This window comes from Rhinichthys klamathensis, unplaced genomic scaffold (genome assembly GCF_029890125.1).
Source record: "Rhinichthys klamathensis goyatoka isolate OS25496 unplaced genomic scaffold, OSU_Roscu_1.1 h1tg000579l_1, whole genome shotgun sequence".
Lineage (NCBI taxonomy): Eukaryota > Metazoa > Chordata > Actinopteri > Cypriniformes > Leuciscidae > Rhinichthys > Rhinichthys klamathensis.
Window position 1 is genome coordinate 1,682,783 of NW_026607043.1, and position 144,179 is coordinate 1,826,961.

Consider the following 144,179-nt stretch of genomic DNA (forward strand, 5'->3'; position numbering starts at 1 on the left):
GATATGTAGCCTAAGTTGTTTCCCATCAAATACATTGTAACTTCCTGTGTATTCTTACTGAATTATTTTTTTTGGGGGGGGGAAACAACATATATATATATATATATATATATATAATATGTAATATTTCATTGGGCCTAATATTTATGTAATATTTCAACGGAACTGCGGAAAGTCAATCAGCGCTAACATGAGCGCCAAATCAAAATAAATAGGATGATGATAAAAACAACACTGTGTAATTTTTCAGCTTTCCTTACGTAGCGGAGGGGCAAGCCTATCAGACTCCGATGTTGAATGACTAACCTTATTGTTATTACCGGTTATTATTACACTAACACTACTACACGGTAGGTTGAGTGCATATGCAGTAAGTGCATAGTGCGTCATTTGGGACACAACTTTCTTTCGCCACTAGGGGTCACTAACCTCTAAGGCGTAGGTTGATGACGCAAAATTTCCTCCGGAATTATGGAACTTGTCGTCAAACCGACGGATCTAATAATGTTTATGGAAGAGTGAATACATTGATGTTTTTATCATGACTGTGGTATGAAGCTGATTGCTAATAAGAGACAGATATCAGCGCCACACGCGAATCCCGCGGATATAAAGGAATAAGAACATTTCATTCTACCCGCAAGTGCTGAATTACTCAGGTCAGTTTATTAGACGAATTAAGCTTCTGAGGTAAGTTAACACAGCGCAGCTTCATTAGGTCGACGACACTATCACACTAAACTGCATTTGAGTGTGTTGAAAGTTATAATGTTATTCTATAAGTTAGTTTGTTGGCTAACGTTATATGAGACTAGCAGTAAGCTAGATCAATATTAGAATAACATAACTTACAGATCATATTCTATCATTTCATCATGTTATAACATTAAGTAGTTTTATGTAACTTTGCTCACCTGTCTAATAAAGTAGGCCCTATGTAAGAGCTCTCTGTCAAGTCGAAGTTTGTCATGGAGCTCTCGGCATCTCGAAAACGCTGATATTGATCCTAAACGTCTCGATCCAAAATGTCTTGATCGTCCCCCGGTGGCCGGTCCTAGTATACGAATGGTGCGTTCTACTATTTATCCGTCTCGGAGATCTGAATCGGAAGACAGACGTTGCCAAGCAACACGCCCCCTTTCCTCGGATTTCTCCTCTCGGACGTCGGACAACCGAGCAAGAATTCCGTTTCGGAATTCAAGATGGCTGCGTTCTGTGTGACTTGAAAGTATGAATTGTTTTCATTGTTTTTGAACCGCTTTGGTATTTTAAATGACGATTATAATCACTCGTATTACTGCGTCCCCTGTAGGTATGGGAATCGGTTGTTGTGAGTGCAATTACTACGTTGCTAGCGTTGCTAACAGAAGATTAACATGAAAAACATGAAATAAAGTGAACATTTTCAAGTTCAAGTTCTTCCTCGGTGTTCTGTAAGGTGAAGCACATACTTATTTTGGAGCGCCTGGTACTCAGCCAGTGCTACCATTACAACGGGTGGCGTCCATTATTTTCTCCGACTCGGACGCCCAAAACATAATAGAACGCTTGAAGTGTGGACGTGACGTCATATCCGAGGTCCGAGTCGGTTCGTTGGCTATAATAGAACGCACCAATAGTTCCCACATGACGTCACAACATACGGGCATTTGCCGACCCGGCGCCATTTCTGTGGGCATGTTTCGGGCAGAATATTAGAAGAAGAAGGTGAAACGAGTTAATTTTGTGATAAAAAGTGAAAATGGTCATCTCCTGCTGGGTCAATATATGTTCAAATCGTGCCGGAGGTTCAGTTAAAGGGTTAGTTCACCCAAAAATGAAAATTAAGTCATGAATTACTCACCCCCATGCTGTACCAACCCCGTAAGACCTTCGTTCGTCTTCGGAACACAAATGAAGATATTTATGATTAAATCTGAGAGGTTTATCACTGCTACATGGGCTCCCTAAGGGAACGAAACTTGACGGCCCAGAGAGTCATTAAAGAAAATGTTTAAATATTTAGAGACTTCAAGAGATTTCCACGACGCATGCGCGAGAATTGCCATCTCCTTCAACTACTTCAGTTAAGTTCTCGCGCGTGCGCGTCGTGGAAATCTTTTGAAGTCTCGTTTCAGGCCTACAAGGAAGAAAAGGAATAGTCGAATAAAGTCGTTATTTTTGTTTGTTTTTTCGCACAAAAAGTATTCTCGTCGCTTGATAAACTTATAGTTGAGCCACTGTTGCGACATGGAATATTTAAACATTTTCTTTATTGACTCTCTGGGCCGTCAAGTTTCGTTCCCTTAGGGAGCCCATGTAGCAGTGATAAACCTCTCAGATTTAATCATAAATATCTTCATTTGTGTTCCGAAGATGAACGAAGGTCTTACGGGGTTGGTACAGCATGGGGGTGAGTAATTCATGACTTAATTTTCATTTTTGGGTGAACTAACCCTTTAAATTTGGATTTTACAATATACCTGTCTTTAGACTTCATGAATGTGAGTAGACTAAGCTTTTGTCAGAACAACGACGGAGGTTATGGCTGCGAGGATAATAAACAAGTTAACACTTTGCAGTTTGAATGATGTCCTGTATTAACATAATGACGAGGTATTAAAAACAACAGTTTCCACTGTTCGATCGCGCGCGACTCACTCACACACACACACACACACACACACACACTCTCCAGCATTGCAATCTCAGATTATGTCCCTAAAGAACCCGTGTATAAAGTAGTTCCGCATTACATTAATTAATTTGCACGCGAGTTTTATTTATTTTTGTACCGTGTATATTCATGCACTGAACCGTGACGCCCGTACAGTTTCGGTTCAATACGAATACATGTACCGTTCCAACCCTATTCTTCAGTGTACAAATAAGTACATGCTTATTACAGAAAGCACCAATGACTGTTATAAGGGCTGTTATGAAGGCTATGGCTTTTTAATAGTCAGATAGTCTAGCATCACGCTACATTCGCTATGATGATAAATTTTCCATTGATTGCACTTGAGCAAACGTCACCAACCCAAACCCTCGACAAACTGATTGTACGCCTCCAGTGATTTCCAGGCTCGGAATTGCTCACATGTGTATAAAATACCAGATAATGGTAATGTTACACATTATAATACTGTATGAGGCAAAGCTGCATAATCAGTACTCTGTGCTTCCTTCACACCATTTATGACTGAAATGTTCGCATTGTACCTCTCTCTGTTTTGTGTTAATAGAGTCTCTTTATAATCTCTGCCACTTTGTCTCTTCATGATTTTCGTAACATTATAAACCGAAAGAAATGTTCGAAATTTGCTTGTAAAACGAATCGGTTACCTAACGTAACCTCGGTTCTCTCTAGATGAGGGAACGAGTATTGCGTAAGCTAGCTTACGCTACAGGAAAGATTCATCTTTTCTGAGAATTTGAAGCCAAAAAATTATCCTATAATTTTGTATCCATTGTCTACGCAGTTCAGCTGCAGCAGACCATTAGCGGGCTAGCTAGCAGCTCATTGGTTCGCTCACAGAGAACTGCTTAAGCCTATGAGGAGACGCGAATGAACTTTCGGCCAATGAGAGTCTGACCTGCTCTCATTGCGTCAGAGCCCGCCGAAACGGGCGTGGTCAGAGAGTATAAATTAGCGTCCCCAGGCTGTAACTCTGGTTTTCATAGAATGAAGCGAGAACGCTTGGAGCACAAGCACGGCCAGGAACGCAATACTCGTTCCCTCATCTAGAGAGAACCGAGGTTACGTTAGGTAACCGATTCGTTCTCTTACGAGAGGTTCTCTCGTATTGCGTAAGCTAACTTACGCTACGGGAACACCTGGTCAACGCCGTGCGTGCTAAGCATCCACTATGAGTCCCAGGGGAGACCCCGGGGAACCCTTACGAGTGGGAATAATTATATGTACCTGTGACAAAAGCCAGCAGAGCGGGCCGGAGATTGTGTAGTACATAAGCACATGATAGAGAGGGACAGAGCGAAACCGGTCTGTGTGAATGACTCCCTATAGTGCAGCTCAACCAGAAGAGCTGTAACATACTAGACCCGCTAGTAGTTTAGCCTGCCAGGCGGGAACTTCCAGATTGTAAAATCTGACAAAGGTGGAGGGGGAAGCCCATCCCGCTGCCACACAAATGCCATGAATGGAAATTCCGCTGGACCATGCCCACGATGAGGCCATGCCTCTAGTGGAATGAGCCCTGATGCCCAGAGGGCATGGCAGGTCTTTTGATGCGTATGCGGCTGCAATGGCATCAACTATCCATCTGGATAGAGTCTGTTTCGAGGCGGCCAACCCCTTGGTGCGCCCACCGAACGAAACAAAAAGCTGCTCGGATCGTCTGACCGGAGCAGTGCGAGTAATGTATAATCTCAGGGCCCTGACCGGACACAGGAGATTAGAGTCAGATTCGCTATCGGATGCAGGCAGAGCCGATAGGGAAATAACTTGTGCCCTGAATGGGGTACCAATCGCTTTTGGGACATAACCATGTCTAGGTTTGAGAATGACTAAGGAGTCATTGGGCCCAAACTCGAGACAGGAAGCGCTAATGGACACCGCGTGAAGGTCTCCCACACGTTTTACTGACGCGAACGCGAGCAGAAAAACTGTTTTGAGCTAAAGGTATTTGAGGTCCACGGTGTTTAGCGGTTCGAATGGAGGGGCTTTCATAGCTTCGAGAACTATGGAAAGGTCCCAAATCGGCACCGAAGGGGGGCGTGGGGGGTTCATCCTTCTAGCTCCTCTGAGGAAGCGGATGACTAAGCCATCTTTGCCCAGTGACTGGCCGCGGCAGGGTTCAACGAACGCTGCGACGACTGCCACATACACCTTGAGAGTGGACGGGGACCTGCCCATGTCCAACATCTCTTGGAGAAAAACTAGCAAGGAAGGAGCCTCGCATAACCGTGGGTCCAAGTTTCTGTCGGTGCACCATTTAGAGAACACAGACCATTTAGACGCATATAGCCTTCTAGTAGAAGCCGCTCTAGCATGTATGATCGTGTTTAACACTCCCTCTGGCAAAGCAACGGGTAGTTGTTGATCACCCACGCATGTAGCGCCCAGCGCTCTGGGTGGGGATGCCAGATAGTGCCGCGAGCTTGAGAGAGGAGATCTGCTCTGATTGGAATGGGCCACGGGGCTGTGTGTGATAGCTGAGTGAGCTCCGGAAACCAAGTCTGACCCTCCCAACGCGGGGCTATGAGGAGCACCGAGTGGCGTGTTTCCCTGATTCTCTGAAGCACCTGTGGTAGCTGAGAAACCGGAGGGAATGCATAAAGCGGGCGGCTGGGCCAGGTCTGGGCTAGCGCGTCCTCGCTCTTTGAGAAAAATATTGGGCAGTGGGTGTTCTCTTCTGAGGCGGAGAGGTCCCCCTCTGCTCTGCCGAATATTCGCCACAGCTTTTGGACTGTAAGAGTGTGCAGGGACCATTCCCCGGGGGGAATGGGGTTCCTGGACAGACTGTCTGGACCGTCGTTCAGATGACCCGGCACGTGCGTCGCTCTGAGCGAGAGTAGGTGACACTGAGACCAAACTAAGATGCGTTCTGTCAGCCGGAGGAGATTCCTGGATCTGACTCCGCCCTGACGGTTTAGATAGGAGACCACGGCTACATTGTCCGAACGGATCAGCACGTGGTGACCGTGAATGCGCGGAAGGAAGCGCGTGAGCGCGTTTTCGACCGCCAGCATCTCCAAACAGTTTATGTGGAGGAGGCTCTCCTGAGCTGACCAGGGGCCGAAGGCCGGTGAGCCCTCGCAGACCGCACCCCAACCCGTGTTGGATGCGTCTGTCGAGATTACTTTTCGGCGAGAAAAGGTCCCCATGGAAACGCCCCGCTAAAACCATTCTGCCACAGTCCATGGCTGCAGAGCTGTGATACAGGTCTGCGTTACTTTTATCAGCTGGCGGCCTGTGGTCCACGCACGGTGAGACACGCGGCTCTTCAACCAGAGCTGAAGCGGGCGCATGCGCAGTAACCCCAGCTGGAGCACCGGGGAGGCTGAGGCCATGTAACCCAACGCCTTCTGAAAAGTTTTCAGAGGTGTGAGTCTGTTCATCTGAAAAGATGCGGCGAGACGCTGAACACGGTGCGCGCGCTGTGTTGACAGATGAGCCGTCATCGTGACCGAGTCTAGCTCTATACCCAAGAAGGAGATAGTCTGACTGGGTTGTAGTGCGCTCTTTGTCCAGTTGACAGAGAGGCCCAAAGCTTTCAGATGGTCGAGGAGAACTGTACGATGAGACAGTAGCTCTCTCTGTGATTGTGCCAAAATCAGCCAGTCGTCCAAAAAGTTCAGTATTCGCAGCCCCTGGCTCCGCAGGGGGGCGAGCGCCGCATCCAAGCACTTCGTGATCGTACGGGGTGCTAGGGATAGGCTGACCGGAAGGACGGTGTATTGATAAACCTGGCCTTCGAAGGTGAAACGTAAGAATGGCCTGTGAAGGGGATTTATCTGAATCTGAAAGTAAGCATCTTTCAGATCTAGTGAAATGAACCAGTCCCCCTGGCACACATGCGCGAGGAGTTTTCTGATAGTGAGCATTTTGAACGGTCTCTTCATGAGAACTTTGTTCAGAAATCTGAGGTCTAAGATTTGTCTGAGGCCGCCGTCTTTCTTGGGAACCAGAAAATAAACGGCCGTAAAACCCCGACTCGCTCATAGACAGAGGAACTCTCTCTATAGCCCTTTTGCACAATAGTTTTGCTATCCCTGAATGGAGCAGTGTCACTGCTTCTGGGTTCACAATAGTTTTTAGCCGCGCTCGAAAACGTGGAGGGCGGCGGTGAAACTGTAAGCGATAGCCTAGCCTTATTGTGTTTAGCACCCACTGGGAAATTCCCGGAATAGCTTCCCACGCTCTGAAGCGTAACGCTAAGGGGTGAATGGCTACATGGTCCCCGTTGCTGCACATAGCGGGCTGCGCGAGCGCGCTCAAAGTGTTTATGACAGCGGGACTTACATTCAGAGAGGAGTTTAAGGGCCGTGTAACAGAGTGAGCAGAGGTGGGACGCGCACACGGGCTCGTGGGCGCGCTTATGTACTCTGAAACTCGAGCGGGTTGGAACCGCTTTATGAGAGTGGGCTCTGTGAGAAACACGGGAACTGAAATGCGTTTGTGTATGAGTGAACACAGTGTTGTGGGCACATTTTCTACACAGGAGGCTTTTATGCTCTTTTTGAGATTTCTCTGGGTCGCCGTGAAAACGGCGTTTGTGCTCATGCAAGCGGGAAAGGGGACCGGCTTGGTAATGGCGGGTACACTGCTGTAGTAGCCGCGTGACCGGGGACTAACAGAGGGCGAAACTTTGACGGCGGTCCGGCCGCGGCGGGAGAGCGCCGTCTTTTCCTCAGCTGTGCTAGGCAGACTTCGAGTGATCAGGTTTCAGCGTGATCCTAGGCCGAGGCCCCCGTCGCTGAGAAGTCTGACTGTGCTGAGCTGGGCGCTGGAGTGGGGCTCGTGCAGGAGGCTGGTCACGTGAGCGGCCTGCAGAGGAGCTAGCGCGACGAGGCAGAAAAAGATTCATGGCCTGGGAGGCTTTCTGCACTTCGGAGAAACGGTCAACGATACCCGTGACAGCAGATCCGAAGAGGCCGGATGGAGAGAGCGGGGCGTTGAGAAAGGGGGCGCGCTCAGAATCTCCCATGTCGGCGAGTGTGAGCCACAAATGTCTTTCAGACACACAAATGGCGGCCATGCATTTCCCCAGGGCTTGAGCAGCAGATTTTGTAGCGCGAAGGGCAATGTCCGTGGCGCTCCTCTAATCCGCGACTGTGGGGGGATTTTTTCCGCTCTCGTCCCATTCACGAAGTAAATCACCCTGTAGTATCTGAAGGATGGACATGGAGTGAAGTGCAGAGGCTGCTTGGCCGGCGGCTAAGTAAGCGCGGGCGTGAAAGCTTGAAGTCGCTCTGCAGGCTTTAGAGGGAAGCACAGGAGATGAGCGCCATCTCGTGGAAGGCGGGTATAAATGTGCGGCGACCAGGTCCTCTACAGGGGGAATGGAGAGATAGCCCTTTTCTGCGGCTCCGTCCACAACTCGAAGCGGGGCGGAAGAGTCAGAGCGAGTTCTAGCAGAGAGCGGGGCATTCCAGGACTTCGTGAGTTCCGCGACTAATTCCTCCTCAATTCCAGCGCGGGTCCCAGAGGATTCTCGAGCCGAGGAGGCGTGAGAACCGGACCATTCCTCACTGTCTGAAGCGAGAAGCGAACAGGTTTCCTTAATGTCCGCGGCGTCATCGGAGGCGACAGAGCGGCCACTCGGCGGCAACTGTATGTCCGGAAGCGGCGGAGAAGGAGAGCGGGAGGCGACAGGCTCCGGCGGGATGAACGCTTCTAGCTGGGGTTCCGGCGGCCTCTGAGAGCGGCGTTTCTTCTTCCGCGGCGAAGTCAGAGGCGGCGCGGAAGCAACTTTCGTGGCCTGAAGTCGAGCCCGCAGGGTCGACAACGGCATGTCCTCGCAGAGATCGCAGCCGCCATCGGCGAGGGCGAGCTCGGCGTGCTCCAATCCGAGGCAGAGAGCGCAGATGACGTGGTGGTCTCCAGTCTCGAGGGGAGCGCGGCAAGAACCGCAGGAGGATTTACGAGACATCTTTAAAAAGACGCTCGGCTCTTTTAGATACAAATAAGTATAGGAAGCTTTTTGTAAAAAGGATACAAATCCGTCGGATGGCGCTAGATCGCAGGACGGCTGAAGGTGGCGAAGACGGCCAGATTCTTCAGTCTCCCAGATGCTCGCTAGAGTTGCCTTTTCAACGACGGCGGCTTCTCTCAGGATCAGCAGATGCTTGTAGCCTCGCTGAAGAGATGAAAATCAGAGTTACAGCCTGGGGACGCTAATTTATACTCTCTGACCACGCCCGTTTCGGCGGGCTCTGACGCAATGAGAGCAGGTCAGACTCTCATTGGCCGAGAGTTCGTTCGCGTCTCCTCATAGGCTTAAGCAGTTCTCTGTGAGCGAACCAATGAGCTGCTAGCTAGCCCGCTCATGGTCTGCTGCAGCTGAACTGCGTTGACAAAGGATACAAAATTATAGGATAATTTTTTGGCTTCAAATTCTCAGAAAAGATTAATCTTTCCCGTAGCTTAATTACCATTAAGCTAGCTTACGCAATACGAGAGAACCTCTCGTAAGAGAACTTTGTAAACAGAGCAGCTTATGCCCTCAAAGATGGCGTCTCCGGGGAGGTCACGTGACATTAATTGGCCTGTGGGAACTATGTATAGGTCATAAACCCCGCCTCCCCATGTTATTCAACGGCACGTGAGACCAATTAAACAATTAAATTACACATTAAATATCGTTTTTCCAAAGATGATTTCTGTCATTAACGGTAGTTTTTATCACGCTGATGTAATTTCAAGTGTTTGTTTTTAAAATAAGTTTGTTTTTAGTTAGTTATTTGATGCGGTGGTGTGTCATGTTTGACAGCTGTGATTGACAGGTTCTCTGAGGGAAGTAGTCACTGAAGCACCAACAGACTTTTTTTCGGGATCTTCGGAGGACTGAGGAGATTGGAGCTTTAAATTTAATATATACATTTCTATAATTAATTTTTTTTAAAGTGCCGGAGCGTGTGCTTGCGATTGATTCTGTGAGAGTGAGGGCGGGGCCTTGATTTCGCGGCTTTACTTCCTGCTCACTACTGCGCATGTCTGGTCCCGAAATCGCTACTGCGCAGACTCAAGTTCCAAGATGTCAGCGCCATATCGGGATACTGGCGGCTTCACTTCTGACCAATGGAAGAGAGCGAAGGGGCGTAGTCCATCTTTTTTTACAGTCTATGGCGGAAACCAAGGGGATAATCATCAAGGGGGTAATCCATCAGCCGGAAACTGAAGCTACCCTGGGGGCCGCCATTTGCTAGCAAGCCTTCACCTGCTGTTACCATTCCATTGACTCCCATTCATTTTGGTGTCACTTTGACAGCAAATAACTTTACATCTGAGGCGTTTAAAGACTCCATTTGTCCATTGTTTATTTCTAAAGAAACATGACAATGTAAAGGCTCCATTACCTTATATCTTACGTTATGGCCCAGTAGAAGCAGTTTTTGTAAAAATAGGCTAACGATTGCGTCATAACCATGCGACTCTCTGTCGCACAGAGAAATGACCGTATAGACAGGAGGAGAAGCTCGCTGGCAATCGGGGGGACGTGGAGGCATAACATCCGATAAAGTCAAGGGAGAAGCAGAGTCATAAAGTTGATCATGCTGCTAGCTCATGGACAGCTCCTACTCATGCTCTCAGTCTCTGCAAGATTCGGAAGGGAATGATTCAGATTCCTCTTGGCACAGCTACTAGAACACTTACAACTGTCAGACAGGTTGCTCACGTCACATCTACGTCGTCAAGCTCAGTGTGAGCCTGCGCAGTGCGCTCAGCCATCAGGAAGTGAGTGCTTCTAATTGACTTCACTTTTCTCCATTGAAGTCTATGAGGTCGCTGTGTCCATTTCTTCCTGATTGCCAAGCGAACTCCGCATGCTCAAACTGAGCTGAACGACGTAGATGTGACGAAAGCAACCTGTCTCACAGTTGTACGTCTCACAGTTGCTGTGCCAAGCGGAATCTGAATCATTCCCTTCCGAATCTTGCAGTGCCGGAGATCGTAAGTATTAGCTGTGTATGAGCTAGCAGCAGGATCAACTTTATGACTTTCTATGGGCTTCTCGCTTGACTTTATGCCTCCACGTCTCCCCGATTGCCAGCGAGCTTCTACTTCTGTCTATACGGTAATTTCTCTACTGTGCGACAGAGAGTCGCGTGTTATGACGCAATCGTTAGCCTATTTTTATAAAAACGGCTTCTACGGAGCCATAACGTAAGATACAAGGTAATGGAGCCTTTTATACATTGTCGTGTTTCTTTAGAAATAAACAATGGACAAATGGAGTCTTTAAACGCCTCAGATGTAAAGTTATTCGCTGTCAAAGTGACGCCAAAATGAATGGGAGTCAATGGAATGCTAACAGCAGGGGAAGGCTTGTTAGCCAATGGCGGCCCCCGGGGAGACTTCAGTTTCCGGCTGATGGATTACCCCTTGGGTTGTACACGGCACAGTTCGGATGAACACAATGTTTGAGGAGAGTGTGCGGCTGTCAGTCACCGCACCGGTGTGGATATGGCATTCAGAATCACAGATTATTATTTTTGAAAGTATGACTAACATAATAATTTTCACCGGAAAATGTCATCTGAACAAGTAAGAAACATTCACTTTTGTTCTGGTTCTGACATTGCAGTAAATCGCCCTGATTAAATCTAAAAATCGCTTATCATAGCACGCAAAACCGTGCAAATTATACTTTGTTCTCAAATTGTTAATGTTAACAACGTCAGTATTGCGTGACTACATGTAATGTCCTTCCGATATTATCATGGTTTTCGCATGGGTCCGGTTGCAGTCTCTTTTTTTCTGTAGCCACTCCGAAGTCCACAAAGTCTTTTGCATTTTTCAGCGGGTGAATCTCTAGTTGTCACTGGTGATTTCCATCAAATTGATAAATTTAATTATATCAAGTGCTGTGAGAAAAGGCTATAAATCTCCAACTCCAACATCCTCACACGCAATATAGCCGACTACCCGAGACTGCAGGTGTGTTCGACATCGGCTGCGGCTGGATGTAACCGATCGGCGAGAGTTGCCGTGTGCAGGCGGGGAGGAGCTGCAAACGGAGACGTGAAGTCGGACACTTTCTGCCGCTCTTGAGAAGCTGCGCTGGCTGAGTTCTCCGGCTACTCTCGAATCGCTCTCGCGGTACTTTTATGGCATACATCACAGTCATGTGGCGTCGGCGCTGCATCAAGTCAGACAAAATTTCTAACCGGCATGCACTGTTCCAAGTCAGCCGTCGATCGGTCTGCGCAGAGCTGCATGAAGTCGAACAAGCCTTCCTTCTTTATGTGTACAGATGTGACGTAATGACGCAAAGACATGCTCGAATCTCCCGCGGAAATCCACCAGTACCACTGGAATTAAAAACATGATTACAAGCTTACTGTTTTGAATCGAGCTAAGGCAAGCAGATAGTTTTGAACACTGGCTGGTTATGTATTTTCTCAAATATGTATTTTGGATCATTTTTAACCCAAAAAAAGCTACGGACTGCAGCTTTAAATATGATTGTTTTTAAACTTAGTTGAAATAATCAGAACAGATAACTTATAACAAAAGCTTATACCATCGATAAACAACCTCTGAACTGACTGTAGGTCATATAATGTTTATAAGCCTAATTGTTAAAAATAAATTCCCTTTACAGAGAAAATTCAAAGTTTTTACTTCAGGAACCCAAATGCACTCCATATGTTGATTTAGATATGTGATAAAAAGAAATCTAACCTAATATCCAATGTAGAAATTAAAATCTACTGGCTCCCTTAATCTCCCTTAAATCGTATAGCCTACAAGATCAGGGACAGATGCATGATGCCAAGGTTGTTGATTCAAGGCATCATATTCTCTGCACTCATGCATGACTTCATTGTAGGCTCTAAAGTAGCTAAGAAACCTATTCCTATTTATTGGGTTAAAGACTGTCATTTCCAATCAAGACGGGCAATACAAATGTTGTTTGTTATCAGGTCAATGGCCCGACTGTACCTAACCGCCTCAAGCTGTTGCTCCCTCTCTCACCATCCATTATTTGAGCTCATTCTTTCCATTAGTCATTCCCACTAATTAAAAGAAAGCTCTTGCCCATCCATGAAGGAATCATCTGTGGATGGAAAGCTGTTTCGGGTACAATGTTCAAAGTAGAGCTTTGTAAACCCGAGAGTAAACAGCTAAAAAGTTGTTTTTCATCATAGAAACATACAGTAGCTATTTGTATTTTTTTGAATGAATTTTGAACCAGACTTCCAAATGCTTACAAGCTGCTTATATCCCAGTTGAGTTCAAAACAAAGTCATACACAAGGTTGTGGTGCAAAATACAGTGTAACCATTGGCAGCTTTGAACAATAATGCGTGTTTATTAAAATATGGAAGCATAGGAACATAAACCGTTCCATGGCAGTAAACCAGTACCTGAGTTTAAACAGGCTCACCAAACCTGATCCCAAGCCAGACACCCAAAACAGATAGGCTACACAATAAATATGAAAAGAGATAAAAGAAAAGTCTAAAGAAGCTTGTCTTCTAGTCCAAAAAAAAAACATAAAAAAAAAAAAAAAAAAAAAAAAAACCTATGGTTGCATGGTTTTTAAGTTCTAAATTCGGACGATTGCATAGAAGAATGTGGACCAAAATAAATCAACCATAACTCTCAATGTTAATTGAACTACCTCATATTTGGATCTGCAATGATGAAAGTGCATCTTAATTTTCCTCTGGTCAGAAATTTTTATTAGATTTCAAGTTTAAAGTGTTGACCTCAAAATAAATGACAAACAGTTCCCAATAAACTTGCTGAAGTGCAAAGTCAGCTCACAAACCTTTTGTTCAGCTGTCAGCTTTACAAGGGAATGAAATGAATAGTCCGAAGGCTGTTCTGATGCAGCTAAAGAAAGGTCTGATGCTAGGTAACAGTGCATCTTAAAAATTTGCATTTAAACATAACATTTAGAGATCTATATTGTTTTTTACAAGCTAGCCATAACCGGGTGCTAAAACATTTTCTTATAAACCAGCAACATACTGTAAACAAATATAGCTGATTAAGCAAATATATGTCAAATAGGTAGGGATATTTTATACAACTTCACCTGAGTTTATTCAGTCAAGTGTGTCTGGGTTTGGGGGTTAATGTAGGTTGCTATGGGTCTTTTGTGCATAATTTTATGTGTGAAACAGTAAATATGCAAATGCAATGTACCAGTGGTGCCTATGGCAGCATTATAAAAGGAATTCACATGGAGAAATGGTTGTGCGATTGGACCGGCAGGTTGGCTGAATGGAAAGTGTGACTCACCTTTGTGGACAAAGTAATAATTTGGGAATGTTCATGAGAAAATGAGCTTGGTTTTATGAGAGGTTCAAGTACAGACAGTTAAAAAAAAAAAGCTCTACAGGACAGCTTCCTCAGAGACAACACACCATGCTACCTGCAGAAACGTGACTGATGTGACCTTAAACACTCTTCATTTGACTCAAAGAGTGAGTCACAGAATAACTATGCAATAAAACTGAAGGTTCACATTTTTTATAAAGAATAAAATTGTCTTTTGGAAATACTATTTACTGTCACACGTTTTATTAATCAAGACTCATAAACTTCTTCATCTAAGAAGTCTTCCAAATTCATGATCTTGGAAGAGTGAAGAGACCCTAAAGTATCTCCAACCCAGCAACCGTATAAACAACAATCCACTTCAGAATACATAATCATAAACAATGTAGTATTAATGATTAATGACAGAGATGATGTAAATTCTTTGTCCATGACATTGAGGATGGCGACTCAGTAGCCTACACTGTGGGCCAATCCGTCCTTTTATTTTAGATTTAAAACGAATCAATAACAATGAGGTCACGTAGTTTTTGTTATGTTATTAGATTGGTCCCATCAGTATTGAGACCGTGTGAGAATTGGCGCTTTTATGCTTCTGATTGGCTGATGACAATGGTGGCCTGCTAAAGAAAACTTGGCCAAAGAGACACAGCGTAAATCACTTGGCAGTCTAATATAGTCTGTTTTGTTGTCTTTCCCTATAGCTCATTACATCTTATTGATACCATTGTAACTCTCACATACTTTTAGATTTTGTGTTTTGTCTTAAACTATTGAATGAGCGGACAGCATTTTGCATTGAAAAATGTTGTCATCGTTTGCTTGCTCTACCACAAAACTTGCCAGGTCTTGTGTAGTGTGGATTGCAACACAACTGCAGTTCATATTCGGTAAATGACAGCTCTTGCCCTTGGTATGTTAAGATGAAAGGGTTACATTATCCCAATATGCTAAGATTTAAGTGCTTAATGGACATCTTTAGCCTACATTTAATTTTGTTTAAGCCCTTTAAAAGAATTCGCAAGACTTTCAATGATTAACTTAATCTTCAGGTCAAGCCAAAAGCTTGATTTCCAGCTAAATGACAGTCAGAAAGTGGACTACCTTCAATTTGACAAACAAAAGCCATCTTATATATATATATATATATATATATATATATATATATATATATATACACTCACCGGCCACTTTATTAGGTACCCCATGCTAGTAACGGGTTGGACCCCCTTTTGCCTTCAGAACTGCCTCAATTCTTCGTGGCATAGATTCAACAAGGTGCTGGAAGCATTCCTCAGGGAGTTTGGTCCATATTGACATGATGGCATCACACAGTTGCCGCAGATTTGTCGGCTGCACATCCATGATGCGAATCTCCCGTTCCACCACATCCCAAAGATGCTCTATTGGGTTGAGATCTGGTGACTGTGGAGGCCATTTTAGTACAGTGAACTCATTGTCATGTTAAAGAAATCAATTTGAAATGATTAGAGCTTTGTGACATGGTGGAAGTAGCCATCAGAGGATGGGTACATGGTGGCCATAAAGGGATGGACATGGTCAGAAACAATGCTCAGGTAGGCCGTGGCATTTAAACGATGCCCAATTGGCACTAAGGGGCCTAAAGTGTGCCAGGAAAACATCCCCCACACCATTACACCACCACCACCAGCCTGCACAGTGGTAACAAGGCATGATGGTTCCATGTTCTCATTCTGTTTACGCCAAATTCTGACTCTAACATCTGAATGTCTCAACAGAAATCGAGACTCATCAGACCAGGCAACATTTTTCCAGTCTTCAACTGTTCAATTTTGGTGAGCTCTTGCAAATTGTAGCCTCTTTTTCCTATTTGTAGTGGAGATGAGTGGTACCCGGTGGAGTCTTCTGCTGTTGTAGCCCATCCGCCTCAAGGTTGTGCGTGTTGTGGCTTCACAAATGCTTTGCTGCATACCTCGGTTGTAACGAGTGGTTATTTCAGTCACTGTTGCCCTTCTATCAGCTCGAACCAGTCTGGCCATTCTCCTCTGACCTCTGGCATCAACAAGGCATTTCCGCCCACAGAACTGCCGCTCACTGGATGTTTTTTCTTTTTCGGACCATTCTCTGTAAACCCTAGAGATGGTTGTGCGTGAAAATCCCAGTAGATTAGCAGTTTCTGAAATACTCAGACCAGCCCTTCTGGCACCAACAATCATGCCACGTTCAAAGTCACTCAAATCAACTTTCTTCCCCATACTGATGCTCGGTTTGAATTGCAGGAGATTGTCTTGACCATGTCTACATGCCTAAATGCACTGAGTTGCCGCCATGTGATTGGCTGCTTAGAAATTAAGTGTTAACGAGCAGTTGGACAGGTGTACCTAATAAAGTGGCCGGTGAGTGTATATATATATATAGTGTTGTTATATAATTGTTAATTCATATTGTTAAAATGTATTACATTTAACTTACATGTTTCAGCTTCAGAAACATGTTTTCTTAATCTTGATAAAGATTTTTGACTGAAGACAACTATTTTATTCAGCTCTGAAATGAGAAAAGGTATTACCATGTCCATTCAGAATTAGTTTGATTAGAAACTGCTGTGTTATTCATTGGTGTGAGCTGTTTATATTTGATCTGTTATGGATTGTGTGGGTGCCTTAAGCATGTAGATTACACACATTGATCTAGGGCATACTAATTAATTTCACAACATAATGTCAGCCTAACCAAATACTTTTTCTTTTCCTAAGCCCAAATTTCCTTAAGTTACACTGCCATCTAACGCAAGTAAATGGAAGTACTGTGTGACAGCTGACAGCAGTGGATATGTTACAGACGAATTACATTACAGGCTAAGATTTTTTTTTATTTTTTTTTATCAGTGTAGAGCCAAGAGCCAAATTCTCAGCTAGGCCTGATAAAATCAGATGTGTGTATCCAAATTCAATCAATTGAAATCAATTGAGCGAAAACTACAATCAATCAACCTTGCTCTTCTGAAAATGCACTAAATCTTAATGTGTTACATTAAAGATGACAGAATTATCTATTTTATATATGCAAAATAATAATAATTATTATTATTATTATTAGCCCATGATTTAGTCACCCTCAAGTCGTCCTATATATGACATTCTTATTTCAGAGATTCAGACAAATACAATCGGAGTTATATTAAAAAAAATGCCCTGGCTCTTCCAAGCTTTATAATGGCAGTGATCGGCTGTATATTTGTTAAAGTCGATCAAAGTGCATCCATCCATGATTAAAGTGCTCCACGCGGCTCCGGGGGGTCAATAAAGGCCTTCTGAAGTGAAGCGATGCGTTCGTGTAAGAAAAATATCCATATTTAAAACTGTATCGACTAAAATAACTAGCTTCCGGCAGACGGCCTACGCAAGTCGACTTACGCCAAAAGAGTATCACTTGACGATGTGTGACGTAGGATGTAGGAGTAGCGTAAGCTTTGACGCCTCTCGCGGGGCAAAAAACACAAGCTCCGACATTTCTCTTTAAAAATTCTCATTTTAGACTTCAAATTTGTGACTGGGGTTTTGTTTTGCTCCATCCTCTGTGCTTCTGCCTTCGTCATTACGTTGTGCGTCAAGTTCAAGGGTTACTCCTTCGCCGTAAATCGATGCGTACAGCCGTCTGCCGGAAGCTAGTTATTTTACTTTATAACGTTTTAAATATAGATATTTTTTCTTACACAAACGCATCGCTTCACTTCAGAAGGCATTTTTTTTACCCTTTTTTTTTACCCATTTTTATCCTTAATGACTTTAGTTGTCCAGAAATAGTACTGATGTCCAACTAAAGATATTACTTTTTTTATGCTTCTGTTGGCACTCTAATCGCTTTACATAGAAGGGGGAAATCTCCTCAACCACCACCAATGTGTTATTGGTTTTAACGTCTCGTCCCAAGAACACTTCACATATCTTGCATTTAAAAACTGATATTACACAGAGATCATACTATACTAATAGTGATGTTAAAACACATGTTTGGCTTAATATTAAGAAATGTGCAATGTGCAAAAAAGAAGTACTCCAAATAAAGTTTTATTATAATTTTTATATCAGTAATGTCAGTAAATATGTTAATGGATGTGTAGTACTTAGTATGAAATAAAGATATTTTAAATACATTTTGGTATAGGTTTTTTTTTCACTAGGGCTTTGTATGATATAAAAAACGTTGCATCAAATGTCATAAAGCAAAAGCATTATGTTGTTTCTGGTGAATGATGTTGTTGAATGCCTGATGTATTTCTCAAGCAGCTGTATGTGGTCTAGCATCTCAAGCCCTCTTTGATTTATGACTCAAAGAGAGGCTGCCTCTGTAAATGTAATCTACAGAGCGGTCCTGGGTCACCCATTCACACTGGATAATAGTGTTTACTTAACAGCCGTCACTGGCTGACGAATCTTTTTAAGAGGACAGTCATTTTTCAAAACACCATAATCGCAAGAAGAACATTGCCTATGTTTTTGGCTAAGGATCTCAGCGGGCTTCATTCTTCCCAGCAACCATTTCCAATTTAGTGCATTTTTACTTCATGGAAATTTGTATGCAGTGGATATACTGTACTCTGGCTCTACTTTGAGGAGAAAGGCTTTCATTGGTAGTGATCCAGTGTCCATACACTGAGGTGAATTATGAGGATGAGACACATATGGATCGTATTCCCTTGTGTTTTTCCCAGACAGGATGAGAGCAAACCAATAAAACAGTGTGTTAAGTTCCTGTCTAGCCATATGCAGTTGCATAATAGAGATGAAATGTTTTATGCTTGACCCTGTAAATATTGCTGATGAGATATATCAATGGAATTCACCAGCATTCTTCAATATGTTGTTCAAAGGATAGGTTAGTTCAAGCCCAAATGCATTGTATCTTCATTTTATGTGCTGGTTTTGCTGAGAGTCCTTTTGCCAGCAGTGTCTCTGAATCCAGATACTTGAGATGTAATGATGATGCTTCCTGTCATTGCCTTCAAGGCAGAGCAGATCATGCAGCAAGATCCTGGTGGGCAGGCAGAATTCAGATGGGCTGCGTTTACTCCGAGAAGACACTTGTCTAGGAGTCTGTAGCCGTGAGCCTCTATCATGTGGCCAATTCTCTTGAAAGAGGCTCACATCCTCAGGCCAAAGGCCCCAGCTGGTCAATGTGCTATTAATAACTCTGCCAGGAGCACTCAAACGCAAAGAATCTGTGACGGAGTTTTGACTTTGATAAGATATGATTCTAACAGCACATCTGATATGATATAACTAGATATCAGCTTTCTAATATTCATAAGCACATAAATCATTTTTAAATAACTGCATAAACTGATTTTCTGTAATCAGCTATTAGTATTGACGTAAGACGTACAGACTTAATTTCAAATAAGTTGAATTTATTATTAGAAGTAGCATTATTAATATTACTATTATGTAAAATTAAGTCTACAAGTAATAACGGAAACATACAAAAATTATTAAACATACCCAATAACACATTCAAAAAGAGGCTTTCTAAAGTTTGAAGTTGCTTTATGCTTACTCAATAGAAGAAGAAAAGAATATGATCAGCCTATGAGGACCTGTACAGATTTAATATCAAGGTTGACATCAGAGACAATTATTTAAGATGTTTAATGAACGCAATTGGAATAACGCAACAAAAAGCCAGGAAACTGTTGTCTAATTGAGTCAAACATTGCATGGCACAAGGTGGGTTATCAGTTGCTAAGCAACTCTAATTAAATAAACCCTTGCCTCCAATTTGTAGGCATTTAGTTTAGCTAAATTTGAGAGAAATGTCCATCAGACAATTTAACTAATGCTTTGGAAATCATGAAAATGGCATTATTATTATTTTTTTAAATGTTTTAAAAGTGCCAAGTAAATGGATGACAATCACTGTATTTCAAAACAACACTTTCACTTGACCTTTTTTATACATTCAACCATTCTGGTGGAGCACAATTATGTTATTTTCACATACCCGTTGTGGTGTAGTTATATTAGAAATCCAAGCTAGCGGGTAACTGGATTTGGATAACACATTAAATCTTCAAAATACATCAAGACATTTTAATTAATGACATCAAAACTGGCATATGGGGGAAACACGCTGCCCTTTTTTTCCATCTCAGTCACATGCAAGTGCCTAATCTTTAGCTTTGCCTTTGCCACAAAAAGCGATTAACTCAGAGAAACAATGTTTCTTTTTTTATGAAATGCGTTTAATGAGACATGCTTTAAAAAAAATACGGGTCAATGAATGAGGAACTGGTCACTCAGTAAAACAGATTTAATGAACCACTGCCAAGAAATAGTCTTTACAGATTTTCTGAACATTTCAGTGTCAAAACAATGTTCCTTTATGCATTGTTTTGCTAGAATTTGAGTATTTAAATGATAGGTTTTTACCGACCCAATGTTTATTTTGAATATAGCTGGACATATACAATTGGAAGAGAAAGGATTTCTTCCAAATAACTGATTATGTAAGAAATACAAATACACATGTAATTAGCCTGAGAATGGCCTGGCTTTTGAAGAAAAGGTATAATTAAATGAAAGCCTGTGAGTCACAATGCTTATGCAGTATGATTAAACTATATTGTTCCAAACAACACTTTACTGTCAACAGACCTCTAAGCAGAGGATGTCTTCTCATTGTGTTTCACCCCATACTCTCCTGTTCTCTAAAAGGAAAGCCATATTCCTCCAGACGAACTGATTAAATAATTCATAGTTGCATATTAAAATGCTTTCTGTTTCCCATCTACATTTGCAAATCTTGATAATAGCTGACCACAGACGAGGGCTGTGATTTGTTCTTAAAGGTAATATGTAGAATCAGAGCATGGGATTAAACGTTTCTTCGCCATTTTTTTTGTCAATAATAAATCATCTTTCTCTAAGAAATGCCAACAGCATTATTGGGTGTTTGTGCATTAAACCCAAATTGGTTTTCCATTACCAGCATGTGGTCACGGCAGCATTTTAATAGCATTAATGGTAGTGCACATAAAAGTTCATTTATATGCTTCAATTGTGAGTAAACTCGTTTCTAGCTATTTGAAATAGATTATGCTGCTAAATAAAACAGTAGGGCCTCTCCAATAAAATGTGGGCAGTGGGGTGATGCTTCAACAAGTTGAGCAGGACACATTAGTCACATTCAACACAGCATGGACATATCTAAATAAAAATGATTGTTATTCATTTTATTCACCATTCCAACAAAACAAATATCAAACAATCCATGCCTACCATATGGTGTTTCTTGCATTTCCTGTGAAAGATCAATTTCCGGTTCTGTCAGTTCATGGAGATGAACGAATGTCTATTAAATCGCCCAAACAGACAGCAAGAGAGCATGAAAACTCTACCTACTTCATACTGTAAACGTAAACTCTCCATGAGTTCTCTCCTTCATTGTTCTGCACTCACATAGAAAATGATCCCAAAATAACTTTAGATATAAAACAGACAGTCTTTTTTCTTGGCTTTTAATGATTTGGTCCATGGCACTGTGTTTTAGGGGTCCACATTAGGGAAGGTACTAACTTTATTGTTTCTACTGATGCGTCTCTCGGGTCGAACTCTAGGCTGCTTGGTCTGGATCAGCTCCTCCGGTGTGTTACCCAACGGAGGAAGGAGTCTTTTCTTACTGTTCCTGGTTTCAGGCAGCCATTGAGGAGGCAGCTCAAACGGCCCGAAACCAAACTGCGTTGCATCCTCGGGATCCGTGGGTGTCGCGGGGGCAACCTGCGAAGAGGAGTAGGCACATGACTGAATAGGGGAATGTTTTGGTAACACTAAGACCTCTTCTTTAACCCCGTCCCCTGACTGTAGCTGACGCAGCTCTCCTGCAAGCATTCCATTTCCACCCTGTCCCTCAGCTTTGGGTTGGAAGTTGGCAGAAGCCACAGATGAAATTTCATTCTCATCTTCTTCTTCCTCATTCGGTCTGAAGATCTGCTGTTGGCCGATATTGAACATCTCTAGGAGTTGACTACCAGAGCGAACCACAGTCTCGCTCCCTAGTGGCCCTACCTCAGCCAGACCTCCAATGCTGACCATGTTCCTTCGGCTATAGCGTCGGTGCAACCGTGCTAGCATATCGAGAAGGCAACGTCGCACAGAGCGGTTTACTGTGAGGAGAAACAGTGGGTTGGTGAGGAGAGAGACCTTTGGCAGCCACACAGCAGTCAGTTGTAACCAAGACGAGGCTTTTGCAGCCCCCAGCACTGCACGGTATATCACCAGAGCGGCGTAGGGAGTGCTGCAGAGTGCAAAGACTAGGACGATGGACAACAGAGTGGCATGAAGTTCAGACTCACGCTGAGACACATACGGAATGGAAATGCTGTTCTGAGGGGTACGCAGCGCTGCAATGATCACTTTCTTCTTCTGGCTGCTGCTTAGTGCACGGCGGATTAGTGCCATGGCTAGAAACACCACTGCTAGTGGTAAAATAAGCGTGGTGATGCTGTATGTGACCATGTAAACCAGATGTCCAAACGATTGGCCGTCAGAACAAGATAAGGTGGCGTAGACATCCGTCACATTGCTTATGGCGAAAACAGGGACACTGGCCACCACGGCATGCACCCAGATGTAAATGACCAGGTCTCTGGATTTGGCATCTGATATCTTTCTCTCCAGCGGATACAACACTGAGTAGTACCTGGAAGCGAAAGAGAGGATTACAATTTGCAGACAAAAAAGGTCCATTGTCTATCTTTCTGTTAGTCAACACAACGCAATCTGCGTGGAGAACCCCCGTTCACACAGTTGGTGTTTTTTTATTTTTATTATGAAACTGGTTCTAAATTAGAATCGCTTGTTGGTTCCCTGCCCTAGTTGTTTCATATACATATCCATCCTCTTGAAATGATCGGATTTTGTTGAGCATGTAAACCACATCTGATTAAATTAGCTACACATATTAACCAATCTGTAGCAATATTAGGTCTCACAAGCATTATAATACAATAGTAAACTATACGTTTGATTTGCTAAAAATAATCGGTTCATTCTGTAAAAGAATGGTTCGTTCGGAAATCGGTTGGTCGTGCTGAAGAGTTTTTATTTGATTTGATCACTAAAAAGTACTGACTCATAAGATATGGAAGCTTATGTGTAGCAATATTCAATTTGAAATGTAATATGCAAAATGATAATGCAATATGTAGAATGACAATGCAATATGTAAAATGGAAATGCATTTCTGTATTTAAATTAACATTTTCCATTACATTTGTGCAACGTTTGGTGAAAAATTAAAATGATAATTCAATTATATAATTTACATTTGCCATTTCATACATATGTTTTAATATGTAAATTGAATACATATTTTAACGCTTTATAAGTTGCAAAATTAAAATGAAAATGTATTAAAGAAATTATTAGATCTGTTTAAAATGTTCAAGCAAAAACTGTAGCAAAATGATCATTTAAATGTTATTTTTCTTAATTGCATTTACATTCACAGTTAAGACACTTGCGATTGCATTTTCATTAAATGTCCCGCAATGAATGTAGCAAAATTCAATGTGCAAATTGAAAATGCATTCCGAGCCGATCACGCCCCTGCCCCGCACCCTCCCTCCCGCTCACTCTTGTCAATCACTGTGTGAAGTTGGCCCCGCCCCCACCCAATGCAAAACGTCGGCAAAATTGGCTCAATCGTTTTTACTTCATTTGTGCTGTTACTTTGCTTTATTGTTTGTTCTGCTTCGATTTTTAAGATATTTAAAGAATATTTATAGGTCATTCTGAGGTCACCCAGCCCCCCACATCCTCCAAATAAAATAGTCTCGTTCGTTTGTGCCGGTTGTGCGGCTTCGGTTTTTAAAATATTAGACCAATTATAGACGATGGCATCAAAACCCGTCAGATTCCGTGATGACCCTATATACAGTATTTATAAATATCTGATCAATATGCTTTATAAAATAGAAAAGGGAGATGGTTAAACATCACATGAGACACTTTATTGAACATTACAGTCAGTTATGAAGAAATAAAGAGCGGTTAAATTTTTTGGAAGAGCTGAATTTGACCCATCATATTCTGTGATCTCAGAGTAGGTGCATTTGTAAAGAAAACCTGTAGGATCTCCAACATTATTGGGTAATTATAGTTAATAGTAATAAGAATAAAGTTAAGCATATGTGTATCAGACAATGAGAATATTTAATACAAAACGAAACAATCATTAACAGAGTCCTGCATCAGACAACAACAGCGCAGCATAATGTTGACATCAAACGGGTGATAGGGTAGAGTGGGGGAAAATGCCCCCCTGGGGTAAAATGCCCCCCACCCGTTTTTCCCAAAATAACCACTAGAATGAATCAAGATACATTTTTACTATTGCTATGCACTACGTTGACAACGGGGATATACAAATCTCCATGGAGAAGCTGACACCAGCGACGTATTTGAAGAGAAGAGGATTACATGGAAAATGCTATAATGTTCAGATATTAGTAAACAAGTGTTTTATAGAATATTGTTCACAGTGATATCACAGTAATGTATGATAGATGAATAGTGAAGTCTGTAGTTTGAGAGCATATGTTATTTATAAGGAATATAATTATATTTTTAAAAATAAACAATTAAAAAACAAAACATAGCTTGTGGGGTAAAATGCCCCCTATGCTGAGGGGTAAAACGCCCCCCAAGGGGCATAGTTTCTCTTTATCATAATTACTATAGTAACATATTTCTGTTTATCAAAGTCTTTATTTTACACTTTAATGCAGTATAACTAGGCGATAAAATCAAAATATTTTAACAAAACATGATAAAATTACCTCAAGTGAGCATTAGCTAGCTAGCTTGGTGGATGCAATGATGGAAGGTGGATGTGACCCAATGATAAAATATAGTGACTTTTAGAGCATTTATTGAATATATTTCACTTTAAATATACTAATTTATGTTTAATATTTATTTAGGGTTTTCTGTTTTTCTTGATGATAGTGGTGAACAAATACTACATCAATTATCAACCCCATATAGGCCTAGTGTAGAAATCAAAATATTAAAATGTTAGAAATTTGGCTATTTTGTACATTCCTGAAATAAATATTAATAGGTATATATACATGTTGTTGCATTACTTGCCTTTTACTTTTAGAGATTAAAAACTATGTTTATTTTGCTGTTGATCTATGAAGCAAACTGGTTGGTAAGAAAGGGGGCGTTTTACCCCACCTTGGGGGGCGTTTTACCCCACCGCTGGGGCAAAACGCCCCCTTTGTACAAAAATATTTTCAGTCAAAAAATATATATAATTATGCAGGTTGAGCAATTTTAATATTTAGTAATATTCTCCTGCCATAGTCACTCAAAACTGGGATGGCAATTCTAGTCACATAAATGTTTTGTTTCACAGTAATGTCACATTTTCCTTAAGGGGGGCGTTTTCCCCCACTCTACCCTACTGATAAGGCAGAACATTCTCCCACACGGTCCAACAATGCACTGGTATCACCTGCAAACGCGTAATAATCCTCGGAAACACTACAATTTCTCTGTTCACGCTTCCCTTCATCTGCCAGTAAATTTACGCTCGTATCAGCTCTGCCGCCGCCATGTTTCCTTCCAACACCTCAAAATGTTGCCGAGCCCCGCCTTGACGCAGTAATTGACAAGAGCGAGCGGGAGGGAGGGGGCGGGGCAGGGGCGTGATCGGCTTGGAATGCATTTTCAATTTGCACATTGAATTTTGCTACATTCATTGCGGGACATTTAATGAAAATGCAATCGCAAGTGTCTTAACTGAGAGTGTAAATGCAATTAAGAAAAATAACATTTAAATGATCATTTTGCTACAGTTTTTGCTTGAACATTTTAAACAGATCTAAAAATTTCTTTAATAAATTTTCATTTTAATTTCGCAACTTATAAAGCGTTAAAATGTGTATTCAATTTACATATTAAAACATATGTATGAAATGGCAAATGTAAATTATATAATTGAATTATCATTTTCATTTTGCACCAAACGTTGCACAAATGTAATGGAAAATGTAAATTTAAATACAGAAATGCATTGCCATTTTACATATTGCATTGTCATTTTACATATTTAATTATCATTTTGCATATTACATTTCAAATTGAATATTGCTACACATAAGCTTCCATAATAAGAGTCAACCGTTTGGGAATTGGACTAAATTTATTTTTTGGTTCTGATTTTGAATTAAAATCGCTTGTCAGCTCCCAGCCCTAGTTGCCCCAATTACATAACCTTTATACTGTTTAAATGACTAAATTGTTTATTATAATATCACAGTTAAAATGCCTTATGTGTGTGCAAAAACATAGTGGATGTATTTTATTGATTCATAACTGGAATCTCAGAAAATACAAAAGAAATCAAAACAAATATGGATATCAGTATTTTTTATTATGCGATTCGTGTCGGCATGGTGTGTCTATGAATTTTTTTCTGAAGTGAAAAAATGCTGGTATCAAGAAAGGCTTCTGTGCTAAGCAAAATAAATTATTCAATGAATTGATAAAGGGTCTGGCAGAGTATGTTGCTATGGAAGCACTAGTCTGTGAAACAGCTGGTGCCCATGGGTTGAGTACAACTGTAAGGGTTTCCAGATTTTTTTCACAAGATATTTTACCCTATTATCATCTTAACCAATTGTTTTAATGATTGTTTGGTTGAGGCTGAATTATAGTGACCTCAAAGCTGAGACAATTACACTTCAGTTAAAAGCAAAAGATGTATAAATGTGTATCCACTCACCTGTCCAGGGCAATGACAGCGAAGCTTAGCACAGTGGCGGAGCAGAAAAGTCTGTGTAGGAACTTGATGGTTTTGCAAAGCAGGAGTGTGTGAACCCAGAGGCAGCAGAGGGGGCTGGCATTCAGGGCTATGTCAAAGGGCACACACACCAACCCAGCACAAATGCCAGAAAACGCCAGGTTCTTGATGAAGAGATTTGTGACAGACTTGAAGACATTGGTGTAACAAGTGCACCATAGCACTGCAATATTTCCTGGGGAGAAAGAGATGAAAAGGAGAAAAGGTTGAAGATTCACAAGCGTAGGTCAGTTTCTAAGGACACACAGTTGAATGTGCAGCCTTCATTTCATTGTCTACAGCAGTTCCCATGGCAATGAGGTACCTGAAGGTTGCAAGCTTATTTAAAGGGGTAAAACAGTGAAAAGCCTGATTCTGGCAATAAACAGTATGTTATTCTTATGCTGTGATGAAGGACAAACAAGCCTTGAAGAAGCCTGAATAAGTTAAATCGTAGCATGCATCTTAACAAGTGATTGCAATATTGTTCACTTGAGTTGAGACACCGGTTGGATATTTCATCTTTTTAAAGGAATATTCCAGGTTCAATGGACGTTAAGCTCAATTGCGTGTATTTGTTGATTACCATAGGGAAAATACATTTTCACTTGACCCTTCTTTTCTCTAAAAAATAAATAAATAAGGGACAAATATGGGTTACAGTGAGGCACTTACAATGGAAGTGAATGGGGCCAATATGTAAATGTTACAATAATTGCTTCAACAGTATAGCCAAAAAAGAACACTTTCACACAAAAATCACATTGTGTGTCAACATGATTTTTGTGTGAAAGTGTCCCTATTTTGTGTAAAATTACATAGTTTTATTTGCATTGAAACAGAACACCAAAAACCTGTAAAATTCTTATTAAAATTATGATTAAACAGCTTTACAGCTCAAAAAATGTTTTAAGTTTTAACAGAAGCTTTTATATAATTATAAGTTTCACATTTATGCTTTTAAATCCTCCAAAAAATGGGTCTATTCACTTCCACAGTGCCTTTTTTTGAAGAAATTGAGGTCAGGTTGAAAGTCAAATGCTCCAACTTGTAGGCTATAAAACGTACTCGGTTCTCTAACGAGAGGTTCTCTCGTATTGCGCAAGTTTAGCTTACGCTACGGGAAAGATTCATCTTCTCGAGATATTGAAGCCAAAAAATTATCCTTAATTTTGTATTCATTGTCAACGCAGTGCAGCAGCTAGCAGACCTAGAGCAGGCAGTCTTGCGTGCTCATTGGCTGCCCCCAGGGCATCTGCTGCAGCCTACCAGTGAGCCCCGCGTGACGTCACGCCCAATGAAGGGCGCCCGCGCCTTCATAGCGTCATAGCCCGCCAGAATGGGCGTGGCTTAGCGTATAAAAGAAGGGGCTGTAGGCTGAATTCCCTGGTTTTCGTCGACTGAAGCGAAGTCGCTCGTGGCGCGAGCACGGACGGTTACGCAATACTCGTTCCCTCTCTAGAGAGAACCGAGGTTACGTTAGTAACCGAGTACGTTCTCTTACGAGAGGTTCTCTCGTATTGCGTAAGTTTAGCTTACGCTACGGGAACTTTTTGTCAACGCCGTGCGCGCCAAGCAACCACCCATGAGTCGCCGAGGTTTCTCGGGGAACCCAATAAGTGGAAAAAATAAGGTGACCAGCCATGCGGGCCATCACTCGTACATAAGCACACATAGGAAATACAGAGCAGAGCACTGGTCTGTATAAGCATATAGCACATCCCTACTAGTGCAGCTCAACCAGGAGAGCTGAGTCACGTGAGAGTGGTCTGAGCATGATATCTGGGCAGAACGCACAACTCGCTTAGACTGACAGAAGTTTAGCCTGCAGGGCAGGAACTTCTAGGTTATAGAACCTGACAAAGGTAGACGGGGAGCTCCAGCCCGCCGCTACACATATGTCGTGGATAGAAATCCCACTGGACCACGCCCACGATGAGGCCATGCCTCCAGTGGAATGAGCCCAGAGGGCATTGCAGATCTTTTGATGTGTAAGCGGCCGCTATAGCGTCCACTATCCATCTGGACAGAGTCTGTTTCGAGGCAGCGAGACCTTTGGTGCGCCCACCAAACGAAACAAACAGCTGCCCCGTGCGCCTGAAAGAGGCGGAGCGCGTAGTGTAAAACCTCAGCGCCCTGACCGGGCAAAGGAGATTCACGTCTGTCTCACTGTCTGACGCTGGCAGAGCCGACAGTGAAATGACTTGAAAGGAGTACCCATCACTTTTGGAACATAGCCATGTCTAGGTTTGAGGATGACTTTAGAGTCATTCGGCCCGAACTCAAGACACGTCGCGCTTATTGACAGCGCGTGCAGGTCCCCCACACGTTTGACTGATGACAGCGCGGTCAGAAAAACGTTTTTTAGTGATAGGTATTTTAACTCCACAGTCTAGTGGCTCAAATGGGAAGGCTTTCAGGGCCTCGAGGACCAAGGAAAGATCCCACATAGGAACCGACAGGGGCCGCGGCGGATTCATCCTTCTTGCTCCCCTAAGGAAGCAGATGACCAGCTCATGTCTTCCCAGTGACTGGCTGTGCGTCGATTCTGCGAACGCCGCCACGGCCGCCACATAAACTTTGAGCGTGGATGGGGACCTCCCTTTATCCATCAGCTCTTGTAGGAAAGTGAGCAGATGCGCAACCTCACACGTCCGCGGGTCCAGATCTCTGTCGGTGCACCACTTGGAGAACACCGACCATTTAGACGCGTAGAGCCTTCTCGTGGAAGGAGCTCTAGACTGCGTGATCGTATTCATCACTCTTTCTGGCAGGGCAACGAGTACCCGTTGATCAACCATGCGTGCAGAGACCAGCGCTCTGGATGGGGATGCCAGATCGAGCCACGAGCCTGAGAGAGGAGATCTGCCCTCACCGGAATAGGCCACGGACCTGCATGTGATAGCCGTGCTAGTTCCGGGAACCAATTCTGATTCTCCCAGTGCGGAGCTATGAGGAGCACCGAGTGGCGCGTTTCCCTGATTCTCTTGATCACCTGTGGTAACAGGGAGACCGGAGGGAAAGCATACAGTGGGAGGCTGGGCCAGACCTGGGCCAGCGCGTCCTCGTTCTTCGAAAAGAACATCGGGCAAGGAGCGTTGTCTTTTGACGCAAATAGGTCAACTTCCGCTCTGCCGAATAGGCGCCACAGTTTCTGGACTGTTTGGGGGTGCAGGGACCATTCCCCTGGGGGAACGTCGTTCAAATGGCCAGGCACGTGCGCCGCCCTCAGCGAGCGCAGGTGCGTCTGGGACCAAATAAGGATGCGTTCCGTCAGATTGCAGAGGTTTCTGGATCTGACACCGCCCTGACGGTTTACATAGGAAACCACAGACATGTTGTCCGAGCGGACGAGAACATGTTGGTCCTGTATGAACGGGAGGAAGCGCTTCAGCGCATTCTCGACCGCTATCATCTCCAGACAGTTTATGTGAAAATACTTCCCTTGGTCTGACCACTGGCCAAAGGCCGGTCTGCCCTCGAACAGCGCGCCCCAACCCGAGCTGGACGCGTCTGTCGAAATGACTTTCCGATAAGAGATGGTTCCCATCATCACTCCCTGCTGGTACCAGTCGGCTATTAACCAGGGCTGCAGAGCCGCTATGCAGGTCTGAGTCACTCTGATTTTCTGGCCGCCAGAAACCCAGGCTCGGCGAGACGCGCGAGCATTCAACCAGCGTTGGAGCGGGCGCATGCGCAGTAGGCCCAGCTGGAGCACCGCTGCCGCTGAAGCCATACAGCCCAGCATCCTTTGAAACGTTTTCAAAGGGAGAAGGCTGCCCTTCTGGAAAGACGCGGCTAGGTGGCGAACACGGCGCGCGCGCTGTGTCGACAAACGAGCCGTCATGGCCACAGAATTCAGTTCTATTCCTAAAAAGGAAATTGACTGACTGGGCATTAATGAGCTCTTGGTCCAGTTGACCGTGAGACCCAAGCTTTCCAGGTGACTGAGAAGCACTGTTCTGTGAGATAACAGTTCCGTATCTGACTGTGCCAATATCAGCCAATCGTCCAGATAGTTCATTATTCGCAGCCCCTGAGTTCTCAGGGGGGCGAGTGCCACGTCCATGCACTTCGTAAATGTACGGGGTGCTAGAGGCAGGCCGAACGGCAGGACGGTGTATTGATATACCTGACCGTCGAAGGCGAATCTCAAAAATTGCCTGTGACGGGGTAATATCTGAATCTGAAAATAGGCATCCTTCAGATCTAGAGAAATAAACCAGTCCCTCGGGCGAACGCGCGCGAGGATTTTTCTGGTCGTAAGCATTTTGAACTGTATTTTTGCTAGCACCTTGTTCAAATGTCTCAGATCTAGGATAGGCGGCGGTGGCTTCTCTCAGATCCAGCGATGCGAAGGGCTTCGCTGAAGAGACGAAAATCAGGGAATTCAGCCTACAGCCCCTTCTTTTATACGCTAAGCCACGCCCATTCTGGCGGGCTATGACGCTATGAAGGCGCGGGCGCCCTTCATTGGCCGTGACGTCACGCGGGGCTCACTGGTAGGCTGCAGCAGATGCCCTGGGGGCAGCCAATGAGCACGCAAGACTGCCTGCTCTAGGTCTGCTAGCTGCTGCACTGCGTTGACAATGAATACAAAATTAAGGATAATTTTTTTGGCTTCAATATCTCGAGAAGATGAATCTTTCCCGTAGCGTAAGCTAAACTTACGCAATACGAGAGAACCTCTCATAAGAGAACCAGAATACTCATTTAAGCTCATGACAACACAGCAGAGATAAGCATTTCCATACTTTCTTCATACCATAGATATTAAAACAATTAGTGAGAGCATGTAAAATGTTGGGCCAGTGTCAGTTACTTAAAAGTTATGCATTACTCCCTAAAAAAGTAATTAATTGCGTTAAGTAGTTATTTTTTATGGAAGGTAATGAGTTACATTACATTTGCGTTACTCACCTGGGCTGGGCTTGCTTGGTTTTTTTTTTTAATAAGCCTCAGGCTGAAAGAAATGCAAATTCACGCCTGAACAGTAGACGGTGCATAAAAAAAAAAACTTGCTTACTTCAGCAAAAAAATAAATGTGATAATTATTTAAAGTTATTTTTGCTTATTATTATGGTTGAATTGGATCATCGAAGGTCAGCAACAAAGACATTGGTTAATAAAGTGAGATTAACATAAAGTATATTTGTGTAATTTAATATATTTAATTATTGCACGTTTGTGTAATATTCTGAGATTGCATTTCACGGTTTTATTCATTTTGAGTATTACTGAATCTGTTTTTTGTTTTGTTTTGTTTTTTGCAAGTGAGATGAGTAAATGTCATCTCACATTTATTCTAAAACTACAATAACCATCATGTTCACACAACACCTCGGGACTTAACTCACGATTTCTCTCAAGGAGAGCTGTCAGTCAATGAATGGAAAAACAAAGTAACCTGAACTACTTATTTTAAAAAAATGAAACAGAAATTTTGTTGTAAATTTAAAAGTAATGCGTTAAAGTAATGTGAAAAAAGTATCTGATTACGTAACTCAAGTTACTTGTATGTGTTACCCCACTGCTTGCGGCTAAATGAAAATGAAACATGTCATTTCAAGTGGAAAACCAAGGGGTTTTTTCTTTTAAGAAATGATGGACGGACATCAGGAATTCACACGCCTTGAATTGAAATGGAGCCTGAGGTGATTCTCTTCTTGGATGTTGATGCGAACGGAGCACTTAGGTGGCAGGTGCTCTAGCCAGCTCCATTATTACGCTTGACACACTTTCGGAAGGTGCATCTTTTTCACAAAGATCGTGACTTTCATCTTTTCCCATGCAGGTGTAACTGGCACAGCACAGAGGAATCCATCGGCAGCTGCCTCTGTGTTATTACCCTGATGACATTTAGAGTGCACACTGACAGTGCCGGACAATTGTCCATTTGTTCCCAGAGGTCTCCAGAAAGTTTGTGGTTAACAGTGGTATTTAGACTTCACAGGAGCTTCTTTAGTGGTTTCTCAACTCTTTCTAATACGTTTGAGAATTCTGAAGAGTGAAAATGGATGTTGGCTGCTCCTTTCTGACATCTTCAAACAACTAACTTAGCTGTAATTACTATGTTTAATAAATCTTAATCACTGAAAAATCACTCAAAAGTAATACATTTGTCAGAACATATGGTATAAAATATTCCCATGCGTTTAAAATGATAGTTCACCCAAAAAGGAACATCATGTTATCATTTACTTTATTTATGCATTTTACTCATGTATGTAATATTGAACTTGAATGTATAAACAGCAAAAAGATAAAGATGTTATTAGAATATCACGCTATCAAACAACTATTCTTTTTTATTTGGAGGGTACATGAGCCAAGATGTTTGCTAAATGAATGCCAAGGATAAACCTTGAGGTGCAATAATGACTAACCCATTGCCACAATGACTTTCTATAACTAGTAATCAATGAATGTCAGAAACACAAAATTCCCCGCTTTTCTGAAACTTGATCCCTAATCCTGTGCAGAGACTGATCTTCAGATTACAAACATTTATACTAAGCATTCTGCAGGCTAATTAGTCATGCGATGTCTTATTTGGTTGAGCCTCATGAAATTGCCTTCCTTCAGAAAAAAAAAAAAAAGCAGAACAAAGGGACATTATACTATAATCAATGCTAAAATCTCATTTATTCTCTGAAAGAATTTTCTTTCTGCAAATCTTGCATCATTTCCATTGGCACAGGATGGTGTGAATACACTGCATTTAAGAAGATAAGATTATCAATCATGTCCCACAGCACCTATGTAATCGGTGTAAACAAAATTCAGCCTTTTTCTGTCCTTGGCATCATTGTCAGAGTGAGTGACTGCCGTGTAGTAAAAATCCTCCTTAGAAATCTACCATGTGACATCAAACTGATTGTGAAAACATTACACATCTCTGTTTGTATTGATTGAAGCATGAATGAGCAGAAAAAAACACTAGTTTCTTTGCTCCTGATTTGTCACATGGTCAATGGCTTCTAGATGTGATAATCATGTTGCTGCAATGTGTAAGAATTCATAGTCATCTTCTTAACAAATTTTCTTGGAAACATCTCGAGCATGGCGAATCATTTGATTAGCGCTATTATCTAATACATTTTCTAAGTTGAAAAAGTTTTGCTTTTAGTAAAAAAACAAGCTGTTTGCACATGGCATCAGCGCCAACATATAAATTGTCATCAAAACCATTTGAATCTCGGCAAAAGTTCTCCAGTTGAGTAGTGATGTACTATAAAAATCTATAGAATAGTGGAGGCATCTCTAACTAGTTGTTTAATTGTTTCAGTTAACTATTTGAAGCAGCAACTTGCGACGAACGACTCAGACTTGTGATTAAATTGTAGTTTTATTTAGGAAAGATACCAATATTACTGCATATTATAGAAATATGTGCAGATTAGAGAATGGAAATGATCAAGAGTTGAGGTCATTAATTTAATAAACTCGTTCTCAAAAGAAGTGAATGTAAAACTGCACTTTCATTGCAGAGAAGTCAACAGGTTACGAAAGAGAAAACTGTAATCACACAAAATATTATTTTGAACAACACCATAGGCTAATACTAGAGAGAAAAAAGCTCTAAATTCTTAATAACAAATATGTAATCCCTCCCATAAGTACCCCTGCTTTGACCAAGCATAAATTAGGCCTATTTGAACAAAGGCTTGTGGATGGATATTTCTCACAGTATAAATTGTGCACTGTAATATTTTAAGTTAACAAGTAAATAAATATTTATTCAAGGAACAGATTTCAAAATGTGACCTTCAGGGTTCACTGTGTACAGATTGTGAAGGGAAAAACTTGCTGCAGCATGACTAATTACAACACCCGTGTGTGTCAGTGAATGCTCAATAATGAACAGCTTTTGTTCATTACAAAAAATCTCACCTGATCTGATCACACAGATCAGAACATAGCCTGTAACATCTGCTCAAATGCGAATTATCACGGAAAATATGTCAGCCTATACTAATGTTTGTTAAATTTTCACATTCCAAATATAATTTGTGCACCACCCAGATAGCAATGAGTCGGCGGACCACCGTCGGTTCTCCGGCGGCAGTAGAAGCGTCAGAATGGCGACATCGCAAACACGTTGGACGGCGCACCGCCGGCGGCAGCCGCTTTTTAAAAGCGGCAGCCGCCTTCCTACCGCCTTCGTTAAGCGGCCGGCCCGCGGGCCAACCGCCGTTCCGCCGCGCTTTATATTGAAGGCCGTCCTTCCGCGGCCCGCCGGAGGCAAACGCTATTTTCGAGCGCTCTGCCGCCGCTTATTCTGGCTAGATATATATATATATTTTATTTATAGAATGCAGTTTATCAAGAATAATGATTGCTCAAACCAGACAAATTTACAATTGGCATTTTTATTCCACGTTTCAAAGTACAGTAACTGTCATTTAAACAAGATGTTTCAGATCACTGAAACATAACAGAAAAATAAATAAATCAATATACTAACATGCAGGTTTCCAATTCAATTTTGGATTCAAAAGGCTGCAATTACAACACTTACAATAAGTTTTCATATAAAAAGGACAGCTCTAGGGTAACAAATTACCAGTAAACATTATGACAAGTAAAGAGGATATTTGATACCAAATAATGTGCAAGATACCAAATAAATAAAAGTATAACTACATTTACAAGCCATTTCTAACAATATGATAAGTGGTAGTAATTTATAGTAAAGCTCTGGAGTAGAATAGGCCATTATAACGGCAATGCTGACCTGTGGCACAAGGATTTACAAGCTTTATTTGAAAAAGAAAAAAAGAAAGTAATTTCCACAGTGAGTGAGTGTAGTCTGACACTTCTGACTTCTTTAGGGGTCTTGATTCTACTGACTGCAAGATAAAGAAAGGATTCCAGTTGTCAGTGATTCTGGGGTGTCAGTAGTCAGTCTAGTTTTAAGTGGTCGGCTGTGGGTCCCTCTCAGCTGTGCGGCGCCTTTTTCTGCCTTCACGGTCAGATGCTCCTTTCAGGTAACGTGTAACGTTAACCTGGACCGCCTCATCAGTGCATCCTGGGTTGCCGGGTCCTTCCGGATGGCTAATATAGAAAATACAGATCTGTCATTTAATTTGAATTGCATGAGGACAATAGGACATACACATCTACTTAAATAAAAAATAAAAAAATATCCAACTTACTTTGAACAATGGTCTTCAGGAACATGTCTCTAAAACATGCTTTATCCCCTACACCAAGCTGAAAATCCAAAAAAGTGTTACAAATTACATTTCTCTGAAGCTTCTCATAAATAAATAAAAATGTGAAAGGCAAAGGATTCAGACTGTAATATATGCAGTATACAATCTTAAATTTTACTTTATATCTAGGTCTACTACATGTACAGGTAGCCCCAGTGGGAATTAAACCGACAGCCACAGGTGCTGTTTGCAAGTTGTACCTAATTGCTCAGTGCAAGCAAACGTCTTCAACATTGTTTGTTGAACTTGCTTCACCTGCTCTTGAAGTAAGATTTTACAATTCGTATTTTTATATGTAATATTGTAGTGTTTATTATAAATGATTTATCTGTGCACTTCATTATTCTTTTAAAATTCATGTAGCCTTATAATCTTTAATCAAATACGTTACCCTTCCCTCCCCCTCGAAACGACTTCTCTTCTCTTCCGGTCATGTGCTATGGCGCGAGGGCGTGGCAACTCCCCTCAAACCGTGCTATGAGCAGAGATGGAGAAGAGGAGCGCTAGAGTAAAACCCTGCCCTCCGTTCAATATACCGTTTCATTTTTAAATACGTCACAACACTGGAGAAAAGTCGTTTGTAACTTCCGGTTCATGCCGACTTCAAATAGAAGCAATAGTTTCCAAGACAAAAAAACTTCACAAATAACATCACTTACTTGTACTCAAACTCTTGGCTCTGTGAAGTGGAGTCTGGATTACTGGGGAGAAACCTGGTTGCGAGAAAGAGGAAACAGAAATTTGAAAATCTAACAAATGGTATAGTTTAGTGGCAGGATCACAAATCCAGCATAACAGCAATAGATTTTACATACCAGTTCAGCATTTTCCTGGTTTTCTGGAATCGATGCATCTTTCTAGAGTTTTTTTTCTTGAGACTTCCAAGATTCTAGAGTAGGGAATAATGAATGAAAGAGTCAGTTATCCACAATAAACAGAAAATAAATTACACAGATGAAATACAGGAAAATCAAATACACAAGTCAGACCCATTTACCTGCTCCCTTCATGAACTTAAAATGATGTTTCTCCCAGGTGCTGTGTGGAGGTGTGCAGAGGATGGCTAAATTGTTGCCTTCGTCTTTTTGCTGAGGTTAAATGGGGGCCAATGGCACATGCTCTCGCTGAGCCACTCTTGCGGAACCACTGCAAATGGCAGATCCTCCTCGTTGATAAACTGAACAATGTGAACCATCTAAAATAGAAGAACATTTTGCATAAAGTATACTTTTTGATTAATTTCCAGGCAAAATCAATAACATTAAAATGCTCACCCCTTCAAAAAACGAGTCATTTTCACAAGTGGATCAACAGAAAACCATGTTCAGACAAACACAATCATATACATATACACACATATATACATATACACACATATATATATATATATATATATACACACACACATACATCGTTATTTTTGTAAGAAAACACCAAAAGTTAAACTTTCTAGATGTAAAGCTTTCTTTCTAGATGTAAAGCTTTGGCGATCTACTGTAGCTAGATACATTTCAACATGTCGAACATGCTTGAATTCACGAGGCTGAATCCAGCTTCTTATTCGCAGCTTCTTATTGACGCTATCCGTTCCACCTTAAATGACGCGAACTTCCGCGTTTGCTGGCTTCTTATTGACGCTCAACTTAGGGACCGTGCGGTTTTCTCTTTTTCGCGTTTTTAAAGGGATTGTGTTACTTTTGGGTCTATATTCCGAATAAAATGATAATAAAAAATGTTTAAAAGCAAATAACACTGATATATCAGCGAAAATGGACTGTACAAATATTAAAGCACATAAATATAATTAAGCTACATTATTCTTTAATTATTGTATGTCATCAGCTCAATTTAGGGACCGTGTGGTTTTTCACTTATTCACACTTATTAGAGACCCTGTTTGTATTGTTTATATTCTTCAGAAAAGAATAATAAAGTATTTTGAAAGGTAAATAAATAATAATAACACATAAATGTCTGTAAAAATATAATTAGGCCTACATTATTCTTTAATTATTGCAAATAACATCATTTGAATGTATTCAATACATGTTTTTTTTTTAATTATTATTATTATTACAAATTAGAATTTCACAAGGTACTGAGATTATGCTCCAGCTTGGATCCAGCCTCTTATGAAGACTTCAGATGACCCAGCACATTTGAATAGATGAAACATACCCTTGCAAGGACTCCAGAACATCCAACATGAATGATTATACAAAATGATCTATTTATAATTGCTTTAACATACACATTAATTTTGCTTAGATGCATATATGATATTTGTAAATACTATAATTTGTGGTATCTTATAACTGTACTTTCTGATATCATCTCATTAAATCCTATTGTGGTTTTGTAGCATAGAAACCTGCATTTTCTGTAAAGCTGCCTCGAAATTATATGTATTGTGAAAAGGGTTATACAAATGACTGTATGAATTAAATTCAATTGCATTGACTTGAAAGTGCCATTGCATGGTTACTGTACATTAGAAAGATATGGACCCAATCTGACAAAATACAGAAGAGTTATCACATTGTTGGCCTATTTGGTTTTACTGATGTTTTACCCTATATCTGCTTGAATATAATCATGCACAATTTCACTTTTTACTGTATAAAAAGCCATTGCATTGTTGGCTCAATTGGGGGCTCTATATCTTAGCTGTATTTGATGGAATTTTTTAATTTTGCACTTTTTACAGTGCACAATAAGCCGCCTAATGCATTTTCTGCCCAATTCGTGGCGCTGTTTCTCGGCCGCCTCAGAGGGTGCGTTAAATTTGACATTGTCCCATTAGACTAGAGCTCCTACTCTGACGAAATCCACATTTTGAGCAGTTTTTACTGTAGAATTTTTTTTAATGAATTTTTTAATTTTGCACTTTAGACAGTGCACAATAAGCTGCCTAATGCATTTTCTGCCCATTTCGTGGCGCTGTTTCTCGGCCGCCTCAGAGGGTGCGTTAAATTTGACAAAGTCCCATTAGACTAGAGCTCCTACTCTAACGAAATCCACAATTTGAGCAGTTTTTACTGTAGAAATTTTTTTTTAATGAATTTTTGAATTTTGCTTTTTACAGTGCACAATAAGCCGCCTAATGCATTTCTGCCCATTCTGCGGCGCTATTTCTCGGCCGCCTCAGAGGGTGCGTTAAATTTGACATTGTCCCATTAGACTAGAGCTCCTACTCTGACGTAATCCACAATTTGAGCAGTTTTTACTGTAGAATTAGTTTTTAATGAATTTTTTAATTTTGCACTTTAGACAGTGCACAATAAGCCGCCTAATGCATTTTCTGCCCAATCTGCGGCGCTGTTTCTCGGCTGCCTCAGAGGGTGCGTTAAATTTGACATTGTCCCATTAGACTAGAGCTCCTACTCTGACGAAATCCACATTTTGAGCAGTTTTTACTGTAGAATTTTTTTTTAATGAATTTTGGAATTTTGCACTTAAGACAGTGCACAATAAGCCGCCTAATGCATTTCTGCCCATTCTGCGGCGCTATTTCTCGGCCGCCTCAGAGGGTGCGTTAAATTTGACATTGCCCCATTAGACTAGAGCTACTACTCTGACGTAATCCACAATTTGAGCAGTTTTTACTGTAGAATTAGTTTTTAATGAATTTTTTAATTTTGCACTTTAGACAGTGCACAATAAGCTGCCTAATGCATTTTCTGCCCATTTCGTGGCGCTGTTTCTCGGCCGCCTCAGAGGGTGCGTTAAATTTGACAAAGTCCCAATAGAGTAGAGCTACTACTCTAACGAAATCCAAATTTTGAGCAGTTTTTACTGTAGAATTTTATTTTAATGAATTTTTGAATTTTGCTTTTTACAGTGCACAATAAGCCGCCTAATGCATTTTCTGCCCAATCTGCGGCGCTGTTTCTCGGCTGCCTCAGAGGGTGCGTTAAATTTGACATTGTCCCATTAGACTAGAGCTCCTACTCTAACGAAATCCACAATTTGAGCAGTTTTTACTGTAGAATTTTTTTTTAATGAATTTTTTAATTTTGCTTTTTACAGTGCACAATAAGCCGCCTAATGCATTTCTGCCTATTCTGCGGCGCTATTTCTCGGCCGCCTCAGAGGGTGCGTTAAATTTGACATTGTCCCATTAGACTAGAGCTCCTACTCTGACGTAATCCACAATTTGAGCAGTTTTTACTGTAGAATTTTTTTTAATGAATTTTTTAATTTTGCTTTTTACAGTGCACAATAAGCCGCCTAATGCATTTTCTGCCCAATCTGCGGCGCTGTTTCTCGGCTGCCTCAGAGGGTGCGTTAAATTTGACATTGTCCCATTAGACTAGAGCTCCTACTCTGACGAAATCCACATTTTGAGCAGTTTTTACTGTAGAATTTTTTTTAATGAATTTTTGAATTTTGCTTTTTACAGTGCACAATAAGCCGCCTAATGCATTTTCTGCCCAATCTGCGGCGCTGTTTCTCGGCTGCCTCAGAGGGTGCGTTAAATTTGACATTGTCCCATTAGACTAGAGCTCCTACTCTGACGAAATCCACATTTTGAGCAGTTTTTACTGTAGAATTTTTTTTTAATGAATTTTTGAATTTTGCACTTAAGACAGTGCACAATAAGCTGCCTAATGCATTTTCTGCCCATTTTGTGGCGCTGTTTCTCGGCTGCCTCAGAGGGTGCGTTAAATTTGACATTGTCCCATTAGACTAGAGCTCCTACTCTAACGAAATCCACAATTTGAGCAGTTTTTACTGTAGAATTTTTTTTTAATGAATTTTTTAATTTTGCTTTTTACAGTGCACAATAAGCCGCCTAATGCATTTCTGCCTATTCTGCGGCGCTATTTCTCGGCCGCCTCAGAGGGTGCGTTAAATTTGACATTGTCCCATTAGACTAGAGCTCCTACTCTGACGTAATCCACAATTTGAGCAGTTTTTACTGTAGAATTTTTTTTAATGAATTTTTTAATTTTGCTTTTTACAGTGCACAATAAGCCGCCTAATGCATTTTCTGCCCAATCTGCGGCGCTGTTTCTCGGCTGCCTCAGAGGGTGCGTTAAATTTGACATTGTCCCATTAGACTAGAGCTCCTACTCTGACGAAATCCACATTTTGAGCAGTTTTTACTGTAGAATTTTTTTTTAATGAATTTTTGAATTTTGCACTTAAGACAGTGCACAATAAGCTGCCTAATGCATTTTCTGCCCATTTTGTGGCGCTGTTTCTCGGCCGCCTCAGAGGGTGCGTTAAATTTGACATTGTCCCAATAGAGTAGAGCTACTACTCTAACGAAATCCAAATTTTGAGCAGTTTTTACTGTAGAATTTTTTTTAATGAATTTTTGAATTTTGCTTTTTACAGTGCACAATAAGCCGCCTAATGCATTTTCTGCCCAATCTGCGGCGCTGTTTCTCGGCTGCCTCAGAGGGTGCGTTAAATTTGACATTGTCCCATTAGACTAGAGCTCCTACTCTAACGAAATCCACAATTTGAGCAGTTTTTACTGTAGAGTTTTTTTTTAATGATTTTTTTAATTTTGCACTTTAGACAGTGCACAATAAGCTGCCTAATGCATTTTCTGCCCATTTCGTGGCGCTGTTTCTCGGCCGCCTCAGAGGGTGCGTTAAATTTGACAAAGTCCCAATAGAGTAGAGCTACTACTCTAACGAAATCCAAATTTTGAGCAGTTTTTACTGTAGAATTTTATTTTAATGAATTTTTGAATTTTGCTTTTTACAGTGCACAATAAGCCGCCTAATGCATTTTCTGCCCAATCTGCGGCGCTGTTTCTCGGCTGCCTCAGAGGGTGCGTTAAATTTGACATTGTCCCATTAGACTAGAGCTCCTACTCTAACGAAATCCACAATTTGAGCAGTTTTTACTGTAGAATTTTTTTTTAATGAATTTTTTAATTTTGCTTTTTACAGTGCACAATAAGCCGCCTAATGCATTTCTGCCTATTCTGCGGCGCTATTTCTCGGCCGCCTCAGAGGGTGCGTTAAATTTGACATTGTCCCATTAGACTAGAGCTCCTACTCTGACGTAATCCACAATTTGAGCAGTTTTTACTGTAGAATATTTTTTTTAATGAATTTTTGAATTTTGCACTTAAGACAGTGCACAATAAGCTGCCTAATGCATTTTCTGCCCATTTCGTGGCGCTGTTTCTCGGCTGCCTCAGAGGGTGCGTTAAATTTGACATTGTCCCATTAGACTAGAGCTCCTACTCTGACGAAATCCACATTTTGAGCAGTTTTTACTGTAGAATTTTTTTTTAATGAATTTTGGAATTTTGCACTTAAGACAGTGCACAATAAGCCGCCTAATGCATTTCTGCCCATTCTGCGGCGCTATTTCTCGGCCGCCTCAGAGGGTGCGTTAAATTTGACATTGTCCCATTAGACTAGAGCTACTACTCTGACGTAATCCACAATTTGAGCAGTTTTTACTGTAGAATTAGTTTTTAATGAATTTTTTAATTTTGCACTTTAGACAGTGCACAATAAGCTGCCTAATGCATTTTCTGCCCATTTCGTGGCGCTGTTTCTCGGCCGCCTCAGAGGGTGCGTTAAATTTGACAAAGTCCCAATAGAGTAGAGCTACTACTCTAACGAAATCCAAATTTTGAGCAGTTTTTACTGTAGAATTTTTTTTTAATGAATTTTTTTATTTTGCTTTTTACAGTGCACAATAAGCCGCCTAATGCATTTCTGCCTATTCTGCGGCGCTATTTCTCGGCCGCCTCAGAGGGTGCGTTAAATTTGACATTGTCCCATTAGACTAGAGCTCCTACTCTGACGTAATCCACAATTTGAGCAGTTTTTACTGTAGAATATTTTTTTTAACGAATTTTTGAATTTTGCACTTAAGACAGTGCACAATAAGCTGCCTAATGCATTTTCTGCCCATTTCGTGGCGCTGTTTCTCGGCCGCCTCAGAGGGTGCGTTAAATTTGACAAAGTCCCAATAGAGTAGAGCTACTACTCCAACGAAATCCAAATTTTGAGCAGTTTTTACTGTAGAATTTTATTTTAATTAATTTTTGAATTTTGCTTTTTACAGTGCACAATAAGCCGCCTAATGCATTTTCTGCCCAATCTGCGGCGCTGTTTCTCGGCCGCCTCAGAGGGTGCGTTAAATTTGACATTGTCCCATTAGACTAGAGCTCCTACTCTGACGAAATCCACATTTTGAGCAGTTTTTACTGTAGAATTTTTTTTTTATGAAGTTTTGAATTTTGCACTTAAGACAGTGCACAACAAGCTGCCTAATGCATTTTCTGCCCATTTCGTGGCGCTGTTTCTCGGCCGCCTCAGAGGGTGCGTTAAATTTGACAAAGTCCCATTAGACTAGAGCTCCTACTCTGACGTAATCCACAATTTGAGCAGTTTTTACTGTAGAATATTTTTTTTAATGAATTTTTGAATTTTGCACTTAAGACAGTGCACAATAAGCTGCCTAATGCATTTTCTGCCCATTTCGTGGCGCTGTTTCTCGGCCGCCTCAGAGGGTGCGTTAAATTTGACAAAGTCCCAATAGAGTAGAGCTACTACTCTAACGAAATCCAAATTTTGAGCAGTTTTTACTGTAGAATTTTATTTTAATTAATTTTTTAATTTTGCTTTTTACAGTGCACAATAAGCCGCCTAATGCATTTTCTGCCCAATCTGCGGCGCTGTTTCTCGGCCGCCTCAGAGGGTGCGTTAAATTTGACATTGTCCCATTAGACTAGAGCTCCTACTCTGACGAAATCCACATTTTGAGCAGTTTTTACTGTAGAATTTTTTTTTTATGAAGTTTTGAATTTTGCACTTAAGACAGTGCACAACAAGCTGCCTAATGCATTTTCTGCCCATTTCGTGGCGCTGTTTCTCGGCCGCCTCAGAGGGTGCGTTAAATTTGACAAAGTCCCATTAGACTAGAGCTCCTACTCTGACGTAATCCACAATTTGAGCAGTTTTTACTGTAGAATATTTTTTTTAATGAATTTTTGAATTTTGCACTTAAGACAGTGCACAATAAGCTGCCTAATGCATTTTCTGCCCATTTCGTGGCGCTGTTTCTCGGCCGCCTCAGAGGGTGCGTTAAATTTGACAAAGTCCCAATAGAGTAGAGCTACTACTCCAACGAAATCCAAATTTTGAGCAGTTTTTACTGTAGAATTTTATTTTAATTAATTTTTGAATTTTGCTTTTTACAGTGCACAATAAGCCGCCTAATGCATTTTCTGCCCAATCTGCGGCGCTGTTTCTCGGCCGCCTCAGAGGGTGCGTTAAATTTGACATTGTCCCATTAGACTAGAGCTCCTACTCTGACGAAATCCACATTTTGAGCAGTTTTTACTGTAGAATTTTTTTTTTATGAAGTTTTGAATTTTGCACTTAAGACAGTGCACAACAAGCTGCCTAATGCATTTTCTGCCCATTTCGTGGCGCTGTTTCTCGGCCGCCTCAGAGGGTGCGTTAAATTTGACAACGTCCCATTAGACTAGAGCTCCTACTCTGACGTAATCCACAATTTGAGCAGTTTTTACTGTAGAATATTTTTTTTAATGAATTTTTGAATTTTGCACTTAAGACAGTGCACAATAAGCTGCCTAATGCATTTTCTGCCCATTTCGTGGCGCTGTTTCTCGGCCGCCTCAGAGGGTGCGTTAAATTTGACAAAGTCCCAATAGAGTAGAGCTACTACTCTAACGAAATCCAAATTTTGAGCAGTTTTTACTGTAGAATTTTATTTTAATTAATTTTTTAATTTTGCTTTTTACAGTGCACAATAAGCCGCCTAATGCATTTTCTGCCCAATCTGCGGCGCTGTTTCTCGGCCGCCTCAGAGGGTGCGTTAAATTTGACATTGTCCCATTAGACTAGAGCTCCTACTCTGACGAAATCCACATTTTGAGCAGTTTTTACTGTAGAATTTTTTTTTTATGAAGTTTTGAATTTTGCACTTAAGACAGTGCACAACAAGCTGCCTAATGCATTTTCTGCCCATTTCGTGGCGCTGTTTCTCGGCCGCCTCAGAGGGTGCGTTAAATTTGACAAAGTCCCATTAGACTAGAGCTCCTACTCTGACGTAATCCACAATTTGAGCAGTTTTTACTGTAGAATATTTTTTTTAATGAATTTTTGAATTTTGCACTTAAGACAGTGCACAATAAGCTGCCTAATGCATTTTCTGCCCATTTCGTGGCGCTGTTTCTCGGCCGCCTCAGAGGGTGCGTTAAATTTGACAAAGTCCCAATAGAGTAGAGCTACTACTCCAACGAAATCCAAATTTTGAGCAGTTTTTACTGTAGAATTTTATTTTAATTAATTTTTGAATTTTGCTTTTTACAGTGCACAATAAGCCGCCTAATGCATTTTCTGCCCAATCTGCGGCGCTGTTTCTCGGCTGCCTCAGAGGGTGCGTTAAATTTGACATTGTCCCATTAGACTAGAGCTCCTACTCTAACGAAATCCACAATTTGAGCAGTTTTTACTGTAGAGTTTTTTTTTAATGATTTTTTTAATTTTGCACTTTAGACAGTGCACAATAAGCTGCCTAATGCATTTTCTGCCCATTTCGTGGCGCTGTTTCTCGGCCGCCTCAGAGGGTGCGTTAAATTTGACAAAGTCCCAATAGAGTAGAGCTACTACTCTAACGAAATCCAAATTTTGAGCAGTTTTTACTGTAGAATTTTATTTTAATGAATTTTTGAATTTTGCTTTTTACAGTGCACAATAAGCCGCCTAATGCATTTTCTGCCCAATCTGCGGCGCTGTTTCTCGGCTGCCTCAGAGGGTGCGTTAAATTTGACATTGTCCCATTAGACTAGAGCTCCTACTCTAACGAAATCCACAATTTGAGCAGTTTTTACTGTAGAATTTTTTTTTAATGAATTTTTTTATTTTGCTTTTTACAGTGCACAATAAGCCGCCTAATGCATTTCTGCCTATTCTGCGGCGCTATTTCTCGGCCGCCTCAGAGGGTGCGTTAAATTTGACATTGTCCCATTAGACTAGAGCTCCTACTCTGACGTAATCCACAATTTGAGCAGTTTTTACTGTAGAATATTTTTTTTAATGAATTTTTGAATTTTGCACTTAAGACAGTGCACAATAAGCTGCCTAATGCATTTTCTGCCCATTTCGTGGCGCTGTTTCTCGGCTGCCTCAGAGGGTGCGTTAAATTTGACATTGTCCCATTAGACTAGAGCTCCTACTCTGACGAAATCCACATTTTGAGCAGTTTTTACTGTAGAATTTTTTTTTAATGAATTTTGGAATTTTGCACTTAAGACAGTGCACAATAAGCCGCCTAATGCATTTCTGCCCATTCTGCGGCGCTATTTCTCGGCCGCCTCAGAGGGTGCGTTAAATTTGACATTGTCCCATTAGACTAGAGCTACTACTCTGACGTAATCCACAATTTGAGCAGTTTTTACTGTAGAATTAGTTTTTAATGAATTTTTTAATTTTGCACTTTAGACAGTGCACAATAAGCTGCCTAATGCATTTTCTGCCCATTTCGTGGCGCTGTTTCTCGGCCGCCTCAGAGGGTGCGTTAAATTTGACAAAGTCCCAATAGAGTAGAGCTACTACTCTAACGAAATCCAAATTTTGAGCAGTTTTTACTGTAGAATTTTTTTTTAATGAATTTTTTTATTTTGCTTTTTACAGTGCACAATAAGCCGCCTAATGCATTTCTGCCTATTCTGCGGCGCTATTTCTCGGCCGCCTCAGAGGGTGCGTTAAATTTGACATTGTCCCATTAGACTAGAGCTCCTACTCTGACGTAATCCACAATTTGAGCAGTTTTTACTGTAGAATATTTTTTTTAACGAATTTTTGAATTTTGCACTTAAGACAGTGCACAATAAGCTGCCTAATGCATTTTCTGCCCATTTCGTGGCGCTGTTTCTCGGCCGCCTCAGAGGGTGCGTTAAATTTGACAAAGTCCCAATAGAGTAGAGCTACTACTCCAACGAAATCCAAATTTTGAGCAGTTTTTACTGTAGAATTTTATTTTAATTAATTTTTGAATTTTGCTTTTTACAGTGCACAATAAGCCGCCTAATGCATTTTCTGCCCAATCTGCGGCGCTGTTTCTCGGCCGCCTCAGAGGGTGCGTTAAATTTGACATTGTCCCATTAGACTAGAGCTCCTACTCTGACGAAATCCACATTTTGAGCAGTTTTTACTGTAGAATTTTTTTTTTATGAAGTTTTGAATTTTGCACTTAAGACAGTGCACAACAAGCTGCCTAATGCATTTTCTGCCCATTTCGTGGCGCTGTTTCTCGGCCGCCTCAGAGGGTGCGTTAAATTTGACAAAGTCCCATTAGACTAGAGCTCCTACTCTGACGTAATCCACAATTTGAGCAGTTTTTACTGTAGAATATTTTTTTTAATGAATTTTTGAATTTTGCACTTAAGACAGTGCACAATAAGCTGCCTAATGCATTTTCTGCCCATTTCGTGGCGCTGTTTCTCGGCCGCCTCAGAGGGTGCGTTAAATTTGACAAAGTCCCAATAGAGTAGAGCTACTACTCTAACGAAATCCAAATTTTGAGCAGTTTTTACTGTAGAATTTTATTTTAATTAATTTTTTAATTTTGCTTTTTACAGTGCACAATAAGCCGCCTAATGCATTTTCTGCCCAATCTGCGGCGCTGTTTCTCGGCCGCCTCAGAGGGTGCGTTAAATTTGACATTGTCCCATTAGACTAGAGCTCCTACTCTGACGAAATCCACATTTTGAGCAGTTTTTACTGTAGAATTTTTTTTTTATGAAGTTTTGAATTTTGCACTTAAGACAGTGCACAACAAGCTGCCTAATGCATTTTCTGCCCATTTCGTGGCGCTGTTTCTCGGCCGCCTCAGAGGGTGCGTTAAATTTGACAAAGTCCCATTAGACTAGAGCTCCTACTCTGACGTAATCCACAATTTGAGCAGTTTTTACTGTAGAATATTTTTTTTAATGAATTTTTGAATTTTGCACTTAAGACAGTGCACAATAAGCTGCCTAATGCATTTTCTGCCCATTTCGTGGCGCTGTTTCTCGGCCGCCTCAGAGGGTGCGTTAAATTTGACAAAGTCCCAATAGAGTAGAGCTACTACTCCAACGAAATCCAAATTTTGAGCAGTTTTTACTGTAGAATTTTATTTTAATTAATTTTTGAATTTTGCTTTTTACAGTGCACAATAAGCCGCCTAATGCATTTTCTGCCCAATCTGCGGCGCTGTTTCTCGGCCGCCTCAGAGGGTGCGTTAAATTTGACATTGTCCCATTAGACTAGAGCTCCTACTCTGACGAAATCCACATTTTGAGCAGTTTTTACTGTAGAATTTTTTTTTTATGAAGTTTTGAATTTTGCACTTAAGACAGTGCACAACAAGCTGCCTAATGCATTTTCTGCCCATTTCGTGGCGCTGTTTCTCGGCCGCCTCAGAGGGTGCGTTAAATTTGACAAAGTCCCATTAGACTAGAGCTCCTACTCTGACGTAATCCACAATTTGAGCAGTTTTTACTGTAGAATATTTTTTTTAATGAATTTTTGAATTTTGCACTTAAGACAGTGCACAATAAGCTGCCTAATGCATTTTCTGCCCATTTCGTGGCGCTGTTTCTCGGCCGCCTCAGAGGGTGCGTTAAATTTGACAAAGTCCCAATAGAGTAGAGCTACTACTCTAACGAAATCCAAATTTTGAGCAGTTTTTACTGTAGAATTTTATTTTAATTAATTTTTGAATTTTGCTTTTTACAGTGCACAATAAGCCGCCTAATGCATTTTCTGCCCAATCTGCGGCGCTGTTTCTCGGCCGCCTCAGAGGGTGCGTTAAATTTGACATTGTCCCATTAGACTAGAGCTCCTACTCTGACGAAATCCACATTTTGAGCAGTTTTTACTGTAGAATTTTTTTTTAATGATTTTTTTAATTTTGCACTTTAGACAGTGCACAATAAGCTGCCTAATGCATTTTCTGCCCATTTCGTGGCGCTGTTTCTCGGCCGCCTCAGAGGGTGCGTTAAATTTGACAAAGTCCCAATAGAGTAGAGCTACTACTCTAACGAAATCCAAATTTTGAGCAGTTTTTACTGTAGAATTTTATTTTAATGAATTTTTGAATTTTGCTTTTTACAGTGCACAATAAGCCGCCTAATGCATTTTCTGCCCAATCTGCGGCGCTGTTTCTCGGCTGCCTCAGAGGGTGCGTTAAATTTGACATTGTCCCATTAGACTAGAGCTCCTACTCTAACGAAATCCACAATTTGAGCAGTTTTCACTGTAGAATTTTTTTTTTAATGAATTTTTTAATTTTGCTTTTTACAGTGCACAATAAGCCGCCTAATGCATTTCTGCCCATTTCGTGGCGCTGTTTCTCGGCCGCCTCAGAGGGTGCATTAAATTTGACATTGTCCCATTAGACTAGACCTCCTATTTTGACGAAATCCACAATTTGAGCAGTTTTTACTGTAGAATTAGTTTTTTATGAAGTTTTGAATTTTGCACTTTAGACAGTGCACAATAAGCTGCCTAATGCATTTTCTGCCCATTTCGTGGCGCTGTTTCTCGCCCGCCTCAGAGGGTGCGTTAAATTTGACATTGTCCCATTAGACTAGAGCTCCTACTCTAACGAAATCCAAATTTTGAGCAGTTTTTACTGTAGAATTTTATTTTAATGAATTTTTGAATTTTGCTTTTTACAGTGCACAATAAGCCGCCTAATGCATTTCTGCCCATTCTGCGGCGCTATTTCTCGGCCGCCTCAGAGGGTGCGTTAAATTTGACATTGTCCCATTAGACTAGAACTCCTACTCTGACGAAATCCACAATTTGAGCAGTTTTTACTGTAGAATTTTTTTTTTATGAAGTTTTGAATTTTCCACTTTAGACAGTGCACAATAAGCTGCCTAATGCATTTTCTGCCCATTTCGTAGCGCTGTTTCTCGGCCGCCTCAGAGGGTGCGTTAAATTTGACATTGTCCCATTAGACTAGAGCTCCTACTCTGACGAAATCCACAATTTGAGCAGTTTTTACTGTAGAATTAGTTTTTTATGAAGTTTTGAATTTTGTACTTTAGACAGTGCACAATAAGCCGCCTAATGCATTTCTGCCCATTTCGTGGCGCTGTTTCTCGGCCGCCTCAGAGGGTGCGTTAAATTTGACATTGTCCCATTATAATAGAGCTACTCCTCTAACGAAATCCAAATTTTGAGCAGTTTTTACTGTAGAATATTATTTTTATGAGTCTTTGAACTTGGCACTTTACACAATGCACAATGAGCCACCTAATACATTTTCTGCCCATCTCGCGGCGCTGTTTCTCGGCCGCCTCAGAGGGTGCGTTAAATTGGACATTGTCCCATAATAGGACAGCTGTTCCTGTAACGAAATCCAAATTTTGAGCAGTTTCTACTGTATACATTTTTTTAAATGATTTCTTTAATTTAGCATTTTTCAGTGCACAATAAGCCGCCTAACACATTTTCTGCCCATTTCGCGGCGCTGTTTCTCGGCCGCCTCAGAGGTTGCGTTAAATTGGACATTATCCTATTATAGGACAGCTGTTCCTCTGATGAAATCCACAGTTTGAGCAGTTTTTACAGTAGAATTTTTTTTCTATGAATCTTTTAATTTTGCATTTTACAGTGCACAAAGAGCCGCCAAATACATTTTCTGCCCAGTTCGGGGCGCTGTTTCACGGCCGCCTCAGAGGGTGTGTTAAATTGGACATTGTCCCATTATAACAGAGCTACTCCTTTAACGAAATCCAAATTTTGACCAGTTTTTACTGTAGAATATTATTTTTATGAGTCTTTGAACTTGGCACTTTACACAATGCACAATGAGCCGCCTAATACATTTTTCTGCCCATTTCACGGCGCTGTTTCTCGGCCGCATCAGAGGGTGCGTTAAATTTGACATTATCCTATTATAGTAGAGCTACTCCTCTAACGAAATCCACATTTTAAACAGGTTTTACTGTAGATTTTTCTTTACTGTGGAATTATTGTTTTATGAAGCTTTGGACTTGATTTTTCACAATGCACAGAGCAATTGCGGCTTAGGCCCAATTGGTGGCGCTGTTTCTCGGCCGCCTCAGAGGGTGCGTTAAAGTGGACATTGTCCCGTTATAGGACAGCTGTTCTTAATGAAATCCAAATCTTGAGCAGTTTTACTGTGGAATTATTGTTTTGTGAAGCTTTGAACTTTACATAACCCAATGCACAAAGAGGCGTATTGCGCCTTAGGCCCATTTGGCGGCGCTGTTTCTCGGCCGCCTCAGAGGGTGCGTTAAAGTGGACATTGTCCCGTTATAGGACAGCTGTTCTTAATGAAATCCAAATCTTGAGCAGTTTTACTGTGGAATTATTGTTTTGTGAAGCTTTGAACTTTACATAACCCAATGCACAAAGAGGCGTATTGCGCCTTAGGCCCATTTGGCGGCGCTGTTTCTCGGCCGCCTCAGAGGGTGCGTTAAAGTGGACATTGTCCCGTTATAGGACAGCTGTTCTTAATGAAATCCAAATCTTGAGCAGTTTTACTGTGGAATTATTGTTTTGTGAAGCTTTGAACTTTACATAACCCAATGCACAAAGAGGCGTATTGCGCCTTAGGCCCATTTGGCGGCGCTGTTTCTCGGCCGCCTCAGAGGGTGCGTTAAAGTGGACATTGTCCCGTTATAGGACAGCTGTTCCTATTGAAATCCAAATCTGGAGCAGTTTTTACTGTGGAATTATTGTTTTGTGAAGCTTTGAACTCATAACACACTGCAGAAAGGCGTATTTGTGCATTGTGTAATGTGTCATGTTAATTGATTGATTGGTTAATGAGTGTGCTCCCAATTATTGTGGATTCCTCTCAGTGTGTGTTTGTCATGTGTCCATGCCATGTGATGTTCTATTTAAGCTGCACCTGTAGCAATAATTGATTGTGTATTCTCACTGCAACCTGTGTAAAGCATGATTATTCTCTGTCTTTAACAGGTATCTAGTCAAGCTATGTTTAACATGTCAAGGTAAAAAATTCATACAAAAAAGAATTCTACAGTAAAAACTGCTTAAAATTTGTTTTTCGTTAGAGTAGTAGCTCTACTATAATGGGATAATGTCCAATTTAACGCACCCTCTGAGGCAGGCGAGAAACAGCGCCGCGAATTGGGCAGAAAATGTATTAGGCAGCTCATTGTGCATTGTGTAAAGTGCCAAGTTCAAAGATTCATAAAAATAATATTCTACAGTAAAAACTACTCAACATCTGGATTCCATTAGAGGAACAGCACTACTATAATGGCATAATGTCAAATTTAACGCACCCTCTGAGGCTGACGAGAAATAGCGCCGCAGAATGGGCAGAAATGCATTAGGCGGCTTATTGTGCACTGTAAAAAGCAAAATTAAAAAATTCATTAAAAAAAATTCTACAGTAAAAACTGCTCAAATTGTGGATTTCGTTAGAGTAGGAGCTCTAGTCTAATGGGACAATGTCAAATTTAACGCACCCTCTGAGGCAGCCGAGAAACAGCGCCACGAAATGGGCAGAAATGCATTAGGCGGCTTATTGTGCACTGTCTAAAGTACAAAATTCAAAAATTCATTAAAAAAAAATTCTACAGTAAAAACTGCTCAAAATGTGGATTTCGTCAGAGTAGGAGCTCTAGTCTAATGGGACTTTGTCAAATTTAACGCACCCTCTGAGACGGCCGAGAAACAGCGCCACGAAATGGGCAGAAAATGCATTAGGCAGCTTATTGTGCACTGTCTAAAGTGCAAAATTCAAAAATTCATTAAAAAAAATTTCTACAGTAAAAACTGCTCAAAATGTGGATTTCGTCAGAGTAGGAGCTCTAGTCTAATGGGACAATGTCAAATTTAACGCACCCTCTGAGGCGGCCGAGAAATAGCGCCGCAGAATGGGCAGAAATGCATTAGGCGGCTTATTGTGCACTGTAAAAAGCAAAATTAAAAAATTCATAAAAAAAAAAATTCTACAGTAAAAACTGCTCAAATTGTGGATTTCGTTAGAGTAGGAGCTCTAGTCTAATGGGACAATGTCAAATTTAACGCACCCTCTGAGGCAGCCGAGAAACAGCGCCGCAGATTGGGCAGAAAATGCATTAGGCGGCTTATTGTGCACTGTAAAAAGCAAAATTCAAAAATTCATTAAAATAAAATTCTACAGTAAAAACTGCTCAAAATTTGGATTTCGTTAGAGTAGTAGCTCTACTCTATTGGGACTTTGTCAAATTTAACGCACCCTCTGAGGCGGCCGAGAAACAGCGCCACGAAATGGGCAGAAAATGCATTAGGCAGCTTATTGTGCACTGTCTAAAGTGCAAAATTAAAAAAATCATTAAAAAAAAATTCTACAGTAAAAACTGCTCAAATTGTGGATTACGTCAGAGTAGGAGCTCTAGTCTAATGGGACTTTGTCAAATTTAACGCACCCTCTGAGACGGCCGAGAAACAGCGCCACGAAATGGGCAGAAAATGCATTAGGCAGCTTATTGTGCACTGTCTAAAGTGCAAAATTCAAAAATTCATTAAAAAAAAATTCTACAGTAAAAACTGCTCAAAATGTGGATTACGTCAGAGTAGGAGCTCTAGTCTAATGGGACAATGTCAAATTTAACGCACCCTCTGAGGCGGCCGAGAAACAGCGCCGCAGAATGGGCAGAAATGCATTAGGCGGCTTATTGTGCACTGTAAAAAGCAAAATTAAAAAATTCATTAAAAAAAATTTTCTACAGTAAAAACTGCTCAAATTGTGGATTTCGTTAGAGTAGGAGCTCTAGTCTAATGGGACAATGTCAAATTTAACGCACCCTCTGAGGCAGCCGAGAAACAGCGCCGCAGATTGGGCAGAAAATGCATTAGGCGGCTTATTGTGCACTGTAAAAAGCAAAATTCAAAAATTCATAAAAAAAAAATTTCTACAGTAAAAACTGCTCAAATTGTGGATTTCGTTAGAGTAGGAGCTCTAGTCTAATGGGACAATGTCAAATTTAACGCACCCTCTGAGGCGGCCGAGAAACAGCGCCACGAAATGGGCAGAAAATGCATTTAGCAGCTTATTGTGCACTGTCTTAAGTGCAAAATTCAAAAATTCATTAAAAAAAAATTCTACAGTAAAAACTGCTCAAAATGTGGATTTCGTCAGAGTAGGAGCTCTAGTCTAATGGGACAATGTCAAATTTAACGCACCCTCTGAGGCAGCCGAGAAACAGCGCCGCAGATTGGGCAGAAAATGCATTAGGCGGCTTATTGTGCACTGTAAAAAGCAAAATTCAAAAATTCATTAAAAAAAAAATCTACAGTAAAAACTGCTCAAAATTTGGATTTCGTTAGAGTAGGAGCTCTAGTCTAATGGGACTTTGTCAAATTTAACGCACCCTCTGAGGCGGCCGAGAAACAGCGCCACGAAATGGGCAGAAAATGCATTAGGCAGCTTATTGTGCACTGTCTTAAGTGCAAAATTCAAAAATTCATTAAAAAAAAAATCTACAGTAAAAACTGCTCAAATTGTGGATTTCGTTAGAGTAGGAGCTCTAGTCTAATGGGACAATGTCAAATTTAACGCACCCTCTGAGGCAGCCGAGAAACAGCGCCGCAGATTGGGCAGAAAATGCATTAGGCGGCTTATTGTGCACTGTAAAAAGCAAAATTCAAAAATTCATTAAAATAAAATTCTACAGTAAAAACTGCTCAAAATTTGGATTTCGCTAGAGTAGTAGCTCTACTCTATTGGGACTTTGTCAAATTTAACGCACCCTCTGAGGCGGCCGAGAAACAGCGCCACGAAATGGGCAGAAAATGCATTAGGCGGCTTATTGTGCACTGTCTAAAGTGCAAAATTAAAAAAATTCCATCAAATACAGCTAAGATATAGAGCCCCCAATCGAGCCAACAATGCAATGGCTTTTTATACAGTAAAACGTGAAATTGTGCATGATTATATTCAAGCAGATACAGGGTAAAACTTCAGTAAAACCAAATAGGCCAACAATGTGATAACTCTTCTGTATTTTGTCAGATTGGGTCCATATCTTTCTAATGTACAGTAACCATGCAATGGCACTTTCAAGTCAATGCAATTGAATTTAATTCATACAGTCATTTGTATAACCCTTTTCACAATACATATAATTTCAAGGCAGCTTTACAGAAAATGCAGGTTTCTATGCTACAAAACCACAATAGGATTTAATGAGATGATATCAGAAAGTACAGTTATAAGATACCACAAATTATAGTATTTACAAATATCATATATGCATCTAAGCAAAATTAATGTGTTAAAGCAATTATAAATAGATCATTTTGTATAATCATTCATGTTTGATGTTCTGGAGTCCTTGCAAGGGTATAGGTTTCATCTATTCAAATGTGCTGGGTCATCTGAAGTCTTCATAAGAGGCTGGATCCAAGCTGGAGCATAATCTCAGTACCTTGTGAAATTCTAATTTGTAATAATAATAATAACAATAAAAAAAAACATGTATTGAATACATTCAAATGATGTTATTTGCAATAATTAAAGAATAATGTAGGCCTAATTATATTTTTACAGACATTTATGTGTTATTATTATTTATTTACCTTTCAAAATACTTTATTATTCTTTTCTGGAAAAATATAAACAATACAAACAGGGTCTCTAATAAGTGTGAATAAGTGAAAAACCACACGGTCCCTAAATTGAGCTGATGACATACAATAATTAAAGAATAATGTAGCCTAATTATATTTATGTGCTTTAATAATATTTGTACAGTCCATTTTCGCTGATATATCAGTGTTATTTGCTTTTAAACTTTTTTATTATCATTTTATTCGGAATATAGACCCAAAAGTAACACAATCCCTTTAAAAACGCGAAAAAGAGAAAACCGCACGGTCCCTAAGTTGAGCGTCAATAAGAAGCCAGCAAACGCGGAAGTTCGCGTCATTTAAGGTGGAACGGATAGCGTCAATAAGAAGCTGCGAATAAGAAGCTGGATTCAGCCTCGTCTTGAATTCAGTGAGTAAAAAAGGCGAAGCAGCATGTGTTAGCTAACACTGTAAGTTAATCTAGACTAGCAGCATGGTTGTCGAATCAAACAAAACATCATTATGTTTAGTTAGAAAACAACACAAGTTATACTGATCAGTCTTTCTTGTTGTAAAGATTTTGCTAACGTTACCATTCCCACGTGGGCGGGAGAATTGTCCTTCAGGATTTGGTTACGTAAGTTAGTTAATTATTCGACTGACCAATACTATCTTAAACCACATACTGTAGTACTCACACTTGCATAAACATACGTAAATATAGTTAAAAGAAGAAAAGAAAAAACTAACGCCAGGAAGAAACTAAGTAACGTTAGCTATGTCAGAAACATGACGAAAACTTTGTAAACAAGGCTAACTTACTAGCTTGACTAGTAAGGCAAGAACATATTTGAAAAAGCTGAACTAAAAATGTAAAAAATGAACATAATATTGCGTTACACAAAAAGGAAAAATGTACTTACTTTAAAGATCGTAGTCAATGACTAGATAGGATATCCTCTCCAAATACTGAAATCGTGTGACGAGTGGCCACTGTTGTGTTGGTAAATCTGCTTCCGTTTTTTAGGTACTGCCCCTCTCGGCCGGTGGAGGTACTTCTCTGTTTGTGCTTTAATACTTTCTTAAACATTTGTACAGATTGCAAAACTCGCAATTGCAAATTAATCCCTTACCTGTAAAAGGTAAAATAAAAATAAAAAAATCGAGCTTGTAAAAAAATGAAAGACATAAACGAAATTTCCTGGGGTGACAGAGAGACTAAATATTTCTAAATATTTCACTTTATCTTTCAGGTCAAAACAGGGATTTTCATGTTTATTATAAATATTAGGCTACCATGGTTGCAAATTAATAAAAAAAATCTAAAGCATACCCAAGCTTTTGGCCAAGTTGCAGATGTCTTTCACTGTTTTCAGGCATTGGTGAAAAGTCTAACTTCATCCATTTATTCTGCTAAATTGTTCATATCATGAATGAAATATTTATTTTAAAACCTAATCAGAATCAGAAAGATATTTATTGCCAAGTAAGTTTTACAAAAGGAATTCTTTTTGGACTATTTGTGCATCTCAATTGTGCATAAATCAAAGAAATGTAAAGAATTGTAACCTTAAGTGAATAAAATAATTCTATATATTTTACATAGGCCTATCACTGAATCGCTTCAGAGTTTCAACGTAATTTAAATGTATTTTCCTAAACCTTATCATGGAATCAGACTGAGTCAAATCTGTTATAAACCCTAATGACTTTGGAGCAACAACAATAACAAAATTTGATATAATTCACATAATAATTATAATTGCTTTAAATGTGAAAGTTAAAATTCTGTCAGTTCCACTCATGCCAATGACATGGCTGGTCGATTTCAATGCGGCTTGCCGCCAGCCGGCCGCGGTTCATTTAGACGGCGGCAACCGCCAGAGAGAATGAAGTCGGCGGCCCGGCGGCTGTTCGCCGGCGGCATCTCGCAAGAAATGGGAGTGACGTATTCGGCGGCAAACGTTTCATCTCCGCCAGCGGGGCGCACCTATAGCCGACAGTTTGGGGCCGGCGGCAAAAAGAAGCCGTGCCGATATTTTTTGCTATCTGGGCAACTGTAACCTTGAGAGTGGATATTAATTCACATGTGCAATGCAAAAGGCAATTAATGTGCCGGATAGTGCAGTTTATCCCATCAATTAAGTTAGATGATTGTTTGTTTTATTAAAATACATTTAGAGATCAGTGCAATCCCCACACATTTGCTGACGAACAGCCAAACATGTTCATTCTCGTGTTTGTATAGGCTACTTACCCAAAAGGGAGCCGATGAGGATGAAAACTTGAATGGTGGTGGTGAAATCTTTGTAGGCTCTATCCTGCACATACAGGATCTCCTCCAGCCGGGTCACCTCTTTATCCTGAGCATCACCCCACAGACCCACCGGAGACGACGCGTTTGGGAAACCCAGGTTCGAGGCGTTTAAACTTGTGTTTCCGTTTTCTGACAGAGGAAACCATCTCTCCGCGTTTTCCGCCTCCATCATTCATATCCGAGGCGCCACTATAATTCTTCGGCTCTCCGCGCGCACGTTATTGGTGAATAGAGCTTGACCGTTATGATCGTATCCATCATGATTAACACGCGAGTTTTCTACAGTTTCTCCAAATTATCGAAAACGTGAAATATTTATAAAAAAAAAACGCTGAACGGAGATCTTTCCCGAGCATTATCCCGGATAGGATTGCATATTTGGTTAAATTTGCAATACGTAGCCTAGTTGTCTTGTTGCTAAACTACCTTTTGAGAATCGCGATATTGAAAGGAATATTTCACATATAAAAAGGCATGATTTCGTTTTCACAGCACAGATCACGATAAGAACACAGTGATGGAGCGATACGGTAGTGACGGCGACATTCACGCGCTTGTCTCACGCCACATCACTCAGCTTAATTCATTTCACTAGCCAATAGACGAACATTACGAGTTAAATGCAATATTTCTCGAGCGCTGGGTTATTGAAATATGTAAACGTCTGCAAATAATGATGTCTAAACAGTGTATGATAAGCCTTAGACAATACGATAGAGAAATAACATACCCGTATGAGATCGTTATGAATGATCAGCCAAATCCAAGAGTCAAAAAAAGAAAAGATTTTGATAAACGCATATCACGTTAAATTCGTGACAGTGTGTGATCTGACTACTGGGTTTTTAGCGAGCAGGCTTCAGAGTGACAATAGCGCTTTATTTCTTCAAATGAAAGGTGGGCGCTTACAATAAAACGTCACCGTATCCGTCCGTTACGGCGTCTTCTAGATGCGCGTGAGGATTTGAACGAGAGGTATTGAGCTTTTTTTAATTTATTTTTTATTTAGGTATTGAGCTTGTATTTGGCGAGATACTGATGCAGACATAACCTGCACACGAACAAAGTAATGTAGGCTGTTAGGATATTAACAGAATCCTCGGAACAGATACGGTATTTGAAGAGTTTTCCTTATTTGTGAATAATAAATAATTAATCCAGTGAGCAAAACAATCCACAACATATCCACAAATGATTCTTTGCGGTGTCAACTGAGTGTGCAAACTTTGAAAACAGCAGCCTATAGGCTACTCACACTGCATTGAATTTGTCTACGTGTTGCTTTGGTTTGTTTGTTTCTATAATAGGAAGGTCAGTGTTCCTGTTCCTTATGGTCAGGGGAAATTTTAGACAACCCATGAGGAATCTCTAAAGCCTGCATGAAATAAGACTGTGGCTAGTCGTCACACGAGGATGTTGTCACAAGAGTTAGGCTATATACCCAAGTAACTAAGTTTCCGAGTAAACATTCTAGTCATGTCTTTTTTTTTCGCAGTGTTTTTGGATGTAGGTTTCAAACACCTTATCTTAAATATGCCTTGTGAATTCTACATCCAATACAACCGTGCTGTAGGCAATAAACTATTTAAAATCATTCAAAATAAAATCAAAGTTTTCTATATAGGATATCATCTGTGATAGATTGTAAAAAATATTTTTGTAGGCTGGTTTAGTAAGCCTTTTCTTCACCCTATAGCTTAATATTTAAGACCCATTTTCTCCTCCTAAATCTATGTCAATCTGAATCAAATCTGATTTAAGACTTTATATTTTATTTCCCTTAAGTGATTGTGATTTATGGATATATATACTGCAATCTGCTATATTATTCTCAGCACTAGCAGCATCTGCTGCTTAGAAAAAGGGTCTTTACTATGCTAATATATCCTAACATTGTCCAGTGACTAAGACAAGTAAATCATTATATAAAAATAGTTCATAAATGGAGCAAAAGACCTCTGTAACTCTCACAAAATGCAGGCCAGAAAACACAGCTAGCAACCGATTATCATCTATTCATTACCATAATAAAGATGTTGTTGTAGAGCTTATACTGCCATCCAAATCAGTAATTATTGGTGTATGGAATAGGCTGGAAAACATTCTTTAAATGTTTTCAACATCCGTTTTAGAAACCAAATGATGTTTCTGAAAAACAACAAAGTTAATATAACACAATCAATTCATGAGAATGCCATGCACTGCACGTTATAGTAACAGCTCCTCTATAAATATAAAAGGGACCCTTTCCAGTTAATCAACATGTAAGAACTCTTCAGAGCTTCCACTTAAGTAGTGTGGGTTAAATAACAAGGCCTGCTAGAGTGTTTCCTTGTCATAGTGCTCTCTAAAAGATTTGCAATAAGTGCCACTGGAGATTTGCACAGAGATCTCATCCATTTACATGTTTAAAATAAATAAAAATAAATCTGAAAGTAACCAATCCTCAGCATTCATCCAGTGAGATTGGCTTTGATGTATTGACACATGTAGAATGAATCATGTCAGTTATACTGCAATAAACTTGAAAGGGATAGTTCTCCTAAAAAGAAATAAATTCTGTCATAATTAACTCACCATCATGTTGTTCTAACCCTGTCTGACTCCATTTCTTCTCTGACACACACACACAAAATACATATTGTAAACCCCTTTCACTTTAATTGTGAGGATGAAAAATGGTTGAAACTTTCTTCAAAATCATCTTGATGGTGAGGAGTAAATGAAAGTATTTTCATTTATGATTGAACTATCTATTTAAATATCGTGTTGCTAAACAATTTTTAGTATTGTTGTGGCACAGAAAGATTATTTTGAATTATTGGCTTCCTAATGTGGATGCAGCTCATTCCATCGACCAACACTTTAGGATCCAAATCAAAATAATGTAAATCAGACACAGATATGAGGTCACCTCCTAGAATCAGCATTAGAAATTAATCAAAAGTTATAAAATAATTACTAAGAATAATTAATAATAGAACATAAAAAAGACATCATCTCAAGATATTTAATTGTACTTCATTGGAAGCTCTAGTATGTGTAAGGTGCATACAGTCACTCGTAACCAATGCCCATGGTTGCATATCTCATCAGTGTCTGTACCCTGATGGAATATTTATCTAGACATAAACATTCACTAGGAAAGACAATACTGAAGAGGAAAACAACCTGCTTTTTATCCTCTACTAAGGCTGAAGATGTAATCAAGGGTTCTTTGAAATGAAGGCACCAGGGGCTGTACAATAAAATGGACCTAGTATGGAGATACTAACAGAGAGAATGCAAAAACAAGAATGCAGATCAACAGCACCAGTAAAGTGAGTATTAGTTACAATATGATTTTAAATGACTTGAAATAATTAAGTTCTAATTAAAAAATGTGGCATAGCAGTGAAAGTTCATTACCGTTCAGAAGATTGTTTTTTGAAAACAAGAAAATAATATTTTTGTTCAGTAAGGATGGTTTAAATAGTGACAGTAACAAATTTAATTGCTACAAAAACCAGCATAATTGTTTTCATTCAACATTGATAATATTAAGAAATGTTTCTCGGGCATCATACTTTGTATGAATGATATAAACATCAATAGATTTAGAAGCATATCATCAACCATTATGCAAGTCAACATTAATGCAAGTAAACATTATAACTGGATGTCATGACTACTATTATGTACTGTAAATGCCCTTTTTCTTACAGCATAGATCTGCAGTTGTGATCAGCAGCCGCCAAGTGTTTTTTGAAAAAACTCACAATCCTCAGCCATGCGTCACACTGTGCTTCTGAATGAGCCTTGGGTTCCCCGCCAAAGAAAACCACATGGTTAGCTGCAGCATGAAAATTAGCGAGACAAAAGGGCATGTAAGGCACCTCAATAAAGTGACCCGCTTTTTCATACCTCACCAGCTCGTAGTTATTTTTCCCATGTGCTTTGAGTCTGTCGCATGCAAGTTTTGCATAATAGGCACTTTGCCAATTCCTGTCAGCTTCTGACATTATAAACATGAATTTACCAGAGGCACGCTCAATGGGAATAACGCTAGGAAGGCCTTCTTTGGACATCGGGTCGTTCATGCAATCCCCAATATCCAAAAGGCCTGACGGTGTCATTTTTAATTTCTTTACGTCGAACATGAGGGGTGGAATATAGATGTCTTTGTAGTAGATCGGGACCAAAGTATTGGCATTGCATCCATTGATACAAATAGTGGCCGATATACCAGGCAGGAACGTTGCCAATGACAAAGCGAGATCTCCACTCTTTGATATGGACACTAGGCCAATTTTTTGATCTTTGACCTTTGAAAAAAAGAAGAAGAAAAAAAAGAGGTGTTGGAATTGAATTTGTGATTCTTTTAAACCCGTCTTTGTAATTAGCTTCATTTTATTTAGAGATTATAAGAACAATAAGGAATGTGCATGAATGGTTATACATACTAACCTCTGGCTGTTGTCGCAAGAAATCTATACCTTCTTCAAAATACTCGAGGTGAAATTTGTCAGCTTTTTTGGGTATATCTTGGTAACCTTGGAAAGCAAAGGCTAAAACAGCAAATCCTCTTTTTGCCAGCAGAGCTGCCCTCAATTCAAATGGACCTGCTCCAAACACATTGGTATCCAAAATACCAGGAAATGGTCCTTTACCTGAAAAGTTAGAAAATCAGCATTAAAAACTTCATTTGACAGGCTTGATTAAAATAATAATGGCCAGCATGAATTTGTGATTGACAATAGAAGACCTTTTCAATAGTCAAGCAATAGTGTTACACTGCACTTCTCCGTTTTCACCACAAGGCGCTGCTACAAAACAGAATATGGCCAAAAACTTTCGCATCTCAGTCGACTGAGTTCATCCGAATCATTTAAATATGTTTTAAATACAAGTAATACTGCGGCCTCCTGGTTGAAAACCAATGCTATATGGAGTGCTTTACAAACTAATCTTTAAGACAGTATACTACAGCTAAAATAACTGACCAGGTGGCATAAAAAGAGTTCCTCTGATCCTGCCTTCAGTTACAGGAATTCTCCGGAGACCATCGGCCATGCAGTGTCTCTCGTTTGTAACTTCAGCGATGACTTTATCGTCACTGACACATTCAAGGTCAACGAGTTGAGTGCGCGTCACGTCTGTTAGTGCAAATTTGTAGTGATGTGTCGTTCATGAACGATTCGTTCATTTTGAACGAATCTTTAATATGACTCGGGACTACCGAGTTGTCTCAGAGAGTGATTCGTTCATTTTGTGTTGATCGCGCATGCGCATTGCGCAACAGATGGTTTCTGAATCTGTACTGGAAATGATTAGTTCATCTCTCTCGAGTTCGGGTTCGGGCCGGGTCCGAGTCTTTCGTTCTTCCTGTCAGTCCCATAGAGGCTATGCTGTCAGTACCGGAAAGAGTAATGATTAGTTCATCTTTCGAGTCTCGAGTTCGGGTTCGGCCGGGTCCGAGTCTTTCGTTCTTCCTGTCAGTCCCATAGAGGCTATGCTGTCAGTACCGGAAAGAGTAATGATTAGTTCATCTTCTGAGTCTTCGGGTTTGAGTCCTTCGTTCTTTTGTCACGTGACTTGTAACCTTTTTACAAACAAGCACGTAGTTAATGTATAATATAATAGTAGTTAATTAATGTATAATATATAATAAAACACACCACAGATGCACAAGAAACATTTAAAGAAACGGACAGGGACAATAATAAGATGGAACTTTTATTTTTCAGATAATGTTTATTTCACATATTTTGTATTTTAATTCCTAAATATAAAACAATATACATTCAGACGCAGTCAATAATACGAATCTAATATTGTATTTGATGCGAGATACCAGCGGTCACGTGACAAAAGAACGAAGGACTCAAACCCGAAGACTCGAAGAAAATGAACTAATCATTACTCTTTCCGGTACTGACAGCATAGCCTCTATGGGACTGACAGGAAGAACGAAAGACTCGGACCCGGCCGAACCCGAACTCGAGACTCGAAAGATGAACTAATCATTACTCTTTCCGGCCCTGCTGTATCACACACGGCACGGCCCAGCAGACAGATCAGAGTCAGACACTGACGAGTCGACAACTAACGTTTTGAGACACAAAAGGAGGAGAACAAACCTGATAAATATGAAGTTGCAAAGGAAAGAACGTCTCGGATGAGGAGGTGAGGTGAACTAACAGAATCAGACTGCAATAGCCTGAACTTAAAACCCAACAACTAATCAATTCATAAAAATTTCGGTTTCTTATAATTTGGCTTTGGCTGCATTACCCTATAATTTATTTTTATTCTTTTTACAAATGTAATCAACATTTTCGTAAGTTCTAGATGTGTTGGGATATTTAACATGCCATTTTAATTATATTATGCTGAAATGAACGAAATGACTCGAAAAAAGATTCGTTCATTTTGCTGAACGAGACTCAAAGATCCGAGTCAGTAAAATGATCCGAACTTCCCACTACTACAAATTTGCAGCTTACGACGTCTGCTTTTAGTGCCCAGAATAAACCCATTGGTTCAACCCCGGTAAAGCTGCCACCAAGAGAAGAGTCGCGGTTCAGGTCAACTTCACCACTGTTGTCTGCTTGGTAGGTGGCAGAAGCCTTGAAAACAAGTCCCTTTGCATCGGTGATTTTAGAGCGCAGAACCACGCGTTGTTGTGGATTTAAGCCACTCACAGTCACGTGCACGGGGTCTTCAAAAGAGCACTTATTACTGGGCAAAAGCCTAATGCTGACCCCCGAACTGTAGTGCATTTTTGCCAGAGTATTTCTAGCGAAAGGGGTAACTGCAAACTTCAGCACTGAAGACATGTCGTGTCGTCAGTGATTCTTCTTCTGGTGTTTATCGGCGGTGGTCAAACCAACTTAAATGTTGCATTCCCGCCACCTACTGGAGAGGAGTGTGGAGCGCATAATGTAATGGTTGGGAAGTTGGTAAACAATCAGACGAATGAAAATGGGATGGGACTGGGGGGTTAATACAACGATATCTTAAATTCGATTGATCAGTCTTGTTTCTTTTAAGAAAATAATTAAATAAATAAAAATTAAGAAATAATTCATGAAATATTCTTGATTGTTTTGGGCCATTTCCTAACAGAACCAAGTGACAAATTATTTATTGCCAAAGATCTTAAAACTTGAATTAGTTGAAATCTTGCTCTTTCATATGCATCACACTCTATAAGTACGGGTTCTACTGATTCTGCTTGACCACATTTGTCTCAGTTTCCAGTTTCATGCTTCCCCATTCTATGTAGACACAGTGATTTAACGAGCAATGTCCAATATGCATTCTTGAGATTAAAACGTCTTCTTTCCTGTTGCCAAATTTTCTTCTTTAGACCTATTTTTTTCTTGGATGTGATGAAAGTGTCTACCTATTGTTCAACTAGGGGAGAGCGGGGCACAAAGTAACGCTTTTTGACTTTCTCAGTTTGTGTAAATCTACTTAGGGTTTAGAGTATTTATTTTTCCCACATTAATTTACCACATGTCTAGTACAATTATGTGGTTTTGTTTTATTAATACAGTGTATACTTTTTCTAAATTTACCCCGAAAGAACGGAAGTGAAAGGTGACAACATGCCCCATGGTACATTGTAACATGTGAGGGGCGCATTGTAACATCACCATATGACAGCTTAAAATGCTATCTGATCTAATCAAAAAAATATACAAGTCAAACCAAAATATTTTCTTAATAAAATACAATTATTAACTTTTTCATATAAAATAATGGCATTTTTTAATAATTAAAAATTAACTAATTTTTGAGTTTGACAACAAACACACTGGAAAACACTGCTATACAGCATAGTTCAAAACAAAATAATAATTAATCATTTCTGAACATTGACTCTCAGTCTTTATTTACATGTTTCTCATGTTTTCTCAATATAGTTCATAAAAGTATAGAATATAATAGCATATTTCTAATAGGGGCACATTGTAATGCATGCCCCAACTGCACAACTGGGGTTTAAACCCTGCTAGTGTCTTCTGCTAGTTAGCGAAGCAAGAACTATATCAACTGTTAAACAACAGATAAAATATTAAAATAAAATAAATATCAGATTTGTCTAATTTTAAATAAACACAAAAAATAGAGATGAAAAATTAACTTATGCAAGAAATGTACTTTTGCTAGGTTAAATAAATGTTCAGTGATATCTTACAAAGATTTCTGAATTTTGGTGCATTTTTTTCTCTATATAGTGTTGAAATGGCAACTAGTAAATACACCAAGTTTCGTCATGCTGGCATGTGTGGAAGTATTTAAAACAAGTCTGTTACAACTAGCCCCGCGTTACGTTGTGCCCTGCGTTGTGCCATTTCTTTCTTATTTAATTTGCTATTAACCCTTTTACTTCTGCTTTACTCTTTGACACTTTAATGTCAATTTGTAAATGTTTTAAAGCCTGTTTAGCCAGATGGTCTGCCTCTTCATTTACTTTCACACCCTATGTGATGGTACCCACAAGAGGTTTACTCTAAGTCCAGATTGTCTTATTCTAAATAGACTCTACATCACTTCAACTATTATATCTTGTCTTGCTGTTTATATTCTAACAAGCTATTGAAATCTGAAAGGGAGTGTGTACAAAATGACTGATCTTATTGGTTGTACTTCTGTGTGATTATTACTGCAGTAATGTGTTGTTGCTGCCATAGATATCCATAATAAAGGCTAGATGTCTCGTCCGCGCTGCTGGCCAATGGAGGTCGACGTTCGCACCTGGCGGCCATCTTTTCACAGGCAGCTCGATCACTCGTAGCATTGTGTTTTAATGGTGCATGTTCTTTTTAAATAACCATAACTTGCTCAATTTTCTACCGATTTTCAAACGGTTTGGTTTGTTATAAACGTCAGAGATGTAATTATGACACTGCATACTTATGAATAATAAGTGTAAAAATAAATAATCATCCAGAATTATAGCCACGTTAATAACGTTTGTAAGAAACCAAACCGTTTGTAAATCCGTCAAGATTTCAACGAGATAAGAATATTTGTGTTCGTGCTGATCACTCATCTTGCATCAGGTACCACAGAGCCCGCCAGAAAGCTTGCCTGTGACAAGATGGCCGACGGTGATGACGATAGAGACTCCGCCGTAAGACATCTAGCCTTTATTATGGATATCTATGGTTGCTGCCCTCTTCTTCTTCTTCTTCTTTGTTTATTGGCAGTTGGCAAACCAGCTTTTAGGTGCATTACCGCCACCAATTGAACTGCAATGTGGAACATCAATAGAGGGGTGCAGCCGTGCAGGTATGACATCGATTTGTAGGCCAACTGGCAGTTAACATCACACTGGTTCCCTCGAGAAAAACCAAACCAATAGAATTTTACCATATGCTTTTGGATAAGTGCTAAAAAAGCTCTGTGATCAACAAAAGTTTATGATACTTACACGTTTTGTCTATCAAGATAATTATCACAGATGAACACAACTTTTATGAATTTTGAAGCCTAAATGCAGTCGCCAGAAGTAAAAAGCTAAAGGTAGACTATAAACAAACTACATGACGGTCCCATGGCCACGAATTCAACGTCACCATCAGACAAGGTTCAGACAACTCTTTCAGTTTTTATCTACAAACATTTTCCCAGAACATTTGAGTTAGATTAGTTTGTAAGAGCACAATTATAACCATAATGCTGTAAAAGCCATTTTACTGTCCATGGTAAAAGCGGACTGAGCTGACCTGTTCGTTGTGATGACGTTTAAAGTGTGTATGTCAGGTTATTTTTTTTTTTTTTAGATATATTAAATAAGGTTAAGATGTCTGAGTGAAAATGTAATTATCATTAAAATTATTACTGTAATTGCCCTACAGTAAGCTTTATAGCCATTTCTGTCAAGATCATATTTTTAAAACACAGCTGAGCTGTGACGTCAGAAGAGGGAGACGTGCCAAAAAAGTTCTATTCAAGTATGGAGAGTTTTAAGGAGATCCAAAATCCCCCTCAAACCTACAATGGCCCACAGCAATTTTAAAGCCTCCCAGGCGTGAGATAGATGAGGAGCCAAACAGGAATTTAAATAATTCCTATCGAAGAAACATAAATATCTGGTGTGAAGAGAACCAGTGGAGAGTTGGTCAGGTGTCTTGGTAAGTAGGCTATAGGCATAACTTAGAGATGGAACGGTACATGTATTCGTATTGAACCAAAACGGTACGGGCGTCACAGTTCGGTGCATGAATATACAAGATTGCAATGCTGGAATATGTTGGTGTGTGTGTGTGTGTGTGTGTGTGTGTGTGTGTGTGTGTGTGTGTGTGTGTGTGTGTGTGTGTGTGTGTGTGTGTGTGTGTGTGTGTGTGTGTGTGTGTGTGTGTGTGTGTGAGTGTGAGTGTGAGTGTGAGTGTGAGTGTGAGTGTGAGTGTGAGTGTGAGTGTGAGAGAGAGAGAGAGAGAGAGAGAGAGAGAGAGAGAGAGGAAACATAAAAATTGAAAGAAATGGGCGCTGCAAATGACCGAAGTCTTGGATACCGAAGCAGCACTGAAGTCAGCGCGTTTGGTCTGAACAAAGTTGACCCAGGCACGGAACACAGACCTGCTTTTTGGGAAAAAGTGGACACTGTGACCGGTTTTAACTGTGTTTTTGCACCCAGCACAAACGCAGTAATTCACCATCGTGAAAATACGCCTGCGTACTAACTACCTAACTTAAATAAATAAATGACCGAATCACTAATTCTCTCGCTCTATCACTGGTCACAAAGTCACTTTCTCAGCGACCTGGGGAGACGTCTCCCTCTTATGACGTCAAGCGATTCGTTTGGGGGGAGGAGCAGTTTTAAGTGAGTATTGAAAATACATCAAAAACAATAGGCTACATCAACTTGTCAAACGTGTATTTCCCCTAACTATTTTGCGTTAATCATAATTACAAATTTAACCTGACATACACACTTTAATCTCCTCGACAGCCTCCCATTTAGCCATTTGTTTCATCTTCGGAACACAGTTTAAGATATTTTAGATTTAGTCCGAGAGCTTTCTGTCTGTTCAGACCAAACACCAGATAACACGTCAGCAGCGTCTTACGTCATCAGCGTCACTGAGCGCGGATTGACAACAGAACCGGAAGACAATACAATGCTGAATAAAGTCGTAGTTTTTGTTATTTTTGGACCAAAATGTATTTTCGATGCTTCAAAACATTCTAACTAACCCACTGATGGCACATGGACTACTTTGATGATGTCTGTATTTCCTTTCTGGACAAGGACAGTATACCGTACATACATTTTCAAAGGAGGGACAGAAAGCTTTTGGACTAAATCTAAAATATCTTAAACTGTGTTCCGAAGATGAACGGAGGTCTTACAGAGTTGGAACGACATGAGGGTGAGTCATTAATGGCATAATTTTCATTTTTGGGTGAACTAACCCTTTAAAAAAATTACGAGTGTGATAATATTGGTGTATTTTATGTCATAGAATAATAAAACGTGAAAGTGTTTTGAGCTTGTGTTCACCACAGACCTTCAGCCATTTAACCAAAACCCCATTCAAAAAACCCATTGACTTTGGGAGATGGAACCGGTGTTAAAAGGCTAACTCGTTTCTGCATTTTGGCCTACAAAGTGATGTCATACCTGCACCACTCTATGCGGAGAGGACTACTCTTTCTAAATTAGGGGAAAAAAAGATTCCTTAGTTAATTATATTCTCAAATATAATCTTGTTGCTTTTATATATTGCAACACTTCATCTTTCATACCTTGTTTTCTTGCCAACAGATTTTTTCAATGACATGTCTTGGATTCCTTTTTCCTGCAATTTTACGAGCAACACTCGTCTTTCATTTTCATACAACAATATAATATTACATGTTCAAATGTCTCTTCTACTTTGTTGCTGCGCTCTAGTAATAAATTGAGTTAATTAAATTAACTAAAATCTAAATTAACTAAAATCATCTTTATTATAAATTGTGAAGCCAGAATTACATTTTATTTATGAAAATTAGCAACTCGTAAGCTGTTAGAAGAGAGCAAATGCACTTCCGTGTCAATGACCAGGCAAAATTCGTTTATATTGCAATTATGCTAAACCAGACCCATCTGTGTTAGATCGCATCCCCCTCCTCTTCCAAGTTACAGCTTCTCGTGAACTAGCAGACCTAGTAAGCCCCGCCCCTCTCGCGTACAGTTCGCCATGGTCGTCATGGAGACGGTGTGAGAGCGAGGCCACTGGTGGAGCTCGAAGCCCTTTCCTACTGTTGGGAGGAGGTACTCCGATCTGGCCCCGCTGGCTGGCTGCTCTCAACCTTCTCCGTAGACGGATGTTCATATCGCAAAGGGCCGTCAGAATCTCAGAATATATTCCATACCAGCATATACAGCGTTTACAGTAGCCCTGGGATTTCCATCTATTAGACGCAGCTCCATGGTGACCCAATACTGGTTTTAAAGAGGAGGGCATTCACTGGTAAGATCTGTTTTTCTGGGTTTTTTTTTTTTTTTTTGCGCTGTGAAGGTTAGTTAGCAGAGCTAACACGGTTAGCCACTCGGAGTCTTTAGGGTCTGAATCACTATTTAGCGTAAAAGCTAACATATATCGATAGCCAAATGATTCAATCTATGTACTTAAATATAGAAATAGTAGGTCGGTAAGTTATTGATTGATAGGACTTTAATATTCACATGGGGAGCTATTCCAGCCATTTAATTTAGCTCGCTAGTGAATCCTAATCCAATCAAAAGCACTGTTCCGATCACAGCGAAAGATCGGTTTTGTTAAAGATCATGACGTGTATTTGTTGTTTAAGTTAATCACACTGTCCTTAGGTCATTATCTTGCGAGTTTCAATTGGAAACGTGGCTGTTAATTAGTGTGTCATAACGCGATTACTAAAGTCGCCAGTCCGGCGATGCGGACAAAGCCTGTTGTTAGCCATAGGCTGCCATTTTACTTTACTAGACTGTTAAATATCTGTTGTAAGTGAATTATTAAACGGCTGTTTTTGTTTTCGATACATTGACAAGTATATTTGTCAATGTGTTACAGTATTATTTCGGTCAGCAACGGACCTCGAATATCGTTGTAGTCTTTTGTGCTTGCGTCAACCGGTTTCTTGCGTCGTGTGAATATCTAGGGAGTTTGTCAATATGTAATTATAATATACATTCTGTTTTTGCTACCCGTTGCAAAAAGGACATGTCGAAACATTGGACTCCTACACGCACAAACACATACGCGCACATGCACCAAGTGCTGTACCGTAAACAGTGTTCGCATTACAGGAGGACTTTAAAAACTTGTGTTCGAAAAGTTAGAAACAACCCCAAAGTTTATTATTTTATGAAACTTAATCGCGAACATTAGTGATTCATCTTTTTTTGTTTGTTTGTTTGATTGTATAGGTTAATATTGTTCTGTTCACAGTATTTGGAGAGCAGGGCGCGATCTGTTCTCTTTGTTGTACTTGTTCTGCTCTCGGAACAGTTGCACGTGTCGACGCGTGTGACTTTAAGCCCGCACATACTGGGGCTTATTTAGAACAACTACGTTACCATGTCCCTACGCGCACTTTTTATCTCTCCAAATGCCTGGCCTTTTATTATATTTTTTAATAAAGGTGTGCTGAGTGCTAGTTTTTCCAGTGAGGCGATATAGTAGTGCAAACCAGATTAGTGTCATCTGCCCACGAATAATTGCGTTGTAATTGTCTGTTATCTCTAATTTTCAGCCAGCATGCATTGGTTGTTGCTTTGTTTTTGCACCACTTGTAACCCAACTACAACTTTACTGTGCTTTTTGCAGTAGCATGTCTTGACTTAAATGTGAAGCTTCGTGTTGAAACTTGATCAAGATGTTGTTTCAATATGATATCATGTGGACAAATGTAATTGTTGCTTTGAAAAACTTCCCTGCACAAACTCTTGTTGGATCCCTATGGATGACCACCTCTTCTTCATTGTCTTTCATATGCAAAGGTGTAAATAAAGGAACTGTGTGACTGTGAGCCATAATATACTAAACAAAAGGCCTTTTCTTTAATGTCATGCAACCTGGACCCTTTTTGCCAGATTGAATCTCAATATTCCCAGCTGTATTTATGTCTTTCTCCCTTTCTGTCTCCTATCTTGTACTAAACTCCCTGGAAGGGCTCTGTATTTGGATATTTCTTGCTCAAACCCTTTTATGTTTGAACCTGAAGAAGGCAGCTCTGGTATGATGAAGCAGGAACTGTGGTGCCACGTTATATTTGGCATCTGGCCGGATTTGTTGTTTGCTTCAAAGGAAATTGACTAGTAGTGTGATAGGATTATGGCTTTCTAATGTGGTTAAACTTTACCACAAAGTGGTAAAGAAATGCTTTCAAAAATAAATAATTAAAAATCATATAAAATGGATATTTTAAAGGGATAGCTCCTGTTCCTCATGTTGTTCCAAACCCATAAGATGTTTGTTCTTCTCCTCAAACACAAATTAAGATATTTTTATTAAAACCTGAGGGATTTCGGTTCCTTCATTGAAAGTAATTTCCACTAAAATGTTGATATTTGATGTGCTTTATCTGGTTATGTGCTTTTATTAATGTTTATATGTGAATAAAAGCCTAAATTAAGTCTGTTCGTGTCTAATTTAGACTAAATTAGATCAAAAAGATCCATATGAATCAAGTTTAATCAACTTTTTGATGCATCTTTGTGATGTAGTGGACTTTCAATGGAGGAACAGAAAGTTCTCTCAAGTTTCGTTAAAAAATTTGAATATGAATAAAAGTCTGGGTTTGGAATGAATTTATTTTTGGGTGGACTGACCTTTATATCCACTTAAGAGTTTTTCGCTGCAGTGTGTTACAGTATTATTTCAGTCAGCAACGGTCCTTCTCGAATACCATTGTAGTCTTTTGTGCTTGCGCCGTCAACCGGTTTCTTGCGTCGTGTCAATATCTAGAGAGTTACAATCCGTCAGTAAATCCATTTTTCTCTGCATTTTGTACAAGCTTGGTTCTTCAACAGCTTGTGATACGGTCATTTATCTGTATTTTACAATATTTTCAAGCAGTCGTTGTTGGATATTTGTGTTATTACGATATTACGCTTACTCGGGATGCCATCTGTACAACACCTTAGTCACTTTTACTGAATCCAGGCTGATTTGCTGCTTTCCCACTCTGGGATCCTGTTGGCACTGAGCATTTTGTTGCAGAATGTTCTATTGCACCAGTCTGTTTGGTACACGAGACAGCAGGCGAGCTCTTCTCTGCCAGTGGGATGTGCGTCACACTCCTTGTGCTCCTTGGACACCCTAGTGCTTCTCCCGAGCTATGAGGGGAAAGGTGTGGCGGCGGTGGCAGATTGGCTGTAGCTGCACCCTCAGCATCCTGTTTGTTTCTCAGATTCGAGCACCACATGTTTTTGAACTTAATCTTCCGTGCACACACATGTATCTTCTTTTGGAGGAATGCTGACAAATGGCTTGTGCTTACTTAGCAACACCTGCACCTGCTCTCATTTGTGTGATGGCTGTGCTCTTGTTTTTTCCCTAAGTGCATATTTGCTAATAGGCTAAATATGTAAACGACACCATACCACATGGATTTCCTGCAGCATCTTTTCTGTATTTTGTTGATTTAAAATATCATAAAAACCTTATTCAAAGCAAAAATAATTATATCGTGAATGATATCTTTGTCGTGACATAAAATTACTCATATCGTGTTATAAGATTTTGGTCATATTGCCCACCCCTACATGTGAGTGTGGTAAAGTACCCATAAAGGGTTTGTTGCTACCACTTCTGTTTTGCATTTAATACACCAACTACTGAGCTCCCTGTAGTAATAAGTGTGTGTTTGTGTCATCAGGTTCAGCCGGAGAGGACTCTTGCTGCACAAGCAGTGCTGAAAGATGTGCAATGGAATGGTAGCGTGTGAGACGAGAGCCTCGCTCGCTCACAGGGTGGCCGCCAAATCCCTGCTGCTACTTCTCCTCGGCATGTTCCCCACAGGCCAAGCTTCAGGTAAGATTATTCACAAAAACCTCCTCCAAACTCCTACACCTCGACCTTCCACCGCTGTCCGCTCTCACACTCTTTAAACATTAATATTTAAGATGCCGACAGCTGCCTCATTGATTTATTTCGTAGGAAGTAATCTGTCCTTAGATAATGAAATATGTAAAGTAACTTGCGGGAATGGAGGTTTTTCAATGTATTATATTGAATTTCGGTTTCTGCATAATTATGAGTCACAAATGGTTTACATTGCGGCGGTTTTGTCTGTTGGCATCCATGATTCTTGACGTCAAAGACAAAGGCTTTTGTTCTTTAGTTTTTATCGCTGTCAGTGCTTTGATAACAGAAATAACCGTTGGACTTAAGCTACCGGATTGGAATAAAATGAGCATCATTTCTTTGTTTTCAGTTGAGCGTCTGGGAGGTGTTTGTGGGGGCTGGGCACACACTCACTCTCTTTCTTTCTCTCCACTGAGGGTGTGTGTATATCTGTCGCCCCTGTCCGTGAGAGTCTCATCCAGAGTCTCCCTCACTAAAATACCTCTATATCATGTTCAACATGGCAGATTTGGCCTGAGAACTAAGACAGATGCCCATGACAGGCAGTCGATGTGTTGTTATAAAGACTGAGGTGTGTATGTGTGACCTTAGTCACTTGGGCACTTGTGTGTGTTTTTTTTATAAAGCCTAAGTTATTCTTTAACTCAAAAAGCTCTTTTTTTAGTTTCAACCAAGGGTGCCAATATTTGTCGAGGGCACTGTATATACTAAGTATCGACCCAATCCACCTGAATCGTTATTTGAAATCAAAACCGTTCTCTGTTAATAATTGTAACTGAAGCGTCGTTTGGAGAACTAGTCCAGTCTGAATAGCCTTTAACTCTGTTTCCAAAACCACACGGCATCTGCACTATTTCCCCTTAACAACACGTGAACGTGGCTCAATGAGCAAATAAGTGTCTCTTGCCTTATGTAATATGTGAGTCATTGAGAGCGTTGCATTTGGAGATTGAGGGATGGTGGGATTGGACTGGACCGCTGATCCCATGTGGCCACATTCCCATATTGATTCAGCACCACAAAGTCGAGCCAGGGACAAAAGTGTCCCAAGTGATCCCAAGTAATGTGTGTGTGTATGCATGGATGTATGGCTGCTCACACGTGTTTGGCATGAATCTAGTACATCGGCTGAAAGCTACGTGTTTAGCCTTCCCACAGACCGAGCAGCGGACAGAAGGGAGGATTTTTCAAGGTCATCCGATGAAAGTCTGTTGAAGATATTGTGCCATATTCTTGGCTGCTTTTCCATTCATCCACCCAAATATCCACTTTTGAGATCCACTCATCTCTTCAGTGTTCTTAAAGGTGAAATGTGTAATTTCAGCTAAAAGAAATTTTGAATGTTGAAAGAAATTGTAAATAAAACTAATTATTTAAAGGGGACCTATTATGCAAAATTCGCTTTTACAATGTTTTTGAACTTAATTTTGTTGTTTACACAATCACCATACTGTGGTAAAAATCCATCCACTCTGTTTGTTATTTTCCCCAAAAATCAGAAAAGGTGTCTTAAAATGAGTTGTTCAGGAATGCATCCATTGTGATGTCACAGTGGAACAGGCCCTGTCCACGCCTAGCGACGGAATCGGCCCTATTAGCATAGCTCCTCCCCTGAGTGAGCTGTACACAGTCCGCCATGTTTATCTTCCGCTAAAGCATTTAACTGCAGCATTCAAGTAAGCTATTAAAGCTACAAAAGTTATTCAGTCATATTAGGTTGCTGCCGCTTTAATGCACATCTTTCTAATATAGACAATAGACATGCAATTTCTTTCCCAGCTGTTTACATTCACAGACATAACCGACTGTGTTTATGTAAACTTTGTGTGTATTTGACAGTTTAAGCGCAATAGGATGCGAAAGAGAACTTAGTTTAGTGCTCACGCGACACACAGCATGTGACAGCGGGCTTTCTGTGCTTGTGCTTTGGGTGTGTGCGCTCAGAAAACCGCATATCAGAAGATTAAACTGGTATGGCTGCATGCAAAATAGTGCATGCAAATAGTGATGATGAAGAACTGCATAGTCATGTGAACGCAACCACAATGAAGATAATAGCCAACAACAAACAAAACATCTGTTTTTTTATTGAGTATCAGAGGCATGAGTTGTAAAGGCTCCGTGCTCTTCTGGAAAGGGGGGTGAGGAGCAGCAGCTCATTTGCATTTAAAAATACACTCACGAAAACCGCATGTTTTTGCTTCCACCCAATTTATAGATTGGTAAAATAAATGATACATGGGGTAATAGAGCTGAAACTTCACAGACTCATTCTGGGAAATCCTGAGACTTCTAGTACATCTTGTAAAAATGGACATAATAGGTAAAGTCTTTAGGTCTTAATGGGCGTAAATGCATGAAATTGACCCCTTACAGGAAGTCCTAGACCTTGGATCTGTATTGGTCTGTTGTAGAACATGCTGAAGGAAGCATATAAGGCTTCTGAGTGATGAAAGAGAAACCTGAATCGGATGTGCAAATCCCCACAGGTCTGCTTATACTTTTGGCCATGTAGCTTGATTGGCAGTTCATCAATGTCAAGATTAGGGATGTGCAAGACTATTCGACTAGTCGATTAAACGATACTGCTGCAGCCAGTCGACTTGGAAATACTAGTCGTCATTTAACTTTTTTTCTTTATATTTTTACAAAAGCTACGTTTAAATTACTGTAATGTTAATTTTACATTTTAAAAGTAATATATTATTTTGGAGCGAAAAACAAAATAATTTAACCTCAGATTTTGCATGCGTTGGTTTTCTTTGTCACTCACGGTGGGTTCAAAGAAACGTCCACTCGGAAGATGAGCAAGTTGAGGAAGTATTTTAAAAGCCTACACAACTTTTCCATTTTCTTCTATGTCATGTCAAACTAGTATATAGCAATAAAGCTTGCCTTATAGCCTTGATATACTACCCATTATGGGACAATATGATATGAAATTTTATATCGGATTAAAGGACAAACATTATGAATGAAACTTACTTGACACTTGAACAGTTGCTATATCAGCATACTAACAAAGAAAATACGGTTAAATAATGTAGCTGTCAGTACACGGCAAGTTTTTCTTGCTATTTTGCAGCTCGTCATGATACTTTTCATACACAAGAAGTGTGTTCATACCCGGACAAGCAAGTGGTTGCCGTGGTAACGAACAACAGTACCTTAACGCAGTGGTTCTCAAAGTGGGGTCCGCGGACCCCTGGTGGTCCGTGAACTATAGCCAGGGGGTCCGCGAAATAATTTATAACAGCCTACCGTTTTTCCCCGACTATAAGTCATCTTTTCTTTAGCATCTGAAAACTTGCTATTTATTCCAAAGTGACTTATATAATGCATTTAATGTCAAATAATAAAAAAGTAGGCTCTTAAAGGTTTCTATAGATAGATAATCTATCTATATTTCTTATGTCTGTGCGTCAAGTATTCGCTGTGTTTTGGTCGATTTTTGGGCACGTGCGCCAGAAAGGAGACAGAGACGGCAGAACGCGCATCCTGTTGTGTTCTTTATTTTTAAAAGGCATGGCATTTTGTAGTCATTTTTAATTATACACAAATAAAAAATAGACACTTTGCCATTTTGAATGATGTACTCTTATCTGTATGACCATAAATAAGAGTATTCCTTTGTTTCCACTGCTGAGGAAAAATCCAAGTGTTCGCGCCGGCGTCTCGTGTGCGCGCACTATGTCAGTTCTAGCACTGCTAATTTGACATCAAAACCTGTTCATTATCAAAATAAAATAATCACCGAACTTATAAAAAGTTCTGCTTAATTTAATTTGTCTGTTGTACACTATGAAGGCAGTGACGGTCAATCATATACAGTCGACTTGCTGTTGTTCCAATCTCATTTCTCCAAATGTGAAGATGCTGATACTTGTAGGCCTATATTGGGACTGAAGCATGAAGCTTTCTTTACATAAATAGTTAAGCATCCAAATGTTAGGCTACATCGCAAATATGGAAACTTTGGACCGAATGAGAGATGCACGAGCCCAACGTCTGCAGTTTCAGTTTCGATTCAACTTAATTAGTTTAGACTTGATGTTTTAAATAAATGTTGTCTGTATACTATTATTATTATTATTTGTATTATTATCTATTAATATTATTATTTTTCATTCTCGTTTTGTTCTGAATACCATTAATTTAAGGATTTGCTGTGGATCGTGAGGGGAAGTAGGCCTACTACGCCTCAAGAACGCAACAAAGTATTACACACTCAGGTGCAACTTATTTTCTGGAAAATACAGTAAATTATAAATTTGTGCATAGGGACAGGGTCGTATACCCACAATTGAGGTCCCTCAATTGAGGCCTCTGTAATTTTTCTATGTGTATAATGAAAGTTGTGAAATAATTGCCTAATATTAACTCTAATTAGTTGCTGCAAGGATGTTAAACATCGCGATGATAACTGACCTTCTCATCTGAGCGGTTTCAGCAGACTAACAGCGCTCGTCAATGTCAAAATGTTTGAGTCGGAGATTAAATCAAAGTAGGCGGGTTTATGTTCACAGAAGCTGCAAGCCGAGCGCGAATTTCCGCATGACGCTTCAGTTATTTGGTCATAAAGTGCGAGATAAGATGTAAATCGCTAAACTAAACAGCTGTTTTAGATAGAAGTTTTAAACGAACGACAGAAACAATCAGTTTGCAAAGTATCAACCGGGAAAGGAAATATACAACGCCACAACGTAAATCCCAGTTGTGCAAGTGGGTCATGTTGTCACGCGTTACAATGAATATGTTTTGAACTATGTTGTATAGCTGTGTGTTCGTTGTCAAACTCAAAAATTAGTTTATTTTTAATTATTTTAAAATGCCATTATTTTATATGAAAAAGTTAATAATTGTATTTTATTGAGAAAATATTTTTGTTTGTCTTGTATATTTGTTTGATTAGATCAGATAACATTTTAATCTGTCATATGGTCATGTTACAATGTGCCCCACCTATGGGACATGTTGTCACATTGCACTTCCATTCTTTCTGGGTATATCAAGAAAAAAGTAAAATTTTTGGCCTTAAAAACACCTTAAAATGCACGTGTAGATCAAGAAAATCTAAAATTCCTCAGGGGGGCATGCCCCCGAACCCCCCTAGCAAGATCACTTTTGGGACCTCAGTATGCTATTTAGAAAACCCTGCATATGACCCTGGGTGGAGACTATTTGTGTCAAAATATTTCATTAACCGCTCCCACATTAACTTTAGGCTCAGTCACTGTTATAAATATGAGGGGGTCCTTGAAAATGTTTTTCCCCTGTAAGGGGTCCCTGGCTCCAAAATGTTTGAGAACCCCTGCCTTAACGCACTGACTTGTGTGGACTAACTTTTTATTTGAGGAAATCTGTTTGATTCAGTTGATTTGAATAAATATGTCTATAATGGATAACGTTATGCAAGGCAATCATATCGTACGTATCTGACCTTTTGTGGCATTTAGGATGGGATTTGACTTCATAAATGAAGTAGTATATTTCAAATGGATCGCATATAGACTGTCTCCAGGGGGTTATAGACTAGTCGGTTGCAAAATTTCATTTTAAACGTTAATGAAATTAGTAATTGCGCACATCCCTAGTCAAGACAGGACCTGCAAAACCACAGTTTGTGGATTACCATGTTACAGCGAACTGCTTGAAACATTCACTGAACAATGTCATTTCAAGGTACCAAGATCTACAAAGTTTAGATACAAGTAGAAACAAGCAGGGACCAGATCCTACTTTATGAAATTATGTTGTTTGAAATTATTCTTTTTAAAAGGCTCGATTGCATCGCTTCATTCACATGTGTCTAACTAGAGGAAGTAGCACAGGAAGGCAAAAAAAAAAAAAACCTTGCTGTTCTCAGGGGCTGATCTTAGGGTTTCTGGAGCTTGACTTAGCCCACACTATTTCAGAGTGTGAGAAAGAAAATCAGCTCCCTAAAGGCACACAGCTGAAGTCGCTCTGTTTTTAGCACTAGGCACATTGTGAATTACAGGAATTTCCCATGTTACTCACTTCTTACTCTAATTTATCACTGTAACACTTCCATATGTTAGCAAGTGTTACTTCTCACCTCAGCAAAGACTGTTTTCAAACCATTATGACCTGAAAGGCATTGGATGAGGTGCTGGCATCGTGAGCTAGCATACATAAACCCTATGATTAGCCTACACCTCAGCTATTGTGAATAATTGCAGAATTAAGTTGTAAAAAGTAGAATCAAATAGAATTTGCAACAAATTGTTTAATGTTGATTAATCCTTTTCAGGTACTTTCATGCACATGCTAAAAGCGTTAGGTATCATGTGACATGAGGTTTGGGGCTGGTAAGATTGTTTTTAATGATTTTTGCATGGTCACCAAGGCCCCATTTATTAAATCAAAAACACTAATAGAGTTAAATAGTATTACAATTTAAAAAAATTTACAATTTTCATATATTATTATTCATATATTAGTATTAAAAAATAATGTAATTTATTCTTTGGATGGCAAAGCCATTACTCCAGTCTTCCGTGTCACATGATCCTTCAGAAATCATCATGAAATTATCAATGTTGTGCTGCTGATCAATTTAATGCATCCTTGTTAGAGAAAGGTTTTATTTATTTCCAAAACAAAATGCAGAAGCAGCATTCTTATGCTTCAGGATGTGGTTTGTGTGGGTTTGAGATGTCTGCACGTTGTTTTTTTAACCATCATTACCCAACTGTAAATTTCCCATTAAAAGTGATGTTTGTTTAATTAAGGCACATCATGTGAAAATAAAATGAGAACTGTGATCATACACTTCACGTTCCCCAAGTTTCGGTTCAATCACTTTGTAGTGCAACTTTAAAAGAGTTACAAGGCTGACCTGATTCTTCTTCTTTGGAAATCTGTGTGAAACCGTAAATGTCTGCTTTCCCTCTCCAGCTAAGTTTTATTTTTCCCCTCAAAGCTTACTTATCTTTCTACAGTACTAAGAATATGTTGCTAGTAGCACAGGTTTAGCAGGTGTTGTGCAGTCCCTCAATTTCATATCAAATGTTTTAGAGGATGTTTGTGTGGGTGTCAAATCATTTGGGTTAGGAATGATATGAATCATAGGGCTTGTGTCTCTTGTGTTCATTGTGGAAAAATAACAGTTTTGTACCTTCAGTTCAGTGCGTGTCATTGAAGCGCACAAGACTGTAGGATGCCCCATTTGTAATTTCATAATTCAGAAGGATGCAAGCGCCTCTCTTGTGGCCGTGTGTGCTCTCGATGAACACTATAGTGTGGACTAGAGATGGGCACGAGTACTCGAACTTGACAGCGATGATCGATCATGGAAACGAAAAACGAAAACTTTTTCTTTATCGTTATGAGAACACTATTGTAATAGACTGTACGTTTTTTGTGCTTTAGTTCCTGTGTTTCAGCGTTGTTGTTATGTGAAGAGCACATCCACAATGGGAGTTAGGTTGTGTTCACACTTGTAGTTTGGCTCGTTTGGTCTTGACCAAAAAAAAAACATTTAGTCCTCAGGTCTCGCAAAATTTCAAAATCGCTGGTAGCCCTTCGGGCAGGCACTCCTCAGATTTTGGTAGCCCGAAATGAATTTTACTAGCCCAAATAAAAAGACAATTTTGAATGTAGAAAATTGGTTAGGAGTCAAAACATCAATCAAAAACTTTTTCATCCTGACCTGTTTTTTTTTGGGGCCGAGTAGAACTGAAATACTGCCGTAAATCCATGCTCCAAATCCATGCATTGTCACACACACACACAATGTTCGCAATGTTCTCCACTGCGCACGCAATCTCTGTCCCTTAGCAACAATAAATTAAGTGAGAACGGCACTGCTTCACAAGGGGTGGAAGCACCAGTTGTCTTACCAAACGTCAGAACTTCCAGTTGGATGCAGAAGGGATGGAGAAATAATGACTCTTTGAAGCTTTGACACCAGTTTTGCCAGATTGGGAATGTCCAAGTAACGTACCAGAAGCCCAAAATTATCGTATTTGGAACGTACAGAATATAGCTATTTATCTAGACCAACAACTTTTTGACATGACCTACAAATTACTTTATTGCTAAATTATCGACCTCCGCTTGGAAACAACCAAACTAAGCGCCTTGGCAGTTGCAAAACATACAGAGATTACATGTTTATGATATACAACTTTGTATACAATATGCAAAAGGAACATTAACTTGTGCTTGTGAGAGAGAGAGTCCTTCTCCACGATGATTGGCCGAGAAGACGTAACGTGAGATGAGATGGAAGACATGCGTAACACCACGTTCACGTTCCCCTCACGATAATGATGGTAGACGTTGAATCCACAGCTAGACCAATGTGTATAGAAACTCTATGATTACAACGACCATCATTTGAGGTGTCACACAATTCTGAAATTATCGTACATTATGGGATTTTTTTCATTATTGATCGTACATCGTACAGAGGTCAAAATGATCGTACAAATACGATAATTATCGTACGTCTGGTGGCAACACAGTTTGACACTTTTCTCTGATTGTTCCGCTACAAGATTCTAAGCATCAGGAGTTTTGAAAACAGTGTCACCTGTGGCAGGTCAAATTTATAGCAGCCATAAACCAGAGCGCGTAGCTCCGTTTTAAAGCCTGACAACACTAAGGGCCCTATTTTAACGATCTGAAACGCAAGTGTCAAAGCGCAAAGCGCAAGTAACTTTGTGGGCGGATCCCGGCGCTGTTGCTATTTTCCTGGCGGGATAAATGCCTCTTGAATCTAAAAGGGGTTGGTATGAAGTAGCTTCATTATTCATAGGTGTGGTTTGGGCGTAACGTGAAATAAACCAATCAGAGCGTCATCTCACATTCCCTTTAAGAGCAGGCGTGCTTGTTCTAAAGCGGATTCCTATTATAACGGCGGATTTACCAGGCGCGCACCAGGAGCGGTTCACAGCCGAGGAGAGCAACGTTCTCGTCAGGGCCGTAAAACACAGAGAAGTGACATTGGGGATGGAGAAACCCACCCAAATTAACTTCTGTTAAACAGGCGTATGATAATTTGGGTAAATGTGTAAGCTACATGTATGCTTTTATAATAAATTATCTATCTATCTATCTATCTATCTATCTATCTATCTATCTATCTATCTATCTATCTATCTATCTATCTATCTATCTATCTATCTATCTATCTATCTATCTATCTATCTATCTATCTATCTATCTATCGTAATAATGTATGATTTGCAAAAATGAAAACTGCTGCTTAGATGAGAGAATCAAAGTGTATGCGCGTTGTGCACACGCTACATTGATTATGGTCAAGCATGCGCCCTTAAAATAGCATAATGAACAACGCGCAACGCGCCACTGACTTTAGACTAGGTTTTTTCTTGTCAGTGGCGCAATTGTTTTATAGAACACCAAAATAGCATGAGGGAAAGTTTGCGCCGGAACACGCCTCCTCTTTGCGCTGAACCGCACCGGGGAGCGCAAGTGTATTTCTTAGTTAACCGACGTGTGTCTGTGGAGGGAAAACCCCGCTTTGCGCGGGTGCAAAATAGGAATGAGACATGCGTCAGTGTACAAAGTCATTTGCGCCGAGTGCAAGATAGGGCCCTAAAAGTGTTAATTTTCTGATGGAGTAATTCACATATTGAAGTGTAGCAATAAATAATAATAATAATACCAGACTTTTTTGAGGAAAATAAATGGTGCTCTAGTTATTTTATGCTGTTTATATAGCAGAATATATGATGGTCAAGTCACCTTTAGCGCTTTTTAAAATACAGATTTTTTTTGTTTCAAAGCAGCTTTACAGTGATAGTGTGTTAGCACATGGATTGAAACATTCTGACACGCAAAGTAAAGCATTCATGAGAAATTGCTGCGGATAAATCAGCATGATCAAAAAACTTGCGCGGTCATATTTTTCCAACCAAACATCCCAAGTGTGAACCCACCCTTAGACAAGCATTCAGAGCACGCAAGTTCGCTGGTGCATTCGCGTCCTTTTGTGCAGATGTAAGTTGTAATATTATTTTTATGTTGTATATATCTGATTAATCTCACATAGGATGCGTTTGGTTGAGTTTATTAACCCCCTAGCAAAGCACTTCAGTTTATCAGTGTTCATTCACTCTTCAGCGTCAGCTCAAACGGTGTGCCTGACATTATTGACTGATTTGGGTTATTTGAGACAGTCATATTCCTTTTCTTTTTCAAAAACATTGATGGTATTATTAGTTATCCAGCAGTGTTATTTTTTTCTAATCCTGGCTTCGAATATGCACAGGCTATCTGGAATCACTTGATAAAGTGGAGATAAAAAATACAGTATAGTGCAAGATTTGCATCACCAATCTATACATTACATTATAATGAGAACACTAGTGTTGTTGTGAATTCTCTGTGCTTTAGTTGCCCGTGGAAGAGTGCATCCACAACGAGTGTTACACATTCTGACAAACGGTCAGGTCAAGTTCATGTGTGCATCCTCGTCCTTTTGTGCAGATGTAAGTTGTAATATTACTTTTATGTTCAGTTGTATATATCTTAATAATCTCATACAAGATGTGTTTGGTTCAGTTTATTATCCACCCACGCCCTTATCAAACACAATGGCATGACTGAGTTTAAAGGTTGATGTCTGGTTTATCATCTGTAGAAAGGGGATAATATTATGTGAAATTGCGAATCTAAAAATAACATTTATTCTTTTGCTGATCTATTTGCTCACATGTTCACTTGTTTGTAGCTTTGTAACTAGCAGTCAATATTTCAAATATTCATTACACATCAGGGAAATCATGCAGTTTTATAAAAACCCATTTTCATCCTGCCTCTTTCGATGACAATACTCTAGCGGCACTGGCTCATAGTGATTCAGTTATTACAGAACCCACATCTTGCCTTGTATAGCCAGATTAGACCCAGTTACTGATTCACAGAAAGTCATGAGGAAGTAAAAATGTCAGTGACTAAAAGACAGACGGTTCCTCATATGATGATTACTAGCCTAGATTATTTCCTATAGACGTTTAAATAGTTGCATAAATGTGGAGTATACACTTTGTTGTGTTATTTCCTTCATTTCAAACCTGTATGTCTGCTTCTGTGGAAAATAATGGAGAAATTCTGTAGAATCCACTAGGTGCTTTTTTCCCGATGTAATTACAATGAACAGGGACAGAAGCTTTCAAGCTTCAAAAAAGATCAGAAAGCAGCATAAAAGTATTCCATACAACTCGTACACTTGTATCCACCTTACTTTTCAATGTGGAAGAAAGCTATTTCCTGTGAATGTGTGAGACTTCTGATTTATTAGTTGCTATAGGTAAATAACTAGAAGAATAACAAAGTCCAGCACTGAACCTGTATGATAACTCTAGATGAGAAACAGACCCGATTAAAGTAGTTTTTCACTGAAAATCTGGAAATCGGATGTCTGATTCATTAACACAGCCTTTCTCAAACTTTTTTCAGTCAGGGCACCTTTCAAAAGTGCATAAAATCTCAAGGCACCCCAGTGTAAAATATAATTTAAAAACACTGCATAACCCAAATGTAAATGCAAATGTCCTGTTTATTTAGACAGAACAGTAATGAACAGAGCATAATACGAACTGTAAATAACAATAATAATAACAATTTTATAGCACCTTTTGGTATATTGTGGTCAATAAAAAAAATTATTTGCTTATAATTAACATGACAATGTGTACAAAACTAAAGTGGCCTAAATTCACGTTTATTTTTACGTTTCTGTCAGTCTGAGGTGTTGTTGCTATAACGCGTTGCTATGGGTTGCCGCTGCGTCACTTGCGTCAAGTTGTGTGTGTGTCTTGCTTCGGTCTTGACTCTTGTGAGACGGATTTTTATGGTTAATTTTATATATTTTTTATATTTATTTATATTTATATTTTTATATTTTCTGCACTATAAGGCGCACTTAAAAGCCTTTAATTTTCTCAAAAAACGACAGTGCGCCTTATGATCCGGAGCGCCTTATACATGGATGGTGAACACACGTTCACCAAGACGGGGAGACAGCGCCGGGCGACTTACGCCACTATCTGCCAATGGATCGTGGATGCCTGGGCTGATATATCAGTCTTAACTGTGATCCGAGCTTTCACGAAGGCAGGAATAATCTCTTTATCCTGTTTTCGGTCGAAGTACAGTAGTTGATTGTCGAGTTCGCGCGCGCGATCAAACCTCCTCCGTGTGTTCAACATCTGATTCGGATGAACTATCCATTTGAGCTGATATTCTCAGAACACCACACAGCACCGTCATCGGCTGACAGTCTGAGTCTCCACTGTTGCTTAGTTACCAATGATCGCGTGCGCGCACTCGACAATCGCCTACTGTGGACTTCGACCGAAACAGGAAGAAAATACGGGTATGTGAGCTGGCTGAATAAACATCATTTTTATTCATATCTTTCACATTTACTGCAGTCAGATTCACCGTGTTCACTCACATGGCTGTGCACTTGTAATGACACATTAAGGTTGTTAAGAGGCTAAAAGCAGGTTTAAAACGTGCCCCGTTTAAGTCAACAGGGTGCAAATTTTAAAAAGAGGATAACACGGTGTAGGCAACATCGTTTTTTTTACCGTATATATTTTCGTATATATTTATCTAAAATGAATTTACAATTTTATTAATACGTTCATATGTTTAAAAAGAAGAAGAATGTATTTATGTAAATTTATTTATATATGAAATGTCAGATTATTTTTTAATTTTTTGGCGGCACCCCTGACACAGTCAGAGGGCACCCCAGTGTGCCGCGGCACCCACTTTGAGAAAGGCTGCATTAACAAATCATTCTTTTGAGTTGAATCTTTTCGGTGAATTGGTTGATCTGGTACTTTTTGTGAATAAGACATCAAAACATGAGGTGAACTTTCCATTCAAGACTTTTTCAATTACATTTTTGACCAGCGTCAATTATTTTAAGGTTGCTGTTAAAGTTGCTGTAAGATTGCTGCGACTAGTTATCTGTTGCGTGTGGAACCGATCCCTTGGTGGTTTAGCTCGTGATGTGACTGTGGTGTGAGATTAAAAAAGTGAAACTATTTACATAAATCCATCTGAGAAAACAACACTCCACCCTTTTTTGCGTAGCATTGCCAAAAAAAAATGTTTATCCCCGCCTTGCTTCAAAACAACTAACTGCACCATCTGTCTTTGTGGACAGTGTTTGATAGCCATTCACTGTTGACCCTCTAAGTCGCCTAGTCACGTTTAAACAGATGCCCTTTTCGCACTCAAGTTAGCCATTAGCCAGCACAATTGATGTCAGCACCTCTGAGCACAGCTGCTGGCCCAGGATCCAGGCAGCTGAATGGCAGCAGCTTTTGCTCCGACCGCTTGCGTGCACCACAGAGGCTCCAATCTGTCATTAGCTGTGGGCCGAGTGCATTCCTGGAGTGGGTGAGCCAAGGCACAGCAGATCCCGAACACAAGAGCACTGTGTCTAGAGCCATCCGCTGATAGCAGACACAGCAGGGCCACCGGGTGCCCCCTCTCACTCTCTATTTTTTCCTTTTTGTCCCTCTCTGTACACAGAAGAGGAGTTGCTAGTGCCTCACAGCTGTCCGAATAGAATCAGGAGAGTGCAAACTCCCATCTGCCACTTTTAACTGTGACAAAGCCTAGAGGAACAATAGAGTCTTCCTCTGTGTCTTCTGTCAGATTGTCTCTCGGTTTTCCCTCCTAGTCGATTTGGTTTGTGAGGACAAGCTGCTTAAATCAGTCAGCCGGCGACCTCGGGTGTAAATGGGCATAATAAAGAACACGTGGAGCTTTGGTTAATGCTTTTGTTCGGTTTCCCAGAAGACAGGCATCATTTAAGGCCCTTTTGTTGTCCACGTGTCCCAAATAAAAAGATACTATATATTTTTGAGATGCATTGTGCTGTTATTTGTTTATGTATTTTCTTTAAGGTTTTTTTTTTTTTTTTTGCCAATAATCAATATTATCAGTTATTTTAGCAAGATATATCAGTACCGTATAAGTTATGGGCAAATATTAGACATTTTAAAAATTATTATTATTTTTGTTTTCTCATTTAGAGTTAATCTTCTTAAAATACAAATAATTTTATAACACCGTTAAATGTAATCTTTAGTCAACCTCAAAACTAAATATCCATTTTTCATACTGTATATTAGAATGTTGTGATGCCTAAATTCACTTGTAGCAATTAAAATGATTTGATTTTTGTTTTATATTTATTTATTTTATTGTATCAAATTAATATCCATTTATTGCTTAACATGAACATAATTATAGTCCTCTTACTATTCATAAATTAGATAATAATTATTATTATTATAAATTTATATTAATGTGTTGGTCAATGCTACACTGTCTCTGTGAATAAAGTCAAATGTGAAAATGCTTAGCAGTATTTAAATTATGGTGCTGGGAGATGTTTTTTGATATTTTGGTCTGTTTGTGTGTTGAGTCAAAAAATATTATTGAATCTGTGGATTCAATAATACAGTTATGGTTTCATTCTGGATGGATCCGTGTTTATCCAGGGAGAGTCACCTGGATGTCTTGTCAGGGCTCGTTCTGTTGTAGCAGCCAAGTTCGTCTGTTTCTACTGTCTTTTTTTCTGTGTTATTAGACATGTGCATGTGGAAACTCATTTCTCTCTCCTCTATCCCTGCAGGAATAACACCCCTTTCACTGAAACTCTTTCCTAACATCCCTTCCTGCTCGGGCGTGAGAGTCTGTGGGTGCGCTTTATCTCTCGGAGTCAGCTGTGTGCTGTGTTTCCCTTTAACCCTTTGAGTCTGCTCTAAACACATGTGGGAACAGTAAACGCAGACACATACACTCACACATATCAACTCGTTATCCCTCTCGCCGGCAGTAGGATTCATGTCGTCCCAACCGTGTTATGTACACAGAAACATGAGACTCGAGTATCTTGCGGCCTCCTCTCTCTCGTGCAGCGTTTTCTTACAAGGAAACCACATACTGTTATTAGCCCTTTGAGAGCCATTCAAGACATGTTTTGTCACGGTTGGGTCTCATATCTCAGCAGCTGTGGTGTGCTTGTTTCGTCAACAACGTCAAACTTGCAGTGCTATAAACCCGTTGGCCATAAAGCACTGGATATCTCAGGAGGTTTGTAAAGCAAGCTTTGGTGATAACTGTATTAATAGTTCAATGAACAAACATGTATTATGAATGAATCCCCATGTGAGGTTAGAGCAGGGCATTATGGTGGTAGAAATGTGTCAAGCTGGTATAGATTCTGCTATACCTTTTCAATACTGTTTAAAAGTTTAAGATATTTAAAAAGAAATATTACTTTTGAACAATGGTGTATTTTTCCAACCTGTGTTTATTAGCTATGATAATGTGAGCGATTCCATTTTGCTGCGTGCGCATGGTGGAAACATTTTGCTTAAATTTTATTTTACTTTATAATTATCAATTTATTTTTGAGTATGTATTTTAAATTTAGTATAGTTTTAGTATTTTAGGGCTGGTTAAGTTAATGTGCTAACAAGTATAATTTAAAAATAGTTTTATTTTTATCTATTGACATTTTCAAGCTTAAAGGCCATGGTGCAGGTTAAACACCACTGTCGATTAATGGGTACATAAAGCAGTTAAGATATGTATATAAAGTTAGAAATGTCTCCAAAATTGTGTTAAAGTCCAGTTTTTGACGTTTTTGGTTAGTAACGGTTATTTTTTTACGCTACTCGGCGATGACGTCACATGAGGTAGACGCAGGCAGCGGCGCGCTTGGCAGTTCTGATGGTTCACAGCCGAGGAGATCGATGTTCTCGTCAGGGCCGTAAAATAAAGAGAAGTGACATTGGGCCGGGGATGGGACAAACCCACCCAAATTAGCTTCGGTTAAACATGCACATAATAATTTGGGTAAATGTGTACGCTTTATGCCTATTTTTCCTATCGTCATGAACACAACAATGATTTCACTCGTGTTTAAATAGTTTTCCTTATAATAATGTATCATTTGCAAAAAGTAAAATGCATCTGTGTAGATGAGAGAATCATCTACAGTGTATGCGCGTTGTTCATTCTGTATTATGGCCAAGCATGCGCGCTTAAAATAGCATCTGAATGTACTCGCTAGACCTAGACTTTAGACTAGGTTAGGGTGACCAACAGTCCTGTTTTCACGTCCTGTCCTGGCTGGGTTTTTTTTTTTAATTATGAAAATGTCCTGGTTTTCAAAACTTCTGGGAAAGATCAGCTCTAAAGCAAAACATAGATGGCCAAACAAGGAGAATGAGGAAGAAAAACAGGACAAAGAGGAAGACTAAAGATACATTTTGTTAGTTTGTTTTTGTAAGCTTGTGAGAGCTATTTTTGTTAAATTTGGAGGTATTTCTTTTAGTTATTTCTTATTTATATATTTATTTTTCTAATACAGAAGAGACATTATTTCATTCATTCAAACCTGTAATAATTATATATTTCTTTTTCTAATACAAGAGACATTTCATTCATTCAAACCTTTAATAAAACAGGCTCTGAGAAGGCTATCTGAATTTGTGTCTTGTAATATAACCATTTTCTACAGAGGAGGCATAGGCTACTTTAAATATACTGAAATTAATAAGGCATCATTTACTTTCAATTCTCATTCTTCTGGACCTCACAGCAGCTTTTGATACCATTTCTCATCCCACCCTTCTCAGTCGATTATCATCTATTGGTATCACTCACACTCCCATAGCCTGGTTTACTTCATACATTTCGGATCGCACACAGTTCATACAACTAAAAACCCAGAAATCCGTTACCTTCCCTGTCTCCGTCGGAGTGCCCCAAGGCTCTGTATTGGGGCCTCTCCTTTTTATCATATACATCCTCCCTCTTGGTCACATCCTCCGTAAACATAACATTAAATTTCATTGCTACGCGGACGACACCCAGCTCTACCTCTCTACTAAACCATCTTCCTTACTCCCGCCAACCTCTCTTACCCTCTGTCTCCAAGAAATTCACTCTTGGTTTTCATCCAACTTTCTCAAATTGAACAGTTCAAAAACCGAAGTCCTCCTGGTGGGCACACCCCACACCCTCTCTAAAGCTAATAAAGTTTCCATTACCATTGATAACTCAACTATCCTTCCCTCCCCTCAGGTTAAGAGTCTGGGTGTCGTCCTTGACAGCACTTTATCCTTCCACTCTCACATTAACAGCATCACCCGGTCAGCCTATTTCCACCTGCGTAACATTTCCCGCCTCCGTCCCTCTCTTACTCCAAAAACCACCGCCATCCTGGTTCACAGTCTCATCACATCACGGTTAGATTACTGCAACTCACTCCTGTTTGGCCTCCCTAATAAGTCGCTCCAGAAGCTGCAGCTCCTACAGAACTCTGCTGCACGCCTGATTACTCAGACCCCCCTTTTTCATCATATCACTCCCATCTTGCAACAACTTCACTGGCTTCCTGTCAAACAGAGGATCATCTTTAAAATACTTCTCATTACTTACAAAGCAGTTCATAACATGGCTCCTCCATACATCTCAGATCTTCTCCATTTAAACATCCCTACTCGTTCACCCCGATCCTCTCACACCTGCCAGCTTTCTGTTCCCCCTGCTCGTCTTGTCACAATGGGGAGCAGGGCGTTTAGTCGCTCTGCTCCACATCTTTGGAATTCCCTCCCCCCAGATCTTCGTACCATCAACTCATTTAATTTCTTCAAATCCAAACTCAAAACTCACTTGTTTAGACAATCATATTCCACCTGACCCATATCACCTCAATGATGTCTTGCCAATTTTATTGCTTACTGTTTTAATGGTTTTTATCTGTTTTGTACAGTGTCCTTGGGTGTCCTGATAAGGCGCTTTAAATAAAATGTATTATTATTATTATTATTATCATTGAGTAAATTTCGAGTATAATTTGAGTATCTGTTTGCCAGGCCGAGTGTCCTGCTTTCACCTCTATCTCCAGTGAAAATGTTGTTTGCAAACGTAGCTGACGACGAGTAGGCTGGTCATGTCTTCAGTCAGTGTGATTATTGTTGATAGTGCTAACTAGTTTTCCTCATGACTGTAATTGACACCGTCAGGCTTACCAGGAGAGGGAGTGAGTTGTGGGCGGTGTCGTCCCATGGAAACTGTGGTGGAGAGCTTGTGTTGTAAGGAGGTGAGCGCGTTTTGGTCGCTAGTCGAGGACCTCACCCCGCGGCCAGCAGTTGTAACGTGCCTAACGCAGCATCCTGGATATGAGGCATAATGCCTGAATCCGTTTGTGCTACACATAGCATACTCACACTTCATGCAGGATAATGGTCCCCTTCAAGCCAGCACGCACAAGTATGTTCATGGTTTATGTTTACTTTACCTTTTTATTTTTTACACTGAGTCCTTTGAACAACAGCTATAGGTGACAAGAGATGTGTTGCATACACAATAAACATGCATCAGAGACGTTTCCAACCTACTTACAGAGTTTAAAACTTAAGAATCTTTCCTACTTATCCCTAGGCAATACCGGTACACTGCGTACAGGCAGGCTATACGCTGGCCTGGGCTTGGAGTTTTAGGCAGGAGTATAAGAAGCCTCTCGTGTGGTTTCAACCATCAGACAACAATTCCAAAGTCGTGACCAGACCTATCAGGGCTTTCAATCGCCTCGTTTGGATGAAAATGTAAAAATAATAATTGCTTATTCTGTTGTGATCGCCCAATTTGCCCTCAAAATGTTATAAAGTACACAGAACACATGAATTTCTATAAGAAAAAAAAAAACAGTTTATTGGCATTGCTTGTAATGGTTACTAAACATTTACTGAACAAGGACAAAGATTACTGAACAAAGACACAGGTTGCAAGTAAACAAATCTATATAAAAAAAGCCCACTGATGTAGGGCTAGACCTGAAACGTTTGCACATTGTTTCTTTTGCCTGCAATAGTGTGGTCCAGAGCCATAGAGAGAGAGAGTTGCGACACTCCCATAGACCGCCATAGGAACTTAAAAATGCGCAAGTAACGCGTGTCGTGGAGCGGCCAATAGTTCCAAACACTGATAGTTCCAGCATTGAACCCCATTCATTTTCAGTGCTTCCGAAGTACGCTCGCTGGTAAAATAATGAAATGACTGTATTTTTTTTACTTTTACACACATTAGCCGACCTCTTGTGAATCTAGTCAGTATATTTTATGTAGCCAGTTTTAGTTAATGCTTATTGGAAGATAATGGGTTACTTGCAGCTAGCTATAGCTCACATGACCAACTCTTCATTAAAGTTAGCTAACTTCTGGTAACCTGAAGTATATATTATATTATTTATAATATATATGCATAGCATATGCATGTATGTATGTTTGTACGCCTATGCATATATACACACATAACCCTAACCCATTTAAATAAATGAATTGTCTGTGTGTGTGTATATTTATATATATATATATAGTTTATATTTACCGAACATTACTGCAAATTTGTACATGCACACTTATATTTTATGTTGGTTGTAATTCTGAACGGACCGCCTCTCCAGACCTCTTTGCGTGATCACGAAGGTAGGCTAATGGCTGAATCGGAATTTATAAGCAAGATCACGGGAATCAATAGCCTAAGAAAAAAAGTAATGATTTTGTGCAAAGTAAAACCAAAGCAACAGCACACAAAGAAAAAAAAAAACATGCAGAATGCAGGAAACCACCACTAAATGAATACTTACAACTAAATCATTGGACTTGTCTGTGGAAAGAAAATAATGTGAAATTAGGTTCTTGTAGCATGACTGCCGGGCTAGGTAGAGGCTGACGGCCTCCTCAGGAACCTGTTTGAAGGATGTGGCGATGGGGGCGAGTGCATCAGGACAAACTGGCGCTAACCTCTCGAAGAGCTGCAGGTGAATTGGTGTAGCTTTCCCGAAGGGCCTTCATTAATGATGTTGCATAACCTGCAGACATAATAATAATACTGTATAAAGACCATTGACACTAATGGAAACACATGAAATTGTCCTGCATATGAATTATAGCAAACATAAACAGTAAACAGAATGTTACGAGATTGCCAGGGAGATTACAGTACAGTGGACCCTGATATGCGCTACTAAATGTTTTAAAAAATACATAAAAGAAATTCAGAACATATTTGATTATTTGAATGTTACAATTAAATGTTTACACCAATACTAGTGGTAATACATGTGGTAAAGTTACATAAACTCTACGAGGTAGTGAATTTACTGAGAGGTAGCTAAACTCTGAAGTGAGAAGTGGATAAACTGTTTCTGACATAATTTCAGCGGTGGGTAAACTGCGTTTAGCCTCCACTACAGCCCTGACGACACGGTCACGGTCAAATGTGAAAGAGAACCGTAGCAGTCTAACACAAAAAGCAAACACACGATTGCGAAAGCCGCTTGATGATCATCACCACTGATCCAAACACTAGCCATGAAGCTTTCATGACGATATGGACATTTACTTCAGGGCAATTTTGTTTTGGCTCAAATTCGTGAATCACGAAAAATGCTCTTCTAATGTCAGAGTGATCGTGCTTGTAGTGGAGGCTGTGTCAAAGGGAACACGGTAGCTATACAAAATACACACAGAGCTAGCTAACACGCAGTTTGTAAACATTAACGTTAGCATGAACTTACCGTGGCAGTATCTCGCTTGCGGCAGACGGTGTCTCTCGACCTCGGGACAGGGCAGGCAGAGAGGTTTGCATTCACAGACGGCACGGCGGTAGGAAGTAACTTAGCCATCCTCTCACTCTTTAAACTAAGTGAGACCATCTTGGCATCCCTGAGAGGTAATCCTCCTCTTTGAAATGCGCGCTGCATATTCTCGAGTAGGCGGCGACAGAGCTAACTTAGCTGAAAAATCTGCTCGCCTAATCTTGACAAATTGCACCCCGCTTCGGAAGCTCCCTTTGTCCTTGGGGAAACAATGGACCCCATGTCCAGTTTTGATAAAGTTTTTGCACCCGCCACAAACACAGTAATAAACCATTTTGTCTACTTATTATCTAGCTTACTCTTCTCTATCTCTAAGCTGTTATGCTATGCTATCTCTCACTATCTATCTATGTTATGCTTATGATATCTATCTATCTATCTATCTATCTATCTATCTATCTATTAGGGGTGTAACGATACACAAACCTGACGGTTCGGTTCGTCCCACGGTTTTGAGGTCTCGGTTCGGTTCATTTCGGTGGGGTGGGGGGGTTAGAAAGCTAAAATTGCTTTTATTTTTTATTAAACAGTGCTTAAATGAACAAATTGTGTCCTTGTCTTTAAATTAATTCAATTACAAGTAAACGTTTCTCAAGGATAACAAAATTATCTGCTAATGCTGTAAACTACAGCCCTTACTTGCACATTACTATAACATTAAAGCTTAACAACAGAGCCTAGACTTTTAACCTAAATTATATAATAATAATCAACACTCAAATAACAAATTGTATGAAAACATGTAAACTGCACATAAGGCAATTTTTGCATTAACATGTTTTTACTCTAATTTGTTATTGTCATATAATAATTTACACAGTTGCTGTTATTTTCATGACAACTATTTTAAACATACATTAAATAATCAAGACATCATAAACAGGTTAAGTAAAATATAATATATAGGCTAATATATAGCATTTATTTAGTGAAAGAGTTAGCAAACCAGCAAGCTGTGGACACTGAATGACTTGCCTGAGGTAAATATAAAGCTATGTGAAAAACTAAGCGTTTTATTGACGTATTTCCGCTGTTGAAACACTGATTGAGTGTTTACACGAGTTATGATGCCTTTCAGTAAGTATACTGTATCTTTCAACATACCTTCGGGTGTCCATTCATGTTTATTCTGTAACTGAGGAAGAGATGATCGCGCTCCGCGCTGCCGCATGCATACAGTGATATCTGTCACGCCACATCTAAGAGCGCCAAAACGGCATTTATTGTTTGCATTTCGTGATCAAATAGACATAATTTGAAAGATTACACCTTGCTTATTATCAAAAGTAACAAAACACTGAGCTTATTGCGATTATATGTGGTTAATGGTGGTTAGGCAACAGCCCTGTATTCGTTGTGTACACATAACACATGAGGTGCAATGAGCCGGGGCTGGGCGGGGCCGCAGGGGGCGGGGCGCGTTCGGTTCACCATGAGAGTATCGCGATACGTATCGTGGGTGGTGTATCGCGGTTTTTCGGTTCGGTTCAAATATCGTTACACCCCTACTATCTATCTATCTATCTATCCATCTATCCATCTATCCATCTATCCATCTATCCATCTCGATATATTTACTTATCTGACACTGTCACTCTTTCACTAGCTACCGTTAGCTAAGTTACTAAGTTACTCGCGGGCTTTCGTCTGTTGTCCAACAGCGAGTACCTCATGTGACGTCATGCAATGCATTGTGGGAGAAATTAGAATCCTCGCTAGGCTATTGGTAAATGCTAACACATCACCGACTTTTCCGTATTATATTTCTTTTTTGTAATCCCCTACAACATAAAATACAAAGGATAACTGTTTAAATGTTTATTACCAACTAGAAAACTGGCAAAAAAAAAAAAAAAAAAAAACCTGCACCATGGCCTTTAATGCATTCATATTGGTAAGATTTCACGTTTTATAATGTACTGTGTATCATTTTTGTTTTAGTTTGGTGCCATGGAAATTTATTTTAGTGTAGTTTTACACCGGTATGCTAGTTTTTATTCTAATTTCAGTTATCAAAAATGAACTCGGTAAAAACTTGACTATTACATTCTGTACTGACATCAGACTTCTTATTCAATCTCAAATGAGATTAGGTCATTTTAATTTTTCAAATATTTAAAAAAATAGACATTACCAATGTGAAATGAAATTTTGGAATGAATCATGTCGTGATTTTAAAGATTTTTGTCATACCAGCCATCCTGTCACAGTCTTCGTCTGCACCTGTCTGTCTTAGTCATCTTCACTACACTTCCCAGAATCCTTCTTGTCTCCACACCTGTAGTCACTCCCTCATTATCCACCTGTCCCTCGTCATCATCATCTGTGTCACCTGTCTTCACCTCGTTAGTGTTCATTTGGACTTGTATTTAGTTTGCCTGTGTTCAGTCTGTCTTTGTCGGTTCTTGTAAATGCTTAGGTGTTGTTGTGAGTGTTCTGCCTGTCTTCTTGCCTGTAGCTGTTTCCTGTTTTGTTCATAAGTAAACCGTTTATATTGGAGCCTTTTGCCTCAGCCTGCTTTCATTCACACCACACCGTGACACATCCCTTAGTTAGGTTAAGTCTGTGGGAGATCCTCCCTCTTCAGGTTCTACAAAGTCCATAAATGGGACAGAGGAACAAATCCCCCTTCTACCATTTACTGACGATCTCAGGGATTTGAATTAGTAGAGATGAGGGGGAAACAATAGAGATTGAAAAACACATCAGCCCATGTCATAAGGAGATCTCCAACCAAAACATATTTACCAGGGAGGATTTATATTATTTTTATTTTTTTGAGACAGCAGGGTCTAATCCATGCCTGGACTGCTGGGTTTTGGTCTCACTGAGCAGCTGCGCACTGCAGTGGTCAGAAATGTGATCTGCTTTTTAGACCAAAGCCGTTTCTAATGAAGGATAATTAGAATTTCATTCCGCTGTTAATCCCTTGGGTTTGTTTCTTTATTCTGGGTGCTGCATCATGGACAGATGGAGGGTAAAGGCCGTTCAGGACCATGTGTTTGACATTTAGTTTCATTGTTGGGATCTCACTCCAAATGCTAAACTTCTCATCTAAATGAGGTCTATTTTATTCAGATTATTGGTGTTTAGAAGGAGGTCAAAGGATCCAGTTAGAGTACATTAGGGCATTTATTTGTGGTAAATTTGATCTGCTGTTCAAGGTAGACTACTAAATTAACCAGGTTTCTTATGAAACTTCTGCCAGCCAAACAGGTTAATTGGGATTTCAGTTTGAAAACATTACGTCCAGAAATATGTAGTAATGTTCCAACACATGACCCATCCCATGTGGTACTCCTAAGATAGGTATCTTATTGTCATGTGTACAGCCAGTTTTAGATTGTGAAGGCCCAGTCCAACTTGTAATAGCAGGTCTGGGCAGCCGTCATTTACAAACGTTCTTCCGCAAATCTGAGATTCTTTCCACATTTTCCCTTGATAGATCCTAGCTTTCAGTGACGCATGAACTAACAATGAAATGACAACAATGAAGAAAATGTATATTTTGAAGATCCAGTTTTAATCAAACCAAAGGCAAAACAATGTAGCTGAGGTTTGCAATATATATCTTTAATGTGAGCTATATTTGGTCAAATTTGGTTATTTTGTGATATATGTAGTCTCATTCTCTTACTTTTGTAACAGGTTTATTTGTGGAATAAAAGGATACGTCAAGGATACCCCTTTTGAGTACAATGATTTTACCATAGCCAAGCGGTAAAATGGTTTGTTGTGCCTAAATCATGGTAAACTCTATGTAATGCATGGCTTCAAGTGGCTTATTATTTAATAGTGGCTTGTATAAAATTGGCCAACAGCAGTACAATAGACAGGTTCAATAAGTAGTAGTTACATTTTAATAATTTAACTTTTTACAATTTATGTATATTTATTTCATTTAATGTTTTATTATTAAATGACAGTATGGGACATGTAATTGTTTCTACATATTTTAAGATTTGAATTAGAATTTTAAGCTGAAGCAGAACACTTTTTTTCATACTGTACATTGTAATGTACGTCGACTTTGAGTGTGGCTGGCTGGTCCACTCAGAAACTTTCCATTTTAAAAAGTGCATTAAAATACTGATCGCTGACTCCAACAAAAAAACAATTGCTTACAGATGTTTCACGTTTGATATAATGGATTGTGAAGCTTTGCATCTGTAGTTCATATCCTGAATGTTTCTCTGGTGTCAAATCAGAAGAGTTTGAGCTGTATGTCTGAACTCTGAGTCCATAATCGGCTGATCGCAGCTTAAGAGCATGTTAAAAGCTCAGATTAGAGAACACAGTGATCGAGGTGGTCTCTCCAAACAGACCCTGTTTGTTTGAGTTGTTTTCTTTCTTTCTGCTGGATAAATGTAATGAGGGGATAGACATGTTTACGTGTTTCAAGTGATCTATTGTGTGAATAAAGCTCTGGCTCAGAGGCTCAGGAAATGTGTTTTTTGTTTTGCTCGTGTGAGAAAGACGAAGAAAATGAGAGGGAATGAGATACCACTGGCTTTATGCCATTATGCCTGAGGGCAGAAATGTAGTATTCTGTTATGCTTTTCAAAGCTGGACATTTTTTGCGTAATATGGGTGAAGTTTTTGTTAAATTGACGATGTAATACCAGACAGTCAGCAATATGAGAATAAGATCTACTTGTGTCCCCTTTTTCTTTGACACGTTATGAATTTTAGGGTTAGTCCAAATTAATTTTAGGTCGCTGTTAGACCAGAACTTTTGGTGTGAGCCTGAGTCTGTGTGATCTAGTTCCCAAGTACTTGGAAGTGACAGAAATGATCAACCATGAAAAGAGTAATTTATTACTTTTTGTTTTCTTCAGAATATTTCGAAGCAGCCTTAACGTGCAGTCGCAATTAACGTTGCCCTGCAAAATGTCATTTCAATTGGAATCTGTGTGATCATGTGATGGTGAAAGTTCCCCATGCAGATTTTACTCATGTTCAAGTTGGTCACAAAACTTTTGGCATTGTTAGTTGATCTTTTATCAACTAATATTTTATCATTTGTTGTCCTATATTTACAGTCAATAAGTGGCTTTTATCATTATTAAATAACTGTAGTGTATGTAGTCTGTACAGCAGTCTTATTGAAGGACACTATAACAGGAACAGGCCCCATGGGAATTTTTTTTTATTTTTTTTTTAGTTGAGTTGAATGGGTTTTTATGCTAACCTCTGCTCTTTCTGCCCCTGTAGGTTGTCCCAGACCCTCAGTTGTGCCTCATGGCAGTGGGAACCTGACGGAAACGAACCGCGGCTCCTTCCCTGTTGGCACACTATTGCAGTACAGCTGCGATCCAGGATACACGCTGGATGGCTACAGCATTATCACCTGCACCGTCTCAGGCCACTGGTCTTCTGACCTGCCTCGCTGTGTCAAAAATGATGGTATGTTCAATTTATCCCTCTCTTTAGCATTTCATTCCACAAAGGCTAATGCGGTGTTCACATTATGTTGGAATTACGAGTAGATTTCTGAGTAGAAAAACAGTTCTACGTCAAACTTCTAAATTGATATGAAAGCTCTGGTTCCTCTCCTTCGCACTGACTCTCAAGCTTTTTTTTCAATAGTTTGTCAACCACCGAGTGAGCCGGAGAACGGAGGATATAACTGCCACCCCTCGCCGTGCCACAGACTGACCCAGGGTACTGTGATTGAGTACTTCTGTGATGAGGGTTACATTCTGAAAGGAGGGTACCAGTTCCGAACCTGTGACAATGGAGAGTGGAAATCGTCCTTGCAGATCAGCTGTCACCCTGTACAAGGTATGTCACACAGCAGTTGGAGCTTGTTCCACAAGCTCGGCCATTTGGAAATTCTGCCATCATGGTACATATGGGAAGTTTTCCTCCTCCTTGGAAAATGTTGAGAATGGAGAATCATTGTAAATGTATTAAATTATAATAATGTAGATAGCAGTTCAAGCTGTTCAAGTGAGTTTAGTACAGCATTGGAAGTTTTAGGTCCCAGAAAGCATAATTTAAACATCACCTATAATTTTTTTGTCAGACAATCAACATGGTTTTGGATATTCAGTCACTGGATGCAAGTTAAAATTTTAGGGAGCTCTAAAATTTGAGATGAAATTTGTCATTTGTCAGGTGTGGCTTGATTTGTGTTTTTTTTTTGTTTTTTTTTACACAATTTGATTACTGGTTAGTGGTTATCATTTAAATCTGATTGTTTGGTTTTGTGATTAGCTTTATTGAAGTTATCCCTGATGGGAAAAAAAAATCTAAAACAGCTGAAAGTGGTTTGCTGGTTTTTTTTCTGTTTGGCCAGCTGGTTTCCCAGCACAAACTGCTGAAATCACCCCAAACCCCTCTAAAACCTTCAAAACAGGCCAGGTTAAACGGGTGGTTGACCCGCTAACCACCTTAGACTTGTTTAAATTGGCTTTTCAACTATATCTGATTATAAACATAAACATTTTTTGTTTTTGTGTTTTACGCACTGCAGTGAATCAAACAAAGTGTTTCTCTTCCAGGGGACGAGCAGCAATCTACGCTGCCCATGCCGGCTCTGTCTATCGTGGCCTCCACTGCCAGTTCTGTGGCCCTCATCCTGCTGCTGGTGGTGCTGTTTGTTTTGCTTCAACCCAAACTCAAGTCCTTCCACCACAGCCGGTAAGGCCCTGTCTCCCTCTTAAGGCAGGCATACTGTGCGATTTTCGTCCGATTTTAAGCCGAATTCTGACTCGTGCGACTCTTTTTCGGGTCGGGCTGATTTTCAGCTTTGTCGTGCAGTGTACAGGGAGAAACGAGAGGTGATTAACCTCTCCCGACAGGCAATAGGATGGTTGGATGGATTTCTGACATGTCAGAAATTTTGGTCGCCTCGTGAGGTTATTGCTCTGTTGAAGCAGAGCTACGGACCGATTGCCCTAAACTCTGTGTTTTTCCCTCACTGAGCCTGCACGAAAACAAAAGTTTAACCATTTAATCTTTAATGCAGCAAGAGAGATAACGAAAAGAGGGAGATCTTTAAGTTCTGTAGCTATCAAACTAGCTACAAATTACTGTTGCTTACCTCCAGTTCGTGTTGCAAAATGGATAAACCATATTACCCACGTCTGTAGGTCTAGCTACCGTGCCTCTTTTATTCATTTGTAAAACAATGCTCATGTTTAACAATCTGTTTTTGAAATAAAGCTGTTTTTAATTTTCATTGATGACTGATTATTAGTGCAGTGTTCGGACATATAGACTGTTAATCATTTTAATTATAGGCCTATAATTCATTGTAATCGACCTAAATGTTCTTAGACCATTTTCAATGAGGAGGAGTAAGCTTCTATCTAATCTTTGCAGCATGTCAGTTATGCGGTGATGCGCTATGAAATTATTGAGTGGCAAGTAATTATGATAGCCTATCAATTTAATAATAAAAGTAGACCTTCCCTAATAATAATAATAATAATAATAATACAATAATATAATAATTGAATACATACATTGGAAATGTTAAATACTCTTGATATTGATAGCTGATGCTTGTTTTGACAATATCTCTGGATACACGATATCATGGTCTATTGGCGCAACCCGGCACAGGGGTTTATCGCGTATTTTTCACACGTATAGTGTGAGCAGTCAAGTCGCAGCTCGACGTTCGGACCGTATAGTGTGAGCACATAAAACGAGAGCTTTGGCTTTACATCGCATGCGATCTACTCGTTCAGTGTGAGTAGGTAACCTTGTTGACATCGCATAGTGTATGCCCGCCTTTACTGAGCGCACCTTCTTCAATGACTGTTGTTTTATTCTCACAAAGAAGGAGATTACATAGAGTTCTTATGTAAATCTAAAAACGTGAGGATCAAAACTGTCATGAAAACCTAAATTACGACTATTTTTTGTTATATCATCATCATCATCATCAAAACTTTATTAAGGACACACATGGTCCAATCACACACAGTAACAGACAAAAAAAAAAAAAAAAAAAAAAAAAAAAACAACAACAACAACACAATATCACATGTTTACATACAGGCTAAAACGCCAATGGTTCCACATACCAGAGGAGAACCTGACTGAACTTAGGGTCGGGTTTGTCAATGTTGAAATTATGCTGTTTGCAGAGTCTAACAACCTACACATACATCTGTACATGAGATTGCGCAGAACAGCAGAACAGGTGGGCACGCCAACACTGACAAACAATTGACTTGCACTACTCCATCGCGGCACCCCAAGCAACAGCCTCATTCCGTCATTATATGCTACATTGAGTTTCTGCATGCTGCTCTTTCTGTAGCGCCGCCACAAATGGGCAGTATACATCGGGGTGCAATATGCTCTAAAAAGTGCAATCTTTACAGATCCAGAGCACATACAAAATTTGCAAATCAACGTATTCGCCTGTGCATATATCATACGACACTGTCTATAAATATCCCTATCATCAGACAGGTCCTCAGTTATATAGTGTCCCAAATATTTAGCCTCATCGCATACCATAAGGTCAATACCAGACAGAGAAAATACAGGAAATAATAGTTTCCTGTCCTCCCTACTCCTGACAATCATAACATTACTCTTCTTTGCATTGTATTTAATGTCAAAATCTGAGCCATATTGAGAACAGACCCTCAGTAACTGTTGAAGGCCAGCACTATATGGACAGAAGATAACCAAATCATCTGCGTACATTAAGTGGTTGATGATAGTATTACCAACCATACAACCAGTTCCACAGCTGTTTAGCAATTTTGATAACTCATCCATATAAACATTAAAAAGAAAGGGGGACAGAATGCTTCCCTGTCTGACTCCATTGCATACATTGAATGGAGCAGACACAAAGTTACCCCATTTCACATGCATTGACTGATGAGCATACCAAAAAGCCAGAATTCTCACCAGAGATTTGGGAACTCCTCTGTTGAGTAACTTATAAAATAATTGTTCATGATTTACACGATCAAAAGCTTTAGAGGCATCAATAAAAGACATAAAAATTGTAGAATTATGCCTTTTATATAAATCTAGAATCTCCTTTAATGCAAAAATACACATATCTGTGCCATGTTTAGGTTTAAAACCAAACTGGTTGTCAATGGTCAGGACAAACTGTTCCAACTTGAGCAGTAAGGTCCTCTCCAAGACCTTGGATATAATACTGGCTAGTGCTATAGGCCTGTAGTTATCCATGCTATTTATTTTGCCAGCTTTGTCTTTAATAATAGGCACTAAGATCACCGATAAAATAGACTCAGGTAAAATACCATGAACTAAAAACCCTGTAAAACACATTGCCAGAAGAGGAAAAAGTTTTCTACTCGCAAATTTTAGATGTTCAGCAGATATCTTATCCATACCACATGCCTTGGTATCTTTTAACATCATAACTGCATCATAGACTTCTTGAGAGGAAACAGTCACATCTTCATTTTTGTCAATGATGCCTACAGCAAGCGGATTACTTTTAACACAGTTGAACAGCTCATAATAATGTTTTTGCCACACCTGAGTAATTTCCTCTTGGCCACTTATACCATCAATATTCGTTGGCAAATATGTTTTACAATTATTTATTCTTTTGATTTCTTTCCAGAAATCATTTGGATTCTTTTTTTGCAGTTTCCTCGCAAGTGAGTCCGACCTCATTGTGTTCTCATTCCTCTTTATAAAACGTAGGGCATATTTAAAACGTGCATTTGCTTGTTTCTTATATTCAAATAAGGGACCATGTTTATGTCTACCTGACTCAGCCCAAGCGTTAAAAGCCCTTCTAGCCTCCGCATGAAACTCTTCAACATATTCATTCCAACCTGGCTTGGCTTTATACATCTTGGTCTTGTATAGAGGCCTGCTTGACGCCAGAAGGGACTCCACTATATTATCATACAAGGAGAACAACTCAATACCTTACCATGTTGTTGGTTCTTACAGTTAATATCACAACACGCAACCGCATCTTTTGGTAAGTCAATATTACTTAACAACACATCAGACTGACCACAATATACTTCAAGATCCTCCTCTGACAGTTTAGACCATAATCATAATTATAAAAATGCTTCAGGAAAAAGTAAATAAATAGTGGAAGTAAAAACAGTATTCTGTATACTTTTGGATATTAAAAGGACACTTACAATTTTTATATTTGATGTTTGTCCAAGTTTTGGGTTGGAAAGATAAAAAAAAAAAATCATAATTACTTATGCTCACCAAGGCAGCATTTATATGATCAAAAATACAGTAAAAACTGTAATATTGTGAAATATTATTACAATATAAAATAACAGTTTTCTCTTTTCATATATTGTAATTTATTCCTTTGATAGCATGCTGATTTTTTGTAACATTATAAATGTCTTTAGTCACTGCATTTAATGCATCCTTGCTGAATAAAAGTTCTACTACATTTGACACCTAGCAAGTATCCAAAAAAAAAAATTTCTTCATTTTGAACTATTTTAAACCATATAATTTTTTTGCGTTTTAAACCGTTTGCTTGAAAAGTGTTTGTGCTCTATTTCATTCAAATAAATGCCACTAGTAGGTTTGATATTTTATTATAGTACATTTTTAAATGTTATTTTTGTACTTTGGGTACTTTTTCAGTCATTTTTGGTACCACTGAATGCATTAAGAACGTTTAAAAAAAACAGCTTCTTGAAGTGTTTGCATATGTACTAATTTTAGTAGCATGCAGATTTTAAGTCAATCCTAATTCCAACTGTTTGACATAAACAAATATGGCACTTCCCCTACTGCGCTGTTGTTCCAGTAATCTGCTGTTGCGTAATCAGCCCACTGTGATGTAAGCCACAGGTCAGGATTTGACACCGTTTAAGCCTTACTTTTTATTCCCATATCTCTCCTTCACTCTTTTAAAGCAGCCGGGAGCAGGGTGTGTCAGGACAGCCTACCTCCATCATGGTGGAGGGCGTTCAGGTCTCGCTGCCCTCCTACGAAGAGGCCGTGTACGGCGCAGGCGGCACTCCCGTGCCACCTCCTGAGTCCCGGGTTCAGATCGTGCTGTCGGAGGGCCCGCAGGTGGAGGGTTTGAACGAACCTCTAGAACAGGCTCAGACGAGTTACAGTTTCCCCTCCACCTCGACTGCTGCGCCCTTGTGTCACGCAGAGACTGTATTGGTTCACCAGGTGCCCTCTTCCTCCTCTCCATCCTCCTCATCCTCTCGCTCCTGGGCTGCTGAGCAGCCTGGTGCCGCTGCGCCTCTGCACCGCAGGCAGAGCAGCGAGAGCAGCGATCAGCACAGCTTGCTTTCAGTCACCTCTGCCGAAGACTATGGTGATGGTGAGTGAAATTGCAAATCTAGATGTAGAGGTGATGTGTGGTTTAACTTGTGTGGATACTCGACGAAATGGGCGTTTTGGCTAAAATTTCTGAAAGAAAGAAAAATCATTTTACGATAATAATATTATTAAACAATATTTTACAATCTGAAGTAAACAATTTTACAATCTTTTCGTTTCTTTTTTACAATATCATGTATTATTAATTTATTTACTATTATTACAACTAAACGACTTCTCACTACCTGAACTAACATGGCCGTGTCATAAAAAGGTTCAATTATTTGATATTTTAAGAGACTTATGCATTACTTTTTTTTTTTTTATAAAACTTTTTTCTTTTTTATGTCAGAACAGTTGTATCACCAGACTTTTAGCCATTATGCTCCCTCAAAACGATTAAAGTGAATTTTATTTCTTATTTCAAAACACACTCACCATAGAAGAGGTGTATTCACGTTGTTGTTTTTGTGTGGATTGCATTTTAAAAGTATTTTTTATTTAAAAAAAATGAGCTACATGCCATTGACCCGTTTTTTGTTTTGTTTTCATGTCTTTTCTTCAGATATTCCATTGCTAAAGGAAGCCTGAGTCTGTGTACAGCCCCCTCCCTCTCTTGTCACCGCTGGCCAGCACTGTAACCCCTAAAGCTTCTCACCAAACACTTACCCCACACCTACCCTTCAGAACGCAGCAGTAAATAAGATCCATCAGCTGTCCCTCTGCCAACAAATCGCCCGGCCCTGGGGTCTACAAGCTGCGTGGCCCCCATGGAGTCTGGCAGCTCTCTTGACAGGAAGGACTTTTGACCGGACGACCCCTCAAAGGGATGCGCAAATGCTCGAGTTTAACACTTTTCTTGCAGGTGCGCTAATAATCAGTTGCACTCACAGGCTTACCTCGTCGTGACGAGGATTCACTAATTACAGATGAATGCATTAAGATTACGTTGTGGACCTCTGCTCCGTCAATGACTGTGACCTCTTGCGAAGGGGAGAGTTCAGCAAGGATTTGCTAAGCCAGGCCCTTTTCTCTTTGATGCTGCATGTTCTGTGCAATTTCTATTCTCTGTTTCATTCTACACGCTTACACACAGGAGCACGGCACAATCGAAGCATGACGCATAGCACCATCTCGACACATTCCCTTGTGCGAGACGCAGGGTTGAACTGATTTACATTGTACTGTATTCAAATACATGCTTGCCTTTTTATTTGTCAAAAAGTACCTGTGCTGTGCTGTGCTGTGCTGTGCTGTGCTCTGCGTGTGTGTGTGTGTGTGTGTGTGTGTGTGTGTGTGCGTACATGGGTTTCTGATGCCTGTGACTGTGGCTGTTGTCATTCGAAGAGGGCTGAAGTATCATCTAGGCTTCTTTTCCCCAAAATAGGAAACATTTTCAATACCTCCATTTTCTAATCGCGACGTTATTTAACTAGGATGGATGTTCCTTGTCTACATGTCTGTTTGTCCAAAGTGAGGGAGACATACTTTCAGAGAAATAATTCAACTTTATTTCTTCCTTTTAAAAGCAAGTATAGCTCTCTCATGTTTATGTGTTGCACGCACAAGCAAAGAAAACTTTAATGGTTTTTTTTTAAAATCACTTTTGAGTTCTTTTTCCAAGAGGACTTTGTTGGGTGTGGACTAAGTTCGTTGCTGGGCTGTACCTTATTAGCTTTGACTAATAATATTTGGAATATAATTTAAGCAAGTTTAATTCACTTTTAATTTGTTAAATGTTACAATATTACATTTGAATGCTTTGCAAAGCCAGCTGTGGTGTGGCTAACATCTTAAAGATGACTAGCAAAAATAGAAGCACCTTCTATTAAGTTTTCTTAATAAATCATTCGCTATTAAGATGGTATTTGTAAAGAGAATTCATCAGATATCCCATCAGATGTTAAATAGGTTGTGCATTGTTTTAATGCACTGTCTAGACTCAGCTCCAGAAAATGGCCTTGTTCTTCACTCATAATGTTCTTTTGGCAAATGGGCATTTGAAAAACCAATGAATCTTTTATTTGAATTGCTTTTCGTTTTGCATTTTTTCATCCTTGCTCATTGAACATTGCCACCTCATGTGTATATCCCCTGTGTGGTTCATGCGAGATTCTGATGTTTGTCACCATGCATCATATATATATATATATATATATATATATTTTGTGTGTGTGTCTGACTTTGGAGAGACTGGCTTGTTTTTGTAAATTTATTTTAAAAAAAATTCATGCAAACTGAAGGCAAAATATTACTGCTGCCTTAACTTGTACATTTTATGCATTTCTCACTTTGTAATCACATTTCTTCTGTCTCACTGGCTTTATGGTAATTTGTCTTCAGTTTCCTTATGGCCTTACTTTTTTTTTTTTTCTATGCATAAACATTGTCTTGTTGAATTTAAGACGTAGGGTTTTACTCCTTTGGAGGATGTGACATAAGATTGTCCACCCGAACTTCCTCAGAACCTTTTTGTTTTCAGTGATTGTGAAATATGAACATATGAGCTTTTATTTCTTTTTGTTTATCAGTTTCATTCAAAGGATTTTTTAAGTTTAAAAAAAGAAAGAAAGGACGCAATTAAAAAAAAGGATGTCCAGGATGTGTGTGAAACACTGTTGTACGGTGTTTTTCTGCAAATGTAATTTAAGTTGACTCAACCACCCAGCTCCCCGTCCCCATTACACTTTTTTTTGGTTTTCCTCTGTACATTGCTGTGGGTGTGAAGATAGTATTTTAATATTTGTATAAAGTTTAATTTAATTCTACAGTGTGTATATAACTATTTCTAATTAAAGCTTTCATTTGAAGTGCACAAGAAGTTTGGTGCTTTTTATGTTATGGTTCACTATGAATACTTTTAGGTATATTATATATCTACATTGTCATATGACGAAGGATTCCATTGTTTCCAGGGTAAAGTGCAGATACCCTTAGTGAGTAAGTAATGTTGTGCGTTACCGACATCTAGTGGTGGAGATTGGAAAGTTGTAATAGGAATGCATACTAAGATTCATTTCCGCGAATCTGTTCTTCTGACAATTCATTCAAAGAACCGATTTAAAAGAACGATGCAGCTATTTACCGCATGACGTGATTACTTATCTCGTCTTTCCTGACATACCGGCTGTTTATTATCGAAATTGATTAATAAGGCTGTTTATTGTTATTTCTTGTTTACAATTAATTTTGTTGCAGCCATAATGGAGCTCACTGAGAAGCTAAATAGCCCAGCAGAAGGTTTTTTTTAGGTGAGTTGGACCAAAAGCGGCGGTTCTCCGTTCAATGAGTCGAAATTGACGGTTATTCAGTGGTTCAGTCTGATTCGTGAATCACTCTGTTTGGTTTTGTGAACCGGTTCAATTGGTTTATTGAAAACAGCCGATTAAAGTACAATTCGCTGCAGTGTAGACGCCATTTAAACTATATAACGTATGTTATGGTCGGTCAGATTATTTATCAAAGTAAATAATAATAATACGAAGTAATATTGACACTACAGATGTTTCGTCTCTAAACAAAATAGGACTAAGTTACTAACTTACCGTGCAACTGTTACATCATTACATTTGACACAGTTTAAACTAATTGATCTATTTTTTCACGTAGATAGCTGCAGTATAATGCTTAAAATTGAGTATTATACTGTATCTGACATAGTAGTTGAGCGCAGTGTCTGAACTGATCTCAGATCAGTGTTGAGCGTCGCTCGCATCTCGCGGCTCGCTCTACACACACTGACTCCATTTTGTGTGAAAGGGATTGTTCGCACACGCACTCATTCAAAGGAGAAACATTAGACAGAGGTATGTACCTGAGACAGTGCATCTTCACACTTGTCTGAATTCAGCTTTTAAGGGTTGTGTTGTTTAACCGACTGTTTTGTGTAACGATTCACCAGTTAATGAGTTCTCTTTGGATGTGGGTTGTGGTTCTTGAAGGCCCTCTACTAGCCTTCGTCGGTGTTTGACGCTTGCATAATAACAGCGTCGCGATATTAGTTGTTTTTACCTTGTTTGTATTTGTTTTAAAGAAAATGAGTGGTTGTCGTATTTTCATCGGTCGATTAAACCCCTCTGCTCGGGAGAAGGACGTCGAGCGGTTCTTCAAGGGTTATGGAAGAATCAGAGATATTGACCTGAAAAGAGGCTTCGGATTTGTGGTACGTTTTGCCTTTCGTAAACAATTTCATCAAATTTCAGATATTGCAACAGTATGCTGTTTGTGTTGCATTGTAATTATAGTGACTTAAGCTATTATGATGTGGGCATTTAGGCGTCCAACCTTAATAATATATTAATAGCACATGTGCTGTGTTTCAAAACCTAGTCTACAATGGACAGCGTTTTTAAATAGAAACCTCTCCTGATTTTGAGACAGCCACGTAATGAAGTGTTCATCATTTCAGGTTATTAGTCTATACTTGTTATTTTAATACTATATATTTTCAAATTCACGACCATTCAAAAGTTTTGGGGAACCCAAAAGCTGCTTTTATTTGATCAGAAATACAGTAAAAACACGAATGTTGTGAAATTTTGAAAATATCTATTTTAACATTTTTAAATGGTAATTTATTCCTGTGATGGCAAAACTGATTTTATCACGTTAACACGTCCTTGCTGAATAAAAGTATTAATTTCTTACCTTTTGAACGGTCATGTAGCCTATATAATATTGTCAAATGAAATTGCAAGTTTGCAACAATGAACTGAGCAATTAACAAATGTAAACTAAAAGTTCTTCGGATTATATTATAATCTTCTTAGGACTTCTTATATTAATTGGACAAGAAATTAGGAGAAATAAACTAAAGCTCAAGAATTAAGTGCCTATTTTTTTCAGGAATTTGATGATCCAAGAGATGCAGAAGATGCTGTTTATGAGCTTGATGGGAAGGAGCTCTGCAATGAGAGGTATACTTAAATTCAGTGCCTGTTTGTATAGTGGTTTTCACAACACATTGTTACATATTAGGGACTTGAGACTTAGCTGATACATGTATGATTACTTTTTTTTTTCCTGCAGAGTGACTATTGAACATGCTCGTGTCCGCCTGCGTGGGGGCCGAGGTGGTCGTGGTGGCGGTGGTGGAGGTAGTGGTGGCGGTGGAGGACGTTTCCCTGGTCGGTATAGCCGTGGTTCCCAGGACAGCCGGAGGTAGGGGTCAATCTTTGTTAAATACTTTGCATATGTGCTTTTTTATTATTGCACATTAACATTATAACGTTTCCTTTTTTGTTTTAAAGAAATGAATACTTTTATGTAGAAAATATGCTTTACATTGATTAAAAGTGACAGTAAAGTCATTCGCACAGGTGAGGTTGTGTAAACATACAATGTTCAGTGTTTTCTAGAAATCAAGTCAATAACTCTTAACTGTTTCACCTGTCAGGAACCCTCCACCGATGCGCACGGAGAATCGTCTCATTGTGGAGAATTTGTCGTCAAGAGTCAGCTGGCAGGTGAGCATTCATCAATTACCTGTCATGTTTTGGGGAGTCAGTTGATTTCCCAAACACTGCAAATAACACACAAAAAGGAAAAAAAAAGGAATCCTTCATAGATAATTAGAATATGTAGAGTTAAGTTGATAAATGTAAATCAATGGCAGAAGTTGTCATTCTGAGATTACTTTCAAATTCAAGGTCATATAATACTGAGGAAACAGTAAGGTTAAGTCACTTTGCCTCTGTTTTAACCAATTGTTCACCCCTCTATTTGCCAGCCTGACTGTTGTGTCGTATGGAAGAGCTCGCTAATGGTGGAGTTAACCCCTACAGGGTCCCTCTCTCTGGTTAAGCCACTCCCATTGTGTCCCACGCCTAGTTGACCTCCGCCGATCGCACGAGAGCTCTCTGAGAGTGATGCCCTCTCGCTCTAGACGCAGCGGCTGCCGCTACAAAGCGTGGTTTGTGACGGTGCCGAGCTGAAAGAGAGAGAGAGACAGAGATTGAAAGCGAGAGATCGAGAGAGAGAGGGGCAGAGAGAGAGCGAGTGAAAGAGAGAAAGAGAGCGAATCTCTGGCTTACGCAGTCAATCGAGGGGTTCGGTAATTTGAGAGGCTTCGATCGGTATACTCACCCACCCTGCTCTCTGGTGGTCCCACACACGTGGCAGAGGATAAAACAGCCCGATGGGTACGTTCCCAGGTATTAGTCTATAATCTCTTCCTCGCTGTTTACGCTCGGTGCCCTTGAGGGGACGGCACAAATAGGGTACGATCGATGGAGGGAGGCCTAGTGCACTTCCACACTGTATGCACTTGTGTTTTGGTAAGAATGCATTTGCCATGTAAATGTACATTTTACTAAATGTGGGGCCCTTTTTTTACGAGCCGCTCCACATAGTTGCTCTGCTAGTCTTGAATGTTGTAGTACAGGGGTCCGGGAATGTCACAGCATTGCAAGCCAAATTATCCATGGTCAACATTGTTCCCTTGATTATCACGCCACCACTTTTTGTTCTAGTGCTAGTTAATTTTGGCGATGAGACACAGAAGTCTTTGTGTTTGGACATTTCAGAAGCCAGTGTTAGCAACACAAAGCTTTAAATGGATAGTCGAAAGAATTTGAAATAAGGCAGCATTGCACAGCATTGCAAGCCAAAATTTCCCAGGTCAACATTGTTCCCTTGATTACTGCGCCGCCACTTTTCATTCCAGTACCCATTCATTTTGGTGATGTGTAAACACAACGTCTTTTGTGTCTCAATGTTTGCGCATTTCACAAAGCTTTAAGTAGAGAGTGGCCGCTTGGCTTCGCTTTTTGTTGGTTTCAAATCTATCCGTGTGCTTCCCTTCAACTTCATTTGAATGTTTATATGTAGCATATTGAACATGGTCCGGGCTTGAGCAAGATCTGAGAAGTTCTCGGACCCCAACTTTGATAGTTAATTTACCTTGATACTTCATAAAACGTGTAAATGTGCTCATCTAAGTTACCTAGCTAACACAACATGCTGCTGTACTGTGTGTAGGATTTAAAGGATTTCATGAGACAAGCTGGAGAGGTTACTTTTGCAGATGCCCATCGGCCAAAGCTTAATGAAGGGTGAGCTGGCTATGTTTTTTTTTTCCTGTTACTCTCCCAGTCATTTTTTTTCTCCATTGAATTCGATGAATTACAGTAACTGTAGATGTATGTAATGTTAAATATATCACAATGAAGACAAATCATGGATTTCATCTAAATTAATATTGCATTTCTTTTTGAATGTTTTATGTAATGCTTTTATCTTTCTACAGTGTGGTTGAGTTTGCCAGCCATAATGATCTAAAAAATGCCATGGAGAAGTTGTCTGGGAAAGAGATCAATGGAAGGAAAATCAAACTTGTTGAGGCGTCCAGGAAAAAGTGAGTTATTCTTTTTTTTAGCATGCACTAATAATATTTCCAATATATAAAATTAATATAAAAAAAGCATTTATGTATAAAACTAAATAAATATAAGATTTTCATAATTGATACAATTATTTTGTTATTACTAATATTTGTTCAATATCATCCAAAAGTTTGGGGTCAGTATTTATTTTATATTTTTATAAGATGACGCGAGAGAGAAATTAATGTTTGTTTGTTTGTTTGTTTTTACCAAAGATGCATGGAATTGTTCAAAATTGACAGTAAAGACATTTATGTTACAAAAGATTTCTATTTCAAATAAATGCTCTTCTTTTGAATTTTCTATTTGTCAAAGAAACATGAAAAAATGTATCACGGTTTACAGAAAATCAGTGATTATAATAAGAAATTTTTCTTAAAGCACCAAATGCTGACATGTGACACTGAAGACTGGAGTAATGGTTGCTGAAAATTCAGCTTTGCCATAACAGGAATAAATAAAATGTTGTATTTTTGATTAAATAAATGCAGCATTGGGGAGAACAAGAGATAAAAATATATTTAAAAAAAAATCTCATCAACCCCAAACTCTTGAACAATAGTGTGTAGATAGATTAATGAATAGATTTTTCTCTTGCTTTCTCTTGTCCTGTAGATCCAGAACTCGGTCTCGCTCAAATAGCTCATCTCGATCTCGTTCTCGTTCACGAGGGCGTTCCGCATCACGTTCTCGTAGCCGCTCCCGTTCCCACAGCCCCAAATCACATAACCACTCAAGAAGTCGGTCCCGTTCAGCCAGTCCCTCTCCTGTGCGGCCCAAGGAAGCAGCGCGTGCTGAATCCGCATCCCCGCCGACCCCAGCGCAGCGCCCCCCGCCGTCTCGTTCCCCGTCCGCTGACAGCCGTCATTAGATGCTGCTGCTGCACTGCGTGCTGAGGGAAGCGGCTGATGAAGTTTAGCGCAGCAATATTGTCCCACCTTTGGTCAATTTAGGCCTCTCCATGCCAGTGTTTTCACAGCTCTGTTGCTAATTTAAAGGTATTTGACAGGAGAGTCCATTTAAATCAGGACTATACTGCTATTTTTTGGTGGGGGGGTTTTTAAGTTCATGTCTCAAATGGGTTTTTTGTGATTGTTTTTTATCACTACATACAGAGTGAGGTTTGATTTCTGTCGAGATTCTTTAATTGTATAAACATATTTATGGACAAACCAGTAAATATGATTGTTTTCAGTAAGTTTGGCCCTTTGTTGTGTTCTGAAGATTTGTAATTAGGGTTTTATGAATAATGCAAATTGTTTGTAATGTAGATGCTTGAATTATAATGAAAGAAGTCAAATAATTATCTGAGTTACCTTCACGCTGCATGAATAAAGAGATCTTGTTACACATTTGTGAATCCCTGTTTTATATACCAGCCTTTTTCATATGTATGCATTTGATTTCGCAGTGTATACACATTTTAATGTTGCATTTGTTTGAACGATTCAATTGAGCTTTTTTTTAGTCCCATGCATTTTCTCATTCTTTTTTTTTTCACAAAAGAGGATGAGATTTTAATATGCCATATTTTTGATGTGTTGTAAACTGTCTCATTTTTTTTCAGATCATGTTGAATCAATGTCCGGCTTTGTCTGGATATGTTTTGATGCATGTTTTTCATTTATTTGGAATATGAGTCACCTTTCTGTACCATGATATAAATATTAATTAAATGTTTTTGAACGTTTATAAAGTTTGCGTAGCACTGTAAAAAAAAAAAAAAAGAAAATTCCCCAAAAAGCTGTTAATAATGGGGTCAGTCGTTCATCTGAAAGCTCAAAAACACGTTACACGTTAGACATAAATATTGTTTGTTAAAAAAAGTTAACTCTACAGTACACATTTATTGTTAACAAGAAGTATGTATTGCAAGTTGCAACTTTGTTTAAAAATTCACACTTGAAAGGTGTTCAAAAAAATTAAGCATCAGACTCCTGATGTCATTTGTCCTCTGCATATTTTGTTTTATGTCTTAGATATGTATTGAATAGATTTATTAAATGCCTATGGTGATATTCAAATAAAAATAGCACCTGTTTCAAGGCAGCTGAAAAAGCAGTCACGTTTGTGCTGTTGTGCAACCACATACAATTGGACACTTTGAAGAAACTTTTCAGGCTGATGCTGTTGTTCACTCTATGGGATCCCCTGTTAGGGTCTATTAGTTTCTTCAGATGCTCTTGTCACTGTTGTTTTGTGTAAAAAAAGAGAAATAGTTCATTTTAAGAGTTACAGTATAATACTTAGGATTTGTAATTTTTTTGTCTTTAGAAAAAAAAAAAAAAAAGACTGATAGATTGACTGATTGGTCGAATTACCATTCATGACAACTGATCAGTCCTCCAGAAATGTAATTCTGTAAGTTCATAAAATTGATGTACCTTTTGGGGTGGTTAAGATGAAATCTGCTTATTCTTGTGGTGCTAAACAGTGTTTTCCTGCAGTTCCAGAGTAACTGATCACATGGCAGATGATTTTTTTATTGGGTTTTGTTTTCAGGTTTGTAATTGCTTTATTTTAGTGAAAATGCTATTATTAGCCTTTTAAATATTATAAATAACCGTGTCACAAATAGATATTAAGGACATGTTTTAAATACAATTTAAATCTTTTGAAATGCATTTAACAATTTAAAATGTGTAACTTTCGCTAGAATTTAAATAGATTTGGAAGATGTTTTTATTTAGTTGGCATTATATATATATATATATAACAGGTCAATAAACAGTGTGTTCTTACTGTGAAAATTAACCCACAACATGCACTGCTATCGATCGGTACACAATTCCTGCACACATAACCTGGTTGAAAAGTGCTACTTTTTAAACTTATACTAGAAAAAAAAAAAAACTCCAATACTAAATTATGAAAAGGTCTGTTTTATTAGGGTATGACTATAGTTTATTGTATTATGGCACTAAAACAATTAGTGTTTCAATTAAGACTGGTGGACAGTACAAAAGAACAATTAGGTTCTACAGTCAAATTTATCATGTATTTTAGAATGTAAACAAAAAGCATTTTAAAACTGTCCATTCAGTTCTATACAGTTTCAATTATGAACTCTTCTATTAAGGCAAGGCAAGTTTATTTGTATAGCACATTTCATACACAATGGTAATTCAAGGTGCTTTACATAGAAGAAATTAAAATAACCAAAAGAGAAAGAATAATTAAAACAGTAATAATTTAGTTTTATTAACTAAAACCGTACAGCATATGGTGATATTTTGTCTTAAAATTGCTTTTTCAGCTTAATAAGCACTATGGAGTCCCCTCAGATGTCACTGTCCGAGGGTCCATTCGTTTCTTCAGCTGCTCTTTCCACTGCTGTGTGCACTTGTGTCTCTGTGTAAGAAAAGAGAAAACAGTTCTTTTTAGAATTTATAATACTTATAATAATTTTAAAATAAGCACTACATCAATCTTTAGGTTATAATAAAAATAGAATTCTACCACTTTTAATACTTATATAAATTGATAAACATTCTTCTTAGAAATGTACTTTCATAACAAGTTTAATGGACTTCATGTACCTTTTTGGGATGGACTCAGCTTCTGGATGCATCTGAACAGGACTATGAAAAAAAGAGCCTCGACTATCTGGAACACAACGTAGAGGATAGGAAAGAAATACAGCTGACCAATGAGCTCAGCAGGGAAGGCCACCTTCAGGATTGTGGAACACAGTTGGATGTTCTGACAACCTACCTCCACAGAAACCGTACGTCTGCCACTGAGGACCCAAGGACACAAATGAACATCACACATGTGAAAAATGCAGTGTGACACCTTGGCCAGATACAATACAATTTCATATTCCGGTGGACATACGTACGGTGCATTCATCCTGAACAGAGTGGACAGGATATATCCACATGTGAATCCAATCAATGGCATCAATGCAGCTGTGGCTGTAAGTTGAGGAGATAGCACTGTGAAAACTTTTCCTCCATCATATATACCAGCAAGAACACCAATGACAACACAGGAGATCAGCATCACCATCAACCCAACCTACAAGCCAACAGGGAATAAAACAGGAACATAGTTGAAGAATATGCTTATAATTCATATAATTTGTCTGTCATGCTGATGGCATGTAACCAGAGGATTCATCCTTTACAATACAGCAGATTGTGTGGTCGAGCAGCATAGAATGTTGATAAAGTGATCTTGTTTTTTCAAAACATGTAAGAATTACCATAACTACAAGATGACAAGTCAGAGCTTAAAAAAAAAATCAGAGTTTACAAATTCTAATTATGAGTCCTGTGAAGGTATAAACACTTGGTAGCCATAGGTTGGAATCTCATAATAACTGTAATTCAGCATATGTCTGTGTTTCCGCATTCAAGTCTGTTTGTATTGGGGATTTTTTCAAGTGATGCTCAAATGGGTGGAGCTTGACCTAAATTAGGTTTAGGGTTAAGGTTAGAGGATGTGGTACTCACTTTAGAGTCAAGTTATGTCAAGCTCCCAGTCTCTGGACGTAATGGATGAAGCTTAACCTATATAGTTCAGAGGCAGCCTTTTTCAGATTTCAGTCTATAAATGCGTAAAGGAATCATTCTCTTGAAACTGGGAGATGCACAATGGTTTTGCTTTGGCTTTGATTAGAACTATTTACATAGCAAAAACACAGTTAAGAATGATAACTATTATGATAAAAATTTTAGCGTCCACACCATGCTAATATACAGTGGGGAGAACAAGTATTTGATGCACTGCCGATTTTGCAGGTTTTCCCACTTACAAAGCATTTAGAAGTCTGTAATTTTTATCATAGGTACTCTTCAACTGTGAGTGACGGAATCTAAAAACAAAAATCCAGAAAATCACATTGTATGATTTTTAAGTAATTTATTTGCATTTTATTGCATGTGTAAGACTGAAAAAAACTAGTTGAAGAGGAAGGACCTTGGACCAAGGACCTTGCTGCAAATTAACATTTGAACATCTCACACACACACAATTCTTCCCCGCAACCCCCACTCTTGCAGAGATCCCCCAAACTCACACAAGAATCTATATGGTTTTAATTTGAACAACTATTATACAGTTTTATACATGTGTTTAGTATTATTTGAAATGTCTACAAGTGTAACTGGTACAAGTGTCCTATTTCCAAATAAGTAAAACAAAAGGTAATACGGTTTTTAAGAGTTTAGGGATAACTGGCACACAAAAGAATCTGGTCTCTATGGTCCTACCCCCAAAAAGGTGTAAATTCATGAATGCAAATTACCACTGTTAGCAAATGGTACCATGTAAATCAACTTCTGCCCCCAGTAAGTCTGGGGTGTGAACACAGTACATTTCCACTGTGAACTCATGTTTACATATGAAATGAGGTCTGGCGATATAATGAAATGCAGCGGAAGGATCAGGGCCTTTCTGTATCTCAGATCAGCCCATGAATGCTGAGTCGCCGAGATTTCATAATGTCGGGTAAAAGATTTTCCCTTTTGTTTTAGAACATTTGATGGTTTGCATTGATTATCTTTCAATTGATTATGAAATTGTTAATAATACATTTACCTGACATAATAAATTGTTATATTTGATTATTCTAACAGACTTTGACTTTATTTTCATTAGATTTAAAAGGAATAGTCAAACATTCACGTAGATTTAATGATGCACAGATATCATTGAAAAACCTTTTCATTTATGGAGTCAGATGAAATAACGAGTTAATACATAAGATAAAATGTATTGCATTTAATTAAAAATCCCTTTGCCGCATGACAAAAGACGGAACACGCGTAAGACCTTTACCTCTAATCGGATACCGCCATTGGATCGAATTAGACGGCCTTACACATGACATAAGTATTTGATCACCTACCAACCAGTAAGAATTCCGGCTCTCACAGACCTGTTAGTTTATCTTTAAGAAGCCCTCCTGTTCTCCACTCATTACCTGGATTAACGGCATCTGTTTGAACCTGTTACCTGTATAAAAGACACCTGACCACACACTCAATCAAACAGACTCCAACCTCTCCACAATGACCAAGACCAGAGAGCTGTGTAAGGACATCAGGGATAAAATTGTAGACCTGCACAAGGCTGGGATGGGCTACAGGACAATAGGCAAGCAGCTTGGTGAGGAGGCAACAACAGTTGGCGCAATCATTAGAAAATGGAAGAAGTTCAAGATGACGCTCAATCTCCCTCCGTCTGGGGCTCCATGCAAGATCTCACCTCGTGGGGCATCAATGATCATGAGGAAGGTGGTGGATCAGCCCAAAACTACACGGCAGGACCTGGGCAATGACCTGAAGAGAGCTGGGACCACAGTCTCAAAGAAAACCATTAGTAACACATTACGCCGTCATGGATTAAAATCCTGCAGTGCTCGCAAGGTCGCTCTGCTCAAGCAAGCTCATGTCCAGGCCCATCTGAAGCTTGCCAATGACCATCTGGATCAGGGATGGGCAACTTCGGTCCTGGAGGGCCACTGTCCTACAGAGTTTAGCTCCAACCCTGAAAAAACCACTTGCCTGTAACTTTCTAGTAATCCTGAAGACCTTGATTAGCTTGTTCAGGTGTGTTTGATTAGGGTTGAAGCTAAACCCTGTAGGACAGTGGTCCTCCAGGACCGAAGTTGCCCATCCCTGATCTGGATGATCCAGAGGAGGAATGGGAGAAGGTCATGTGGTCTGATGAGACAAAAATAGAGCTTTTTGGTCTAAACTCCACTCGCCGTGTTTGGAGGAAGAAGGATGAGTACAACCCCAAGAACACCATCCCAACCGTGAAGCATGGAGGTGGAAACATCATTCTTTGGGGATGCTTTACTGCAAAGGGGACAGGACGACAGCACCGTATTGAGAGGAGGATGGATAGGGTTAGTATCGTGAGATCTTGGCCAACAACCTCCTTCCCTCAGTAAGAGCATTGAAGATGGGTCGTGGCTGGGTGTTCCAGCATGACAACGACCCGAAACACACAGCCAAGGTGCAGCTAAGGAGTGGCTCCGTAAGAAGCATCTCAAGGTCCTGGAGTGGCATAGCCAGTCTCCAGACCTGAACCGCATAGAAAATCTTTGGAGGGAGACAGCCCCGACAGCCCCGAAACCTGAAGGATCTGGAGAAGGTGTGTATGGAGGAGTGGGCCAAATCCCTGCTGCAGTGTGTGCAAACCTGGTCAAGAACTACAGGAAACGTATGATCTCTGTAATTGCAAACAAAGGTTTCTGTACCAAATATTAAAGTTTTTTTTTTTTAACTTTTTTTGGGTTAAAAATTATCCAAAATACATATTTGAGAAAATACATAACCAGCCAGTGTTCAAAACTATCTGCTTGCCTTAGCTCGATTCAAAGCGGTAAGCTTGTAATCATGTTTTTAATTTCAGTGGTACTGGTAGATTTCCACGGGAGATTCGAGCATGTTTTTGCGCCATTACGTCACATCTGTACACATAAAGAAGGAGTCTCGGATGTTGCGTGTGAGGATGTTGGAGTTGGAGATTTATAGCCTTTTCTCACAGCACTTGATATAATTAAACTTAACAATTTGATGGCGGATCCAGAATGGTTCAAACGACAATCACCGGTGACAACTGGAGATTCACCCGTTGTAAAATGCAAAAGACTTCGTTCGGACTTCAGAGAGGCTACAGAAAAAAGAGACTGCAACCGATCCCATGTGAAAACAAGGATAAATATAGCTGCGAGCAGCGATTACGGGCCCAAGCCGGTGGCACCGCAACCCCGGTGCCTTTAGTTACCTAAAGGCACCGGGGTGGCGGTACCACCGGCTTTGGCCCTTCATCGCTGCTCGCAGCTATATTTATATATATATATATATAAAGCCGGTGGCACCGCCACCCTGGTGCCTTTAGGGTTATTGTGCACGACGTGCAAAAACGTAACCCTGCTTTGACTGTCGAAAAGAAGTGTGCTGTAGAGCTTGTATCAGTGTGGGCTCTGCAAAAGTGTGCATTGAGGGCACATATCAACCACAAAGTATGCGAGAGCAACCTTCTGAAAGGTCAGGTCTACATCCAGGTCTACATCTGCCGTGTGTTTACATCATAGTACTGAAGTTTGAAGCAATCAGGTGATTTCAAAGCTTTTTGAAAGTGACAGACTTCCTGCTGCCAGTTGGTGGCGCTATAACCGGGGTGGCGGTGCCGCCGGCTTTGGCCCTTTCATCGCTGCTCGCAGCTATATTTATATATATACACACACAAACACACACACACACACACACACACATATATATATATATATATATATACATAAATATATATATATTGTTTTTTTAAGAGACAAGACAGAATATTACTTGCCTGATCTGATTAGAAAAATAGTGTTTGTGTGTGTGTGTGTGTGTGTGTGTGTGTGTGTGTGTGTGTGTGTGTGTGTGTGTGTGTGTGTGTGTGTGTGTGTGTGTGTGTGTGTGTGTGTGTGTGTGTGGCGTAATTGAACAATGTAGACATAAAAACATACTCCGTCCTTTTGTTCATACAGGACATTATTCAAACTGCAAAGTGTTTACTTATATTTGTGTACACTTGCAATAAAACACAACATTGTGCTTTTGTCAAGCTATAAACTCTTGTCAAACTGTAAACTACAACTGTCACCCAACCAAAATCTCTTACACACACACACACACACACAGTTTAAAAGCAAAAAATATCAAACAATCCTATTTAAAAACAGTCTGTGGGAGCCATCTTTTGGACATTCATCATATCGCATTGGTTTTCATTTCTTGTCATCAAACAGAGCCCTAATCTGTTTATTTTTTCAGTTACACATTCTACATTGATTAAAAAAGAAAAATCAAATGTGTTTTTATTTTATACAGAAATAAATAATCTATCATTCAGATGAGAATAAAGTTAGTGTTAGTTCAAATTTTAAGGAAAACAAATATATGATCTGAAATATAGCACATTCATTTAAAATTCATTCAGGTTCAATTACCAAACATACAATCTTAATGTAATTTAAAGCAAACAATACATTTAAAATATATGGGTTGTATGACTATTTTTTAATATAAAAAGATATCCAAAAAGACAAGGCCTAAAGTTTAACAAGGGTTAAACTCTTATCACTGTAACAGACACAATCACACACACAATCACACACACACACACACAAGTCAAATCACTTACATTTTACATGCAATATTGACTTTTTTTCTGTTTCAGCAGCGAAAATAGTTAAACAAAGATCACAGCAGAACCATCGCGCATCTCACAGCAACGCGTTCTCATTACTGAATGATTCAGCATTTTGAACGAATCGGTTGACTCAAAGATTCAATGACCAATCAATCCATAAACATCTATCTCATTCATGAATGACTCAGTCGTTCAAACGAATGAATCAATGACTCGCTCATTAAGACGGTCGCCTGGCGACACCTAATGACGGTTTAGTGTTATGTTTAAAAGTATCATTCTTTCCAACGATTGTTAATTAACTCATATTTGAAACATAAGCTATATTTATATATATACATACATATACACACACATACACAAAAATAAAATAAAAACACATTTGAAACGTGTTTGCTTACTAAATTGTGAGCTGAACGAAAGTTGCAGCAAATATCAGCAACAGGAGTCAAATTTCATTAATCACGAGAGTGAAGAGCTGACTGAAAAGATGATGATGGAATAGGCTATTTTATGTAAAAACGCCTATTTAAGCGAATCTGTCATTGTACTCTTTTATTGTTGTGTTTTCCGTGAAAAATAATAGACTATTGAACTCACAATTCAAGCAATCGGCCCCCGAAATTGCACTAATTTTAGTGACACTAAAAAGTATGCGGCTGCACTGGCATTCATAATGGTGCGCGTCCATGGCGACGAGCGAGCAGAACAGAGCGAACGTTTAGTTAATTTCTACTTCCATAGGAATTCATTCGAGCGCCACCATTTCAATGTCTGTGCGGACGTCCATATTATACTTTCGCTTTCAAGTTAGTGTTTTTAAACCCCCCAGCGGGAGGTTTACACAATTGGTTTACACAATCACACGTTGATTAACCGGTGGGAAAATATTCCCATAGTAACATCCCTAATATATAAATATTTATAAATTCAATAGGCCTACCTGATTTTGAACACAAGAGGGCAGTATAGCACTATATATGATTTGGATTATTATTATTTTTGACTAAACAACCATTCTGGCTGTTTTTAAACTTAAAAATAATTCTTAAATTGAAAAAAAGGAATAAAATGGGTTTAGTTCTAATATTTGTATAATTTTATATAAAAATAAATGGTGTATAATTACATTTTAGAAAGATATGAGACATGCCCTGATTCTTTTTTTGACATTACTTGAATCCCTCAACCATAGCAAAACCGTTTGAGATATTCAATATCTGTTCACAATTTAGCATCTTCAATGTATTTTCATCATGTTGAAAAAGTTTGGCATGAATAAAATAAACTACTTAGGAGGAGTAGCTAAAAACTCAGAATCTGAAATCCACATTCAAACCAAAATATCTGACTTCCTGTTGGTCGTAGCTAATTACGGTAAATTAGAAAGTTGTCCGGCTCGAAGAGTACAATATACATATCGAGTTTTGTTACTGTAGATAAAACTAACCCCCCCACTTTTGTCAAAAGCATTTAGAAAGTGACACACTTCCTGCTGCCAGTTGGTGGCGCTATAACTTTGACTCACAATAGTCACATCCATGTGATCGGCCTCTTACAGCGATCACACTGCTGAAGTTTCATCAAGATCAGTTAATGTATGCAGAAGTTATAACGCACTTCTTGTTTGTTGTTTCTCGCCATAAATTCGTTTCCTCGCCACGGCCAAACCGTTCGAGATATCAAAAATCCCCTCGCAAACTTTCATCCTCAATGTCTTGACTTCATGCTGACCGAGTTTCGTGCCGTTTGTTTGAATTCTCTAGGAGGAGTATTTCACATTCCATTGCGTGTGTTTTACCAACAACCCTAAATAGCCGACTTCCTGTTGGGCTGGGGTAAAAAGTCACACACACACACACACACACACACACACACACACACACACACACACACACACACACAAACACTATTTTTCTAATCAGATCAGGCAAGTAATATTCTGTCTTGTCTCTTAAAAAAACAATATATATATATTTATGTATATATATATATATATATATATATATATATATATATATATATATATATATATATATATATATATATATATATATATATATATATATATATATATATATGTGTGTGTGTGTGTTTGTGTGTGTGTGTGTGTGTGTGGCGTAATTGAACAATGTAGACATAAAAACATACTCCGTCCTTTTGTTCATACAGGACATTATTCAAACTGCAAAGTGTTTACTTATATTTGTGTACACTTGCAATAAAACACAACATTGTGCTTTTGTCAAGCTATAAACTCTTGTCAAACTGTAAACTACAACTGTCACCCAACCAAAATCTCTTACACACACACACACACACACAGTTTAAAAGCAAAAAATATCAAACAATCCTATTTAAAAACAGTCTGTGGGAGCCATCTTTTGGACATTCATCATATCGCATTGGTTTTCATTTCTTGTCATCAAACAGAGCCCTAATCTGTTTATTTTTTCAGTTACACATTCTACATTGATTAAAAAAGAAAAATCAAATGTGTTTTTATTTTATACAGAAATATATAATCTATCATTCAGATGAGAATAAAGTTAGTGTTAGTTCAAATTTTAAGGAAAACAAATATATGATCTGAAATATAGCACATTCATTTAAAATTCATTCAGGTTCAATTACCAAACATACAATCTTAATGTAATTTAAAGCAAACAATACATTTAAAATATATGGGTTGTATGACTATTTTTTAATATAAAAAGATATATATCCAAAAAGACAAGGCCTAAAGTTTAACAAGGGTTAAACTCTTATCACTGTAACAGACACAATCACACACACAATCACACACACACACACACAAGTCAAATCACTTACATTTTACATGCAATATTGACTTTTTTTCTGTTTCAGCAGCGAAAATAGTTAAACAAAGATCACAGCAGAACCATCGCGCATCTCACAGCAACGCGTTCTCATTACTGAATGATTCAGCATTTTGAACGAATCGGTTGACTCAAAGATTCAATGACCAATCAATCCATAAACATCTATCTCATTCATGAATGACTCAGTCGTTCAAACGAATGAATCAATGACTCGCTCATTAAGACGGTCGCCTGGCGACACCTAATGACGGTTTAGTGTTATGTTTAAAAGTATCATTCTTTCCAACGATTGTTAATTAACTCATATTTGAAACATAAGCTATATTTATATATATACATACATATACACACACATACACAAAAATAAAATAAAAACACATTTGAAACGTGTTTGCTTACTAAATTGTGAGCTGAACGAAAGTTGCAGCAAATATCAGCAACAGGAGTCAAATTTCATTAATCACGAGAGTGAAGAGCTGACTGAAAAGATGATGACGGAATAGGCTATTTTATGTAAAAACGCCTATTTAAGCGAATCTGTCATTGTACTCTTTTATTGTTGTGTTTTCCGTGAAAAATAATAGACTATTGAACTCACAATTCAAGCAATCGGCCCCCGAAATTGCACTAATTTTAGTGACACTAAAAAGTATGCGGCTGCACTGGCATTCATAATGGTGCGCGTCCATGGCGACGAGCGAGCAGAACAGAGCAAACGTTTAGTTAATTTCTACTTCCATAGGAATTCATTCGAGCGCCACCATTTCAATGTCTGTGCGGACGTCCATATTATACTTTCGCTTTCAAGTTAGTGTTTTTAAACCCCCCAGCGGGAGGTTTACACAATTGGTTTACACAATCACACGTTGATTAACCGGTGGGAAAATATTCCCATAGTAACATCCCTAATATATAAATATTTATAAATTCAATAGGCCTACCTGATTTTGAACACAAGAGGGCAGTATAGCACTATATATGATTTGGATTATTATTATTTTTGACTAAACAACCATTCTGGCTGTTTTTAAACTTAAAAATAATTCTTAAATTGAAAAAAAGGAATAAAATGGGTTTAGTTCTAATATTTGTATAATTTTATATAAAAATAAATGGTGTATAATTACATTTTAGAAAGATATGAGACATGCCCTGATTCTTTTTTTGACATTACTTGAATCCCTCAACCATAGCAAAACCGTTTGAGATATTCAATATCTGTTCACAATTTAGCATCTTCAATGTATTTTCATCATGTTGAAAAAGTTTGGCATGAATAAAATAAACTACTTAGGAGGAGTAGCTAAAAACTCAGAATCTGAAATCCACATTCAAACCAAAATATCTGACTTCCTGTTGGTCGTAGCTAATTACGGTAAATTAGAAAGTTGTCCGGCTCGAAGAGTACAATATACATATCGAGTTTTGTTACTGTAGATAAAACTAACCCCCCCACTTTTGTCAAAAGCATTTAGAAAGTGACACACTTCCTGCTGCCAGTTGGTGGCGCTATAACTTTGACTCACAATAGTCACATCCATGTGATCGGCCTCTTACAGCGATCACACTGCTGAAGTTTCATCAAGATCAGTTAATGTATGCAGAAGTTATAACGCACTTCTTGTTTGTTGTTTCTCGCCATAAATTCGTTTCCTCGCCACGGCCAAACCGTTCGAGATATCAAAAATCCCCTCGCAAACTTTCATCCTCAATGTCTTGACTTCATGCTGACCGAGTTTCGTGCCGTTTGTTTGAATTCTCTAGGAGGAGTATTTCACATTCCATTGCGTGTGTTTTACCAACAACCCTAAATAGCCGACTTCCTGTTGGGCTGGGGTAAAAAGTAAGAGTGTGAAGTATATATGAAACGAGGAGATCTACATGTGTACCGAGTTTCATATTATTACATGCAAGCGTGTTTGATTTATGGACCATGTTTTCGGACCCCGTTCCAGGGGGCGCTGTCGAGCCCCCCTGCCACGCCCGGGTACCATCTTCAGCCCGGCCCTGATGGCCGCGGGTTCTGACATGTGTGCAAAGTTTCAGGAGTTTTTGAGCATGTTAAGGCCTCCAAAAGTGTCCAAAAGGTAGCAGAAAAATAATAATAATAATAATAATAATAATAAATATATATATATATAAATATAGCTGCGAGCAGCGATTACGGGCCCAAGCCGGTGGCACCGCAACCCCGGTGCCTTTAGTTACCTAAAGGCACCGGGGTGGCGGTACCACCGGCTTTGGCCCTTCATCGCTGCTCGCAGCTATATTTATATATATATATATATATATATATATATATATATATATATAAAGCCGGTGGCACCGCCACCCTGGTGCCTTTAGGGTTATTGTGCACGACGTGCAAAAACGTAACCCTGCTTTGACTGTCGAAAAGAAGTGTGCTGTAGAGCTTGTATCAGTGTGGGCTCTGCAAAAGTGTGCATTGAGGGCACATATCAACCACAAAGTATGCGAGAGCAACCTTCTGAAAGGTCAGGTCTACATCCAGGTCTACATCTGCCGTGTGTTTACATCATAGTAGTGAAGTTTGAAGCAATCAGGTGATTTCAAAGCTTTTTGAAAGTGACAGACTTCCTGCTGCCAGTTGGTGGCGCTATAACCGGGGTGGCGGTGCCGCCGGCTTTGGCCCTTTCATCGCTGCTCGCAGCTATATTTATATATATATACACACACAAACACACACACACACACACACACACATATATATATATATATATATATATATATACATAAATATATATATATTGTTTTTTAAGAGACAAGACAGAATATTACTTGCCTGATCTGATTAGAAAAATAGTGTTTGTGTGTGTGTGTGTGTGTGTGTGTGTGTGTGTGTGTGTGTGTGTGTGTGTGTGTGTTGTGTGTGTGTGTGTGTGTGTGGCGTAATTGAACAATGTAGACATAAAAACATACTCCGTCCTTTTGTTCATACAGGACATTATTCAAACTGCAAAGTGTTTACTTATATTTGTGTACACTTGCAATAAAACACAACATTGTGCTTTTGTCAAGCTATAAACTCTTGTCAAACTGTAAACTACAACTGTCACCCAACCAAAATCTCTTACACACACACACACACACACAGTTTAAAAGCAAAAAATATCAAACAATCCTATTTAAAAACAGTCTGTGGGAGCCATCTTTTGGACATTCATCATATCGCATTGGTTTTCATTTCTTGTCATCAAACAGAGCCCTAATCTGTTTATTTTTTCAGTTACACATTCTACATTGATTAAAAAAGAAAAATCAAATGTGTTTTTATTTTATACAGAAATAAATAATCTATCATTCAGATGAGAATAAAGTTAGTGTTAGTTCAAATTTTAAGGAAAACAAATATATGATCTGAAATATAGCACATTCATTTAAAATTCATTCAGGTTCAATTACCAAACATACAATCTTAATGTAATTTAAAGCAAACAATACATTTAAAATATATGGGTTGTATGACTATTTTTTAATATAAAAAGATATATATCCAAAAAGACAAGGCCTAAAGTTTAACAAGGGTTAAACTCTTATCACTGTAACAGACACAATCACACACACAATCACACACACACACACACACACAAGTCAAATCACTTACATTTTACATGCAATATTGACTTTTTTTCTGTTTCAGCAGCGAAAATAGTTAAACAAAGATCACAGCAGAACCATCGCGCATCTCACAGCAACGCGTTCTCATTACTGAATGATTCAGCATTTTGAACGAATCGGTTGACTCAAAGATTCAATGACCAATCAATCCATAAACATCTATCTCATTCATGAATGACTCAGTCGTTCAAACGAATGAATCAATGACTCGCTCATTAAGACGGTCGCCTGGCGACACCTAATGACGGTTTAGTGTTATGTTTAAAAGTATCATTCTTTCCAACGATTGTTAATTAACTCATATTTGAAACATAAGCTATATTTATATATATACATACATATACACACACATACACAAAAATAAAATAAAAACACATTTGAAACGTGTTTGCTTACTAAATTGTGAGCTGAACGAAAGTTGCAGCAAATATCAGCAACAGGAGTCAAATTTCATTAATCACGAGAGTGAAGAGCTGACTGAAAAGATGATGATGGAATAGGCTATTTTATGTAAAAACGCCTATTTAAGCGAATCTGTCATTGTACTCTTTTATTGTTGTGTTTTCCGTGAAAAATAATAGACTATTGAACTCACAATTCAAGCAATCGGCCCCCGAAATTGCACTAATTTTAGTGACACTAAAAAGTATGCGGCTGCACTGGCATTCATAATGGTGCGCGTCCATGGCGACGAGCGAGCAGAACAGAGCGAACGTTTAGTTAATTTCTACTTCCATAGGAATTCATTCGAGCGCCACCATTTCAATGTCTGTGCGGACGTCCATATTATACTTTCGCTTTCAAGTTAGTGTTTTTAAACCCCCCAGCGGGAGGTTTACACAATTGGTTTACACAATCACACGTTGATTAACCGGTGGGAAAATATTCCCATAGTAACATCCCTAATATATAAATATTTATAAATTCAATAGGCCTACCTGATTTTGAACACAAGAGGGCAGTATAGCACTATATATGATTTGGATTATTATTATTTTTGACTAAACAACCATTCTGGCTGTTTTTAAACTTAAAAATAATTCTTAAATTGAAAAAAAGGAATAAAATGGGTTTAGTTCTAATATTTGTATAATTTTATATAAAAATAAATGGTGTATAATTACATTTTAGAAAGATATGAGACATGCCCTGATTCTTTTTTTGACATTACTTGAATCCCTCAACCATAGCAAAACCGTTTGAGATATTCAATATCTGTTCACAATTTAGCATCTTCAATGTATTTTCATCATGTTGAAAAAGTTTGGCATGAATAAAATAAACTACTTAGGAGGAGTAGCTAAAAACTCAGAATCTGAAATCCACATTCAAACCAAAATATCTGACTTCCTGTTGGTCGTAGCTAATTACGGTAAATTAGAAAGTTGTCCGGCTCGAAGAGTACAATATACATATCGAGTTTTGTTACTGTAGATAAAACTAACCCCCCCACTTTTGTCAAAAGCATTGAGAAAGTGACACACTTCCTGCTGCCAGTTGGTGGCGCTATAACTTTGACTCACAATAGTCACATCCATGTGATCGGCCTCTTACAGCGATCACACTGCTGAAGTTTCATCAAGATCAGTTAATGTATGCAGAAGTTATAACGCACTTCTTGTTTGTTGTTTCTCGCCATAAATTCGTTTCCTCGCCACGGCCAAACCGTTCGAGATATCAAAAATCCCCTCGCAAACTTTCATCCTCAATGTCTTGACTTCATGCTGACCGAGTTTCGTGCCGTTTGTTTGAATTCTCTAGGAGGAGTATTTCACATTCCATTGCGTGTGTTTTACCAACAACCCTAAATAGCCGACTTCCTGTTGGGCTGGGGTAAAAAGTAAGAGTGTGAAGTATATATGAAACGAGGAGATCTACATGTGTACCGAGTTTCATATTATTACATGCAAGCGTGTTTGATTTATGGACCATGTTTTCGGACCCCGTTCCAGGGGGCGCTGTCGAGCCCCCCTGCCACGCCCGGGTACCATCTTCAGCCCGGCCCTGATGGCCGCGGGTTCTGACATGTGTGCAAAGTTTCAGGAGTTTTTGAGCATGTTAAGGCCTCCAAAAGTGTCCAAAAGGTAGCAGAAAAATAATAATAATAATAATAATAATAATAATAATAATAATAATAATAATAATAATAAATAATCCTAAGGAAAACAATAGGGCCTTCGCCCTTTGGGCTTGGGCCCTAATAATAATAATAATAATAAATAATCCTAAGGAAAACAATAGGGCCTTCGCCCTTTGGGCTTGGGCCCTAAATATCAGAAGGACATTACATGTAGTCACGCAATGCTGATGCTGAACATTAACAATTTGAGAACAAAGTATAATTTGCACGGTTTTGCGTGACATAAGTGATTTTTTAGATTTAATCAGCGCGATTTACTGCAACGTCAGAACCAGAACAAAAGTGGATGTTACTTACTTGTTTAGATGACATTTTCTGTTGAAAATTATTATGTTATTCACACTTTCAAAAATAATAATCTGTGATTCTGAATGCCAGTATCGACACCGGCGCGGTGACTGACAGCTGCACACTCTCCTCAAACATTGTGTTCATCCACGCTGTGCCGTGTTGAAGTACAATTCACGTAAAGTTGATATTCCGCAAATAACTGCAATTGCAGATTTCGAACAGAGATGGCGACAAAGAGGAAAAACTGCGGACTGCAGCTTTAAGGTCTGCTTTTCTGATGTATCAAATACTTATGTCATGCAATAAAATGCAAATAAATTACTTAAAAATCATACAATGTGATTTTCTGTTTTTTTTTTTTGTTTTAGATTCTGTCAGTCACGGGTGAAGAGTACCTATGATAAAAATTACAGACTTCTACATGCTTTGTAAGTGGGAAAACCTGCAAAATCAGCAGTGTATCAAATACTTGTTCTCCCCACTGTATATACAAACATTCTGTTTATTTTAAACACGCAAGTAGTATTAACATAAACCATATGTCAAAAAAGGTGTTTTATGACTTGATTTATGGCCCTATGTTGGTACAGAGTTGTGTGCCTGTCACTCATGACTGTCGTAGTGTTCTTGTATCAAGAAAACAGTGTTTCTGATTTACGGTGGTAGCTGACAGGCTCCTGTATGTCTAGGAAGTTTGGAGCCGTGTGACATCCTTCTTTGGTGAGATCCGGGAAACTTTTAAAAGACAAAAACCTTTTGTTTGATTTTATGACCATCTTTTGGTAGATTTAGGCACCGCTTGTCACTCATGATTGACAGAGACTCCATGTGTCAACAAAAATCTGGGCTCCTTCCAGTCAGCTGGGGTGAAACTGTTGCTGATTGTATTTTCCTTTGATTGTTGGGGGTGAAATTCACCCAAGCAGGTATCACGTAATGGTGGCACCCTGAGTGTTGAAAACCTTTGTTGTAGGGTAGCCTATATGTTAATTGAGTCAAAACATTTGAGTCAAGGCATTCAGGAATACCATTAGCCCTACGTGTGTGTGTGTGTGTGTGTGTGTGTGTGTGTGTGTGTGTGTGTGTGTGTGTGTGTGTGTGCGTGTGTGTGTGTGTGCCACAGTAGGATGTAGTACCTGAACTATAGGTTTATGTTACCTGAGACAAAGAATCAAAACATTTTTCTAAAATCACAGTTAAGGTGTTTACAAGTGGAACTGGCGGGGGAAGAGTGCAACCTAAATGGGTTTGTTAATGGTTTTACGACAGTTGCTTAGGCTGGATGTTTAAAGAATGACACTTCATCAAAAGCTTTCTGGTGATTCTCTGGGCTCGCACACAAAAAACATTTTTAGTGTATATCAATTTGGTCGTTACTTTTGTTATTTTAGTATTTTTTAAAGAAAATGTTTTAGTTTTTACCCCAACCCATAGTGTATGTGTGTGTGTGTGTGTGTGTGTGTGTGTGTGTGTGTGTGTGTGTGTGTGTGTGTGTGTGTGTGTGTGTGTGTGTGTGTGTGTGTGTGTTGCAAAACAACAACAGATTTACATATTTTACTTCAAACTAAGAGATTTTAAATGTTCAGACATTTATACATTTGTTTGCCACAAAAAGCAAGGAAAGTTGTCTATTTTCTTTAAATAAAACTTTTACTTTATTGTATTCTTTAAAACAGACTGATAACCAGCAACTGGTATTAGAACTGTAGCCGAGCAGTTTACTCACACGAGTAAAACACAATTTTCACTAGAAAATGTATGACTGAACCTTTTTCTTTTGACAAACCTACATTTCAAATTATACCTGTTACACAACCACACATTGATTCCTAAGATCCGGGGGCACAGTGCAAACAAGCAAAAGTCAAGAAATCAAATCTTAGTGTAATCTCTGTGAGGTCAGAAAACAAAACTTTATGTTGAGTGATCCAGATAAATCTTTATGCTACAAAACATCATAGAAGTCACTAGCACTTTAAACATCCAGCACAAAATTAAAGAGATGAGCTCTATTACACATCCTCCAAAAATGTGTGTGTGTGTGTGTGTGTGTGTGTGTGTGTGTGTGTGTGTGTGTGTGTGTGTGTGTGTGTGTGTGTGTGTGTGTGTGTGTGTGTGTGTGTGTGTGTGTGTGTGTGTGTGTGTGTGTGTGTGTGTGTGTGTAAATAGTACTGCTAAACTCTTTGTGCGTATTTTTACACGCTAACATATTTTGACAGGGGGTATTTCACACCGCAGTGATACAAAGTTTTCACACTCTTGAATAACTTTCAAACATAATCTTTATATAGTTACTGTATGTGTGTCCAAAAACATCTGTAAGATTCAAAAGACCAAATCAGTAAGAAAAGAGGGCACAGCATACATTGAAAAGCAAGATTTATAATAAATACACAAAATCCATTTGTGAACAAATGTGAAAGTTGGTACATTTTGTTTTGTAAGTAGTGTTTTTATCACTCCACTAGTGTTATTCGTCTTATTCAGATATTTTGTTAAAATATTTTGTTTGTTGGTTTCTTCTTTGAGAACTGTCAACATTCAGTGTTTATAGGAATAAATGTAAATTAAGAATTTAAGTGATAGTATTTCTGCTTGAGAGTGTTTGACTAAATTGATATTTCTTGCAATGCAACTTTACAGCTATCTATGATTTCAGTTTACACAAAGCATCAACACGAAAAATAAGTTATGCTTTTAGTTTAAGTTTTACACTTAATCTGTTACAACTGAATCGCATCTGACTATTGCACTGAGAGCTATACATTGATTCATTTCATCAACTTTAATAATGGTAAATAATGTTCCACACTCTGGCAAAATGAAAAGAAATAATGAAGTGTGCATAAATCACCATGTAAATTCAAGACCCCAAATCACTAAGAAAATAAATTACGCCATACAGACATTGTTTATGATGCATACATAGAAAACTCAAATGTTGAGCAATTTGTACTTTGTTTCATGTTTTGTAAATATGGTTTTGCAAAGGCTTTTTTATCGCACCACTAGACATAGTCATCTTGTTGAGATGACACTGTTCACATTTCTTTCTTTTTTTGTTTTTGTTTTAGGTGAAGACAGAAACGATGTAAGTTTATGCTGTTCCGCACATGGGAAAACATGTGTGATGAACGCATGGCTTACATTTAAGAGGCTTTTATTTTATTTTATTTTTTTTATAAATGACTGAACTTTCTTCTTTTGACAAAACCAGTATTTCATATTATATTATACTTAATAGTATATTAAGTTGCTCAACGTCCCGCTTAGCATTAAAGATTAGTTTGTTTTTAATTGGTATCATCATCTTCTTGGACTCAAATAAAGTTACTATATGTGCTATAAATCTTCGTAATTTTTTTTTTTTTTGCTCTTCTGACAGATTTGTTAGAGGAACTATATGCCACAGTATTGTAATGCAAACACATTAAGAACAATAAAGTTACAGGTCTTTGTAAAGACTATGAGTAAAATTCAAACAATCGTTATACAGGATTTATGTTTGCACAAAAGGAAATACAAGAGGTAAATTTACTTCAACCGTGTGTACGGGGTATAAGAGGGTTGAAAAGCTGTTTATAATAAACACACATAAGTGTGCAAATGACGGTTCTATTACGCCGATAGATTTAGTCATCTTGTTCAGACAGCAGATGATACTGTTTCACAGTATGTATGTAGGACTGTATGTTTTTAGGTGAAGACTTTTCTTAAAGAGCTGTCAACATTCTGCGTTTTATAGGAATAAATGACAATTCATTTAAGTAATAGTCTTTCTGTTTGAGAATATTTGACTAAGCTGATACTTTGTTTAGGTCAACTTCCCCCATCTATCTATGATGTGGTCTATATATGCTGTTTTACACTTAAAACCATACGGCAGAGTCACATTTGACTATTGCCCTGAGAGATGCGTATTCATTAAAGCATGAGGTTGTTAAACAAAGTTCCACACTTTGGTAAATCCTGCAGATAAAATTGCACAAAAGCAAATTCTAGAGGTCAAATTGTAAAAAAAAAAAAAAAAAAAAAAAAAGTAAATACAACATGAGCCATTTAAAACAGATACAGAAGCCCTCTCTTCCGATCTATTGCTAAAGTTTAAGAATAAAATGCTGTTTAAGAACAGCATAAGAAAATTACACACATTTAAACCGATATTATTTTAGGTCTGTCTACGAAGAGGTCACAAGACATATAATAGGACCAACATGAAAAGTGAGACTTGATGTTTTTATGTTACATACATACAACTGTTACACTTAAAACAAAACCTATCGATTAGCTATATTATGAGTCAAGGTGTCACAGACACACAATTCGTCATGTTTGTCTTCACAATCGGGGATTCTTTAAGAAAAACAGTATGTGTCCATCATCAGTGTATACCAAATTTGTTTAACATATCTTCATTTTCCACAATTATAAATATTGATTAGCAACAGCTCAATGGTTACCAAATGCTAGTGAAGAGATTAACTACAGAATGTCACTGGCACATTAGTTAGCTATTAGTGATAGTGGCCCTGGTATCGTCACATCGCAGTGAGTACACATATAAACCACAAAGTTTTTGACTATGAAGCCAGGCCAAAAACAGAAAACGGCAATTAGTTGTAGCAGTATGGAGATTGAGTTATGTTCTTTGATTTTGCAAAGAACATAACAGCAGCATTCTTTTTGTAATGTCGGGTGTGATTGTAATGCTTGTGTGGTGTTTTCTTTACACTTTCCCCATCGATGTCTGTTTCCCATGTCATGTTAGTGAACTCTAGGTCTTCTCGCCTTCTATTTGGTCATAAGTGACAGTATTCACATGAATTTGCATGATTTAATAACTTCGAATGCTGGGTGTTATATCCATATCTGTGTTACACAACATATTTTCAACACAAGCTGTTTATGTTGAGCGTAAGCATCGGTAAGTGTCAACATGTATGGAAAAGACCATTGTGTTACAGCAAAACCACTATCGGTGGAATGATATTGTAATGTATAGAGTTTTTTGCATTAATAAATTTGTATACATTAATTAACATTACCGCATTGTTTTAATTAACATTACCTCATTGTTTCTTGACATACGTTTATAACCGTGATCCAATTTTCACATCTCAAAGAATCTTACAGACGGAAAATGTTTATCCAGAATTTAGACTACTGTTAAAAAAAAAGTCGACGTGTAGGGATATATACAATCGGTACATTGTATTTAATGTCACTATAGAGACAATTTAATGCACGCTTCAGGGGCTGAACTTTTAACATTTTAATATTTGGTAAAAGTTAACTTAAAGTCTGCACAAAAAGAAAAAAAGAAATTCCATCCTTTCTAAATGCATGTTATGGATCTATTGAGAACACCAGTGCCTATGTTTTGACCTTGTAATGTTTATTCAAATTTGTTGGAAAATCAAAAATACATGTAGGCTTTACTCAACTTTTTATGTCAACCGGTTTTACGTAGATGCCGCATTTAATTAACATTGTTTATTTCAGGTTACTTAATTTTCTTACATAACATTAATTCAATTTCATTTAGTGGAATCAGGTTAACATTCTTAATTTTGTCCAAAACTATTAAGTTCAATTATCCATAACTGTTATATCCAAGGCATGCCCAAAGTAGTTGTTTTTTATTATTATTAAAACCACTTTAATTATTGTTAGCACGTCCTCACCCCCGGTCTACACTTTACCACAATGGTAACCTCCAAAAACACTAACACACCAGAAACTCTTTTAAATATAATCATAAAAGAACATTAAACATTGACAAGTACCAATTTTTTATCCTGATGAAAATGATGGGAAGGGGGAAATCCTCTTCCTAGTTTTCTATATTTGCTATATTGCTATGGGTATGTAATCTCAACCCAAATGGATTAAGTAAAATGGTTGAAAAGAATCGTGTTGGATTAACTCCATTTACTTAAGTATATTGAACAAGCATCAAATGTTATTTTTGGTATACTGAAACATGAAAATATTGAGTTAAGTCAAACGCAACTGTTTCAAGTCAGATTAACGCAATGTATTGTGTTTGAATTAGAAAGCTAATACAACCGTGTTAAATGAAATTATTATTTTTTTGACTGAATTCTCTCTGGCGACATCAAGGACTTGTTGTTTATGCAGGACATAGTTATTTATGGCTTCCTGAAGACAACCCCCTCCAGCGGGGGGTTATATTATCCGCCCTGATAATCTCACAGAGCTACACAGAGCTCTGGTGACCTGCTGACAGAGCTGCCCTAACAGGAGAGTACATGTTCCAGTGTGGACATCTCTACTAACATCTCAGCGATCAAAGGAACATTGTCTGATTGCTACATGGACTGCCAAATACCGCTTCAACATTCCCCTATACCTGAGCATGACACAAATTGCGCTTCTTCGACTAATAACACTTTGGAGGATCAGACGCATAAACCTAAACTTCAGAGTGTTAATGCACAAGACTTGGACGATTGTGCTGCAAGGACTCAATCACATGACATTCCAGGAACTATCCGAATCTTTCAACATCGAATAGGGGACAAAGTTTACACCATCCATGAAGTTTTGTTCTAAAAAAAAATCTAAAAATTTCTAACTAAAGGCTTGATGGAGCGCGACTGCCCGCTGAGTTCTGAAGATGCTGCGCACAAGCCTACAGTGTACGAGTGCGCCACGAGCAAAGAGTGCCGTTTAAGAGCTACAATAGACTGTATGTTTGAAGATTATTTTAGAGGCCAGATGGTTGACTTGATGCATAAGATCATCTATGGTGCGTGTGATTCGAATAATGACTGTGCGGGAGATACCAGACGTGTAACAAATCTCAAAAATGAAATGATTGTAAGAGGCCTAACAAATTCGTGGCATGATGTTACGATTGTGTGTCTTAATGCCAACGAGCCAGTCTGTGTAATTCTCAGAAAAGTTCTGGGTGTGGTGTTTGATTGTAGTAACGAGTTTGGAGTTCTATGTATGTGTACGTTTGTAACAGATCTATGTGTGTCACTGTTTTCAAAAAATGAGAAATTATGTGACGTCGGTGAAATTATTGAAACTTTAGTCAGCTTCATCCTGGAGCAAAACATGATAGCATGCCGCGATTTCCTATTCTGGCTCGATCACCTGTAAATGGAGTTATTGTTTTACTTTATGTATATGTAATTAATGTTGAAATAAAAGGTTTATCCACTTAAGTCATCATTCTTATGTGACCGTGTCTAAGCTAAAAATGGTATTATACATATTGATTCTTGTAGAGTAATAATTTAATGATCTTCATTCTTTGTTTTGCTGCATTTTAAAAAATGCTACATGATTTAAAAGATTAAATATTTCAGAGATCCTTGGAGATCATTGTAACGGCGTACGGGGGTGGTCTTCAGGAAGCCATAAATAACTATGTCCTGCATAAACAACAAGTCCTTGATGTCGCCAGAGAGAATTCAGTCAAAAAAATAATAATTTCATTTAACACGGTTGTATTAGCTTTCTAATTCAAACACAATACATTGCGTTAATCTGACTTGAAACAGTTGCGTTTGACTTAACTCAATATTTTCATGTTTCAGTATACCAAAAATAACATTTGATGCTTGTTCAATATACTTAAGTAAATGGAGTTAATCCAACACGATTCTTTTCAACCATTTTACTTAATCCATTTGGGTTGAGATTACATACCCATAGCAATATAGCAAATATAGAAAACTAGGAAGAGGATTTCCCCCTTCCCATCATTTTCATCAGGATAAAAAATTGGTACTTGTCAATGTTTAATGTTCTTTTATGATTATATTTAAAAGAGTTTCTGGTGTGTTAGTGTTTTTGGAGGTTACCATTGTGGTAAAGTGTAGACCGGGGGTGAGGACGTGCTAACAATAATTAAAGTGGTTTTAATAATAATAAAAAACAACTACTTTGGGCATGCCTTGGATATAACAGTTATGGATAATTGAACTTAATAGTTTTGGACAAAATTAAGAATGTTAACCTGATTCCACTAAATGAAATTGAATTAATGTTATGTAAGAAAATTAAGTAACCTGAAATAAACAATGTTAATTAAATGCGGCATCTACGTAAAACCGGTTGACATAAAAAGTTGAGTAAAGCCTACATGTATTTTTGATTTTCCAACAAATTTGAATAAACATTACAAGGTCAAAACATAGGCACTGGTGTTCTCAATAGATCCATAACATGCATTTAGAAAGGATGGAATTTCTTTTTTTCTTTTTGTGCAGACTTTAAGTTAACTTTTACCAAATATTAAAATGTTAAAAGTTCAGCCCCTGAAGCGTGCATTAAATTGTCTCTATAGTGACATTAAATACAATGTACCGATTGTATATATCCCTACACGTCGACTTTTTTTTTAACAGTAGTCTAAATTCTGGATAAACATTTTCCGTCTGTAAGATTCTTTGAGATGTGAAAATTGGATCACGGTTATAAACGTATGTCAAGAAACAATGAGGTAATGTTAATTAAAACAATGCGGTAATGTTAATTAATGTATACAAATTTATTAATGCAAAAAACTCTATACATTACAATATCATTCCACCGATAGTGGTTTTGCTGTAACACAATGGTCTTTTCCATACATGTTGACACTTACCGATGCTTACGCTCAACATAAACAGCTTGTGTTGAAAATATGTTGTGTAACACAGATATGGATATAACACCCAGCATTCGAAGTTATTAAATCATGCAAATTCATGTGAATACTGTCACTTATGACCAAATAGAAGGCGAGAAGACCTAGAGTTCACTAACATGACATGGGAAACAGACATCGATGGGGAAAGTGTAAAGAAAACACCACACAAGCATTACAATCACACCCGACATTACAAAAAGAATGCTGCTGTTATGTTCTTTGCAAAATCAAAGAACATAACTCAATCTCCATACTGCTACAACTAATTGCCGTTTTCTGTTTTTGGCCTGGCTTCATAGTCAAAAACTTTGTGGTTTATATGTGTACTCACTGCGATGTGACGATACCAGGGCCACTATCACTAATAGCTAACTAATGTGCCAGTGACATTCTGTAGTTAATCTCTTCACTAGCATTTGGTAACCATTGAGCTGTTGCTAATCAATATTTATAATTGTGGAAAATGAAGATATGTTAAACAAATTTGGTATACACTGATGATGGACACATACTGTTTTTCTTAAAGAATCCCCGATTGTGAAGACAAACATGACAAATTGTGTGTCTGTGACACCTTGACTCATAATATAGCTAATCGATAGGTTTTGTTTTAAGTGTAACAGTTGTATGTATGTAACATAAAAACATCAAGTCTCACTTTTCATGTTGGTCCTATTATATGTCTTGTGACCTCTTCGTAGACAGACCTAAAATAATATCGGTTTAAATGTGTGTAATTTTCTTATGCTGTTCTTAAACAGCATTTTATTCTTAAACTTTAGCAATAGATCGGAAGAGAGGGCTTCTGTATCTGTTTTAAATGGCTCATGTTGTATTTACTTTTTTTTTTTTTTTTTTTTTTTACAATTTGACCTCTAGAATTTGCTTTTGTGCAATTTTATCTGCAGGATTTACCAAAGTGTGGAACTTTGTTTAACAACCTCATGCTTTAATGAATACGCATCTCTCAGGGCAATAGTCAAATGTGACTCTGCCGTATGGTTTTAAGTGTAAAACAGCATATATAGACCACATCATAGATAGATGGGGGAAGTTGACCTAAACAAAGTATCAGCTTAGTCAAATATTCTCAAACAGAAAGACTATTACTTAAATGAATTGTCATTTATTCCTATAAAACGCAGAATGTTGACAGCTCTTTAAGAAAAGTCTTCACCTAAAAACATACAGTCCTACATACATACTGTGAAACAGTATCATCTGCTGTCTGAACAAGATGACTAAATCTATCGGCGTAATAGAACCGTCATTTGCACACTTATGTGTGTTTATTATAAACAGCTTTTCAACCCTCTTATACCCCGTACACACGGTTGAAGTAAATTTACCTCTTGTATTTCCTTTTGTGCAAACATAAATCCTGTATAACGATTGTTTGAATTTTACTCATAGTCTTTACAAAGACCTGTAACTTTATTGTTCTTAATGTGTTTGCATTACAATACTGTGGCATATAGTTCCTCTAACAAATCTGTCAGAAGAGCAAAAAAAAAAAACATTACGAAGATTTATAGCACATATAGTAACTTTATTTGAGTCAAAGAAGATGATGATACCAATTAAAAACAAACTAATCTTTAATGCTAAGCGGGACGTTGAGCAACTTAATATACTATTAAGTATAATATAATATGAAATACTGGTTTTGTCAAAAGAAGAAAGTTCAGTCATTTATAAAAAAAATAAAATAAAATAAAAGCCTCTTAAATGTAAGCCATGCGTTCATCACACATGTTTTCCCATGTGCGGAACAGCATAAACTTACATCGTTTCTGTCTTCACCTAAAACAAAAACAAAAAAAGAAAGAAATGTGAACAGTGTCATCTCAACAAGATGACTATGTCTAGTGGTGCGATAAAAAAGCCTTTGCAAAACCATATTTACAAAACATGAAACAAAGTACAAATTGCTCAACATTTGAGTTTTCTATGTATGCATCATAAACAATGTCTGTATGGCGTAATTTATTTTCTTAGTGATTTGGGGTCTTGAATTTACATGGTGATTTATGCACACTTCATTATTTCTTTTCATTTTGCCAGAGTGTGGAACATTATTTACCATTATTAAAGTTGATGAAATGAATCAATGTATAGCTCTCAGTGCAATAGTCAGATGCGATTCAGTTGTAACAGATTAAGTGTAAAACTTAAACTAAAATCATAACTTATTTTTCGTGTTGATGCTTTGTGTAAACTGAAATCATAGATAGCTGTAAAGTTGCATTGCAAGAAATATCAATTTAGTCAAACACTCTCAAGCAGAAATACTATCACTTAAATTCTTAATTTACATTTATTCCTATAAACACTGAATGTTGACAGTTCTCAAAGAAGAAACCAACAAACAAAATATTTTAACAAAATATCTGAATAAGACGAATAACACTAGTGGAGTGATAAAAACACTACTTACAAAACAAAATGTACCAACTTTCACATTTGTTCACAAATGGATTTTGTGTATTTATTATAAATCTTGCTTTTCAATGTATGCTGTGCCCTCTTTTCTTACTGATTTGGTCTTTTGAATCTTACAGATGTTTTTGGACACACATACAGTAACTATATAAAGATTATGTTTGAAAGTTATTCAAGAGTGTGAAAACTTTGTATCACTGCGGTGTGAAATACCCCCTGTCAAAATATGTTAGCGTGTAAAAATACGCACAAAGAGTTTAGCAGTACTATTTACACACACACACACACACACACACACACACACACACACACACACACACACACACACACACACACACACACACACACACACACACACACACACACATTTTTGGAGGATGTGTAATAGAGCTCATCTCTTTAATTTTGTGCTGGATGTTTAAAGTGCTAGTGACTTCTATGATGTTTTGTAGCATAAAGATTTATCTGGATCACTCAACATAAAGTTTTGTTTTCTGACCTCACAGAGATTACACTAAGATTTGATTTCTTGACTTTTGCTTGTTTGCACTGTGCCCCCGGATCTTAGGAATCAATGTGTGGTTGTGTAACAGGTATAATTTGAAATGTAGGTTTGTCAAAAGAAAAAGGTTCAGTCATACATTTTCTGGTGAAAATTGTGTTTTACTCGTGTGAGTAAACTGCTCGGCTACAGTTCTAATACCAGTTGCTGGTTATCAGTCTGTTTTAAAGAATACAATAAAGTAAAAGTTTTATTTAAAGAAAATAGACAACTTTCCTTGCTTTTTGTGGCAAACAAATGTATAAATGTCTGAACATTTAAAATCTCTTAGTTTGAAGTAAAATATGTAAATCTGTTGTTGTTTTGCAACACACACACACACACACACACACACACACACACACACACACACACACACACACACACACACATACACTATGGGTTGGGGTAAAAACTAAAACATTTTCTTTAAAAAATACTAAAATAACAAAAGTAACGACCAAATTGATATACACTAAAAATGTTTTTTGTGTGCGAGCCCAGAGAATCACCAGAAAGCTTTTGATGAAGTGTCATTCTTTAAACATCCAGCCTAAGCAACTGTCGTAAAACCATTAACAAACCCATTTAGGTTGCACTCTTCCCCCGCCAGTTCCACTTGTAAACACCTTAACTGTGATTTTAGAAAAATGTTTTGATTCTTTGTCTTAGGTAACATAAACCTATAGTTCAGGTACTACATCCTACTGTGGCACACACACACACGCGCACACACACACACACACACACACACACACACACACACACACACACACACACACACACACACACACACACGTAGGGCTAATGGTATTCCTGAATGCCTTGACTCAAATGTTTTGACTCAATTAACATATAGGCTACCCTACAACAAAGGTTTTCAACACTCAGGGTGCCACCATTACGTGATACCTGCTTGGGTGAATTTCACCCCCAACAATCAAAGGAAAATACAATCAGCAACAGTTTCACCCCAGCTGACTGGAAGGAGCCCAGATTTTTGTTGACACATGGAGTCTCTGTCAATCATGAGTGACAAGCGGTGCCTAAATCTACCAAAAGATGGTCATAAAATCAAACAAAAGGTTTTTGTCTTTTAAAAGTTTCCCGGATCTCACCAAAGGAGGATGTCACACGGCTCCAAACTTCCTAGACATACAGGAGC

The 144,179-nt window shown here is 38.9% G+C and overlaps 5 protein-coding genes and 1 long non-coding RNA gene across 7 annotated transcripts; 2 read left to right on the forward strand and 4 right to left on the reverse strand.

The window, feature by feature from the left end:
• Positions 1-21,070: 21,070 nt before the first annotated feature.
• gpr176 (G protein-coupled receptor 176) lies at positions 21,071-58,215 on the reverse strand. Its single transcript, XM_056240132.1, has 3 exons — positions 57,820-58,215; positions 26,732-26,984; positions 21,071-22,636 (listed from the first exon to the last, which is right to left on the reverse strand). The coding sequence occupies exons 1-3, from the start codon at positions 58,049-58,051 to the stop codon at positions 21,484-21,486; spliced, it is 1,638 nt and encodes a 545-aa protein (XP_056096107.1). The 5' UTR covers positions 58,052-58,215; the 3' UTR covers positions 21,071-21,483.
• LOC130075510 (uncharacterized) lies at positions 36,646-37,183 on the reverse strand. The gene is made up of 3 exons (XR_008805528.1): positions 37,004-37,183; positions 36,822-36,895; positions 36,646-36,719 (listed from the first exon to the last, which is right to left on the reverse strand). It is a non-coding gene; the product is annotated as an uncharacterized LOC130075510 (long non-coding RNA).
• Positions 58,216-61,518: 3,303 nt separating the features above from the next.
• On the reverse strand, positions 61,519-64,697 carry acot20 (acyl-CoA thioesterase 20). The gene is made up of 4 exons (XM_056240106.1): positions 64,349-64,697; positions 62,862-63,023; positions 62,326-62,528; positions 61,519-62,183 (listed from the first exon to the last, which is right to left on the reverse strand). Exons 1-4 carry the CDS (start codon positions 64,695-64,697, stop codon positions 61,578-61,580), a joined length of 1,320 nt encoding a protein of 439 aa, XP_056096081.1. The 3' UTR covers positions 61,519-61,577.
• Positions 64,698-70,076: 5,379 nt separating this feature from the next.
• On the forward strand, positions 70,077-108,024 carry susd6 (sushi domain containing 6). 2 transcript variants are annotated; one of them, XM_056240035.1, is made up of 7 exons: positions 70,077-70,334; positions 73,723-73,877; positions 99,844-100,035; positions 100,219-100,413; positions 101,136-101,274; positions 105,495-105,916; positions 106,481-108,024. In XM_056240035.1, the coding sequence occupies exons 2-7, from the start codon at positions 73,766-73,768 to the stop codon at positions 106,504-106,506; spliced, it is 1,086 nt and encodes a 361-aa protein (XP_056096010.1). In that variant the 5' UTR covers positions 70,077-70,334; positions 73,723-73,765; the 3' UTR covers positions 106,507-108,024. The 2 variants fall into 2 exon arrangements, with proteins under 2 accessions (XP_056096010.1, XP_056096011.1); XM_056240036.1 differs by having other exon boundaries at positions 105,498-105,916.
• Positions 108,025-109,638: 1,614 nt separating this feature from the next.
• On the forward strand, positions 109,639-114,283 carry srsf5b (serine and arginine rich splicing factor 5b). Its single transcript, XM_056240101.1, has 8 exons — positions 109,639-109,721; positions 109,949-110,077; positions 110,761-110,831; positions 110,944-111,075; positions 111,311-111,380; positions 112,894-112,967; positions 113,162-113,269; positions 113,913-114,283. Exons 2-8 carry the CDS (start codon positions 109,952-109,954, stop codon positions 114,166-114,168), a joined length of 837 nt encoding a protein of 278 aa, XP_056096076.1. The 5' UTR covers positions 109,639-109,721; positions 109,949-109,951; the 3' UTR covers positions 114,169-114,283.
• Positions 114,284-116,508: 2,225 nt separating this feature from the next.
• Positions 116,509-117,499, reverse strand: LOC130075493 (hepatic sodium/bile acid cotransporter-like). The gene is made up of 3 exons (XM_056240105.1): positions 117,139-117,499; positions 116,837-117,036; positions 116,509-116,648 (listed from the first exon to the last, which is right to left on the reverse strand). The coding sequence occupies exons 1-3, from the start codon at positions 117,306-117,308 to the stop codon at positions 116,578-116,580; spliced, it is 441 nt and encodes a 146-aa protein (XP_056096080.1). The 5' UTR covers positions 117,309-117,499; the 3' UTR covers positions 116,509-116,577.
• Positions 117,500-144,179: the final 26,680 nt, after the last annotated feature.

What these genes read in the sequence shown, in the direction of transcription:
- gpr176 (XM_056240132.1), bottom strand. Translation starts at nt 58,051, where the DNA reads ATGATGGAGGCGGAAAACGCGGAGAGATGGTTTCCTCTGTCAGAAAAC. An exon ending in CCTCATCGGCTCCCTTTTGG is followed by an intron (nt 26,985 to 57,819) that starts GTAAGTAGCCTA and finishes CTTTCTCCCCAG; the next exon opens with GAAATATTGCAGTGCTATGG. An exon ending in GCTGTCATTGCCCTGGACAG is followed by an intron (nt 22,637 to 26,731) that starts GTGAGTGGATAC and finishes TTTCGCTTCCAG; the next exon opens with GTACTACTCAGTGTTGTATC.
- srsf5b (XM_056240101.1), top strand. Translation starts at nt 109,952, where the DNA reads ATGAGTGGTTGTCGTATTTTCATCGGTCGATTAAACCCCTCTGCTCGG. An exon ending in CGTCAAGAGTCAGCTGGCAG is followed by an intron (nt 111,381 to 112,893) that starts GTGAGCATTCAT and finishes TACTGTGTGTAG; the next exon opens with GATTTAAAGGATTTCATGAG. An exon ending in GTTGAGGCGTCCAGGAAAAA is followed by an intron (nt 113,270 to 113,912) that starts GTGAGTTATTCT and finishes CTTGTCCTGTAG; the next exon opens with ATCCAGAACTCGGTCTCGCT.
- susd6 (XM_056240035.1), top strand. Translation starts at nt 73,766, where the DNA reads ATGTGCAATGGAATGGTAGCGTGTGAGACGAGAGCCTCGCTCGCTCAC. An exon ending in TCGCTGTGTCAAAAATGATG is followed by an intron (nt 100,036 to 100,218) that starts GTATGTTCAATT and finishes TTTTTTCAATAG; the next exon opens with TTTGTCAACCACCGAGTGAG. An exon ending in AAGTCCTTCCACCACAGCCG is followed by an intron (nt 101,275 to 105,494) that starts GTAAGGCCCTGT and finishes ACTCTTTTAAAG; the next exon opens with CAGCCGGGAGCAGGGTGTGT.
- LOC130075493 (XM_056240105.1), bottom strand. Translation starts at nt 117,308, where the DNA reads ATGGTGATGCTGATCTCCTGTGTTGTCATTGGTGTTCTTGCTGGTATA. An exon ending in CTGTTCAGGATGAATGCACC is followed by an intron (nt 117,037 to 117,138) that starts GTACGTATGTCC and finishes TTGGGTCCTCAG; the next exon opens with TGGCAGACGTACGGTTTCTG. An exon ending in GCTGAGTCCATCCCAAAAAG is followed by an intron (nt 116,649 to 116,836) that starts GTACATGAAGTC and finishes TTTCTTACACAG; the next exon opens with AGACACAAGTGCACACAGCA.
- acot20 (XM_056240106.1), bottom strand. Translation starts at nt 64,697, where the DNA reads ATGTCTTCAGTGCTGAAGTTTGCAGTTACCCCTTTCGCTAGAAATACT. An exon ending in CGTCGTAAGCTGCAAATTTG is followed by an intron (nt 63,024 to 64,348) that starts TAGTAGTGGGAA and finishes ACTACAAATTTG; the next exon opens with CACTAACAGACGTGACGCGC. An exon ending in AACTCTTTTTATGCCACCTG is followed by an intron (nt 62,529 to 62,861) that starts GTCAGTTATTTT and finishes CTAACTTTTCAG; the next exon opens with GTAAAGGACCATTTCCTGGT.